Genomic DNA, 121,896 nt, shown 5'->3' on the forward strand with positions numbered 1-121,896 from the left:
AAACTTGCCGCGTGTCGCTGAAACGGGAGCTCTGGTGAAACCTTTCCCAGGGTGAACCCTAGGACCCCGCACTCCAAACCCACTGTAGGGTAAGGAAAAATATCAGGCTTTTCTGCCCTCCTGCTATCAGGATAGATGAGGGAACCCTGTGATCCTGAATGCATGCTTGATGGTGGGCACCTGGAGTGGGTACACCTGGGCTAAGACTGTCCTTTTTAAGGGCGGCGTCACGGGGACGCCAACAGCAGCAGTAGCAGCAGAAGCCGAAAGAGAAGCCGAGAAGCAGCAGAACGAACACCAGAGAGCCTAGATAGAGTGAAGACTTGCCTCCCAGCCCCCCAGCCAGCACCCCTGCCTGCCATATGCCTGGTGAACCCCAATAAAAGACCTGCAAAAAAACCACTGAGGACTCTGACTCCTCCTTCACCCGGTCTGCTGGATCAGAAAACCTGCACTGTGCCCAGTCCTGCCCTTACAATTGGTGTAAGTCAGCAAGATGATCCATGTAGACGGGTATTGGAGCCCTCCGAAGACCTGGAGGGACTAAGGAGTAACAGTGTGTGCTTGTGATGACGCTGGAGGCGCCATGGCGGCACAGAAGGTGGACACCTTCCAGGATCTGCGGGATGAGACCTTAGCTGGAGGAGGAGATGCCCGGGAGGACCAGCCAATGACCCCTGAGGCAGCAGAATCATCGGCGAAAAGTGGACCACGATTCAGAGCTCGCCAGTGCTGATGCAGTGAGAGGCCAACAGACTTGGACTGATGAACTTGGACTGACAATCCCGCCAGAAGGCGGAGGACCTTGCAGGTTGATATGTTTTGGGACCCTGGGGGTGGAACAGTTTCGTTTGTAAACCCCAGGAGATGGGAATCTGGGGTGGCCAATGGGCCTAGATGGCCAAAAGCAGCCTGTGCATGCCCAGCAGCCAGGTGGAGGAGAAAAGCCAACTGAGAAGGCAAAAGCTGGTGCTGATGCTAAGTTGAGACGCCCTGAGCGGTGGTAAGCAGCCTGAGTATGCTGAAGACCTGTGAGTCTCGTAAAATCACCTGTGGGTGATGCCCTGCTCGTTGTCAAGTGAGGGTGAGGAGCTGAGGAACCCGTCCTTGGGGGACGGGTGGGGAACGTGGCTTGGGGTGGAGCCCAAGCCAAATGTAGAGTTTGGATCCCCGACCCATGTGCTTGTGCAGTGGGTTGGCCTGAGTGCAGGGGTCGGTGAGTCGCATTGGTGGCTGTGAAGGCCGAATGTTGGAGCGACTGCAGACAGAAACCCTGAGGGTTGGCGATTACCCCCAACAGAATAGAATCGCCAATCCCAGAGCTAGTGCATCCTGGGGGTGGATGCCGTGTGTGGCTTGTAGCCGAGACTACAGCCAGAGAAGGCCAGGAAGCCTGATGGCTCCTGGTGTGTTATAGTAGATGCCGTGAATGGTTCCCCTCCCTCGTATGGGCAGTGCCTTCGGCAGCAGATGTGGTAGCTCATCTGCTGGGACCAATAATTGTCTTTTGCACTAGGTTGGGGCCCTGCCTGGACTTATTTGTGTTCCATTGTATGTATTTGATGTATTTCATTTACTTTTGTGGGCCATGGCTGCAGTGTTCATATTGCCAAGAGACATGTGTTTATGATTTGTATATAGAGACTGATAAAGACTATATGGCAGAAAACCCTGAGGGGGTGGACTGTAGGGTAAGGAAAAATATCAGGCTTTTCTGCCCTCCCGCCATCAGGATAGATGAGGGAACCCTGTGATCCTGAATGCATGCCTGATGGCGGGCACCTGGAGTGGGTACACCTGGGCTAAGACTGTGCTTTTTAAGGGCGGCGTCATGGGGATGCCAGCAGCAGCAGTAGCAGCAGAAGCCGAAAGAGAAGCCGAGAAGCAGCAGAACGAACACCAGAGAGCCCAGATAGAGTGAAGACTTGCTGGGGGCTGGGAGGCCTGCCAGCCCCCCAGCCAGCACCCCTGCCTGCCATATGCCTGGTGAACCCCAATAAAAGAGCTGCAAAAAACCACTGAGGACTCTGACTCCTCCTTTACCCGGTCTGCTGCATCAGAAAACCTGCACTGTGTCCAGTCCTGCCCTTATACCCACAGACTCCAAAAACGACAATGTAAGGACTATTGGATGTTTGCTTTTTTTTTTTCCTTCATCAACAGTCTTGCATGAAGGCTTACCTCTGAAAGCAAGGACAGGCCACCGAGTGACTTATTTGTAAGTGTCTTTGTTCATCCTTAAGCTCATACCAGGTGTTGTGCGGCTTTGAGAGCAGTTGCTCTGTGGCTGGTGTTTCTGCTGGAGTCATACTCAGACCCTGGTTCCTAGCACGGAGGGGTGAAGTTCTGCTCCCAGGCCCTAGCTGAGGGTTGTGGCTTTGTGAGGAGAAGCAGTCTGCATTCTTCTCCAGATGCAGACATTCAGGGCTCACTCTGACACCTTCCACAGTTTACTTCTCTTCTCAACCACCAGTCACACATTCCTGAAACCAACAAAGTTTGCAACCTACCAGGTGACTTTGCAGACTAACATCTGTCTTGCTGTCAGCCTAAACTGCTTTCTGAAGGTATTGTTGTTGCTTTTGTTCTGAATGATAAATAGATCGCTTGGAAATTGAAAAAGGTCAGTGCTCACTGAGGTATATAAATGTTGCATGAAAATTATGGACATTATGGGCCATAGTTCATTTCCTGTTCAGGTGACCTGGGAAGATTTAGGACCTGAGAAATTACTGATGCTTATTTGTATCACACTTCGTAGTTGACAAACCCTGTTCCTATATTGGTATGGTATATTGTTTCCTTTAAATGTTAAGATCTAGTGAGTGGCAGGAAAGTCTTATCTTCCTTTTAGAAGTGATGAATCTGAGGCTCACAAAGATCAGATTTGCTGAAACCCGCACAGCTGGCAAGGGCGTTGCTGGTGGGGATTTCTTTGCCTGCGGTTCCTCTTTTGGCAGCCTCTGACACCAACATCCCCCGGGGTTCTGCTCTTCACACCTGCCTCAGCTATCTCATCCTTTAACTCTCAGCTGTAGGATGATTTCTATATCTGTATCTCCATCAGAGACCACAGTCAAATGCCAAGTAAATATTTCCATTTGCAGTTTCACAGGCATCTCGAACAAAACATGTTCCTGTCAAAGGCTGTGAAATGTATCCCACTGGTCTCTCCCCTTGCTATATCTTCTCCTCCTCTTCCTGTCTCCCACTGAAACTCATTCTCCTTCATCGGTTCTTGCTTCTTTTTTTTTTTTTTTTCTGAAAATTCAGGTTTTTCTTCCTAATTACTCTTTAATTTCAATTTTAGGACTTCAATACATGGGCAAATATGTAATTTCCATTTCAGAATGATAGAAAAGAGAAAATAGCCATTTGATGGAAAAATAAAGTAGTTAAAACAATCAAGACCATCACTGATTAAAACTCTGAAATTTTCTTCTGCTGTTCTCTGCTTTGTCAATTTGCAATTCTTCTGCATATTCCCTTCTCCCTCCCTCTCTTGCCCTTTGAGCTTCCTCTGAGGAATTGCTGCTTCTTGGCTCCAGCAATTTACCTCTGGCAAATAACAGCTTTTAAGGGATTTTAATTTAATTGAGGGAAGTATCTTGATACGAGGGAAGCTTAGGTATTTCAAATGACAGGATGAAGTATATAAAGAGTGGGAGAATGAGGCTAAGTAACAGCCATTCCCAGCTTAGATGAAAAATGAAAATGAAAAATGAAAAAAAAAACAACAGTGTGTGTTCATCTAAATTTTTATGTACAAACCTGTATAAAGTATATTGTAATTTTCTATTGAGTTAGATGAAAAACCTATTACTTTGATTAATTGTAGAATTCCACCCCCATTCTATCTTTGGTTCTGTGATTTCTAGCACTAGTAAACTGAAATGGAACTAAATTCTTAGGCATAAGAAAGACATGTGGCCTGCACCTCTATGTTCCTTGCAGAACTATTTATAATAGCCATGTATGGAAACAACTGATACCAGAATTGCAGATTTTCAGGCCTAGTCTCCCAGCCAGGAATGGATCCCAGGCTGCAGGGGCAGCGCTGAGTCCCAGCCACTAGACCACCACGGGTTGGTGTCTCTTGAAGCTGCGACAGGAACTTCGTAGACACTCAGGCAAGCAAGCGAGAAGAAGCAGGTTTGTTTAGAGAAAGAAACATTTATTGAGGAGAAAAGGAACAGAAATAAAGTGGGACTCCCAGGCTATGAAACCAGGCCAGGGAGGGGCATGGAAGCCCAAGTGGAATCATGTCTCAGGGACTATACACCTTCTTTCCCTAATTATTCTAAAGTCCCCCCTGTCTCTTTGTGATTGGTTAGTTCTCGGTGGTCTCACTCACTGCCTAAATGTCTCTGTGCCCAGAACTAAGTCTCTGTGTTCCAGCCCTTATCTTTTTTCCTTCATTGCCCTCTATTTGGAATGTCTTGTTGACCCTAAGCTCATAAAGTCCCTAATGTCATTAGTCCTGGGATGTTTGATTAGTCCCTTTTGGACTTTGTGGCCCTTATCACTGCAGCCTCCCTTAACTCTCCTGAAGTCCTTGCACTGTCCTTGAGGCTGCCTAATTATCCCTAACTTGCCCTAGGATTAATTTCCCCCCTCCACAGTGCTGTTAGGACAAAGGACATCAATCTGATCAATGACTGCTTCCTGCTGAAAATGGGTGACTTGGGGAGGCAGTCAGGGCTCCACCGCAGGGCTATGATCTAAGGGACCTCCGAAGAAGGACAGTGGAGGCTTTATAGTGGGTTCCAACTGTAGGACCCTATGGAGTTTGATGGCCTCTAGGCAAGAGATGATTTCGATGAGGGCATTGAGGATGTAGGACCCGAGCAAGAGAAAAATGGAAAAAAAAGGTTTTAGTTTAAGAGTAAGGAGGTCACAAACTCCTTTAACCTAATTCCCATCGATAGATAAATGGATAAGGAAAATGTAGTATTTACACAAAGGAATATTATTCAGCCTTAAAAAAGAAGAAAATTCTGTCAATTTAACATGGATTGAAACTGAGGGCAACATGGTATGTGAAATTAGTCAGATGGAGAAAGACAAATACCATGTGATCTGACTTATTTTTGTAATCTTAAAGAAAATGGCAATGGAATTCATAGATACAGAGTACAAATTGGTGGTTACTGGAGGCTGGGTGGGAATGGTGGTGAGGGTACTAGGTGGAATGAATGAAGATGATCAAAAGGTACAAATGAGCCCTGGGGATTAGATATACAGCATGGTGACTTAGTTAGCAATACTCACTATAGTTGAGTAAGTTGCTAAGAAAGGTCTTACAAGCTCTCGTCACATGAAAACAAATTTGTAACTATAGGCTGTGGTAGATGTTAACTGAACTTACTGTGGTGATTTTTTTTTTTTAAAGATTTATTTATGCATACAAGAACTGGGTTACAGGCCAGAGGTATGGGGGTGAGAGTCTTCACCAGAGACAGAGTGGGGAACAGAACAGGCAGAGCAACTGAAATACACTGCTGAGGGGAGCAGCAGGCGAGCCAGGAGAGGTCTGCTTCGCCATGTGGGTTTCTTCCTGGCCAGGGATCGAACTCATGCTGCAGTGGCTACAGATAGCTTCATAGGTTGCGTCTTAACCCCTTGCACCACCAGGGAGGCCTGTGGTGATCATTTTCACAATATATACAAATATTGAATCAATATGCTATACACCTAAAACTAATACAATGCTATACTTCAATTAAATAAAATGCACATTAACCTGGTTGAAAAAAAGATATGTGAAGCCTCTGTGACAGACTTGCTGAGGGAGATGGTTTTGGGGAGAATAGAAATGTTCAAGGGGAATTTTAATTAGGTGATTTTCTATGTGACTAATGAGAGAAACCCTCTGTTTTGTCTATATAATCTATAGTAACCTCTTCATTGCAAAAGTTTGATTTACTTTGTGTGTTTGTGTGTGGGGCTGGGGGTGAAAAGAACTTCCAGATGTAATTTCAGGATTCTAAAGGGAGGAATCATACTTTCTGGGAGTGAGGGAATATATAGGGTAACTCTTGTCTTCCCAGTGGAGATAAAACCCAAAATAATAAATGCCTTTTTACATGACAACATTTAAAAACCTTTTTATTTGGGGAACACTAATCAGCTATTAAACAGATGAAATAGTGCCTTTTGGGACAACGTGGATGGATGTTGAGGTGATTATGCTAAGTGAAGTAAGTGAGAAAGTGAAAGACAGTTATTGGAACCCTGTTACCTCAGCAGCTGGAGCTACCTCAGTGGGAGAGCTGCCTCAGCAGCTGGAGCCCACAGCAGTAGTGGCCACTCTCACTTTGTAGCTCTACCACAGGCTGGCTCTGGCTGTGTCTCCTTGGAGCTCAGCAACCTCTCTTTTATACATGGTGCCTGGCGCAAGCCATGAGCTGATTGTTGCTAAATGGTCCAATCAGTTATAGGACTGAAAACCATCTAATCAGACTTTCAGGTGGGTGACCCTGAAAAAAGCTATCAGTCAGGGGGCTGGAGGGAGCTGAAAAGACTATTCCCAACCTCCATAAAAAGGAGACTCCATTCCTGGCCTCTGAAGAAGGAAGAGGGACCAGAAACTGACCTTTCAAGAAGAAAGAAGCATCTAGCAGCTGAACTCTGAAGAAGGAAGAGAAACCAAAGACCTTTGCAAAGACTAGGCCATCATACCAGCCTCTGGTCCTCTTTCTGACATAGCCTGGGAGGTACACCAAAGGTCTGGGGCCTGGTGTCTCAAAGAGCTCTTTGTCATTGATGTAGTCCAACAACTCACAAAGAACTGTTAACACTTAGTGCTTCCGGCACTGCTTCTGGGTGACCAGTAGTAACCGTCACTACTGGCCATTGCTGTCCAGCACTGTCGACAGGTGACCCGCATTCTGTTTACATCTGAACACTGTAAACACTATCTGGGGTGAGAAAGTCAGCTACCTGTGGCTACAGTAAGCTCTTTATTTCCCATTTGTAAAATAAACCCCACTGTTGTTGTTCCTTGAGCCTAGGGTATTTTGAAATTGTGCACATGGTGGGGGTGGGGGACCCATTGACAGCACCTGTCCTCTATTGGGCACAATCCTGTGACCCGTATATAGTACCCTGCTGTCTAGGTATAGCTATAGCCCTTGGTTTGGCCTTTTGCCTCTCATCAGCCAGCCCTGTTTCAGATGGTTTCACTCATTTGTGGAATATAACTAAAGAAAACAAACTGACAACACAACAAAAATAACAGATTCTGTGGCAACTATGGTGGTTACCAGAGGGAAGGAGGAAGAAGGAGCTCATCGAGGGGCCAGGTGCCAGTGATGCCAGAATTGTCAGGCCTAGTCTCCCAGCCAGGAATGGATTCCAGGCTGCAGGGCAGCGCTGAGCCCCAGCCGCTAGACCCCCCACGGGTTGGTGTCTCATGAAGCCACAGCAGGAACTTCGCAGACGCTCAGGCAAGCAAGCGAGCAAAGGCAGGTTTGTTTAGAAGAAGAAAAAAGTTTATTGAGGAGAAAAAGAGCAGAAATAAAGTGGGACTCCCAGGCCAGGGAACCAGGCCTGGGAGGGGCAAGGAAGCCAAAGTGGAGTTGTGTCTCAGGGAATATATACTTTCTTTCCCTGATTATTCTAAAGCTCCACCAGTCTCTTTGTGATTGGTCAGTTCTCGGCTGTCTCACTTAATTTGCTGAGTGGGGGTTCTTCACATTCCTTATCTAACAGGTTTGTCTTTCCCAATTTGTTACATCTTTATCTTTATGGCCTAGTCTTCCAGGAGAACATCTCCACACCTTATCTTTATCACCTGAAGAAAACCAGGACCATCCTTAACAAGATTGTCTGTGGTTCTAGGATGTTTGTTTTTCCCAGTGGAGTTGGTTACATTTCCTTGGTTGTCCTTATCTCTGAAGCCTCCCTAAATTCTTCAGAGGTCCCCTCCTGCACTGTCCCTAAAACTGCCTAATAACCCTAGCTTGCCCTGTCTCACCAGTATGTGGGCATTGGCGCTTTGGTGGAGGGTGAGTGAAACATGAGCACATGTTGAGGTGTAGAATTGTACTCTCCAAATTGTATGGTTTTATAAACAAATGACAAAGCATTAAAATTTGATTGAAAGAAAGACTTTTTTATTCTGGGCATTTCCAAACACATTTAAAGACAGAAAAGTAGAATAAAGTTGAGAATCTCCATGTGCTCATCATTCAACTGCACCAGTTTGACAACCTTGGGTTTGGTTTTCAAAGAAGCACATTGAATTTTCTGTGAAACAGAAACAAGAATTGTTAAGAATGTTATCTTTTAAAGAGTCCTAGTCATCTTAAAGACCAACCTTGTCTGGGAATTAAAAATCCTAAGATCATTTGAAACCATTTGATTAATTGAAGTAGTTTCTACAATTTGAGGTAAAATATCACTGAGTAGATGCAGCATCTCATGCCAGTCTTTCTTTTACTGCCATGTGAATTTGACCTGCAGAAATCAGAAAAAAAGAAAAAGAAGAAATAAAAGAATGAATAAATTAGAACTTATCAATTCCATCTTACCTTACATTATTTAGCTCTAAATATCAAAACTTCCATACTAGTCCTGCCTTACTGCGAATTTACTACGTATTTCAAATTTAGATAAAGTAATTCCATTACCCCTCCCCCCACCCCAGTTCAGTGCAATTTGTTAGGAAGAATTATGACCAGCAGTCAAGATTCATCTGAATCTCTTATTTTAGGACCTCATTATGCTTCCTCTTTGAAAGTTGGGTTCATTTATTCATCTACAATATTTATTAAATGCCTACTATGTGCCAGCCACTGCTGACAGGTGGTGGGGTGAGCCAATAGAATGCTCTGCAGTTTGCCAGAGTTAACTTCTGTCACCAAATGTCAAGGAATCCTAATATGTGAAGGTAAGAGTCTCCAAGAGGTGGAGACTACCAATCCTTTTCATTGACAGTGACTTGGCCAGTAAATGGCCACATTCTAATTTCCATAGGGATCAAATGTGAGGACCCAAATAAATTTTAGAAATGTTACTGCTCAAGAAATGAGACAATAGGGAAGTCTCAGTAGTTAACGTATAAAGAGGAAAAAAATAATAAGAGAACTTCCCATCTTGACTCTATTTGAAAGTGAGTAAAGCACTTCAGTCAATGAGGGGAACCATTTAAAGTCATCAGAAAACAAACACTGGGAAACTAAATGGTACCAAGATGCAATGGACTGAAGTTTGGTGCATGAAGGAGACATTATTTTGTGCTGCTTGTGCAGAAAAGCTGAGAAACAAATTGAGCCACAGTGAATTATATGGAATCAAAGGCCCCTCTGGATCAAACACTCTCGATGAGTGTTTGACTCCTGGAAGTCCTGGAAGACTGGACTTTACAGAGAATAGCCATTTCCAGGTGAAAATGAAACTTTGATTATAATTCCATGGGAATGGCAGTATGAGATTAATAGACAGGATTCAGTGATCATTTCCCTCTTGCCTAAGAGCAAAAGGAAGGACTGAGAAGATTAAAAACACGAGCAGAAGAACAGTTTAGGAAACTAGTTGTCTAATTGACAACCCAGCCACCAAAAAGTCAGCAACTCTTCACACTAGGGGCTTTTGGAATCCTGGGTGAATTATCCACAGAATTCATAGAGACTAAAACAGCTTTCCGTCACTTTTGAGGATGAATTCTTATTTTAATGTTGCTTTGTTGACAAGAACATATATGTAGACACATTACACACTGGCACTTAGTATAGCATTTTAATTGGTTACTACTGACAGCAGTGGACCTGCAATCTAGGCTTAAGGAAACGAATGTCTGGTCATATTGATATCTCAAGGATCTTAAATTATGGTGTAGTTAACATAGGTATGGTTGATATGTAGCACACTTATTTGGTAGATCACATGGCCTGTGGCAGACATCTTAATAAATCACAGAATTTGTTCCTATGCAACCAGGCTTAGCCCTTTCAACATAGGCTCTGGAAAGCTGACTACCAACTGATTGGTATAAACTGGTCATTAAAAATCATTTACTCTCAGGCCTTCCTGGTGGCGCAAGGGGTTAAGTCTCAGCACTATGAAGCTACTGGCAGCCACTGCAGCACAGAGTTCGATCCCCGGCCAGGGAGCTATGTCCATGGCACAGCAGACCTCTTCTGTCTTGCCTGCTGCTCCCCTCAGCAGTGTATTTCAGTAGATCTGCCTGTTCTGTTCCCCACTCAGTCTCTGGTGAATCTTCTCACACCCCCTGCACCTCTGGCTTACACCCCAGCTCTTGTATGCATAAATAAATAAATCTTTAAAAAAATCATTTACTCTCCCTTTATTAAGAAATAGTTCAGGGCCTCCACGGTGGCGCAGCGGTTGAACGCTGGGTTGGAAAGCTGCCCGCAGCCTCTGCAGCGCCGATTCTATCCCCAGCTGCTCCCAGGCCACTGGAGGAGGGTCCCACATGGCGCGCAGACCTCTCCTGCTGCCCGCTGCTCCCCTCAGCAGTGTACTTCAGTCCTTCTGCCTGCTCTGCTCCCTGCTCTGGCTCTGGCGAATTCTCTCACCCTCCCGCGCTTCTGACTGTACCCAGTGCTTGTATAAATAAATAAACAAACAAACAAATAAATAAATAAATAAATCTTAAAAAAAAATAGTTCATGTGTCTGTGGGAGAACATCAAGGAAATAAAACATGTCATTGCAAATTTGATATGATAGTCATCAAAGGATTCCCAACAACTTACTAAGCACCTTTCATAAAGCATTCATTGCTCTTTTTTCTGTCAATATCTCACTTGAGTTGACAAATGGCACAATAAAAGCAACAGCACACTGTCAGGCAGTCATTGAGACTAGACCCCTGTTAAGAAACAAACAAATGGATCAACCATGTAGCCTTATATAAATATAGTCACACACTTCCTTTCATTTGCATAGCTTTTCAACCCTCTTAAAAACATACTTTTACGTTACTTGTTTATCAGGAAAATTCTGTGACACTGTTCCCATTTTTCTAATGACCCATTTAAATGACTTGCTGAGGTCATATCACAAATTGGTGGCAGAGATTGTCCTTTCCCTTCCCAAGACAGTGCACCTTTCATAATATTACAGCACATGAAATGATCTGCACGTTATGACTATAGCTCCAGTCTTCTATCATCTATTCTAGATTAGTTCCCTTTAAAGTCAGGTGTGGAATGCACCAATTATTCTACAATTTATGAGTTGTGCCACCTTGCATCTTTTTAGTCATTTTCAATGACGTCATTCGTGTTTCTTCCTTTAAAAAAAAAAAAACTAAGATTTTTATTTATTTTTAAAGATTTATTTAGTTATGCATACAAGAACTGGGGTACAGGCCAGAGGTGTGGGAGGGCAAGAGAATTCACCAGAGACAGAGCAGGGAGCAGAACAGGCAGAACAACCAAAAACACTGTTGAGGGGAGCAGTAGGCGAGGCAGGAGAGGTCTGCCACACCATGTGGGTTTTTCCCTGGCCGGCCGGGAATCGAACCTGCACTGCAGAGGCTGTGGACAGCTCCACAGCATTGTGCTCAACCTGCTGTGCCACCGGGGAGGCCCTCATGTTTCTTCTTCAAGGAAGGAAGTCTGGAGCAAAAGAGGATTACATGAATTACAGGAGAAAAAAGAAAGGAGAAATTATATAGTGCTTGGAAAAATATTGGAATGGGCTACTTTGCAAAGTTTTGAGAGTCCACTCCCTGGAATGGTCCAGGCGAGTGTCCAACAACCTTCTTGTAGAGCTACCCTTGAAAGACTCCCACCCTCCTCAGGCGGCATTGGGTGATCCAGGGGTTTTAGTCCACGTACTAGGTTCTATGATGGATTGAAAGATTCTGAGCTCCATTTTGTGATAGTACTTATTTTTTTTTTAATGTTGAGTTTAATGCAGTTCCCAATATATGGTGTGAGGAGAGTGAAGGAGGGGTTGGGGGAGGGGTGGAGAGAGAGAGAGACTTTGTTTATAGGGGTTAGAGCTGCTAAGTGGTGAAATTAACTTATAAGTGATTTATTTCTCAAAAAAAATTTTTTACCATTGCTATAGTGATTTTGATTATCATCTAATAGATTAAGCATGTGGGAAAAGAGTGGACAAGCAGTGATGTTAAAATTCTAATGCGGTGACCCTCACAGAGGAAGGAAGAATACATATTCAGCTCGAAGACAATTCAGTCCCGTAGCCTTTTTTTCTCTGAAAAATAATCCAAACTTCTCGAAACTTTCTTCATAATATTTGTTTTATTCTGTCCTTAATTCATGATTCACTTTTCATTCTTTTATCTTTCCAAGCGTCACCAAACCAATACTTATTGAATGCTTATACTAAGCCACAAGGGAGAAAATATTCTCATTGAATAAGTAAATATCTAATTACTTTTCTCTTGTAACACGTCTGTACCTGTATTTTACTGCAGCTTGTTTTTAGGAGAAAAAAATCTCATTATTATTTGCTGAGAAACCCAGGGAAGCCTGTAGAGAACACCCCCCAATTCTGTTTCATAACATAGACCTAGAGAATAAAGAGAAGAAAAAAAGGGAAATGAACTACAGGTCTATAACACGCTGAAGGGACATGAAGGAGTGAAGTGGAATAGCTTTTCAGGATATAGGAACCAGAAATAAAGATTCTGCATTCACCTCTGTTTGGTTAAAGGAAATTGGTGCTTCACTTGTTTGGAAGCTACAGAGATCTCATTAAGAGCACCATTTACAGAATCCACGACTGAGTGAATAAATGAATGAGTTGTGGCACTTGGTTGAATATACATCTACTCAGGAAGGTGTGATGGTCAGGTGGGAAAAACAAGACCCTTGGAGCTAGAATAAACATGAGCCCAAATTCCAGTATTTACATGTTCTGAGAACTTTAGCCCTTCCCATTCCTTCCCTTTTTGAAATACAGATAACAATCTCTGCACCACCAAGGTGTCACAAGTATAGGAGCAAACATATGTTAAAACAATAATTTAGCACGTAATTGTTTAATCACTGGCTGTTTCCTTTCCTTGTCCTCTCCTCCTGCAGAGACTAAGCCCTGGCAAAGGGATGATCTATCCGGGAAGGAAGGATGACATAGTAGCTGACCATAAAAGTTTGTATAGATGTAAAAGGGAAAAAAAGTCGATTCCAAGACGGAGTCCAGCTCCTACTGGGGCCTGTTTCCACAAGGGTGTGGGCGAAGTGCGGGAATGAGAGGAGGGGGGATGAGGTAGATGAGGCAGTGAGGAGACACTGACACTTGATCAGGATGCAGACATCTCCCACTGATAGCCTCAGCGGGCTTTATTTATACATCAGAATTGTTATTTGATCATTACATCATGCGATCATGATTGATTTTACTTTTACATTGTTTCAAAAATTATTAATGATCATTAACAGTGCACAGTATCTTTTTTTAAATTTTCCTAGTCTATGATTAACTTGGTCACTTGGTTACATATTTACCTAGGTGATGTATGTTATTCAGAAAATAGAAACAGGTGCTATACACAATATGATTTACACAGTCAAGCTAGGTAACTGAAACAAAGCTAAGCAGGCATTGTAGGATCGAGGGCGGCTTCCTATTTTCTATATAGAACCAAAGGGTCCCGGTGCCATGGGAACAGTGTGTGGTGTGTTTTTCTCGGACCATTTCGCCTCCCGGGGCGCCTCAGGGTCTTCTCTAGTGGGGACTTTTATGGGGCTCAGTTCCATCAATTCTATCAAGCGTGGTTTGTTAGAGAACTCAATGTTACTCATGGTAACTGAATTACAAATTGGTGGACGTGAGAATTATTGGGATTCATTTGATTATCAATCATGTTTGAAGGTACATTTTTTTCAAACTACTGAAGTGTGTATTACTGAAACTGGCATTGATGCCAACACTCATTGTGTTAGTCTAAAACTTATAGAAAATTTCCATGGTTTCAATAACTGGCACAAACAAATGAAAGGAAGTAGCAGGAGCCAGCTATGGAGCTTTCTGACTTTTCAGAAATTTCCCCCATGCCCGGACGTTGTCAGACAGCATGGGAAGCATGGCCCGCGCCAATTCCGAATTATACAAATCAGTCCTAGGAATTACGGGCCGTAGTGGTGGTCTGTTCTAAGGGGGAAGGTAGAGATACACCATCTGTAAATACACATATTTAATATATGTCCAAAAAATGAACCATGTCATAGAATCCTAGACCTAGTGTTGACCTTAGAAATCATCTTGCACAACTACTCATGAGAGATGAGAAAAGTGGTACAGCCCAGGGACTTATCTGGAGTCAGAAAGTTGGCTCTTTGCTGAGCTGTCCCAAGAACTGTTATCTCTAGAAGCAGCTAGATTCAGTGTCCCTTTATGCTATTTTGGGGTCATGGACCACTTTGAGAATTTCACCCTCATAACCGTACACAAACTACAGATGCTTGACATTCTGTGTACAGCTTCATGATGTTCATGGTTCTGTAATAAAGTAAAGGAGCAGGGTGTGTTATGCTCCCTTATGGGGAGTGTAAATAAGAGCTGCAGGGAGTGCTGGGAAAGACTGGAAGCTGAGCAAGCACCCAGCAAAACCCAGTTGCAGCCTCACCTCACTTCTGCCCTGAGAAAACAGCTAAGTCATTTCCTGAGATGACAAAAATAATACTAGTTATTTATTGAACACTTATTACTTGCCAGAACTTGTGCCAAGCCCTTTCTATCTTTCCTTTTTTTTTTTAAAAGATTTATTTATTTATTTATGCATACAAGAGCTGGGGTACAGGCCAGAGGTGTGGGGGGTGAGAGGATTCACCAGAGACAGAGTGGGGAACAGAACAGGTGGACTGACTGAAATACACTGCTGAGGGGAGCAGTGGGTGAGTCAGGAGACGTCTGTTGTGCCATGTAGGTTGCTCCCTGGCCGGCAGGGTATCCAACTCATGCTGCAGAAGCTGCGGATTGTTCCACAGAGCAGTGCCCAACCCCTTGCGCCAGCAGGGAGGTTCCCAAGCCGTTTCTATACACAATCTTATCTGACTCTTACTATACACCAAGGGACCCCAGGCTTGGGAAGATGAATAACTTACTTGCTTTTGATCTCATGGGCCAGTGAGCAGGCAGAGGCTAAACTTCCTGGAACAAGAATCCATCGTATCACTTCCTTGTTTAATACATTTCAGTAGCTTCCCAACTCACTCACAGTAAAAGTTGAGTTCTTTTATCTGCAAAGCCCTAGGAGGTTCAACTCTTGCTAATGCTCTCACATCACCTTCTAATACTCCTCATCCTCTCCCTCATTCTATTCCCACTTTACTTTTTCTGAAACATCCCATATAAGCTGTACTTGGTTCTGATTCTTTTTTTTTTTTTTTTTAAGATTTGTTTATTTATGCACATAGGAGCCGGGGTACAAGCCAGAGATGTGTGGGTGTGTGTGTTAGAGGATTTGCCAGAGACAGAGTGGGGAACGAAATAGGCAGATTGACTGAGATGCACTGCTGAGGGGAGCAGCAGGCGTGTTAGGAGAGGTCTGCTGCACCATGTGGGTAGCTCCCAGGCCGGGGATCGAATTCGTGCTTCAAAGGCTGTGGACAGCTTCATAGTGCTGTGCTTAACCCCTTGTGCCACCAGGGAAGCCCAGATTGATTTATTTTCATATAAAGAATATTCTTAAGATGCTTTGTAAAGTTTAAATAAGGGCCATAGGTCAACTGATTGTACTGTATCAATGTTAATATCCTGATTTTGATCATTGAATTGTAGTTTTGTAGAAGATGTCCTTGTTGTTTAAGAAATTTTATGCTGAAATAGAGGTAAAAGGGCATTAAGTTTGTGATCTACTCTCAAATGATTCAGAAAAATGGAATAATGTATAGAGGAAAGAGAATAAAGCAAATGTGGCTAAATTTTAATTTTTGGGGAATCTGGGTAAAGTATATTTAAGGAGTCTTTGAACCATTTTGCAAATCTGAAATTATGCCAAAATAAAAAGTTATTTAAAAAAACTGTAAACTCTGTAAAGATAGAGTTTTGATTTGTTCTGTTCACTTGTGTCTCCAGCATCCAGAATAATACTCGGCATATTCTATATACTCAGCAAGTCCCTGTTGAATGAGCAGCAGCTTATGGCTTAAGGAGGTTCTTGGTGCTCAATAATCCGTTTCAGTGAATGAACACAGCCCAGTAGGCACCAATGACACAAAATGTGCCAGCTCTGAGAAATCTACCATAAAGCCATTTTTACTCAAGGCTTTCTAAGAAACTGTCAGCTCCCCCCATTCCCTTACAGATTTGTAGGGTCCTCAGTCCTTGCTGAGTAAAGCAAGGAGAGGCAGTGTTGGCCTCCACTCCTCACTGCTTCATCTACAGCAACTTTTTTATAGACACATCTATTGGATCAATAAAAAATTTTGTTACTAATATACTCTAAAGTAAAGAGAGCTGCATTGCCCCTGTAAATCATTGTATGTCAACATTTAGGATAGCAGAGGAGAAAAAAATAAGGTCAAGCCATGAAGGTGAGGAGGGTATTCACGGAGATTCAGTCAGACTAAGGAAGCTCAGGCACCTACTCCCAGGGGACATGTGGGTGACTCACCCGGATGCCTTATCGAGTCTGGTATATGGTCCTCATGGTAATACCTGTTCCATACAGGCAGCATACATTCATCACAGAGGCAATCTCACATGAAAGGATTGTGGGTAAGCAAAACCTACAGAAACCTGGGCACAGAGGAATCAAAGTCATCAGTGGTTTCTAAGTCACATTGGCTTCAAATAGATACTCACTCAGGAAATGGCCTTATTGGACATTCTGAGGAAACAACACAGTCATCTGGCTCTTGATGGCTTCGAGAGCTTTCTGTCTAGGAGTTAAAAGAATTTGCATTGGCAGCACAGCTGAGGAAATTTAATTGTAAAAGCTTCTGTTTTGTCAATCTATGCATTTCTAAATTATCTATCTTCCTTGCTCTTGATTATGTTTGAGTTATGTTTGCCTAGGAAGTTTGTAGCATCAGGATGTTGGAAAAGTCCTCTGGAAACTATGATAGGGTGTATGGTCAGAAAATAATGAATAAACATACATTAGGGCCAAAGTGATGAAAGCAATAAGGAACAGATTCTAGATGGTCATTCAGGCAACAGGAAACTTGTGATCATTTCTAGAAAGGAAGCAAGTAGAAGTGACATGATTTGGCAACAAAAACTTATTGTGGTCACTGCAATTTCACTTTAAAGAATCTGTGTAAGACAAGAAATAAGGGGGAGGGGAGCCTAAAAAAATTGCAACAAACAGGAAAGTTTTCAAATATACTGAGTACATGGAAAGCTTTGGGAAGAAATTTCGAGCTGGTGGTGACTTAGATAAGAAAGTCCAAGATTTTGATTGATTTAAACAAAACTATCTCTTATGAACTTGGATCTCCCATTACAACAACAAAAAAAGGAGTCTGTTTCTCAGATACTGCAAGATGAACTACACAGTAACCTCAGCTCATGTGGCAATAGGAAAATCTCCCATGAAAGTGTATTGCAAAAGAATTATAAGTGAGGGGGGCCTCCCCTGGTTGCGCAGTGGTTGAGCACTGGACTGCGAAGCTGCCCACAGCCTCTGCAGTGCCGGCGAGGGTCCCACATGGCGTGACAGACCTCTCCTGCACACCCGCTGCTCCCCTCAGCAGTGTATTTTGTCAGTCTGCCTGTTCTGCTCCCCGCTCTGGCTCTGGTGAATTCTCTCGCCTCCCACGCTTCTGACTGTACCCAGTGCCTGTATAAATAAATAAATAAATCTATTTTTTTTTTATTAATTTATTTATTTTTTAGATTTATTTATTTATACAAGCACTGGGTACAGTCAGAAGCGCGGGAGGGTGAGAGAATTCACCAGAGCCAGAGCAGGGAGCAGAACAGGCAGAAGGACCGAAGTACACTGCTGAGGGGAGCAGTGGGCAGCAGGAGAGGTCTGTGCGCCATTTGGGACCCTCGCCTGGCGGCCAGGGATCGAACCGGCGCTGCAGAGGCTGCAGGCAGCTTCGCAAACCAGCGCTCAACCGCTGCGCCACCAGGGAGGCCCAAAAAATAAATCTTTGAAAAAAAATTATAAGTGAGGGGGCCTCCCTGGTGGTGCAAGGAGTTAAGTCGCAGCATGTGAAGCTATCCACAGCCACTGCAGCAGGAGTTCCATCACCGGCCAGGGAGCTACCCACATGGCACAGCAGACATCTCCTGTCTCTCCCACTGCTCCACTCAGCAGTGTATTTCAGTCAACCTGCCTGCTCTCCCCACTCTCTCTCTGGTGAATCTTCTCACCTCCCACACCTCTGGCTTGCACCACAGCTCTTATATGCATAAATAAATAAATCTTTACAAAAAATTAGAAGTGAGTAAGACTAAAAACCTGCAAAATTTCCTGAAATGGATCAGTCTCAAAAGCCACAAGAATGCCATTAAAAGCCAAAAAAACCCTCCAAAAAACCAGTGTTAGCATTGTAAAAAAGGAAGAGACAAACTGAAGACAAATGGAAGAAACAGGTCAAGAAAATATGATATAGGGCCTCCCCGGTGGCGCAGTGGTTGAGCGCTGGGTTGCAAAGCTGCCCGCAGCCTCTGCAGCGCCAGTTCGATCCCCGGCTGCTCCCGGCCACCAGAGGAGGGTCCCACATGGCGCACAGACCTCTCCTGCCGCCCGCTGCTCCCCTCAGCAGTGTACTTCGGTCCTTCTGCCTGGTCTGCTCCCTGCTCTGGCTCTGGTGAATTCTCTCACCCTCCCGCGCTTCTGACTGTACCCAGTGCTTGTATAAACAAACAAACAAACAAACAAACAAATAAATAAATAAAACATGCCTCTATTTAAAAAAAAAAAAAAGAAAATATGGTATACTAAAAAAAAGAAATTTAAAGAGAGGTGATTGATCTAGACAAGATCACAAACTCAAGACCAGGCAGGTAAAATTAATGAATTGAAAATAGGTTAGAATAGGTTGGAAAAGGTAAAAAATAGGCAGTAATGAATGATAGACTTAATATGGCAAATCTCCCCTTTTGGGGGGTTAGCTAACACCTGCCAGATGAGAATGAGTGAAATCTGTTTTTTTTTAAATGTTCCATACTATTTAAAAATTAATGCAATATCAAAATCAACAAGAAGCGGTAAACCAGAGACACATGGGAAGGGGAGTGGGAGGAGGGGCGGGGAAAGGAAGGACTAGAGACAAAATGGGGGGGGTGCAATTGTATCAGAATATAACCAAAATGAAGATGCATACATTGTGCAAAGATGAAAAAAGATGTAAGAATTATATAAAATAAAATATTTAAATAAAAACATAAAAATTAATGCAAGAGGATCCATTATATAGAGGCCAAGAAAAACATATCCAGAGTTTACAAGTTTAAAGTAACAAATTAGCATGGAACTTTATGAGAGAATAATCAAACAGTTGTTATAAAGTCAGTATTCTGTATTGTCATGGGCAAAGAGAAAGCAATAACTATGTGCACTTACCAACACTTACCAACACCCATGTCACTGCAGCAGTCAAAAGACCAGTCAGTGACCATTGCACCCTCTATACACCCTCTGGTTGCGTAACAATTGAATTCATTTTTCAGACAAAGTTCAAAATGGCACTGCCTGTGAAAATAACCACCCCCCAAAAAAATCAAATATTTAATTGTATTGGCTGGATATAATGTATTGAATAGATATCAGTTAAGAAATTCATCACACCTTTCCTGATTTAGGGTGGTAACATTCGCTAACTTAGCATAACAATTCCAGATTATTTGGAAATTAAAAACATGAAAGAAGGGGAATAAAGTTTCCTTGTGTTAAGTCTTTTTTTTCTCTTTTCATCTGCAAGATGATTTTTTTTCTCTTTTCAAGACTACCATTTTGAACAATGTTTGTTTTTGCATTCCGTAATGCGATATTGCATGCTGAGAATGCAGGACAATATATGACTACCTGGTGTTGCAGAGACTATTAACTGACAAACTAAAATAGCAAAGGGATGAGCAGAGAATCCTACAATAGTGCTTGGCACAGTAAACATGCAACAGAATATTGTTAAAAGAATAAATGAAAGGTAATGGTAAAAGTTCATGAGAATATTGTCTTGCCTAAATTAGTGAATTTAAATTTGCACAGGATAAGGCACAAACTTTAAAATTTTTATATAGGAGGAGTATTTTGTAGTTCTGGTTGCAGTGGAATCTTATTAAAATATTCTGTATAGCAGATATTTATTGTCTGCTTTCTATCTATATTCTGTTTTAGGAAACCAATATCATATTGTTAGCTAACATTTGTGGTAGAACTTATTCAAATACAGTAGAAAGCTTGTTATAATTAACTACATCCCTAGAAATGTGGATTTAATAGGCCCGGCAAGGGATAGAGGAATCTGTATGTTTAATAGGCATCCAAATGTTTCTTATGGGAGAGAGTGGTTGATAAGAAAAAATGAGTGGTGAAAGGATCAACAACAGGATTATTGCCTAGTCTGACCACTTTTAAATTTAACTGGTATTTTTCTCAACTCCCCTCAAGACACACCCTGATTTCTCAGATAACCAAGTTAAAAGAGGCTTAGAAGGGATCTCCCCAGTGGCACAAGGGGCTAAGCACTGCACTATGAAGCAATCCACAACCTTTGCTGCACTATGGAGCACTATGAAGCACTATGAAGCAATCTGCAGCCTCCGCAAGTGTGAGTTCGATCTCCAGGCTCAGTCCACATGGCGCAGCAGACCTCTCCTGTCTTGCCCGCTGCTCCCCCCAGCAGTGTATGCATACATAAATAAATCTTTAAAAAAATAAAAAAAATAAAAGAGGCTAAGAAGACAAAAGCACCATTCATGCAAAATCTTTTTATCCAGCAAGCTGGGGCTTATTTTGGTACTGGTTATAGTGACAGAGCCAGACAAACACATTCTAATTTGAATAAGGAGACAAACTAAGACAAAAACTCGTGAGGGGAATGTCATTAGTGATATAAAAGACCTAGAACTGCAGGGAAATTACACAGCCCTGGAAGGAAGAATATGCTTCAATTGCTCTATATGGAAACCCCACCTATCCTAGTATGCATTGTGTATTTGAATTAGTGAATTCAGTTCGTTCAATTCCTAGTCCACCAGAGGGATTCATACCACTTGCTTTTATTTTTTTTTTAAGAGTTATTATTTTTATTTATTTATGCATACAAGAACTGGGGTGTGGGCCAGAGGTGAGCAAGATGAGAGGATTCACCAGAGACAGAGTGGGGAGCAAAAAAGGCAAATTGACTGAAATACACTGCTGAGGGGAGCTGTGGGCGAGACAGGAGAGGTCTGCTGTGCCATGTGGGTAGCTCCCTGGCTGGGGATGGAACTCATGCTGCAGTGGCTGCTGATAGCTTGAGACTTAACCTCTGTACTTCCAGGGAGGCCCCTCATACCGTTTACTTTTAAATCCCTATATTTCCTTTCTTAAAGTAGAAATATTTCTTAGAAATATTTTATAAACACGGCAAATATATGGATGAATGGATGTATAAATGAGTTTGCCCATAGATTTTGTACCTCTACACATTGTGGATAGATCTATACTGAGCAGCAGTAGACACCAATGGTTCTAAGTTTATAATGTGCTTAGGACTCAGGTTTCCTTTTGGATGCAGACCCCCATTCAGCAGATCCAGAGTGGGACCTGAGATTTTGCCTTTTTAACAAGCTCCCAGGTGGTGCCAGTGATGCTGATATCTGGCCCACACCTTGAATAGCTGGGGTCACGATCATGATTTGGAAAAGTGGAGACAAGAAAACCTAGGGCCAAATCTTTCTCCCGCTTTGTGTCCTAGGACAAGGAAGCTAACTTCTCAGTCTTGGTTATGACAATATAGAGATTAATATAATATAATCTTTCTTATAGGGTTATTGCATTAATGTAATGAAACTATGTCAATATAGTATGTCTACTCAGCAGCATGTTTCCTGTTTGTCAGTGACCTAACATATGCACTGAATCTGGTTTTTTAAAAAGATTTATTTATTTATGCATATAAGAATTGGGGTGTAGGCCAGAGATGGTGGGGTGAGAATATTCACCATAGACAAAGTGGGGAGCAGAACAGGCAGATGTACTGAAATACACTGCTGAGGGGAGCGGGAGACAAGACAAGAGAGGTCTGCTGTGCCGTGTGTGTAGCTCCCTGGCTGGGGATGGAACTTGTGCTGCAGAGGCTGCGGGCAACTTCCTAGTGCTGATGCTAACCCCTTGTACCACCAGGAAGGTCCCTGCACTGAATCTGTTGTTTTTTTTTCCCCACACTCCTCTGCACTGAATCTGTTTTAAACTAAATGTTCCTAAGTAGTAGGCCCCATGCCTGATTTAATAATATGGACAAGCTAGCCAGAAGCACTTTATTGAAGCATAATGATAATGTGGTGATAGGATAACCAATGGATGAAAAATAAGAAGGCTGGGATTTTAGTCTTTGCTAGTATTTAGGAGGCTCGAATCAGATCATGTACATAAGGACATTAAAAAAATTACAAATCACTATATACAGGAGAAAAAGTCCAAGTTCCAGTGAAAGCTGAAAGAATCTGAGGGTGACATGTTGTTGATGTGATAATGGTTTACACTTGAACAGAACATTGCACTTTTCAAGTTTTCTCAAGATTGATCTCTAGTTGTATATACAGCAGCTCGGAACACTCTGGAAATTAGGTTAACTGCCAACACCAAGGAAAAGCCATAATCACTCATGCAACTTTTCAATTTATAGATGAGGAAATGAAACTTGTCTCAAAGACTGAGTCATCTCTTCTTGTCTCTTTAGGAAAAAGACATGGCGAGCACCTCACAGGAAATGTCATACAATCCAGAAGATGACCAAGTGGACTGAGAAGCAGAAGCTATGGCTAAGATCATGGACTCTATCCTCCCTTCCGCACTGACCAGCTCCATGACCTTGGGCAAGTTACTACACCAATCTATGCTTCAGCTTCCTCATTTGTGAAATAGGGAAAATAATGGTAGCAGTTGATTAAGCTCTCAGCAGGATTTAACAAGTTGATATTTTAAAAGAACTTAGAGTGGTGCCTGGCATAGGCCAAGTGATTCATGAATATTATTTATTATTTTTTATTTTTTAAACACATTTTTTTTTTATTTATAGAGGCATGTTTTATTTATTTATTTATTTGTTTGTTTGTTTGTTTGTTTGTTTGTTTTGTTTATACATGCACTGGGTACAGTCAGAAGCGCAGGAGGGCGAGAGAATTCACCAGAGCCAGAGCGGGGAGCAGAGCAGGCAGAAGGACCGAAGTACACTGCTGAGGGGAGCAGCGGGCGGCAGGAGAGGTCTGCACCCAGGAGAGGTCTGCACGCCATGTGGGATCCTCCTCCGGTGGCCGGGGAGCAGCCGGGGATCGAACCGCTGCTCCGCAGAGGTCGCCGGCAGCTTCGCAACCCAGCGCTCAACCACTGCGCCACCGGGGAGGCCCGATTCATGAATATTATTTAAATAAAAGAGAGTACCTGATCCTGGAGGGAAGGACATACTATCCCTCCTACACTCCCCCCGCCCAAAAAAAAATGTTTACATGCCTAGATATTGAGATATTGTAAGGTGTGGGTAGTTCTTCTTCAAGGTGATGAAGGGCATCAGGAGGAAGCCTAAAATCTGTCTAATTTTAGGGCCTTCCCTGGTGGCACAGAGGTTGAGCGCTGGACTGCGAAACTGCCCACAGCCTCTGCAGCGCCAGTTCGATCCCTGGCCGCCAGGCGAGGGTCCCACATGGAGCGCAGATCTCTCCTGCTGCCCACTGCTCCCTTCAGCAGTGTATTTCATCGTTCTGTCTGTTCTGCTCCCCGCTCTGGCTCTGGTGAATTCTCGCACACTCCCACGCTTCTGACTGTACACAGTGCTTGTATAAAATAAATAAATAAATCTTAAAAAAAATGCTTAAAAAAAGAGAAATCTGTCTAATTCTGTTTTCTAGTGGGTACAGAAAGTCTGCTGTTGGTCTGACAAGCAGTCCTTGAGAGGAACAGAATCTAACACATTGGTTCCTTTTTCTTTAAGATTTATTTATTTATGCATACAAGAGCTGGGGTACAGGCCAGAGGTGTGGGGGGTTAGAGGATTCACCACAGACAGATTGGGGAACAGAACAGGCAGACTGACTGAAGTACACTGCTGAGGGGAGCAGCGGGCGAGTCAGGAGAGGTCTGCTGCACCATGTGGGTAGCTCCTTGGCAGGCCGGGGATCGAACTTGTGCTGCAGAGGCTGCAGACAACTTCATAGGTTGCGTATTAACCCCTGCGCCACCAGGGAGGCCCCCCACATTGGTTCTTAATTCAAAAATGTTCAAACTGTAAGTACTGGGGGAGCATTACAGGACTCAGGCTGCCCCACAGATTCATTCACATCCTGTTGTGAAATTCCTTCTGTGTGGGAAGTCCTCCTAGGTCTCCCCCCCCATGGCCCAGCCTCCCTCTTTTCTCTGCCTTCTGATTATTATCCTTATTTTGACAGTTTAACTTATCCAGTTCTAAAAATCTTTAAATAAACTTTTAACTGAAATGTATTACACCTACAGTAAAATGCAGAAATTGTAAGCATAAATGAATGTTCATAAAGTGAATTGTTGCATCGAGACAACACCACACTGACAAACGGGAGTCGTGGAGCAGGCTACATAATGCAGGATGCTGCTGAAGAGCAAGATCCTGGCCCTTTTATTGACGCATGTAATTGATTGTAAGGAGATTAAGGAGATTAAAGAAAGGTAAAGGGTGTAGAAGATTAGGGATTGTGAGTCTGCCCTCCAGGCACTTCTAATCTACTTGATGCTACACCCTAATCCCCAGCCATGGTTCTAATCTTATCAATAAGACTCTCCACTGATCAGCTTCTGGGGTCCCTTGTCATACATTGGTCCTTGGCCCCCTGGGCATTCCCAGTCATACCTCGTGCTGTATAAGTCGGGAGTATGTATTATGCATCGGTCCTCAGCCCCCTGGGCATTCTGGACATACCTCCTGATGCACATGTTATGCATTGGTCCTCAGCCCCCCAGGCGTTCTGGACATACCTTGTGATGCATAACCTTCCCAGTGTGATCCAGCTTTGTGCTCTTGTTTGATCTGAAGGGTTTAAGGGTTTGGGCTCCTGCTCCTAACTGGCCGGGCCACTTTGACCTTGTTTAGGTGACAAAATGGTGGCCGAATAGGCTGCCTAGGAGTAGCAGACCCACAGTGAATTGTTCTTGTAACAATGCGATCTAGAAACTAAGACATTTCCCAGCAGCCACACCTTACCTCAGAGGAGGTCATAATCCTCTGCCCAGAGGCAACTCCTACCCTATCTTCTAGTATCAGAGACTCCTTTTGCCGGTGTTTGGACTTTATATATTATATTAAATGATATACATTATTTGTTCTCCTGTGTCTGACTTCTTTTGCTAAAAATCATGATTGTGAGCTTCAACCACGTGGTGTGTAGTAATAATTCATGCATTCTCACTGCAAGAACCGGGGTACAGGGCAGATGTGCAGGGGGTGAGAGGATTCACCAGAGACAGAGTGGGGAACAGAACAGGCAGATTGACCAAAGTATACTGCTGAGGGGAGCAGCGGGTGAGGCAGGAGAGGTCTGCTGTGCCATGTGGGTTGCTCCGCAGTAGGCGGGGATTGAACTGGAGCCGCAGAGGCTGCGGACAGCTCCACAGCGCTGCGCTCAACCCGCTGCGCCACCGGGGAGGCCTGGAAATGTTTTTTTAACCAATAAGTACTGTGTAAATTACTGATGCTGGTGATGACTGCATTTGCCTGAGATGAACATTAGGGTTATGATCTTGGCTCTTCTCCATGTCCACAAGTGCCTCTCATCCTTCAGATCTCAGCCCTAGTGGCCTTCCCTAATCTCCCCATCACCTTGGGGTGTCACTGCACTTGCTACTGTGATGATTGGATTCACACCTGTCTCTCCTGAGCACCCCAAAGGAGTAGGTTCCACATCTGTTTTGCTCCCCATTGGAGCATGGCTCCCCAATGTCCTGATGGCTTTAGTCTGGAGTGGGGGTGGAGTCCACAAAGCCTGTATGGGATTAGCTCAGGACATCATTTCCCCCTAACACTGGCACATCAACCACTTCAGAAATAGTCATCGAGTGACTTGAAAAGCAAAGCAAGAATGTAAAGGTAGCAGGAAGTTCAGTCAGAGAAAGAGGAAGAAAAACAGAAACCACAGTTTTTGCAATCATCACTGACTCTTACTTCCTTTTGAAGAAACACTTTGCTGTGATTAGAATGGTGCTGCCATTTAGCGAATGGTTTGAAAATGATATGTGGCAAAGCTATTGGGTGAAAATAGCCTTCGGGTTTCTAAAAAGTAAATGTAAATATTTAAAACACTTCTTATTTGTGCTTGCCATTTAACCCTGAGCAATCTTGTCCTGTGAAGCAGAAAACTAAGGCATATGAATTCCACCAAGCAACCTGAATGGGGCTGTAGAAACCCTAAGATGAGTTTATATTGCCCCATAGGTCTACAGTTGTCCTAGAGGCATTTCTAGTTAAAAAACCTTTGTTAAAACCCCCAGCCCTGTTAATAATACTGTATTATATACTTGACAATCACTAAGGGTATCATAAATGTACTCACCACAAAGAAGAAATGGTAATTATGTGATGAAGGTGTTAGCTAGCTGTGGCAGTAATTATTTTGCAATAGTATATCAGATCAATAAGTTGGATACCTTAAACTTACACAATATTCACTATATCTAAAAAACCCAGTAAAAAACCCCAAACCTCAAGAGCTACAATGATTTTCAGTTCAGTTATTTAATTTGCCTGTGGAGAAAATGTCATTTAATTTGGGTATTTTTTTTAAATTTAATAACTTTAATGCACAGTTTCATAGTGCAAACATTTTCTAAGTTCATTTTTTAATCTGACAATATGAAATATTTGGAAGCTACTTCATTCTTATTTGATCCCATAGGTCAGAGATTATATATGTAATCATTCTGAAGCTTTCTATATAATCATCCCTAAGCTTTCTATATAATCTGTCATAAAATAAAATGTTATTTTATCACACAAGGGTAAAGATTTATTTACCCCTTTTCTTCAGTATATGGTAGAGACATTTACAATGGTTACATTTTTAAAAATTGTGTTAAAATACACATAAAATTTAGTCTTAACCATTTTTATGTGCATAGTTCAATAGTGTTGTACTCACGTTTTGTGCAATCTTCAGAACTTTTTCATCTTGCAAAATTGAGACTTCAGAACCCTTTAAATAACTTCCCTTTCTCATCTCCTCTGGTTCCTGGAAACCACCCCACAGTAACTTTTGTTTTCAATTGAGCTAACATTGATTTATAAACTGTGTAAGTTTGAAAGGAAGTTTTATGCCTCTATAGTTGCATACACCACACCTCCATGGTAATTTTTTTTTTTTTTTTTTTGGTCCATTTCTTAGAAGTTCTTCCTCACATCCCTGGAAAATCAGACTCCACAGGTGCCATAGAAATTAGAGTGGCCATTTGGCTTATCCTGAGAATGAGTGATTAGACAATCCTCTGTCAAGAGAAAGCATAATTCAGTGGTAAATTAATAAATACTAAGAGGTGGACAGGGTTTGGAAAGAGGTAAAGCAATTTAATTTTATGCATTAGTCACACAATTTGTATGTGGGCATTTCAGCTGGAGGAAATAGAGTGGTTAGGTGAGGAAGTTATTCATTCAGTAAATATTGAGTTTGACTAGGCCCAGCCTAGCCTAGGACTTGACACTCAGTGAATAACCCAGCTTTGCAGGCCTGAAGGAGCTTACCCGAAAAGTTCTGAACAAGATAAAGCAAAAAATAAGAAGGTGTTTATTGGCTGCCATTTCCACAAGTTCCTGCATGCTGTGGATTTCCTTCCTCCCTCAAATAAATTGACTTTGGATGACAAAGATATGTATCTTTGTTATGGAAAATCTTTGATTTTTAAATTATTCATCTTAATTTCTATCACAAAGCTCTTTTATAATATCAGTGCTAAAACATTCACCACTTAACAGTTGGGCTGATGTGCACTGACTGTGTGCTAAGCACCAAGTCCATAATCACTTTTGCTCCGTAGAAATGACTCTGTGGTGGATGTTATTATTATCCTTCTTTTGCAAATGAAGAAATAGAAACTCAGAAAGACTGGGTGACTTTCAGAATCAGAATGCCAAAAAGAGGGCCTCCCTTGGTGGCACAGCGGTTGAGCGCTGGGCTGTGAGGCTGCCTGCAGCCTCTGTAGTGCAGGTTCGTTCCCGGGCCGCCAGCGAGGGTCCCACAAAAAAAAAAAAAAAAAAGAAAAGAAAAAGAAAAAGAAAAAGAAAGCCAAAAAGAGTAGATCCAGGATGGGACTCAGAGACTCTGAATCAATGCAGGGCCCCTTTGACTTGATGCTAATCGTGGCTAGAAGTCTGCATTCATTTGGTCAACAGTGCACATTCACTGAACATTTTCTGCACCAGGTACCAGGGGACTGCAGTGAATGGATCCAACCAAGCTAATACTGTTATTTCCGGAAGACAGAATTACAATCAACCACAAAAGCTAAGTGCTAGGAAAATAAAACACAGGAAGCCCACATAGACAGGGCTGGTTGTGGGGATGGAGGAGGGAGCCATAGACCAGAATTTTCCTTCTAGAAATAGAGCTTCAGGACCTTGTGCATAATAGCTGTTGGTTGCAGTCAGATACTTGCAAGTGTGTTTTGTTTTGTGGGAGGATTCAGTTACCGCAAGGGTGGTTGTGATTGAATTGTGAGCAGATCGTGAGATTCATCTGCACAGACTAACTGAAACCGGTACCAGTGCTTTCACAGCCTGTGAAATTTACACTGGGTGGAGTGTCTACTGTGTTGGAGCAAAAATGAGAAGTAGAACCTGGTAGAGAAATCACACCTGACTTATTACCTATGTTCTTAGGTAAAAGACATCTGGTGAGAAAAAAGTACTTTTTAACTTGATGCAAATCTTGAAATGAATTTTTGAAGAATCGATACTGTGTTTTCTTCCTCCAAATCCATATAGTCATAAAAAAATTTCACAGGAAAGTGCTAGTGAGTCTCAGTTGCAAAAGTTTACAGTAACACTTGAAGGATTTCACTACTCTGTAACACAAAAAAGGGAACACATTTTTCAGTTCTTTTTATAGCTACTTGCTAATTAACTAGCACTCATTTTTACACACTGTATCAACTTTACCTGAACTAGAAGTTGTAAGGCTCAGAATATACACCTGCTGAGTGGCTCACTACACTGGCCCATAGGTAATAAAAATACAGGAAAAATTTGTTCCTGCCTTTTGGCATATAATCTTTTTTTGAGTTGATGATTTCATGTTCTTTGGTGAGATAACCAGGAGTTTGATTTCTGGGTCATATGGTATTTCTGTTATAGGACAGGGAGAGGGTCAGCCCAAACCCCGCAAACCTGCCTATTCTAAATGGGTTCTGCCATCCGCCGCATCAACTGAAAACATAGGAGACTTTAATGGGAAGGAACTTTAATAAAACTGGGAAACAATACAGGTAAGGCAAAGAGTCTAGTTTCTAAATGAAGCATCCAGAGTTACCCGTCCCCTCGTGGGTAAAAGTCCATCCAAATGGGATTGGCCCAGAACAAGGCCCCAAAGCCTGCCACAAGTCTAAAGCATCTTCCAGTGGGGACCCACAGAAATGGTGGAATAAAAATTAAAAGGGGGGGATTGTAACAGGGTGGTCCCCAGGAAAGGGGGAGGTTCCCTGCCCCACCCAAGGGAGGGTGGAGCTGAGCAGGAAGAGGAGAAGCTGCAGAAGAGACTGAGGAAGGAAGCAGGATGGAGCCAGGAGACCTGGAGGAGGCGCATGGAGCCTAGAGACACGTGAAGAAACTGCGCTTGTCTTTTGGTCGTGGACTGGGTGACACAGATGTGGGTGAGACCCGTGGGGAGGTGACCATGGCAGCTTTTATCTTGATGTTGATTTTGCTCTTTTCCTTCCGGGCTTGTCCGGTTGTTTGTGACCCTTTTCTGTGGGTCCCCACTGGAAGATGCTTTAGACTTGTGGCAGGCTTTGGGGCCTTGCTCTGGGCCGATCCCATATGGATGGAGTTTTACCCACGAGGGGACGGGTAACTTTGGGTGCTTCATTTAGAAACTAGACTCTTTGCCTTACCTGTATTGTTTCCTAGTTTTATTAAAGTTCCTTCCCATTAAAGTCTCCTATGTTTTGTGTTGATGCGGCGGATGGCAGAACCCATTTAGAATAGGCAGGTTTGCGGGGCTTGGGCTACCCCTCTCCCTGTCTTATAACATTTCTACTTTAGTATTTTACAAAAAAATCATACTGGTTTCCAAAATGGCTGCACCAGTTTACATTCCCAACAATGTTGTAATGGGGTTTCTCTTTCTTTGCATCCTCTCCAGCACTTCTTGTTGGTGTATCTTTGTTTTTGTTTTTTTTTAAAGATTTATATATTTATTTTTATTTATTTTTTTAAAAAGATTTATTTATTTATTTATTTATTTATTTATTTTTATTTATTTATTTATTTATACAAGCACTGGGTACAGTCAGAAGTGCGGGAGGGTGAGAGAATTCACCAGAGCCAGAGCGGGGAGCAGAGCAGGCAGAAGGACCAAAGTACACTGCTGAGGGGAGCAGTGGGCGGCAGGAGAGGTCTGAGCGCCATGTGGGACCCTCCTCCGGTGGCCGGGGAGCAGCAGGGGATCGAACCTGCGCTGCAGAGGCTGCGGGCAGCTTCGTAACCCAGCGCTCAACCGCTGAGCCACCGGGGAGGCCCAAGATTTATATATTTATACAAGCACTGGGTATTGTCGAAGACCAGCTTGCGGCAAAACGTTGGGTCAGGTGTTCCTGAAAGGATGAGACAGCCTAGGCGAAACTTGAGGGCTGAGGGGGAGGGGGAGTGAGGTAGACACAGACACTCTTATATTGGTGAAAGCATCTCCTGCTGAGGGTCTCACTAGGTCTTTATTTATATGTTAAGGTAAGTGATGGGATTACATCATCCTATGCATAGAAGCAAAACAAAAACAATTAATACATTCCTTTCCCATAGACATTTTGGCACCTACATGTTTTTGAGAAAAGAAACGCCCTTAAAAGTTAAGAGATAATTAAAATTTTGACTCTTTATTTCAGCCTAAACAACTACCTAGGTCAGCTAACAGTCCTTGGTACTGCCCTATAGCCAAGGCTACAATATCAGGAGACTCCTCTATCTATATGGCTTATAGCTAGAGACCAGTTGCTTCCTGGTAATCAGTTATTAGAACTTTTTTCTATTACCTAGAAACTCCTAGCGTAATCAACTTCATGATTCATTACAAGACTTCTCTACAGAACTTCCATATGGGGAATATTATTATGACCAGCTCTGGGTTGCTTATCAGACATGCCCTTGCACAGTAATTATTTCCCATTGTCAAGTGGGCCAAATTATTCAGTGTTTAATTTTTAAGCAAGTAATTTTCCATGTCATGTACTTACAATATTCTTATAATTTATTGCCCAATGTATATTCCATAAGGTTTTTTCTTTTTGTGACCAAGAATGAAAAACAAAGGGATGTTTAATCTTCAGCCCCATGGTGTGAGGCACAAGAAATCTTAAGCCCCATGGTGTGAGGCTCTTTAAAAGTCTTCGGCCCCACGGTGTGAGGCCCTTTTTCTTTAGCCCCATGGTGTGAGGACCTTTTTCTTAGCTACTTGCCAGTGTCTTACCTGGCTGGGGCAGCAAGGCCCCCTGCAGCAGGGTATAGTCAGAAGCGCGGGAGGGTGAGAGGATTCACCAGCACCAGAGTGGGGAACAGAACAGGCAGACTGATGAAATACACTGCTGAGGGGAGCAGCGGGCGCAGCAGGAGAGGTCTGTCTGCGCGCCATGTGGGACCCTCACCGGCGGCTGGGGATCGAACCTGCACTGCAGAGGCTGCAGGCAGTTTCATAGCCCAGTGCTCAACTGCTGCGCCACCAGGGGAGGCCCATTGGTGTATTTTTGATATGTACCACTCTCATGGATGTGAGATGGTATCTTATTGTGGTTTTTGATACATGGCAGGAAGGGGCACTAAATCTGGCCAAGGACACTTCCCAAATAGTTTACCAGTCACTGTCTGAGTTCTTCACCTGTGCACACAATTGCAAGGCTGCTCAGGCTCAAGGAACAACAACAATGTGATTTATTTAACAAACCAGGGGAAAACAGTTACTGAGGCCAAAAATGGCCGTTTACCTCACCTGAAGCAGTGTCCAGTGTTTTCTTTCTTTCTTTTTTCTTTTTTTGAAGATTTTTTTTCTAATTTTTATACAAGAACCGGAGTACAGTCCAGATATGCAGGAGGGTGAGAGGATTCACCTGAGACAGAGCAGGGTACAGAACAGGCAGACTGACAAAATGCACTGCTGAGGGGAGCAGTGGGTGAGACAGGAGAGATCTGACCCGTCATGTGGGTTTCTCTGCAGCCGGCAGAGATGGAACTGGCACTGCAGAGGGTGCGGACAGCTTCACAGTGCTGCGCTCAACTGCCTGTGCCACCAGAGAGTCCCAGTGTCCAGTGTTTTCAAGTCCTAAGCTGAAGCAGCTAAAATGGCATCTTCCCACCACTGAGGATGTGGAGCTCCTCTCCCAAACAATAGGCCGTGTGCCCAAGATGGCTTCTTGCCACTATGGACACGTGGCAGCCAGACTCTAGGCCAATTTCCAACTCACGAAGACAACAGAAGACACAACAGGAGATGCTCCCAGAGCTGCTGAGATGCCCCAGCACAGCACCAGACAAGCGACATTCAAAACAGCAGCTGCTGCGGCTGAATGGACCGACAAATGGCCTCACTCATGCAGCTCAGTGAGGCACCCAACTCCCGGTCTTTGCCTTCCCTGGCAGGCTGTAACAGCAGCAAAACCAGGAACAGTTTCAGTCACTTGGTTGCTTGCAAAGCCTCTGAACTTTTCTCTCTGTGGTTGGCTGCTGGACACCTCCACCTGCAGGAGCCCACAACAGCCTTCTGAAAGACTGGCATGGTGGGGCTGAAAATGCTGACCTGGAAAACGCTGAATTCCAAAACACTGAATCTGGAATACTAAATCCTCAGATGAGGAATCTGAAATACGGAACCCTCAAAAGCTGAATCTGGAACACTGAATAATCTGATATGTGATACTTTTTAGCATTTTTCCCGGGGTCTACATCCTCACCAGCACCCCCCTCTAGGGGGCACCACCTGTAACAGTCTTTGGCTTTAGCCACCCATTACATTTTGACTGCATCTTCCTATTACAAGCGAAGACAAACATTTTTTCATGTGCCTTCTCAGATATACTCTTTGGACTGTTTATATCTGTTGCCTATTTAGTAACTGGATTGTTTTTATTGTTAAATTGAATATATATTTTATATCTCTTAGATATTAATCCCTTGTTGGTTGTGTAATGTGTGAATGTTTTCTCCCATTCAGTAGATGTCCTTTTAATATACTCATGTTTTCTTTTGTTATGTAAATGCTTAACTGAGGTAGTTGCAATTGTTTATTTTTACTTTTATTTCAGTGAGTTTTAGTGAGGGGTTCAGTGAGGTCTCTAGAGTTTTCTATATACAGTATCCTATTGCCTGCAAATAATCATAGTTTCACTTCTTTGCCAACTTGGATTCTATTTTATTTCTTCTTGTTCTGCTTACCCTAGCTAAGAGTTCTAACACTAAATTAAACAGAAGTCAGACTCCATCTACAACATGGAGGAATAGAGAGGTTGGGATTGATCACATTCTTCCCTAAAAACAACTATGAAAAAATAATATTTTCTCAAAGGAAGACTCAGAAATTCCTTAATAGAGGCCCCGGGGAGCTTGAACTAAGGTTGGTGACTGCTGGGGGAAGGGGTGCCAGGAAACACAGGGGGGCATGTGACTGGAAGAGGTGGTGCCCCAGCTGCAGAATGGGCCGGGGTTGGCTGTCCATGGCACAACAGGGCACTGAAGGTCACTGTGCATTTTCCTGAAAGAACTTTGCAGAAAGAGCACAGTCATACATAGGTGTGGGTGTGACTCAGGACACTGGGAACCCTGCAACTGGCATAGGGAAGAAAGCTCTTCTCCTCTTCTCTTTCCCAGAAGACATCAAAGGACACCAGGCTGAGCTAAGCCAGGCTCCATGGTGGGGCCAGATAACACAGAGAAGGGCTATAGAAGCAACTCACTAATCTTTTGCAAAATGTGGAGTGGGAATGCAGTGCTTGCAACCCTTGTCTTTCAGAAACAACATGCCACACTCAGGTTCTTCCTCTGTTGAAGCCAAACTGGGTCTTGGAACATGGAACTTCTGGACCAGAGCTAGCTCCGCTAACTGGGGAACGTCATAGATCACCATCTGTGGCAGAAAGGAGCAGGGAGGAGGAGTGGGACATTAAGACAACTAAAGTACTGGGCCTCCCCTGGTGGTGCAGAGGTTGAGCGCTGGGCTGTGAAGCTGCCCGCAGCCTCTGCAGCACCGGTTCGATCCCCGGCCACCGGCCAGGGTCCCACATGGCACGCAGACCTCTCCTGCTGCCCGCTGCTCCCCTCAGCAGTGTATTTCGTCAGTCTGCCTGTTCTGCTTCCCGCTCTGGCTCTGGTGAATCCTCTCACCCTCCCGTGCTTCTGACTGTACCCAGTGCTTGTATAAATAAATAAATAAATAAATAAATAAACAAACAAATAAATAAATAAATCTTTAAAAAAATAAGTAAAGTTTAAATAAAAAAGACAACTAAAGTACTGAACAGAGTCTTTATGGAGAGAAAGGAGGGGAGGCAGACATGACCAACTTCACTCCTCAAACTGAGATCAAGTATTTAAGCCCCACCCAGACCCTCCTCCTCCCCTGCCTAATGCCAAGGTTAAGAAAGAAGAGAAACAAACAAAAATAAACCTGCAGTGCCCCAGCCACAAAATAAGCAAGCAAGGAAGCACATATGCTTAGGAAGCAAGGAGCATCTGAGCACAAGATCGACAAGCAAAGTGAGAAGAACAGACGTTCTGGGACAAATGTGAGAGATTCAGAAACAGAGGACCTATCAGACGAAGACTTCAAAAGAACAATACTAAAAATGTTAAATGAGCTACTAGAAAGTCAAAGGGATGCACTTTATTCATGACTGTTGGAATAGGTGTTAGACTATCTTAATAGAGAAAAGAGAGAGGCTCAACTCCAAATACAGCAAAGACGGTCGGGAATTTATAGTTAATGACAGACTGAGATCAGTGGATGGAAAAGTGCTAAGAGAAGACAAAGTATTGACCTCAAACAAAAGCAATCAGCTATTCCAAAAGCATAATAGGCTTTATTTGGAAGTAAACAACAGAAGAGAGAGCATTATGGAAAGTAAGTTTATGACAAAATGCACATTCACTTCCCTGAATCCAAAGCTAACAACTCCGTAAGTACCATCTGGAGAACCTGTCCTGCAGGTTGCCAGAGGTGGAAACAGCATCCCATTCTCCTGTGGGAGGTGCAAACTGCTGGGTCTTGTAGTTTGTTGTTTAGGGAGCGGGTGTAGGCACTCTCCTTCAAGCCTCCTGGTTTCATTTAAATAGCATTTCTGCTATTAATGTTCATATATCCTTTTTTTTTTTTTTTGAGGTTAAGCATCAGCACTATGTTGTTGTTGTTTTTTTTTTTAATAATAAATTTTATTTTTATATTCCCCATACAATTGCAGCCCCCCCATTCTGACCCCAATCCCTCCCCTCCCACCCCCGCCCCCTAAAAGTGTCTCTGGTTCGTAGTTTTTTGTTGATTTTGATTTTCACTTTCTTATAGTTATTCGTTTTCCTGGTCCCTTATTTAAGTTTTCTAGATTCCTGCTATGAGTGAGACCATCCGGTATTTTTCTTTTTCTTTTTGGCTTATTTCGCTGAGCATGATCCCTTCCAGTGCCATCCATGTTGCTGCAAATTGCATGTGTTTATCTTTTTTGAATGCTGAGTAATATTCCATGGTATATATGTACCCCATCTTCTTGATCCAGTCATCTATTTTTGGGCATTTGGGCTGTTTCCAAAGCTTAGCTATTGTAAATAGTGCTGCTATAAACATAGGGGTGCAGGTGTTCTTTGGAATTGATGTTTCTGTGTCCTTTGGGTAAATACCTAGGAGTGGAATTGCTGGATCATATGGAAGCTCTATGTTTAGTAGGTCCAGAAATCTCCATACAGCTCTCCACAGTGGTTGGACCAGTTTGCACTCCCACCAACAGTGCAGAAGAGTTCCTTTTTCTCCACACCCTCGCCAACATTTGTTGTTGCTAGTTTTTTTAATATGTGCCATTCTCACTGGTGTAAGATGGTATCTCATGGTAGTTTTGATTTGCATTTCCCTGATGACAAGTGATGTTGAACATTTTTTCATATGCCTGTTGGCCATTTGCATTTCCTCTTCAGAGAAGTTTCTTTTTAGCTCTTCTGCCCATTTTTTGACTGGATTCTTTTCTTTGTTGTTGTTGAGTCTTATCAGCTCTTTGCAGATTTTTGTGATCAGTCCTTTATCATTAGTGTTGGGTGCAAAAATGTTCTCCCAGTTGGTGGGGTTTCTCTTTGTTTTTGTTATTGTCTCTTTTGCTGTGCAGAAGCTCTTTAATTTGATGTAGTCCCAGCTGTTTATCTTCGCCTTCACTATCACTGCTTTGGGTGATATGTCTGTAAAGATGTCTTTGATGTGCAAATCACGTAGTGTTTCGCCTATATTTCCTTCTATATATTTTATGGTTTCAGGTCTTATGTCTAGTTCTTTAATCCATTTTGAGTTGATTTTTGTGTATGGTGTGAGGTAGTGGTCAAGCTTCATTCTTTTGCATGTAGCGACCCAGTTTTCCCAGCACCATTTATTGAACAAACTTTCTTTGCTCCAATGCATAGTCTTTGCTCCTTTGTCAAAGATTAGTTGACCATAAATCTGTGGGTTTATTTCTGGATTTTCTATTCGATTCCATTGGTCTTTATGTCTGTTCTTGTTCCAATACCATGCAGTTTTGATGATTATGGCTTTGTAGTAGAGTTTGAAGTCTGGGAGTGTGATGCCTCCATTCCCTTCTTTTTTTTTCAGGAGAGCTTTGGCTATTCGGGGTTTTTGGTGATTCCATATGAATTTCATCAATAATTGTTCTATTTCTTTGAAGAATGACATTGAAATTTTTTTTTTTTAAGAGGCATGTGTTTTTATTTATTTATTCTTTTTTTTTTTTTTTTTTTTTTGTTTATACATGCACTGGGTACAGTCAGAAGCGCGGGAGGGTGAGAGAATTCACCAGAGCCAGAGCGGGGAGCAGAGCAGGCAGAAGGACCGAAGTACACTGCTGAGGGGAGCAGCGGGCGGCAGGAGAGGTCTGCGCACCATGTGGGACCCTCATCCGGTGGCCGGGGAGCAGCTGGGGATCGAACCGGCGCCTCAGAGGCTGCGGGCAGCTTCGCAACCCAGCGCTCAACCGCTGCGCCACCGGTGAGGCCCCCATGACATTGAAATTTTGATTGGAATAGCATTGAATCTGTATATTGCTTTTGGAAGGATGGCCATTTTAATAATGTTTATTCTTCCAATCCATGAGCAGGGGATGTCTTTCCATTTCTTTGTGTCTTCTTCTATTTCTTTTAACAGTGTTTTATAGTTTTCTTTGTATAGGTCCTTTACCTCTTTTGTTAGATTTATTCCCAAATATTTGATTTTTTTTTGTTTCAATAAAAAAAGGGATGGTTTTTTTTGATTTCTTCTTCTTCAGATTTATTGTTTGTGTATAGGAAGGCTACTTACTTTTGCGTGTTGATTTTGTATCCTGCCACTTTGCTGAACTGATTGATGAGTTGAATTAGTTTTTCTGTGGACTTTTTGGGGTTCTCTATGTATATTATCATATCATCTGCAAATAGTGATAGTTTGACTTCTTCTTTTCCTATTTGGATTCCTTGGATGTCTTTCTCTTGTCTTATTGCTCTGGCTAGGACTTCCAGTATTATATTGAAAAGCAGTGGTGAGAGTGGACATCCTTGTCTTGTTCCAGATCTTAATGGAATTGCTTTCAGCTTTTCACCATTGAGAATGATACTGGCTGTTGGCTTGTCATAGATGGCCTTTATGATGTTGAGGTATGTTCCTTGTATCCCAAGAATTTCAAGGGCTTTTATCATGAATGGGTGTTGCACTTTGTCGAAAGCTTTCTCAGCATCTATTGATATTATCATATGGTTTTTATATTTCTTTTTGTTGATGTGTTGGATAACGTTGATTGATTTTCGGATGTTAAACCATCCTTGTGTCCCTGGAATGAATCCTACTTGGTCGTGGTGAATTATCTTATGGATGCATTGTTGGATTCTGATAGCTAAAATTTTATTGAGGATTTTTGCATCAGTGTTCATTAGGGAGATTGGCCTGTAGTTTTCCTTTTTTGTGTTGTCCTTGTTTGGTTTTGGTATTAGTGTAATGTTGGCTTCATAGAACGTGTTTGGTATTGTCCCTTCCTTCTCAATTTTTTGGAAGAGTTTGTGAAGGATAGGCACTAATTCGTCTCTGAATGTTTGGTAGAATTCATTTGTAAATCCATCAGGTCCTGGGCTTTTTTTTGGGGAGGTTTTTGATTACCATTTCAATTTCGCTGCTTGTAATTGGTCTGTTTAGGTGTTCTATTTCTTCTTTATCTAGCTTTGGGTGATTGTAGAGTTGTAGGAATTTGTCCATCTCCTCTAGATTGTTAAACTTGTTTCCATATAACTGTTCATAGTAGTTACTGATTATTCTTTTGATTTCTGCTGTGTCCGTTGTGATTTCTCCTCTTTCATTGATGATCCTGTTTATTTGTGCTTTCTCCCTTTTTTCCTTTGTGAGCCTGGCTAGGGGTTTGTCTATTTTATTGATTTTTTCAAAGAACCAGCTCTTGGTTTCATTGATCTTTTGGATTGTTTTTTTAGTTTCAATTTCATTTATTTCTGCTTTTGTTTTTATTATTTCTTTTCTTCTACTGGTTTTGGGGTTTTTGTTGTTCTTTTTCTAGATCTTTGAGCTTCGAGATTAGGTTGTTTCTTTGAGTTCTTTCTTGTTTCTTGATGTGAGCTTCTATTGCTATATATTTTCCTCTTATTACTGCTTTTGCTGCATCCCATACATTTAGGATATTGGTGTCCTCCTTGTCGTTCAATTCAAAGAATTTTTTAATTTCTTCTTTGATCTCCTCATTATTCCAGTGGTCTTCCAGTAGTGTGGTTTTTAATCTCCATGAGGTAGGATAGTTCCTTGCCTTCTTTTTATGGTTTATTTCTAGTTTGATGCCTTCATGGTCAGAAAAGATGGTTGATATGATTTCAATCTTGGTGTATCTGTTGATATTTGACTTGTGCCCCAGTATGTGATCGATCCTGGAGAATAATCCGTGTGCGCTTGAGAAAAATGTGTACTCCGTTTTTTTGGGGTTTAGTGTTCTATAGATGTCTGTTAAGCCCAATTGCTCTAGGTCCTTATTTAGAGCTTTGGTTTCTTTACTTATTTTTTGTCTTGTTGATCTATCCATTGTTGATAGTGGTGTGTTGAAGTCTCCCACTACGTATGTGTTTTCTCTGATGTCTGTTTTCAGAGAGGATAACAGTTGTCTGATATATTTTGGTGCTCCTTCGTTTGGTGAGTATATGTTAATGAGTGTTATTTCTTCTTGAAGTATTGTCCCCTTGATCATAATGTAGTGACCATTGGGGTCTCTTTTTATCTTTTTGAGTTTGAAATCTGTTTTATCTGATATAAGTATAGCTGTTCCTGCTTTCTTTTTTGGTCCATTTGCTTGTAGGATTGTTTTCCATCCTTTAACTTTGAGCCTATTTTTATCTTTTGTAGCTAAATGTGTTTCCTGGAGACAGCAAAAGGTTGGGTTTTGTTTCTTAATCCAGGCTGCAACTCTGTGTCTTTTTATTGAAGAGTTTAGTCCATTTACATTTAGAGTTAATATTGATATGTTAGCATCTGTATTTGCCATTGTGTTTGTCTTTCCTTTGATTTTATTTATTTATTCTTTTAATAACTTTTTTTTTTTTGGCCTTCTTTCATTGTTATTCGTCCCTCTGAGGTTCTGGCTTTAGGACTCCTTGTAGTATTTTTTGGAGTGGGGGTTTAGTTGCAATGAAATTCCGGAGTTTCTGTTTGTCTGGGAAGGTCCATATTCTTTCTTCAAAGAGGAAGGAGAGCTTTGCGGGATAGAGAATTCTTGGTTGGCATCTGTTTTCTTGGAGTCTGTTGACTATGTCCCTCCATTCTCTCCTTGCCCGTAGTGTTTCTTCGGAGAAGTCTGATGTCAGCCTGATTGGCTTTCCTTTGAATGTTATCTGTTTCTTCCCTCTTGCCAGCTTCATTATTTTTTCCTTGTCCTGGATTCTTGGGAGCTTTACTATTATGTGTCTTGCTGTATTTTTCCTTTCGTCGTGGAAATTTGGTGTTCTTCTTGCTTCTTGTATATCAATTTTCAGCTCCTTCTTCACATTTGGGAAGTTCTCTTCAATTATCTCTTTGAATATTTTCTCTGTTCCTACATCTCTCTCCTCTCCTTCTGGTATTCCTATAACTCTTATATTTCCTTTCCTCATGGAGTCAGATAGTTCCCGAAGTCTTTCTTCATTCTTTTTCCTTCGTACTTCTTTTTCCTTTTCTGTTTTGGTTCTTTTTATTTCTGTGTCTTCAAGATTACTTATTCTTTCTTCCATTTCATCTATTCTGCTTTCATTGCTTTTCCCAGAATTCTTTAGTTCTTCCATTAATTCTTTGATCTCCTGCATTTCTTTTACTTCCCTCTTTAGGGACTCAATTTCATTCTTCTGACCATTGTTTTCCCTCTCTAGGGACTCAATTGCATTCTTCTGATCGTTGATTATTTTTCCCTTATCATTGTTTTCCTTTATGACTTCTGTCAGTTTTTTAATCACGGCAATTTTAAATTCTCTTTCTGGAAGGCTCAGAAGTTCTTCCAAGTTACTGTCGTTGCAATCTGGGGGCTGCTTTTCTTTTTGTGGTGTGCTTTTTCCCTGGGGAGTTGCTAGGTTGCGTGTGGTTCTTCTCCTCCCTACTGTCTGTTTTCTAATTTGCCGTATGCGTTGGGACACTGTGTAGTTGGGACTGGCCGGCATCTTGGGTGAGCTTCTCTGCTCTCCTCTGGTTCCTCCAGGAGTCATCTGTCAGTTTCAAGCAGTCTTTACTGGAGAAAGGTCCCTGTTCTAAAATGCCGATGTGGGGACACACTCCCCTGTGCGCCTGGTCTGCCCCGGCGGTGGGTTCCTGCTCCCCTCTGGGCTTGGACTGCAGGCCAGAGGGGGTCTGGCGTGGGCGAACTTCCCCCGCTCACCTCTGGCTCCTGAGGAAGCCTTCTGCAGGTAGTCTTTACTGAAGAAATGTCCCTGTTCTAAGATGGTGATGTGGGACACACTCCCTGTGCGTCCGGTCTCAGGCACACTCTTCTGCGCGCCTGGTCTGCCCCGGCTGTGGGTGCTCGCTCCCCCTGTGGGCTCAGACTACTGGTCGGAAGGGGCCTGGCGTGGGCTAACTCCCCAGCTGGCCACTGGCTCCTCTAGGCGCCTCTGCTGGCTTCAAGTTGCTAGGTGGCGCCAGAGATCTCTCCTGGAGCCCTTGGAGAGCTGATTTTCTACCCCGTGGGACAGGGAATAGAGCGGGAATGGTAGGGTAAACCTCAATGGCTTTGGGGTGCTGTGTCTGCCTTGTGCCCCACCATCGTGGGGAACCCACGCCCCTAGTTTCGTGCCCCGGGTGTCAGTTCCAAAGCCCTCGGTTCCAGGACTCAGGCTGTAGCCCAGTTCAGTGGCGCGGGAATGGCGCCTTTTGAATCCCGCTCCCGTGCCTGGGTGCCTGGGCCTGCTCACTCAGTGAGGGCCTCCGCGCGTCTCCCCGCAAGCCTAGGCCGCAGGCGCAGGGACCTGGGCAGCTGCGATCTGGATCCGCGTTTGCTTTTCAACTGCACTGCTTTTCCGCGCGATCCGGATTCCGATCCGCACTTGGTTTTCCAGCGCGCCACCTTTCCGTGCAGGCTTACCAGGCAGCCCGGGGCTGTGTGCTGGTGCTGGTCTCCTCCCCGGGGCCGGGGGTCTCTCTTCAATGGCGCCCGGAGCCGTTCGCTCACCTCCATGGTGGATCCTGCGGGATTCTCCACAGCTCCCGTTCACGGGGTGTGGTGGCTGCAATAGTTCCTTTCCACTCACAGTCCCGCTTGCCGCGTCGTTTGTTCTTGTGGGTCGTTTTGGTTTGTTGTTTTCCTCCTCTCTGCGGGTCGGAGAGTGCCGCCTCTGTGGGCGGGGGAGGGGAGCAGGGTTCTGCGCTTCCCTCCCTTCTGGTCCTCTTTTATGGCCACTTTCTTCTTCTGGCATTCGCTGGCGTCACCCGTTTATCTTCCGTGTCCCAGTTCTCACTGGGACCTGCCGCTTTTCCTCCCTATTAACTTTTTTTAATGGGAGATCTTACTCGCAGCGTCTCCTCTCCGCCATGTTGCTCCGCCCCCCCCCTGTTGTTGTTGTTTTTTTAAGATTTATTTATTTATACAAGCACTGGGGTACAGGCCAGAGGTGTGGGAAGGCGAGAAAGAATTCACCAGAGACAAAGCAGGGAGCAGAACAGGCAGAAGGAACAAAACACACTGCTGAGGGAAGCAGCGGGCGAGACAGGAGAAGTCTGCCGTGCCACGTGGGTAGCTCCCTGGCCGGTTGGGAATTGAACCGGTGCTGCAGAGACTGCGGCCATCTTACAGTGCTGTGCTCAACCCACTGTGCCACTGGGGAGGCCCCTTATATATCCTTCTTTTGATCCAGATATTTCTCTGAAAGTATTATGTATCAATAGTCAGGTATGTCCCATTTGATGGCTTCCGTTGCTCATTGTCAGGAAGCACCTTCTGGCTATCACATCCCATATTAGAGGGAGGATATACAGACTAGGAACCCAGCACAGTGTCATTAGAATAACAAGGAGGGTAGAATAACAAGGAGGGTAGAAATCTCAGGTATTTCATCCCGCCTTCCAGATATATCTTAAATAATGTCTATGCTTATTAAGGTTGTAGGTTGTGGAGATTTTTTCAAAGCACTCCAGTATCATCTTTGTAGGTACATTATTTCAACAAAACTTTATAGACAAGCACAGAAGTAAACAATATGCATATAAAGACAGAAATAAATAATATTATAAGTTCAGTTTGCATTAATGTGCTAAACAAGAATCAAGCACCTAAAAGGATGTCGACTAAGTAAATCAAAAGACCTAGGGTCATTTGCTACAACTTGTTATATAGCCAATGTCATTCTTTCTTAAATATTCATGTAATTAAATTTCTACATTTCCAGAGGTTTTTATCCATATAGAACAGGTGGTATTGCTGCTATATATATATATATATACACACACACCCCCCATATATATTGCTATGAACATATAGATATACCTCTTTGCTTAGCAAGTAATTGATCAAGGAGTATATGATTATTGAAAACTAGTATAGCTCAGGGTCGGAAGATGGTTGCTTAGCCAAAACTGTTTTGACTATGGAATTTGGTTAGTTTTCCTTAGGTTAAAGATTCAAATCAGAAAGATCTCCCCCTTTTGTAATAGATTGAGAGATATGAACAAGACCATTGTCCACCCATGGAAAGGAATGAGAAATATGAGGTAAGGAAAAGCAATGTGAGAAACATGTATAACCCAGATTAGGTCATTTTGGGAAGTCTCTTAGATGTTGTCTGCCTTAATTTCCTAGGCAGGGCACCAGATAATGTGCTGTTCCAATCAGGATGTGGTGATTTCTCAGATGTGTCATGTGAACCCAAGTCTCTATTCCCAATTGCGCAAGGGTTTGTCAGCAATACTTGATAATGTCCTTTCCAGGGAGGTTGAAGAGCATTTTTCTGAATTTCTTTCTCCAATAAGCAACATCTCCAGTTTGTAGGGTATATTGCTTAAGGTCTGTGTCTCCTTGGAATGTTTTGCAAAAGGCTAACTATATCAGAAACTGGTTGTTTTTGATCAAGGCAATTAGATTTTAATAATATTGCAGTGTATCTCTATTAACTGTGAGCAAAAGAGGAAGTGATTATGTGCTACCCTAAGACTATCTCAAAAGGTGAGAGTTTATGAATTCCAAAGATTGAGTATGAGATTTAAAAGACCAAAAGCAATACTTTTGGCTAGGGTATCTGGGAGGTCTCTGTAATTTCACCAGTTGAGGGCTGTTGGTGTGTTCTGGTAAGCCAGATGATTGAGGATGGTAGGCATGGTGAAAATGTTGCAAAATCTGCAAATAGCATGAGCTTGTGGGAGACCCCGTCTCCAGCAAAACAGGTTCCTCTATCCCAAGTAGGGATGATATTTTCCAAAAGGACTTTGGCCATGAAAGAGGCAGTAGTTTGATTACAAGGGATAACCTTAGTCTGGTGAGAAAACATACAAACAATAACTAAAACGTATTTATATCCATAAGCTGGATATACCTGTGTATAACCTGTGTATAACAACAATGTAAAATCTACTTGCCACTTTGAATGACCATTAGGCAATTTAGAGTCCAGGAGCTATGAGAACAGGTTTCCATGGACTTTATTTTAGACATGTGGGAGAGCAAGGTGGAAATGACTTGTGGTCTTATTAATATTTCTTCACTCATATTGATCCATGAATGCTACCATTTTATCAGCGAATGGATGATTTACTACATATACAGTGGTTAGGATCAGAAATTTCAGAGCCTCTAATAAGACAGGGTTGTTATTTGTTCCAAATCAGAGGTTTCTCTTATTGTCATAACGACAATTATCTAATTTCCAGCCCTGATTTTCTTTTTCCATGGTCAATAATTAGGCCTCTCTGGCTATTTCCTCTAAGTTATCAATTGGAGAAATATCCCTTTGGATTATGACAGAGGTTGATTACTATGATCCCCTTAAGAGAAGCATTTCTTTTATTATTATTATTTATTTATTTATTTTGCATAGAACTGGGAAATAGACCAGAGGTGGGGGGGTGGTGGTGAAAGGAGTCACTGGAGAGAAAGTGGGGGGCAGAACAGACAGATTTATTGAAATACACTGGTAAGGGGAAAAGCGGGCAAGACAGGAGAGGTCTGCTGTGCCATATGTGTGTTGGCGCCCTATCTGGGGATCGAATTCAGGCTGTAGAGGTTATAGCGTTGAGACTTAACCCTCCTAGGCCACCAGGGAGGCCCCAAGAGAAGCATTTCTCATGGAAATACCAGCAGGGTGATTTCTCTTAGCTTTCAGACAGTCAGCCTTGGAATATCTTGGAATCTTAATAATATCTAAGGCAGCAGGTAAAAGTATAATATCCAGAAATTCCTGAACATTGGACTGTTTTAAATTTTGTCTCCACTGGAAGTAGGAAGTCATATTGCTTCCACAGCATTCCAAAATTATGAGCCACTCCAAAAAAGAATACTTTCAATGTAAGTGTTGGAAGTTTTGTCCTTGGCTAGGGTGCATGTCGACATGAGCTTGTAGAATTCAGCTTTTTGGGCTGTGGTAGCCAAAGGCAGAGGTGTTGCTTCGATTACATCAAAATGTGTTGATATCCAGCACAATATTTACCAGTTTTACCTCTCACTGACAAATCATCAATGGACCATGAGAGGTGACTATGACCCAAAGGAGATTCTTGCAGATGATCACACAGGGTTGGGAGGTCACATGTCAGTGTCAGGCCCTTGTGAGAAATGTCATCAGTAGCAGCAAGGAGTGTTACTGGTCAAGGTTATTATATGTGAGTTATATGAGGAACAGTCAGCAATTTTTTTTTTTTTAATGATCCATTCATTTATGCATACAAGAACTAGGGTACAGGTCAGAGGTGCAGGAGGTGAGAGGATCCACCAGAGACAGAGTGGGGAACAGAACAGGCAGATCCACCAAAATACACTGCTGAGGAGAGCAGCAGGCGAGACAGGAGAGGTCTGCTGCGCCATGTGGGTCACCTCCCTGGTGGGGGATTGATCTTGTACTGCAGCAGCTGTGGAATGTCTCACAGTGCTGCCACTTAATCCCTTGTGCTACCAGGGACACCCCAAACAAAAGGTTTTTATAGGAAGTAAGGCAGCTGACTGAAATGTTCAATGATAATCAGAACGTCTAGTGCATAAGAACAAAAACACTGAAGAGGAAATCTACAGGGCAATTCCTCAGGGGCTTTACCGCACGAGCGGTGGCAGCCGTCACTACAAGGCAAGGAGGGTGTCCTGATGCACAGGGTCCAGTTGTTGACCTTATGGTTCAATGGCATCCTCATGCTTTTGGGCTAAGATCCCAAGATCTTTTATTTCCTTTTCATATACAAAACACTAGAAGGGAATCTGATAACTGGACTATCCCAAGGCAAGTGATTTATAAACCCTCTTTTAAAGACTTGAAGGCATCCTACTTATAGAGTATGGGTTAATCTGGGAAAAGATATACAGGAATCTATTTGATGTAAGATGCACTGTGAATTGTGCCAACATCTGTGGGAAAATTTGGCTATAAGAGGATGGTATCTGATTCAACAGGAGCAGTAGGTCAGTGTCTCCAGAATCAACTTTGATAGCAGCAGAGACAGGGTAAGTGAAGGATGTTAAAGTTTCATTTAATTCATTTGGTGGGTTATCTTTTTTTTTTTTTTTATGTTATTTATTTATTTATTTATTTACTTGTTTGTTTTGTTTATACATGCACTGGGTACAGTCAGAAGCGCGGGAGGGTGAGAGAATTCACCAGAGCCAGAGCGGGGAGCAGAGCAGGCAGAAGGACTGAAGTACACTGAGGGGAGCAGCGGGCGGCAGGAGAGGTCTGCGGGCCATGCGGGACCCTCCTCCGGTGGCCGGGGAGCAGCCGGGGATCGAACCGGCACCACAGAGGCTGCGGGCAGCTTCGCAACCCAGCGCTCAACCGCTGCGCCACCGGGGAGGCTGGTGGGTTATCTTGATCATTACTATCAATCTCTAGAATTGTTTCCCCTTTACAATAAGGAGATCCTGAATCATGCTTTTCGAAGAAGTTTTGTTCAATAATATGAATAGGAGTCCCCCTTCCCCTATAAAGAAAGGTTCAGGAAGCAGCAACTTTTTTATTTTTTATTTTTTTTAAAGATGTATTTATTTTATTTTTATACAAGAGCTCAGGTACAGGCCAGAGGCGCGGGAGGATGAGAGGATTAACCAGAGGCAGAACAGGGAGCAGAACAGGCAGACTGAAGAAATACACAAAACACACTGCTGAGGGGAGCAGCGGGTGAGACAGGAGAGGTGGAAATCTCCCTGGCTGGCCAGGATCGAACCTGCACTGCAGAAGCTGCAGACAGCTTCATAGTGCGGCGTTCAACCTGCTGTGCTACTTGGGAGGCCCAGGAACTTTTTTAAAAAAGAAATCCTCTCTGTTGAACTGTTTATAGCTGTGGGATTATTAAACACTGAAAATCTGACTCCAGTGTCAATAGGACAGATTTATTCCCAATGTAGAGAGTTATATCTCTAAGCCAGTTGAGGGAAGATTGGGAAAAAAACCTGGTAGTTCCTGTGATCCCCAACACCAGAATTATTAATAGAAGATGGACTTTGCAGAGTGTGGCTTGAAAACTGTCTACTTTTGAATTTGCTGAGTTTGTGGAAATCTTTTTTTTTTTTTTTTAAATAGAGGCATGTTTTATTTATTTATTTATTTGTTTGTTTTGTTTATGCATGCACCGGGTACAGTCAGAAGCGCGGGAGGGTGAGAGAATTCACCAGAGCCAGAGCGGGGGAGCAGAGCAGGCGGAAGGACAGAAGTACACTGCTGAGGGGAGCAGCGGGCAGCAGGAGAGGTCTGCGCGCCATGTGGGACCCTCCTCCGGTGACCGGGGAGCAGCCGGGGATCGAACTGGCGCCGCAGAGGCCGCGGGCAGCTTGGCAACCCAACGCTCAACCGCTGCGCCACCGGGGAGGCCCTGGAAATCTTTTTTTAAATGTTTTTGCTTATAGTAATGGCAAAAACTATAAGGCTTCGGGATCTTCATTTGGCAACATTTGAAGATAAAAAATTTTTGCAATCTTTGTTTGACTGTTTCATCTAAGGTGCAAGCAAGCTGATTTGCCAATTTAACTAGACTGAAAGTAGATTTGGTCTCCCATTCTACTTTATTTATTTTAACTAAAAGAGAAAGGTGTCTTCTCAATCCTTTAACAAACACAGAATTCAAAGCGATTCTCACAGGCTTGTATCAGAAGGTAAACCTGAATTTGCTTGAAAAGAATTTGAAGCAAGTGATAATGAACAGGTTCATCAAATTTTTATGTAGAAGTCTGAATATTATACTAATCAGTAGGTTTAGAAAAGGTGGTACAAATGACTTGATGACGTTTGACAGCCAGCTTTTTGACCTCTTGCTCAAAGTTAGGATTTTGTTTAATGAATCCTTGTCAGGATTTTCCTTTCTGGTAAGTTTCATAAGATGTTTGGTATAACCCTTAGCAAACACCATGTGATGTAATTGACATTGGTCAGGCAAATCAGGTTGGTAAGTTTGCATTATGGTGTTGAATTCTGCAGCAAATCTATGAGGGTCATGGGTTACTTTAGGAAACTCCTTACCTATGGCTTTTAATTTGACCTTAGTCCAAAGGACATTAGAGATCTGAGGTTTTCCTGGATCCTGAGAAGGCTTAACCTTAATTAAAATTTTTTTTAAAGATTTATTTATTTATTTAAACAAGCATTGGATACAGTCCGAAGCGCGGGAGGGTGAGAGGATTCACCAGAGCCAAAGCGGGGAACAGAACAGGCAGAGTGACGAAATACACTGCTGAGGGAAGCAGCGGGCATGGCAAGAGAGGTCTGTTGCACCATGTGGGACCCTCGCGGGTGGCCGAGGATTGAACCACGCTGCAGAGGCTGCAGGCAGCTTCACAGCCCAGCGCTCAAATGCTGCGCTACCAGGGGAGGCCCAAAATTTTTAATATTTTTTATAGATTTATTTTATTTATTTATGCATACAAGAGCTTGGGTGCAGGGCAGAGTTGCAGGGAGGGGCGGGGGGCAGGGCGGTGAGACGATTCACCTGAGAGAGTTGGGAGCAGAACAGGCAGAAATGCACTGCTGAGGTGAGCAGCGGGCTAGACAGAGAGGTCTGCTGCACCATGTGGGTCACCTCCCTGGTGGGGGATCAAACTCCTGCTGCAGTGGCTGCTGATAGCTTCATAGTGCTGAGACTTAACCCCTTGTGCCACCAGGGAGGCCCCGAGTGCTTGAATCTTGATTCATAAAATATCAGGGTCTAAGTTCCTAATTCAACTACATGTTGAAATTATCTAGGCAGCTTAATTTTTTTAAATACCCATATTAATCTCCTCCCTTCCACAACTCTCATTCTATTGATCTGGGAAGGGACGTAAGCGTGGACAGTTTTTAAAAAGTTCTCAGGTTTTCAATTGGTCAGCGGGGCTGAGAACCATTGCGCTAGAGAGCTCACAGGAGAGAATGGTGAATTCAAACTGTATCCAGTGGCTGAAGCCTAGAACTGTTGCAGGTGGTGCCTCCTGGAGGAGGTTGCTGGTGGGAATAGATACCCCAGCGAAAATGCTAAAAAGTATTGCATTTTTGGGATGGAGCTACTGATAAGTAATATAAGAGACTACAGAAGGGGGCGTGGATTCATTCAGTCTTCAGAATTCAGTGTTTTCTGATGTTCACCATTTGGGGTCAGCGGATTTTGGCCCCTACCATGCTGATCATCCAGAAAGCTGTTGTGGGCCTCTGAACATGGAGAGGCCTACAACAGCCAACCTCAGAGGGGAGAAGTTTGGAAGCTTTGCATGTAGCCAAGCAACTGAAACTGTTCCCAGTTTTGCTGCCTGGCAGAGAAGGCGAAGACCTGGAGCTGGGCACCTCACCCAGCTGCGGGAGTGTGATTGTTGGGTGGTTCGGTCATTGCAGCTGTTGTCTTGAGTGTTGCTTGTCTGGTGCTGTGCTGACGCATCCTAGCAGCTCCGGGAGTGTCTCCGTTGCATCTTCTGTTGTCTTTGTGAGTTGGAAACTGGCCTAGTGTCTGGCTGCTGCATGCTCCAGGTCAGCAGAGAAAGGAAGATGCTACCTTCCTTCCATGTGATCTATTCCAGAGAGGAACTCTGTGTCCTCAGTGTTGGGAACATGCCATCTTAGCTGCTTTTGTTTAGGACTGAAAACACTGGACACTGCTTTGGTTGAGGTAAAAGGCCATTATTGGCCTCAGTAACATTGTTTTTCCCTGATTTGTTAAATAAATCCCATTGTTGTTGTTCCCTGAGCCTGAGTAGTCTTCCAACTGTGTATGCGGGTGAAGAACTCAGACAGTGACCAGTAACTATTTGGGCAGTGTCCTTGGCCAGTTTTAGTGCCCCTTGCTGCCCTGTTTCAAAACTGGTAGGGTGGAAAAGGTATAGAAAGGTCTTGTGCCAAACCTTTGAAGGGTATGTAAGATTTGGGGATTAATATTTTTGGACTAGTTAATATGTATACAAGACAAAATTCCTAAGTCCAAAAGGATCAATCATAAAAGGTATATATCTTCCTCACCCTTCTAGCCCCTACCTCCTTCCACCTCTATGGAGCAAATAACAGTTTTTGTTTTTACTCTTCGAAACTGCTATTAAAGATCTTGTCAGTTTGGTAACGGTAAAGGAGAAGAAAATAAATGTGTCATTTTCTGCCACAGGAGCTCCCATTAGGCACAGGATGGCATTTCTGTGATTGAGAAAGTTCATGTAATAAAAAAAACCCAAAAATTGGTTTTCAGGATGTTTTTTTTCTTTTTGAAGTTGGGGAGGGGTGATAGTTCTTTCTATCACAGTACATTCTGATTAGCTTGTTTTTAAAAGATTACACTCTTTAAAAAAAAAATTATTTATTTATTTATACAAGCACTGGGTACAGTTAGAAGCGCGGGAGGGTGAGAGAATTCACCAGAACCAGAGCAGAGAGCAGAGCAGGCAAACTGACGAAGTACACTGCTGAGGGGAGCAGCGGGTGGCAGGAGAGGTCTGCGTGCCATGTGGGACCCTCGTTGGGGATCAAACCAGCGCTGCAGAGGCTGCAGGCAGCTTCGCAATCCAGCGCTCAACCGCTGCGCCACCAGGGGAGACCCAAGATTACACTTTTTATTTTGAGATAATTGTAGATTCACATGCAGTTGTTAGGAAATGGTACAGAGTTCCCTGTAATCTTTGCCTGAGTACAAATGCTAATTCCAGTGCTCATCAAGTCACTTCAAATCAAATTTTCCAGTAAAGTTTTGAAAAACTGTCCTTAGGAAATAAAAGCACGCATGTGTTTGCGGGGAGGGCGTAGGGCATGGAGAGGAACAAAGTGTTTTCGTTTTCCCTTATAGTTTTTGAGAAATCAAAACTAACATGCTAATGTACTTACTTCTCCAGGGCACAGATGCTTCCTCTCCTTTGTAACACTATGTGTGCGTGCAGGGGAGTTGGAACCACACCAAGGGAGGGGCACCAGTGGGGAGGGAAGCTTTTCTTAGCCAGACTGAAACAACAGGTTTCTTTTAGAGTCTAGACTCCAGGTCAGAACATGCGGGGCCTGTCCCTTCCAAATCCACCTTTCTGGTTCCAGACACAACCACCACCAAAGAGAGGCAACCAGACTTTCTGACCCTCTCTGGTTTCCACCTTGGCTCTTTGTTACTGGACTCTGACTAAGCACGTCCCACTATTAAAAGTTTCACAAACAGATCACGCAGTAACAGGGCAGCTGTGGTCCCTTCCATGCCGATTCTTTTTTGAACTTTATTTGCTGAAAGGAACACTTGGTTGGAAAGACTCAAAAAGATTTATTATTATTAAATTTATTTATTCATTTTCTACAGCATTGTTAATTTTTGATCTCTCCCCAATTCACCATCCACTATTTACCTTCACCTTGCACGGTATGTACTCTGCCAATTAAAAATGTACCTCATGGGCCTCCCCAGTGGCGCAGCAGGTTGAGCGCCGCGGTGTGAAGCTGACCGCAGCCTCTGCAGCGCCGGTTCAATCCCAGGCCACTGGCGAGGGTCCCACATGGCACGCAGACCTCTCCTGTCGCCTGCTGCTCCCCTCAGTAGTGTACTTCGTCACTGCCTGTTCTGTTCCCCGCTTTGGCTCTGGTGAATTCTCTCACCCTCCCCCGCTTCTGACTGTAACCTGGTTCTTGTATTAATAAATAAATAAATCTTTAAAAAAAAAAAAAAAGAAAAAGCTACCATTATTGGGTGTTTAATATGATCTGTCATAATGTTAATGTTTTTAATTTTAACCCCTACTTGTAAAAGCTAGTGTATATAGCTTTTGACCATCTGTGCTTATTAGGCAAACAGCCTGTTAGGTTACAAAAGTAACCTCTGAATAATGTATTTTTAAAGATTTATTTATTCATGCTTATAAGAACTGAGGTATAGGCCAGATGTGTGGGAGGGTGAGAGGATTCACCAGAGACAGAGTGGGGAACAGAACAGCCAGACTGACTGAAATACACTGCTGAAGGGGGCAGTGGGCGAGACAGGAGAGGTCGGCTGTGCCAAGTGGGTAGCTCTCTGGCCGGCGGGATCGAACTTTTGCTGCAGAGGCTGTGATTGCTTCATGGTGCTTTGCTTAAGCCCCTGTGCTACCAGGGAGGCCCTGAGTAATCTTTTTCTATGCACGAAAGCCAACTTTCATGGTATCAAGATTCACCCCGACAGTTTATATTTCAACTATGTAACTTCTGGTTTTAATGGATAGCTTACCCTCTGTATTCAGAAGGATCAGGTGAATGGGATTAAATTGCAAAGATTGAAAAAAAATGCAGGATTCTTCTTTTCTAGAACTTTTCTTGTTCCAAAAATGCCATTTTCTCTGATGGGGAGATGAGTTGGTAGAGTGAACACAGAGCACCAAATATAAATTTAAGATAGCCAGAGATAACTCTTGGGTTAATCCAATCCCTTTTGGGTAAGTGCTGAGTATTTCAGCCATTTTCCACTCTCTCCCTTCCCTTAGCGAAGATGGCATCCAGGAGGGGGAATGTTTTTGAGTCTGTATGATACTGGGTGGAATGGAGACTGGTCCAAGTGGGTTTTTGCTTTGCCCAGTGGGCCCTTCCTAGACTGCGTTTGCAGTGCCTTGCCTCACTAGGACCCGACACTGGTCACTGTCTTTGCTGAATCCTCTTGGCCTCCAATGACATTTTGCATTTGACATGGGCTTTTACAGGTCCAATAGGCCTTTTTGTCTGTTCCCCGACTCATCTAAGGCACACATGGGACACCGACAAAGGATCTCCCGCTGTCTCAGGGAGACTTTCCAGGCTGTGCCTTCTCTTGGGGCCAAAGATTGGCTACCCAGGATATGTCTATGTGGCTTGTGGATTATATGAAAGAAATTGAGCCAAAATATCAAAGAATGATATTTTTTTGCCTAATTATATACCTCTCTATAGGGTTGGTAACAATAGCTGTGCACACACATGCAATAGGGAAAAATTTTGCTTAATTAAGCTCTTCTTAAATATAAAAACCAGAATGGTTTCCTTAAATGCAGCTTTTGGTAAAGAACGATAAATCCCAACTTTCTGTAGCAGTTTTATTTTTTTCTTAAAAGAATCCAGTTTCTGCAGAGATAGTCATTTGATGAGACACATGTTTTTCCTAAAATGCCCAATCTCATACAATTCCCATAACTACAGATGAGAATTATGAGAAGAATGTATCCACCTAAATAGTCAAGGTCTAAAATCCTTGTTTCCATGACATTGGAGTGGTTTTAGTAGCAGATATTTTAACTATAATCTAGGCAAATATGCCTTAAATCTTCATCACCTGGTTCTTCTTTTTAAGAGACTGTAAGATTGCTTATTCAAATCTAACTATGTGGCAACAAGACCTGAGAGTGCTTCATAAAAATTTGTTTAAAAAATTCCCAGATAAACATCACTTACTAATTTTCAATTCTATTTATATTTTTCTCTGTTTCATCTGTCATCTTTTCTTTCCACAAATTTCCGAGGACAATTCCTAAAAAAATGATTAGTCCTACTGTTCGGTTGGAGGTAAATTTGCTCCAACAATCGTCAGGTCTGTGGATGTCTAGGGTGTAAATCTGTAGGAGAAGCATACAACGCTCAGTCAATGCTTGGTATGGACTTTTGGCATCACACATAAACACATCATACAGAAAAGATAACAGCATTTTGCTATAGAATTTTTAGCAATGGGAAGCCCTGACTGCACCTTTTACTATTTCCACTGTAGAAAATCTACCTCATCTTTCATAGGGTATCATTTAAGCTATGTCCTGGAACCTTCAACCTGAGTGTGCATAAATGCTTTGAGAGGCAATCGACCCATGCTATTTTTAGTCCTAGTTATTAAGAGACCTCCTTCTTTACACTGATTGATCTAAAATCTGCTTCTGATAACTCCTAGCCTCCAGTTTTAGTGTTGGACTGTGTGGCAATGTATGTCACCAGGAGAACAAGTTACATCTAGCAGACAACTCTGTTCTGTGTCTGGTACACTGAAAGATATTCAGTATACCTGGCCCTCATCCATGAAACGGCTGTGGTGACCCCTCCTCGCTTCATGATAACCAAAAATACCCCCAATACTTTCCAAATCTCCCTTCTACCCCCACATAGAGAGGTGTATAATGACTTAGAACAAACATACTCCTTTCCCCCATAGTAGTCCTGCAAACACATCAAGAAAATCTCATGTTCCTGCCCTGTCCTACTCTTCTCTAGACTTATTATCAGCATCCCTCATTCTCCCAACCATTTTTTATTATGCAGCCTGCACATCTAAAATCATTCTTTTCTTTCTCTTCAAACACTAGCGGCTTTGTCCATCTTACTATACTGTGTCAAGAACAGAACCCAAGGTTACAAATACAATTTAGAAGATAAAGTGGGGCACAAATATTTCTTATAATATTTGTAATTGTCCTCAATATTTCTGTTTTCCTTTACTACTTAATATCCAGATACTTAAATATTCATTGTCTTGACCAGACACTCAATGGATGACGGTAACTCCATGAGCTGAGTTATAACCAAAAGACAATACTAAAAATTTCTGAAGAGGAAAATGGCAAAATTAGAAAATCCCAGAGAACCTCCAATTTACACTTTTACACAGTTTTCCCAGTGAGGGAAACAAGGAAGGTGATAGAGCATGTGGCTTACGTTATGGATATCAGATTTTAGTTTCCTTTATACCATGTTATACAAATCTTACCGATAGTGCAAAGTAACTTATAATAATATATATAAAATATACTACCTAAATATAGGTTCACTAGCAGCTTTTTGATTTTGTTCAAAGAAAACAGCAGTCACACTGATGTAAAAATACAGTCTATTTACTAGCAATCTACTAGTTCATTCATTTTACAAAATCACAGTATAAGCTAGTGGGGGCTGGGAATGGCATGATGTTTCCTGAAATGAAAGTTTCCTACTATCTATTAGAATTGCATGTTTTATAGGCCTTGTTCTCAGTACCAGCAGGAACCCATACAGTGAATGAATGGCTTGCTAACCATTACTAGAAACCAACATTAAGATACACATATATATTTTTGCAGATGTTTGCTTTCAGAGTAATTCAACTCAACCAACAACCTAGACATTGATCAAATTTTCCTAGATATGTATCAAAATTAATTCTAGGAAAATCCAAGGGGAAAAGAAATTTAAGTTTAGTTTATTATTATTTCTCGAAAATAATATAGCTAGCTTTTCTACATGTTACATTAAGGCAGGGGGCAGTTCCAAGCAGTATAAGCTAAACTGGTCCCTTGTTTGGTAAACACAGAGGGCATTTAATTTAAATAACTTTCATAATTTTATGCTAAGAAAAAACAAGGAGAAAAGAGTACGAAAAAGGTCAAACCTGGTGAGTCAGATGGGCTCCCACAGCAGCTAGGGCAGTGTAGTAGGGGGCAGTCTGGTTACAGTTCACTCCCACCAGACTCAGAGCGCCCAGCATTGCCATGCTGAAGCCAGTGAGCCACTGCTTGGTGTTTTCACGAAACAGCAAGGCCGTGGACTTAAGACCAATCAGAGCGTCATCTCTTTTGTCCTAATATCAGAAAAGAGTAAGAAATTGGTTTTTATCAAGATTTAATTCACATTTCATATGATCACCATTTTAAAGTGTTCAATTCAGCAGTCTCAGTATAATGACATCATTGTGTATCCATCACGACTAATTCCAGAAGACATGCAGATACGCCAAAAGCTTTGAAAGATGACTGCAGAAACAGGCTGGTCATTCATGAAAGTGCAGGCCTAATCAAAGTTAAATGTCACCTTGTAGTTCTACTTCTACCCTATAATGACTGTTTACTATATTTCACTACATAAGAAACAAAACCCAGCTCTAACCTTTGACATAGCTCCTTGCTACCTCAGAGTTCTCAAATCTCAACAATTTCTGTATACTTTATTTAACCACATAAAAATCATAGATGGAGGAAAATGCTCTTGTGCCACCTAACTACAACCATTCATGTTTCCTTGCTAGTTCAATTTAATCCTTGCTCTCCCATTAAATCCTTGCTGTTTAAGAAGAGTGAGGCCTTACCGATAGACTCACATCTAGCTGACTGGTCTCCTCCAGCAACTTTATTTATAAGCATTTCCTTAAACGCTGTAATTATGACCATGTGCTGTCAGTAGCTGCATGATAAACAATGTACTTAGTTGCAGGCAGGCAATAATCTGATAGCTCTTTGGGATTTCAAATAATAATAATGAGTGGGGGGGGTAACAGCATATTTTCTTTTCACACTACAAACCCCTTTAGGATGCAAACTATGTGAATCACAAAGGAGTCAATGAGTATGGTGTTTTACTGAAGAAATTACTCAAATTGAAATACTGTCGGGCCTCCCAGGTGGCGCAGCGGTAGAGCGCTGGGTTGCGAAGCTGCCCGTGGCCTCTGCAGCGCCGGTTCAATCCCCGGCTGCTCCCCAGCCACAGGAGGAGGGTCCCACATGGCACGCAGACCTCTCCTGCCGCCCGCTGCTCCCCTCAGCAGTGTACTTCGGTCCTTCTGCCTGCTCTGCTCCCCGCTCTGGCTCTGGTGAATTCTCTCACCCTCCCGCGCTTCTGACTGCACCCAGTGCATGTATAAACAAAACAAACAAACAAACAAAAACAAACAAAAAAATGCCTCTATTAAAAAAAAAAATCTTAAAAAAAAAAAATTGAAATACTGTCACCCCAATTATTTTTGTCCTCACCGCAAAAAGTATAAACATCTTCCCTAAACTGTCAGCCAAGTTTCACTTTTGAAAGTCCAGCTGATCAGTGTACTTCGTTCGGTCCTTCTGCCTGCTCTGCTCCCCGCTCTGGCTCTGGTAAATTCTCTCACCCTCCCACCTTCTGACTGTACCCAGTGCTTGTATGTATAAATAAATAAATAAATCTTTAAAAAAAAAAAAAGAAAGTCCGGCTGATTACAGATCTGGTAAATGTTTTCATGATAATACAAATGTAGTGGGAGAAAAGGTTAGTGGCAGAAAGGAGATGAAAACCAGATTGCAGTATTAGAAAAAAATATCATTAAATCACAAGTGCTTGAGAATAGTCATACTTCAGAAGCTACTAAGAATAAATTATGTTCAAAGTTCATAGACATTAGAGAAAAATGAGGACTATAAACCAAGAAAAGGAAAAAAAAGTGTTTATTTTTTAAACTGATAAAGAAGGCATTACCAAAAGCTAAAAAGATGTTCATATTCTTTAACTCAGTAATATCACTTCTAAAAACTTACCTGAAAAACTTGCATTCATTAACATGTTAGTAATCACCACAATATTACCTATAATTGCAAAACTTAAATGGCCAAAATAGACAAATTGTTAAATTTTTTTTTTTAATAGAGGCATGTTTTATTTATTTATTTGTTTGTTTGTTTGTTTTTTGTTTATACATGCACTGGGTACAGTCAGAAGCGCGGGAGGGTGAGAGAATTCACCAGAGCCAGAGCAGGGAGCAGAGCAGGCAGAAGGACCGAAGTACACTGCTGAGGGGAGCAGCGGGCGGCAGGAGAGGTCTGCGCGCCATGTGGGACCCTCCTCTGCTGGCCGGGGAGCAGCCGGGTATCGAACCGGCGCCGCAGAGGCCACGGGCAGCTTCGCAACCCAGCGCTCAACCGCTGCACCAACGGGGAGGCCCCAAATTGTTAAATTTTGAAAAAATTATGGCACATCAAATCAATGGACTATTATTATATTCTTAAATGATCAAGACAAAAAACTGGTAAAAATATGGGAAAATGTTTGTTACCTCTACTAAGGGAAAAAACTGCCTAGTACAATGCTTGCAGGCATCCATAGAAGGACTGGAGGGTATAGGAATTAAAACAGAGGCTTGGGAGACTGGGTTTGATTCCCAGCTCTGCCGCCCACTAGCTATGTAACATGGACAAGTTATTTCTCCATGCAAGTTTCCTCATCTGTAAAATAAGGAAAATAAAAATACCTTTTTTACAGGTTGCTATGATGTTTAAATAAATATTTGTAAAGTATTTAAAACAGTGCCTGGCATACAGAAAATATTATTTAAATGCTCATAAATAAAATAAACATAATACACTCATGAAACAAAATATTTTGTTGGCACCATAGAATTGTGAATAACTTTCATTTTACAAAAAAATTTCTCCTTAAATTGGTTATTTTAAACTGCTTAAAAAACAACTAAACCAGGGGCCTCCCTGGTGGCGCAACAGTTGAACGCTGGGTTATGAAGCTGCCTGCAGCCTCTGCAGTGCTGGTTCGATTCCTGGCTGCTCCCCGGCCAGCAGAGGAGGGTCCCACATGGCGCACAGACCTCTCCTGCCACCTGCTGCTCCCCTCAGCAGTGTACTTCAGTCCTTCTGCCTGCTCTGCTCCCTGCTCTGGTTCTGGTGAATTCTCTCACCCTCCCGCGCTTCTGACTGTACCCAGTGCTTGCATAAATAAATAAATAAATAAATAAATAAATAAATAAGTCTTTAAAAAAAAAAAAAAAACAACTAAACCAGGGGCCTCCCTAGTGGCACAAGGGTTAAGACGAAACCTACAAAGCTATCCGAAGCCACTGCAGCGCGAGTTTGATTACCAGCCAGCCAGAGAGCAACCCATGTGGCGCAGCAGACCTCTCCTGACTTGCCCGCTGCTCCCCTCAGCAGTATATTTTGGTCAATCTGCCTGTTCTGTTCCCCACTCTGTTTCTGGTGAATCCTCTCACCACCCCCCCCCCCCACACGTCTGGCCTGTACCCCAGCTCTTGTATGCTTAAATAGGTAAATATTTAAAAAAAAAAAACAAAAAACAAAAAACTAAACCAAAGATAAGAAAAAATATATTGCAAAAGAACAAAGTTGCACACTTCCTGATTTCAAATGGTTTACAAAGCTACAGTTAACATGGTATAGTACTGACATAAAGAGGTATTCAGATCTGGGATTCCCCGGTGGCGCAGCGGTTGAGCGCTGGGTTGCGAAGCTGCCCGCGGCATCTGCGGCGCTGGTTCGATCCCCGGCTGCTGCCCGGCCACCAGAGGAGGGTCCCGCATGGCGCGCAGACCTCTCCTGCCGCCCGCTGCTCCCCTCAGCAGTGTACTTTGGTCTTTCTGCCTGCTCTGCTCCCCGCTCTGGCTCTGGTGAATTCTCTCACCCTCCCGCGCTTCTGACTGTACCCAGTGCTTGTATAAACAAAACAAAACAAACAAACAAACAAACAAATAAATAAAACATGCCTCTATTAAAAAAAAAAAAAAAAAAAAGAGAGATATTCAGATCAGTGGAACAGCACAGAGTCCAGAAACAAACCCCACGCATATCGGTCAATTAATTTACAACTAAGAAGTCAAGAAAAAGGGAAAACTGAACAGAAACATACAAAAGATGAAACTGGATCACTGTCTTACACTGCATTAAAAAATTAATTCAAAATGGATGAAAGACTTGAATGTAAGATCTAAAAACCTTAACATGCTTAGAAGAAAACATAGGGGGTTAAGTACCTTGACATGAGTATTGGCAATGAATTTTTTCAATTTGACAACAAAAGTGAAGATAATAAAGGCAAAGATAAACAAGAGAGACTGCATCAAACTAAAAAGCTCTGTACTGCAAAGGGAACTTCTATTAACAAAGTGAAGAGGTAGAAAATATTTGTAAGCTATATATCTAATAAGAGGTTAATATGCAAAAGTTTAAAGAACTCATATCACTGAACAGAAAAAAATATACTGATTTTAAAAAAGCAAAGAGGAGAAACTGAAAAGACCATTTGCTAGAGTAGATGGACAAATGATGACAAAGTAGATAAAAAGTTGTTTAACAAAACTAATCATAAGAGAAATAAAATCAAAATGTGAGATATCACCTCACACCTGTTAGAATAGCTATTATCAAAAAAAAGGACAAAAAATAACAAGTGTTGGCAAGCACGTGGAAAAGAGGGATCACTTGTACAATGTTTGTAAGAATACGAACTGTTGTAGCCATATGGAAGTTCCTTTAAAAAATTCCTTAAAAAACAGAACTACTATATAACCCAACAACTCCATTTCTGGACATTTTCCCTAATGAAACAAAATCACTATCTTGAAAAGACCTCTGTATCCCCATATTCACTGCAGCATTATTTACAATAGCTAAGACATGGAAACAACCAAAGATACAGGGAATAGATGAGTGGTTGCCAATCTGTGGGGTGAGGGTTATGTATGAAATAGATGAAGATGATCAAAGGTACAGATTTCTAGTTACAAGATAAAATAGATCCTGGAAATGTAATGTTAACTATAGTTAACAATACTGTATTATATACTTGAAAGTTACTTAAGATAATAGATCTTAAAAGTTCTTATCCCCAGAAAAAAAAATTGTACCTATGTGTGGCAATGGATAGAAACAAAACTTATTTTGGTAATCATTATATACATATACTAAATTATTGTTTTATTTACCACAAACTAATACTAAATGTCAATCATATTCCAATTTAAAAAATTAAAATATTAAAAGATATTCTTTCTTACCTGATGGGCATAGATAGTATCATATATTAGAGTCCACATAATTCCAGAAAAATAAAGAGGCAGACAAACAGATGGATCACAGGATCCCTTGATAGCAGACCATCCAAGTAACGCTCCCCAATTAAAAGTGAATCCTACAATTAGCAAAACACAAAGAGACGTCTAAATGTATCTTAGAGTTCCAAAGGAAAGGAGAGGAGCACCCACATGCATTAAGTACTTGCTATAGATTATTGGGCTCTCTATAAATGATTTCCGTATATTTCTTCCTTAAATTCTCTCAACACTCTGTGGTAGTTATTAGTTCAACTTTATGACAGAAAAAAAGGCTCAGAGAGGCTAATTAACAATTAAAATAACATAGCTAACACAAAAAATGAAATCTCCCTGAAAATAGGAGAATCCATGAGAACATTTACCTAATACAGGATAGTGCCTGATGCAATCAGTAGTTGATGCTGGATCTACACCCAGCACTGAGTCAAAATCCTAAGTTTCTTTCATTACTACCCTTCCTCCTTATATACCACAGAAAACAAGAATACTACAGACAGAAACATGTATTCTACAAGTTCATCCTCTAGAGGACTGTAAATAAACATCTACATGCTAACAATTCCTAAACTTCTGTGGAAGCCCTATCAATTCCCTAGATTTCAGAGCAGGCACTAAACTGTTTGCTGGGCAGTTCTACCTGACAGTCCCTTAGATACCTCAAACACAATGGGTCCCAAACATCTTTGCTCAGAAACCCCTGATCTCCTTTATTGCCAATTTCCATTCAGAATTCCTCCTCATAATAAATTCTCTTCTTTGTGGCCCCATAGACATTCACACATACTGAAAAATGGACCTAATTATTTATTGTCTCCTTCTCCAGCTCCTTCAAGATGGTGCATGAGCTTTAGTCATTTTTATTTTCTTAGTACTTTGTACAATTCCTGGCATAAAGATAAATAGTTGAAGTAAATATGCCAGCTTCCTGATGTTATCTTATATATAGAAAATGCTTATTCATGTATCATGTAGCCTTTTACAAAAGAATAAACTATTCTTTGGCCTCCCTGGTGGCGCAAGGGGTTAACTCTTAGCACTAGCAAGCTATCAGCAGCCACTGCGGCATGAGTTCCATCCCCAGCCAGAGGCTAACCCACATGGCGCAGTAGACCCCTTGTACCTCTGGCCTACCCCCCAGTTCTTGTATGCATAAATAAATAAAAATATTTTAAAAATACACTATTTTTTTATTTTTAAAATTTTTTTTAAAGATTTATTTACTTTTATACAAGAACTATGGTATAGGCCAGAGGCACGGGAGGGTGACAGGACTCATCAAAGACAGAGAGGGAAGCAGAACAGGCAGACGGACTGAAATACACTGCTGAGGGGAGCAGTGGGTGAGACAGGAGAGGTCTACTGCGTCATGTGGGTATCTCCCTGGCCAGCCGGGAATCGAAACTACGCTGCAGAGACTGCGGATAGCTTCACAGTGCTACACCCAACCCGCTGCGCCACCAGGGAGGACTCTTTTTTTTTTTTTTTCAATAATGAAAAGAAAAGAACTTTGAATGAGAAGCTCTTGGAGAAAGACAACTACTCTATCTCAACTTTTCCATAAATAAGGCTCACAACAATTTTTTGGAGTGCCTTTTACTTCCTCTTTTATTTACCAAAAAAATGGTTCAGTTAGCATAGTTCTAGAAATATGCTAATATTTTTTTTAAGATTTATTTATTTATGCATACAAGAACTGGGTACAGGCCAGAAGTGCGAGGGGGTGAAAGGGTTCACCAGAGACAGAGCAGGAAGCAGAACAGGCAGAAAGACCGAAAACACTGCTGAGGGGAGAAGGCGGACGAGACAAGAGAGGTCTGCCAGCCAGGATTGAACCTGCGCTGCAGAGGCTGAGGACAGCTTAACAGTGCTGCGCTCAACCCCCTGTGCCACAAGGGAGGCCCAAAATATGTTAGGATGTTTTAGAAAAAAAATAGAAAAGTCTAGAGGTGGGTAAAATGCAACAGATTTTGATGTACCTAACTTTTCTTTCTTTCTTTCTTTTTTTTTTTAAAAGATTTATTTATTTATTTTTATATAAGCACTGGGTACAGTCAGAAGCATGGGAGGGTGAGAAGATTCACCAGAGCCAGAGAGGGGAGCAGAACAGGCAGAAGGACTGAGGTACACTGCTGAGGGGAGCAGTGGGCGCGGCAGGAGAGGTCTGCGCGCCATGTGGGACCCTTGCCCAGTGGCCGGGGATCGAACCCGGCGCTGCACAGGCTGCGGGCAGCTTCGCAGCTCAGCGCTCAACCACTGCGCCACCAGGGGAGGCCCCTCTTTCTTTCTTTTTTTTAAAAGATTTATTTATTTATGCATACAAAACCAGGGTACAGGCCAGAGGTGTGGGGGGTGAGAGAATTCACCAGAGACAGAGCAGGGAACTAATAGTCAAATCGACTGAAATACACTGCTGAGGGGAGCAGCAGGCAAGTCAGAAGTGTGCTGCACCATGTGGGTAGCTCTCTGGCCAGGGACTGAACTCGTGCTGCAGTGGCTGCAGATAGCTTCATAGGTTGTGTCTTAACCCCTCGCGCCACCAGGGAGGTTCACCTAACTTTTCTTTCTACCAACAAACATTTATTGAATGTCTGACATCTGTCACTGAATATGTACCATTGAGTAAGGTCCACCATGCTAGAGGCTAGTAAAGATTATTTTAGGCATTTACAATTTACTAATAGGGACACAAAGGAGGTGCTCAAAATTTTCTTGCTAAATTAATGTTGAAATGAGTGTCTTTAAAGTGCTATGGGAATGCAGAGGAGACTGGCTAACTCATTCCTGGGAAGACAAAAGAAGTCTTTCAGAAAGGAAGCCATCACACACAATGTACCCTTGTTCTCCTGTCTTGAGTGCTTTCTCTCCCAATCCCCAAAGACCTCAAGGTGGAGTGAAGGCAACTAATTTTTTTTCATGATGTACCTAGATTAAACAGAGAATTTCGGAAGATAATAGTGATAACATTCTTAATAAGTATGCAAGACGCCCTAGCCAATAAAAATGGCTATAAAAATAATCGCACTCCTTTAAAATATGAAAATCGAATCAGTATGAAAAATTTCATGAGTGACGACATTTTTATCTCATCATTATATATATGTATACATGTATTATTATGTATAAAATATATTATGCTACAATACAGAGTTAAAAATAGTTTGAAGGTATTGAAACACTTACAGCTATTTCAAACTCACCCAAGACTAATTGAGGCCAGTATGTAATTCTTTTCATTAGTGGGTAGGTGATGACAAGAAGTAGGGATGCTGCTCCCAATGCTATACTGAAATCAGGAAAAACCATTACAAGGATTAATATCACCCTCTCTTAGAAATCATTAAATAAGAGAATGGAAATTGGAAAACTAATTGGAAAATGATTTTTTATCTTAAATGGCTATTTTTTTGTTATGCAAAATTCTCTGCCTAGACTTTGACTTTGCCCATTATAAAGGATGATTAGAAAATATTTTAGGTGTTACAAAACAGCCAAACAAATGAATAGCTAACACTGGTAGTGATTCCATGTATTAAGCACTGCTCTAAATGTTTTATATATGTAACTCACTATAATTTTCACCACAACCCTAAGAGGCAGTAGTTTTAATTCTCCTTGTTTTTTTCAGATGAGGAAACTAAAGGACAAAGAGATTACATAATTTGCCAATTGTTAGAGCATGGTCAGAATTCAAAACCAAAGCAGTCTGGCTCCAGAGTCCAATTTGTTACCCATCTTAATGCTACTGCTTCTCTAAAATTTATTTTCAATCATTAGGATATCTAGTAAACTGAGCTGTCCTAACAGAGAATCAGAATCAATATAATTGTCTCTATATCCAAGAGAGAATATTACTTAGATAAGAATGAAATCACAAAGCAACTTTAGAACCTAAGTTGTTCTTAAGGTACCTCAAAGTTCAACTAACACCAGCCCTCCAGGAATCTTCTTCCAAAGTATTTTCATGGAGCTGATGATATCAGGGCAAGGTAAGCAATTATGTCTAGTGTCTATAAAATCACACTTATTTGCTGATCTCTTCCTTTTTTTTTTCTCCTCTCACTGAAGCATTTTGTAAGCAGTCATTTGATGCATTCAAGTTTAATTTTTTCTCTGAGAGGAACGAATCCTTCCACTTTTTTTCCATCATTGATTAGCAACATAATTCTGGGAAAGACACAGTTCTTCTTTTTTCAAAATAAACATATTCACTTTTGCTTCTATCCACTTCAGAGATGTTAGCATATATAAAATCATGTATAGGGGTATGTGCACACATAGTTATGTACACAGGTCGAAAACCTATGAAAGTGCTTGTGCCCTCTAGGGAACATGTAGTACAAATACGGAAAGAGGTTTAGAATAAATTAAATACTAATATCTAATTTCTTTGAATGAAAGCATTCTTGAAGCAGATAATTTACATGCTTGACATATAGCCAATAAGCAACTTTGTAACAGTTTCATTATATTTTAGCCTTACTTCCTGCATTTTAAAGGAGAGATTTTATAATGACTATGAAAAACACATCAACTATACCTGTAGTAATTCAGACACAGAAGTATACCCAGTGCCAAGGTCAGCTGGCCCCCGAGAAAAACAAAGGATCGAAAGATTGAAATGTCTCCAGCAGCTATTGGGCGATTTGCTGTTCTTGTAACCTTAACACAAACAAAAAAGGCAATCTGAGTACAGACAGTCCAGCATCTGAAATTAATTCCATCACTTGCTGGTGGTGTAAATTTTGGCAAATTACTTATTTTGAGCTTAAGTTACTTACTTGTTAAAGGAAAAAAAGAAAGAGGGTGAGGTAATAGCACTTACCTCATACAGTGAATGCAATGACTGAGGTGCATATAAGTACATAATAAAGTGTTATTTATTATTAATATAATACATTTTTGTTTGCTTTATACAAAGGGTTATTAGTAAACTACAGTCTACTGCCTATTGTACAGGGCACGAGTTAAGAATGAGTTTTACATTTTTTAGATGGATAGATGGCTAAAAATAAATTTAGAAAACAGCAATATACAATAACACATGAAAATAATATGAAATTCAAATTTCAGTGTTCATAAAGTTTTAGTGAAAAAGAGTGACCTTTTTATTTATGTATTATATATGGTTGCTTACATGCTCCAAAAGAGCTGAGTAGTTGCAACAAAAATGACATAGCCCTGGGCTTCCCTGGTGGCGCAGTGGTTGAGCACTGGGTTGCGAAGCTGCCCGCAGCGATCCCCCGGCTGCCAGGCCAGGGTCCCACATGGCGCGCAGACCTCTCCTGCCGCCCGCTGCTCCCCTCAGCAGTGTACCTCAGTCCTTCTGACTGTTCTGTTCCCCGCTCCGGCTCTGGTGAATTCTCTCACCCTCCCGTGCTTCTGACTGTACCCAGTGCTTGTATAAATAAACCTTTTTTTTTTTTTTTTTAAATATGATATAGCCCTTAGCAGAAAAAAGTAGCATGCTTTACTATACAGTAAGAATGTTTGTCAAAAACTGTAATGACTCATCTTGGTTAGAAAGTCAGAACTGAATCTTTTAACCCTAGTTTAGTCCCTTTAGTTTCAAGTAGAAAAAGTATTTATGTATTTAGTTTCAAGTAGAAAAAGTTTTTATATTTATATTAGATTTGTTCCAGGTAGTATTTGAGTGCTAACAACATACCACTATTCTAAGAGCCACGTACATACATACATCACATCACTATGTATTCCCAACAATCCAGTCTTTTAGCCACTCACAAGTTCTCGCCATTTCTAAGTTTAAGGAAATTGAGGCAGAAAGGCTCAGTAAATGGGCCTCCCCGGTGGCGCAGCGGTAGAGCGCTGGGTTGCGAGGCTGCCCGCAGCCTCTGCGGCGCCGGTTCGATTCCCGGCTGCTCCCCGGCCACCGGAGGAGGGTCCCACATGGTGCGCAGACCTCTCCTGCCGCCCGCTGCTCCCCTCAGCAGTGTACTTCGGTCCTTCTGCCTGTCTGCTCCCCGCTCTGGCTCTGGTGAATTCTCTCACCCTCCCGCGCTTCTGACTGTACCCAGTGCATGTATAAACAAAACAAATGAACAAACAAATAAATAAATAAATAAAACATGCCTCTATTAAAAAAAAAAAAAAAAAAGAAAGGCTCAGTAAACTTCCAACGTCATGGATGCTTGGTAGCACAGCCAGTCCAGTGCTATTACAAGATTATGCCACATCTTCTGAGTGATAATGCTGGCTAAATTTAAATGCTGAAAATAAGCACTCTGTCCAGAGACTAAAAATGACATAATGATCAAAACACATTTTATGTGTACTTTACTGAACCAAAACACAGCTTGTAAAACCAAAGCCAAATTATTAATATCTGTTCATTGAGGTTATTTCAATGTTTATGGACTTAATGTTTATCACATCACTATTAGATTATATACAAAATCAGCAAAACATAACCCATATATCCTAACTCACTTATCATTTAATGTATAAGCCATTTTCTTATGATCTGTATTAAGCAAAATCATGAATCATAATCATATATATTCTTTTTTAAACAAGAAGTTTATTTAAACAAGAATTTTATTTAAGTAAGATACTTGACTTGAGGGGAAGCTATCTAGGATTCATTTTAGAATAATTATCCCTACTTAACGAGAGATTGTCTTACATGTAACAGCTACATACAAGGAAGTTATAAAATTGTCCTTGGCTTTACAAGGTAAAATAAACATTAAAATTCTCCAGTTGAACAAGGTATACATGAATTTTTAAGTTTTTGGAGGTGGGGGGGCTGTTAAACATTGAGAGCAAAATAACTTAGTGGAATATAAAGATAAGAGCTGAGGAGCATGCCATTAATGGAAAAAGGAGGTATTTTTACAGAAACATTATTTTCCTCCACCCCATCTCCATTTGATGTCCATCAAAACACAGCATTGGCCATTTAGCTAAAAAAAAATGTAATATGCTTATGCACATATACCAATAATCATATTTTAATGATAAAGTCTTTACAAAACTGTAAGATAAGCATTAAAATTTGGCTAAGCTTTTTAACTCATGTTTTAAAAGAAATGTACTTAATATTTAAAAATTTATGTTAGCAAAACCACCTCAATAGCTATAAAATGATCACTTAAGTGTTGTGTTGAATATCAATATAGAATATGGGTTCTTCATATCACAGAAACATTGCACAGGGGAGATGTAAAATATCTAATCAGTTCCCTGTTAGGTAGGGAGAAAAAAATTACTAAAGAGGGAACTAAACTGGTGATATTTTGTTAATAAAATGGAAAAATTGGTCTGAATACATTTTTTAAAACTTTTTCTGTTAAATGTAAATTCTGATGTAATTTTTAAAAAGCTCTGTATTTTAAGAAATTTAGAGATAACACACACCTTTGATTCAGTTTTCCCCAAGGGTAAGACCTTGCAAAGCTATACAATGTAACAAAGCCAGGATTTTGACATTAGTTCTAAAATGTTCAAGAAATATTATGATATAACATATACATATAATAAGATAATATATATATTATATATCCCTTATATAATATATAAGGGATGATATTCATTTCATATAATTCATGATTGGTTTCTTTTAAATTAAAAGTTATTTGATTATTTAGTCAAGTGTGTTATGGCATGGTTGCTAGTATATAAAGCAAACAAGATGGACCCTTCCCTTGAGAAAATAACAATCTACTGAGGGAAAAAAGTAATCATATACACTAGAGTACCCATAGAAAATAACTCAGAGGAATATAATGTATCAAACATTATAAAGAGCACTTGTATTTTCTATTCTTCTTATTTCTGTACAAAGAAAAATGTGAATTTTTCAGAATAAATATTTTTCTATTTTCTAAGAACAAAACTATGATTTTAAAGAAATGTTTATCGCAAATGCTAACAGGGCTTCCCGGATTCACTTCAATTAAGATTTGATTAGGTAACAGTAAGTATGACTCTAATATATCTCTCAAAGGAAGGCATAGCGGTTCTTATAGACACTCAGAGGTTCAGCATGGATTTTTGTTTTTTTATCTTCACTCCCAACAACCTTACCCTCACCCTTCTAAATTCTTAATTTATTTTGTAAAAGTGAAGTACACATCTTGCTGCCATAGTGGCTCGTATGGTGAGAAAGCAAGTGCACTTCACTTTGTCCCACCAGCTAGTCAACTGATACTGATACTTCTTACGCGGGATTTCTATGAGGACAATCAATTCATTCAAAAGTGATGTGACCCACCCAAAGCAGTGATAGTGAAGGCAAAGATAAACAGCTGGGACTACATCAAATTAAAGAGCTTCTGCACAGCAAAAGAGACAATAACAAAAACAAAGAGAAACCCCACCGACTGGGAGAACATTTTTGCACACAACACTAATGATAAAGGACTGATCACAAAAATCTGCAAAGAGCTGATGAGACTCAGCAACAACAAAGAAAATAATCCAGTCAAAAAATGGGCAGGGCCTCCCCAGTGGTACAGCGGTTGAGTGCTGGGTTGCGAAGCTGCCCGCAGCCTCTGCGGCGCCAGTTCGATCCCCAGCTGCTCTCCGGCCACCGGAAGAGGGTCCCACATGGCGCGCAGACCTCTTCTGCCGCCCGCTGCTCCCCTCAGCAGTGTACTTCGGTCCTTCTGCCTGCTCTGCCTCCCGCTCTGGCTCTGGTGAATTCTCTCACCCTCCCGCACTTCTGTCTGTACCCAGTGCATGTATAAACAAAACAAAACAAACAAACAAATAAATAAATAAATAAAAACATGCCTCTATAAAAAAAAAAAATGGGCAGAAGAGCTAAAAAGAAACTTCTCTGAAGAGGAAATGCAAATGGCCAACAGACATATGAAAAAATGTAATCTTGTAATCAGGGAAATGCAAATCAAAACTACCATGAGATACCATCTTACACCAGTGAGAATGGCACATATTAAAAAAACTAGCAACAACAAATGTTGGCGAGGTTGTGGAGAAAAAGGAACTCTTCTACACTGTTGGTGGGAGTGCAAACTGGTCCAACCACTATGGAGAGCTGTGTGGAGATTTCTGGACCTACGAAACATAGAGCTTCCATATGATCCAGCAATTCCACTCCTAGGTATTTACCCAAAGGACACAGAAACATCAATTCCAAAGAACACCTGCACCCCTATGTTTATAGCAGCACTATTTACAATAGCTAAGCTTTGGAAACAGCCCAAATGCCCAAAAATAGATGACTGGATCAAGAAGATGTGGTACATATATACCATGGAATATTACTCAGCATTCAAAAAAGATAAACACATGCAATTTGCAGCAACATGGATGGCACTGGAAGGGATCATGCTCAGCGAAATAAGCCAAAAAGAAAAAGAAAAATACCGGATGGTCTCACTCATAGCAGGAATCTAGAAAACTTAAATAAGGGACCAGGAAAATGAATAACTGTAAGAAAGTGAAAATCAAAATCAACAAAAAACTATGAACCAGAGACACTTTTTGGGGGTTGGGGGGCGAGAGGGGAGGGATTGGGGTCAGAATGGGGGGTTTGCAATTGTATGGGGGAATATAAAAATAAAATTTATTATTTAAAGGAAAAAAAATAAAGATGAAAGAAAAACAAACAAACAAACAAACAAAAAAAACCCAAAAGTGATGTGACCATGTTACTCTGCAGAATTGAGGGGAGCCTCTCTGTTCCTTTTTATCCAGGATGAAACTACCTTTTTATCGTAGTCCTGGTCCCATAAGTCATTAATAGTACAGCCTGCTCCACGCATCAGAACAGCTCCAGTGCCAAAGAGGGATAACATGTGCCAATCTGGAAAACAGCCTGGTTCAGCTGCCAAACTAATGCTCCAGGTACATGGCAGATACAGCAGCCAGGTTCCTAAGCAAAAACAGAAAGACAAAAAATGTACAAGTTCAAATGTCTTCATTTATTTAAATACCATATCTCAAAGAATTAAAGAGCACTATAAGCCAAGTCAAGAAACATTTGAGGGGCCTCCCCGGTGGCACAGAGGTTGAGCGCTGGGTTGCGAAGCTGCCCGCAGCTTCTGCAGCGCTGGTTCGATTCCCAGCTGCTCCCCGGCCACCGGAGGAGGGTCCCACATGGCGTGCAGACCTCTCCTGCTGCCCGCTGTTCCCTCAGCAGTGTACTTCGTCACTCTGCCTGTTCTGTTCCCCGCTCTGGCTCTGGTGAATTCTCTCTCACCCTCCTGCGCTTCTGACCGTACCCAGTGCTTGTATAAATAAATAAATCTTTAAAAATAAAAAAAAAGAAACATTTGAAAAAACTGGTAAAACAAATTTGCAATTCATATTACAAAGGACTAACATGTAGAGTTCCTAGAAATTAAGCCCACGGAAAAAGAAATATAAATAACTCCTATACATATGAAAAAAAAATTCAATTAAGATGAATACACATTAAAATGACGTTACTATAACATTTTCACTTGTGGTAACTAACATATGTCTGAAGAGGTGTGAACCTATATCCTAAATCATATACAATATTGTAAGTCAATGTTATCTCAATAAAAATAATACAAGTTTTTTGAAAAAAACAAACAAACAAACAAACAACCCAATAAACATTTTTCACCTATCAGAATGGCAAAATCCAAAGTTTGACAGGGATATGAAATATTCTCATAAACAGTCCAACCCTTACGGAGGACAACCTCAAATTTTTTACTGTGTGTTTTTACATATAAGCATGCACACACAAGACACACACAAAACAAACAGATACAGTTGAAACCTAGTATGTTCTTAGACCATAGCAGGAAGGGTACAGTAGAAACAGGTAATAGTAATTATCTCTGAGGAGAACTGGGTAGGAGACAAGGATGGGAGACTTAGTTTTTATTCTACACTCTTGTACTTTCAGAATTTTTAATCCCATGTATGCAACCTACTCAAAAATGGCTAATAAAACTTCCTTTACTGTTGTTAAGTACAATACAATTCAATAGCCTTGGGGAGAGGGCTGTTTACCTATAGTTTTTTGGTCATTTTTATACTGAATATTTGGCAGCTACATGGACAAATGGGATTAATTCTTGGTACTTAGCCCATAAACTAGATAAAATTCCGTCAAAACAAAAGACATTGTATGGCTAAAAGACTTCACACATGAACTTCAGTAGCAGAGAATTCTACTTTTGAAACGAATGTTTGGCTATAGTGCCTATTTGACAAATTCTGAGTTTTCCTTCTCTAGTTAGAGATATAAGAGAAAAATGATATGAGGCTAAAGAAAGATCAGCTCCAGGACAAAATTGGTCTAATAACAAAGTTCCTATAATCTTATTTAAGCTTCAATAAGTTTAAACTTTATTCATTTACAAACATTTATAAAGCACAGACTTTCTGCCAGAGCTGCACGAGGAACTGGATGTATTATGATGACTGACAGGTGGTTTCTGCCCTCTTATAGCTTACACATCAAAAAAAAAAGAATCAGACAATAACAATAAATCAAATCAACAAGAGGTCAAGTAAAAGTCCTAGAAAGGCATAAAATAGTACCATCCATTTTAATTGGGGAGGAAATGACGAAAGCTTTTCCCCTCACTGTAAAGGTAAGGAGAGGTTGAAAACAAGAAATAGCCAGTTCACAGTCAGAATTCAGGTTGTCCTAGACAGACTCATGCTCAATGCATTCCAGCCAAGACGGTAAAACTAGCTAACCTTAAATGTCAACCAATGTTCCAAGTGCTCATATGTATAAACTCTTTTTTTTAAAAAAAGATTTATTTATTTCTGCATACAAGAACTGAGGTACAGGCCAGAGGTGCGGTGGGTAAGAGGATTCACCAGAGACAGAGTGGGGAACAGAACAGACAAATGGATGGAAATAAACTGCTGAGGGGAGCAGTGGATGAGGCAGGAGAGGTCTGCTGCGCTCTATGGGTTGCTCCCTGGCTGGCCAGGGTTCGAACTCACACTGCAGTGGCTAAGGATAGTTTCATAGGTTGCGTCTTGACCACTTGTGCCACCAGGGAGGCCCCTATATGTATAAACTCTTAATCTTTAATGACACCCTTATGAAGCAGTCACTATTATTACCCTTTTTTTTTTTTTACACATGAGGAACAGATGCAGAAAGAGGTTAAGTAAGGCATAATGAGTTTAATTACTTTCTTTTCCTTTCTTTCTTTCCTACCTTCCTTTCCTTTCTTTCCTACCAGTATAGTTCAGATGGTCAGAGGAGAAGTTGCTCTGATAAAAGGAAACCTCTTCACAGATATTATTTCCTTGGTATAATTAGAACTAAAATTTCTATTTTTTAAAAAATGTAGACATAAAGATGTGTAATCACCTATAGAATTTTGTGTCAGGAACAAAAATCTCCTTAGCGTAAGTCTATATTAAATTCACTTACTAAGAAATCTTAGGGTTCCTGTAGCGGTGAGGTGAAAGTCAGACTTCTGATTCCACGTCTACTACTATTAATAATGGGAGTGATAGCAGACACTAAAGTATAAACTTTAAAACTCAGTCTTTATCGTGTATAAATAAATGAAAAAAAAAAAAATCTCAGAGCTGCTGACAAGAGAATATTAATGACAGTGATAATGAAAACTACAGTAAATTCATAGTGCTTACCATGCGTCAGATAGGCACTATCTTTATTATACCAATTTAACAAATACAGGAATTGAAGTACAAAGAAAGTAATATGCTCAGGGCTACACAGACAAGAAGTGGCAGAATTAGAATTCAAACCCAGGCAGTCTAGCTGTAGCCTATGTCCTAGGGACCTAGGTTACTTTTCCTGGAAAGCTCAGTTAATATGTAGTTGATTCACTGACATTGAAACAGACTTCTGTGCGCAGAGCTTGTCCAGCTATGCCATTGTGAAAGCGCATGGAGAGCTGGATCTGTGACAGGATTTGTCAGGGGAGAGGAGTGTTAGAACACTCCATTAACCTAAATCACTACATTTAAGTTCTTATAGTTCTCTGATCCTCCTGCATCTCAACTTTTTTTTTTTTTTTTGTATTTCCTATGACTTTTCATTATGCTCTCTTCCATGAAGAAAGATGCAGAGATAGCAAGGAGACAACCAGGTTTCAGAAAGAAACATTTATTTTACAAAAAGCAAAAACTTTGGGAGAACAAATTCTGAAGGTGATAGGCAGACCAAAGTGCCTGTGTAAATCCAGTCTAACTTTCACTGACTAGTTGCACATTATTTTCAAGACAACAGAATCACCTGTAAGTGCACTAAAAGGAAAATTACTCGCAATTTAGAGGAAAGAGTGCCACCTGCTGGATCTTCCTGAAATAATGTAGTTTGTGACTGAAAGATCTCGTAATTTATTCCAAAAAATAAAACCCACTTTGGTTTGTGAAATAACAAATTCCAACATCCAAAGTAAAACAATGAACATAAAATTATCCCACAAAAGAATTTAAATAAACATCAAACCTGGAATTCTACTGTTCCTGACACACAGTAGGAACTCAAAAAGATGTTTATTGAATCAGTTGTAAGTCTTAAAAAAAATCCTGCATTCATAATCTTATTCAGAACCAGAGCACTCAGTTGGTATCTTCTTAATATACATAGTAATATTAGCTAGCAGTTCTATAACATTTATGCCAAGCACTGTTCTAATGACTTGACATATACTAATGAACTCTCATGACACTTTATAAACTCACAATTATGAATATCTTTATTTCATAGAATATAATAAAGGTTCAGAGAGGTAAAGAAATTTAATCAAGCTCCTTCAAGTACATAGTGATTCAAACTCGAGGTCTGGTTCTAGAGATATGTTCATGACCCCTCTGCAGCCTCTTACTATGCAGCGGTGGTGTGGGTGTTCTAGAAACCAGAGGGAAGTAAACAGAGGTTTAATTGTGGAAATGGGAATAAGGGCAGTTGTTGGTCTGTCTTGGATGCCTATACTACAGCTCTGTGACACAAAACCCTATAAATAAGATTGTAGTTAGGCTTCAGATTAGAACTGGGCATGGAAATTTATGCTTTATTGACTTGTATCTAGTACCAAAATGCAAGGGGCTGTGATGGAGGGCTGTGACTATCATTTGCTTTCATATTTTTTTTTTTTAAAGATTTATTTATTTATACAAGCACTGGGTACAGTCAGAAGCACGGGAGGGTGAGAGAATTCACCAGAGCCAGAGCAGGGAGCAGAGCATGCAGAATGACCGAGGTATACTGCTGAGGGGAGCAGCGGGCAGCAGGAGAGGTCTGAGAGCCATGTGGAACCCTCCTCCGGTGGCAGGGAGCAGGCGGGGATCAAACTGGTGCTGCAAAGGCTGCGGGCAGCTTCGCAACCCCGCGCTCAACCACTGCGCCACCGGGGAGGCCCTGCTTTCATATTTTAATTGTTAAAACTCTGAGTGCTCTGATCCCAAATAGGTAGTGTATATGTTTGGAATAACAAAAACAATAATTTGAGGTTTTGGCTGACAAAGGTGAAATGTATGTTTCTAAGCATTGAAATGTAAATCAATGTACTGCAATGGCAAATGCATCATCTAAATTACCTGGAATTCAGTCTACCCCTCCTTCCTCATTGTCCATTCTTCTTCAGTCCATCTCTAATCCTGTCTTGATTCCCACTATTTTCTTCATTACCTGGTTCCAGATCAGCTCATATCTTTAGTGATTCAACACTTCACTCTTCAGACTCTGCAAAAAACGTTTCCTTCACCAATCAAGATTTCTACCCCATCCAAAATCTACCTGTCCTTTGAACACCAATTTATTCTTGAAATTTTCCCCAGCAATAGAGATAAACTGTAACTACTCTTTCTCCAGCAGCATTTGCCATTGGTACCAATTATAATTGAGCCCATACTTTCTCAGTTTACCCAATAGTTTTTTCTTTTCTTTCCCTGCAAGGCTGGTAGTTCCTTGAAAGTAAGCAGTTTCCCCGATCTCTAACCTTACAGGAGGTGATGTAGGAATTTATTAATTCCCTCGGTACTACTGCCCAGGCTCTATTTTCAGCACTAAATAGACAAATCCCATGCATGTGGAGCTTTTAGACTAGCGAAGAAGTCAATCAGCCAATAAATGCAAGTTTATTAGTAGTGAGCTCGATAAACCAAGTGGTAGGCGTGTTTTAAAAAGGACTGCAAGGGAACTCCTTCCTCAGAAGGCGATTATGAGCTGATAGGGCAGTCCAGAAGTGCTGTCACTGTTGCATTCACATGAATTAAATCTTTACTTTCAGAAAAGTGCAAAGAGCTAGAACTGGGCATCAAAACACATATTCATCTGGTCTGGCTCTGTCAAGAAAGCCTTAGTTGTCTTAAGTACCTGCTCTGGGATCCTTAACGGTAAGGGTCAAATACAATGATTATGGAAGTGCCTCGACACTGTAAATCTGCGCTAAAATAGTGACAAGAGAAACGGAATTTACGCTCGATTCACTATTTAAACAAAGCCTGTGGAATGAGCGACCTTTTACCCCGCTTGGAGAGCTCAGGATTCAGAGGGGTGCCCAGGGTCACTTAGATCTCCCAGTGCCGGCGTCGTCGGCGCCTAAGCTCTGGCTTTTGGGCTTTTATTTGCACGACGGCCGCGCGCCCACCCGCACTCACCGATGGGCTTGTCCAAGCGCATGAGGCGCAAGTAGGGCTGCAAAGGGCGGGGCGCCGAGTCCACCACCGCGGCCGCCGACAGGCTGAGCTGACGCCCGCGGGGCCCGGGCCGGCCAGTGGCCTGCCAGTCCCCAGCGCCGGGCGCGCCCGCCACGCGCGCCGGAACCAAGGAGCGCGCGCCAGAGCCCAGCAGCCCGGTCCATGTCTGGGCTCGCAGGCCCCGCAAGAGCCCCGCGCCCAGCATAGCGCACGGGAGGGCGTGTCTCGCCCCGCCTGACGTCATCCCCCCGCGCCAGGTCGCGGGCAGGCGTGCGCGGTGGCGTCAGTGGCGCCTGCGGGGTCAACACTGCTACGGGTTGAGAGCCGTAGAATGACCTGAAAAGGGAATTGTCGAAGTTACTGTACCCTGACACCCCCACTCACTCCCCTCCGCTCCCCCCACCAACATTTAGCGTCAAGGAAATTCGTGTCAGCTTTCTCCATAAATGAAAAGATCACTTGAACAAAAAATCGCGGAAAACGAAATAATGATTTGCAGCAAGTTGATACCTTTGTAAAGCCAAAAAGGCCCCAAGCGGTCAAATTCAAGAATGTAAATTAAAGTCATGTACCACTATGGGGCCTTTTTTACACAAGTGAAAACCTTAACTGAGGGCCGTTCAAAGGAGCTCATATAATGGAGAGGCAGCGAGCATGTGGGACGCTGAGACTCAGGCCAGAGTATCTTAATCACAGTCAACTGGGATAGCGCTGTGTGCCAGGCACTGTTATAGACACTTGACATGCATTACCTCATTTAACTACTTAGTGACCATGGGCAAGTCTATAATCTAATACTAGATCATAGTATTCTGGGAGAACTGGATAATTCTTTGAATTCCTTTTTTTATTTTATTTATTTATTTAAATATGTATATTTTTTAAAAGATTTATTTATTTATTTATGCAAGCACTGGGTACAGTCAGAAGCGCGGGAGGGTGAGAGAATTCACCAGAGCCAGAGTGGGGAACAGAACAGGGAGACCAATGAAATACACTGCTGAGGGGAGCAGCGCGCGCGCAGCAGGAGAGGTCTGCGCGCGCGCGATGTGGGACCCTCGCTGGCGGCAGGGGATCGAACCAGCGCTGCAGAGGCTGTGGGCAGCTTCGCAGCCCAGTGCTCACCGCTGCGCCACCAGGGGAGGCCCATATTTTGCTTTTCTAAGGCGCACAATACACAAGCTGTCTACATATCTATATCATTTTATAAAAGACCATTAATAGCATATACAGTTGTGATTAGTTACTCATGCTACTACCGTTTTAGTTTTAAACACACTTTTTATTTACTTAAATTAAAAAAAATTGATTGAGGTAACATTGATTTACATCGTTGTTTGTATTTTGGAAGTATAGTGTCTCCCCCAGTTTTAAATACTCTTGCTTTGATATTGTATTGCATTATCATATAAAACAGATGGGTATTTGTTAAGTTTTATTGGTAATCAAAATTCTGATCAGAAGGACATCATAAAATTCAGAGTAAATGTTCAGACTATTGTAGAAACAAAGATATATGAATAAAACTGTTTGAATTATAGGGGAGGTATTGAAACTAATGTGTGTGAGTCTATGTCCATATCACCCTGAAAGTGCCTATCTCCTCTGATCTTGAAAGCTAAGAGGGTCAGGCCTGGTTATTACTGGGATGGGAAACTGATGTGTGAGCTGAGTTTTTAGGAATAAGAAAGTTTGCTAGAGAGGAGAGTTAGCAGAATAGTTCAGGGGGAGAAGAGATAGCACAGCACCAAAGGCATAGGAACACATGTAAAAGAGACTGTATGCTCTCATTTCTCAATGTGTGGGCTGGAGAATAGAAGTCACTGAGAGAGTGACGAGAGTTGGGACTGAATAGGTACCTGCCAGGTTAGGGAGGACCTCATGTGCCTATAAGAAATTGGAAATCATTTAAGAATTTTAAGTTAAGCCAGGGAGAACCACTAGAGATTACTATCACAATGCAAGTGAGAATTTAGATCTTGAATTTATTAAGTGGTAGAGGGGGTAGGGGAAAAAAAAGTAAACAAGACCAGACTAAAATCATGATTGAATATACCTGATGAAGTAAGAAATCGTATTTGTACAGGATGATCTCTTTTCTTCAAGGTCAATTCTTTCAGTGTGTATGTGAGGGCTGGGGTGGGAGGGCTGAATGGACAAATAAAGTAGGAGGTATAAACAAAGGAGCAAAGGAAAACAGGGCTTCCAAATGTAGGAATATGTCGGCTTTGCTTTATTAAAAGAAAAAATGTGCAATATTGAGGCTACAAAAATTACTTTATTTCAAATGTGAAAAATATAAAAAACCACTTACATATAAAATTTTAGGGTAGTAAAGCATTTCCAGCTTTAGTTCCTTATAGATGTACTTATTTGAGACAATATTCATAGCAGGCATAAATATAAAGATATTCTATTTCTAAAAGTTAAGATCAAGGAAAAAACAATGCATTCTGGCATTGATGAAAAGCAGTGATCAGTGCCATAGACTTCCCCAAACCCTCTCCATTCTAAAAGATTACTAGGAGACAATTCTAGGACTCTTGGTGATATTGCTAGTGATTGAGGAAGTGGTCATGTGATCCATCCCGGAACCTAAGAGGAGAACCTCTGAGAAAGGTTCTTCAAGCCTTCAAGGAGATACAGAACAAGTTGCTCATTTTCTTTCTCTGGATGCCATCAGGTCTGAATGGGTCCACGGACTAGCTCCCTCAATTATTCCAATAGCTTGAGAGTGAAGCCAAAATGTACAGTGGAAGCACAGAGAGAAGGAGAGAACCTGGTTCCATGGTGACCTTGTGTGCCATGGAGTCTACCCTTCTTTAATTTGTTCTTATATGGGATTATAAATGTCCTTATTGCTTAAGACATTTGAATCAGGGGTTTCTATTACTTGTGGTGAACTAAACTACCCAACTAAAACTTAAACTAAAGATAGAATAAAAGTAAACATTAATAGATAGTTATACCATGTTGAATTAAAATTTCTCCTCTTGTTAAATCAATTTCATTTAAAGTTTACATGATTTCATTCCTTTGAATTGCCATTAATCGTTTAACACTATCACATCTAACCAATGTCATCACATGGTATTGCTGACAAAGACAAACAACAGAGAAAAGAACAGCAGCTAAATTGAGCTGTCTAAGAAGATTGTCTCTCTTTTATTTAGAGGTGGTGGCTGTCAAGTTTTTCTAATGAGAGCCCATTGGTACAGCTCATGGAAGAAAAAAAGTCTAACAGTCTCTTTAATAATTGTTTAAAAAGACCGACTTAGCATATTTTAAAACTAATAATATATCCTTCACATACTCGCCTCCTGGCTGCATTGGGATCATTGGTGTGCCTTTTTAGTAATCTTAAATAAAAATCGTATACTCAAAGTACTAAGCATAGTGTTGGGCACAAGATATTATTAGCTATTATTACTAGCAGTGATCTACTTGGAGAGAACAAAATATATGCCAAATCTAGCACCGAGTATCCTAGTGTCACCAAAACACCACCTAGATGATTTGTAAGGTATCTGTTTGCTTTTCTATAGCTTGACCTTTGCCTTACTCTTTAGTATCCTTGAAAAGATTAATCTCAGGGCTACTGTATGCCTTTCATTTTCAGATACACGCAGCAACTTTGGCATTTCTTATCACAAAAAACCCATAGGAGAAAGCTGGCAAGCCCAGTGAACTCCCAGGATGGAGAGGTTTTTCTGTCAAAGCTGGCAGGGTTTGATCATCCACCATCTTCAGAGTTTGACCATTGAGTTGGACAGTTCTGCCAGGGGAGAAGACACATCCAAGTTAGCCAAGTGGTTTGTGTGTCATTCCTATTCTACAAAGCTCATGAGATTTTTTTCTGGTCAATTTTTTGTTTATTTGTGGGCAACCTATACTATATAACTTGTATTTCAATACTCTGATCAGTTAGGTATTTTACCTAGATGATTTTTAAGCTACAGTGGTACAGTTTAATAATTGTGACCGAGACCATATGACCTGCAAATCCTGAAGTATTTACTAAATATTATCTTACAGAACATGGAACACTCATGGTGGACATATAAAAAGGATTAACATGACATAACTTCTGTTTTGCTGCTATTTTTTGATGGTAAAATACTTAAAAACATTTTTATAGAAAGCAAATATATAAGAAATAAAATGTAAATTTCACAAATTTAATATAAAAAGTGGTAATCAATGAATTTTCCCACTTGTAGCTATGCCCATAACCCTCCAGCGGTATGCATTCATTTTTTAAAAAATATTTTGGAAGAATATATGTTGCTGTGCTGAAATAAAAATGATTTATTTGTTTAAACCACAGATTCCAAAAAAATGTTTTCTTTGCATTTAACTATTGGAATTCAAATTCAAAATGTTATTCCATTGTATCGCTATTACCTTTTTCTCTAATGCTTTTTATATTATGAAAAAAAGTTTGCATTTCATTATTGAAAATTTAGAGGATGAATGTCAGAAGCATGTCAGTCTTATATGGAATAACTCTAATACACATAGTACTCTTATAATAGTGCATTGCATATAGTAAGCACTGTAAATGTATCTATCATCATCATTAATATTCAGATAAATATAACAAAGGTAACCTGATAACTCATCATAACCATTTAAACATTTATATGTATATTCCCTTATCTTTTTTCTTTGTAGGTATATATGCACATATGTTTACCTAAACAAAAGTGAACATACTATAGTCTCTTAAAACCTGATTCTTTTTCCCTTAACACATTCCAACCTTTGCTCATGCCATTAAATATTCATCCATTACATCACTTTAAAGGTTGCACAGGATTCTGTTGTGTGAGCACATTAGTTCATGTACTTAATTGTCTAATGTTAGACATTTAGTTGTTTCCAGCTTAGCATTATTATAAAGTTATCAGCTTTAAAGGTTTCCACACTCTGTCCTCATTATCATTCAGCAGTGTAGAGGCAGGACAGGTACAGCGCAGGTTTTCTATGACTGCAGCAGATGGGGTAAAGGAGAAGTCCTGGAGCCCTCGGTGGCTTTTGAAGCCTTTTATTGGGTTTACCAGGTACATGGTTTACCAGGGGACCGGGAGGCTGGCAGGCCACCCAGCCCCTGCGAGTCTTCACTCTTTTTCGGCCCTCCAATGTTCTCTCATGGCCTTTGCTTCTCTGCTCCTTTCGCTCTCTTCTGGTGTTCTCTTTCATTCTGCTGGCATCTCCATGACGCCGCCTTTATAAGCCCAGTCTCTCAGCCCAGGTGTACCCATTACGCATGCCCACACCCTATTCCAGGTGCCCGCCGTCAGGCTTGCATTCAGGACCACAGGGTTCTATAATCAATCCTAAAGGTGGGAAGACAGAAAAGCCTGATACTTACCCTACAAGCAGAAAAACTGGTTTCCATCTAGTCTTGGTTAAGGTGTAGCTCTGGGCTCTGTACTCTAAGTCCTACAATAAGATGCCCATAATTGCACTGGAAGCTAGCAAGCCTACTGTAGTGTAGGTAAAAGGTATCAGGCTTTTCTGCCCTCCCACCATCAGGATAGATGAGGGATTCTTGCGGTCCTGAATGCATGCCTGATGGCGGGCACGTGAAGTGGGTACACCTGCGCTAAGACTTTGTTTTTTTTTTAAGGGCGGCGTCACGGGGAAGCAGCAGCAGAAGCTGAGAAAGAAGGCGAAGAGAAGCAAAGAAGCAGAAGCAGAGAACGCCAGAGAGCCCAGAGAGAGTGCGGATTTGCTGGGGGCTGGGAGGACTGCCAGCCTCCCGGCCCCCCAGAACCCCTGCCTGCCATATGCCTGGTGAACCCCAATAAAAGACCTGCAAAAGCCACTGAGGACTCTGACTCCTCCTTTACCCGGTCTACATGGGATCAGAAAACCTGCACTGTGTCCAGTCCTGCCCTCTACAATTGGCGTTAAGTCGGTAAGAAGATCCATGCAGGGCCTCCCCGGTGGCGCATCGCTGCTTCCCTCAGCAGTGTACTTCGGTCCTTCTGCCTGCTCTGCTCCCCGCTCTGGCTCTGGTGAATTCTCTCACCCTCCCGTGCTTCTGACTGTACCCAGTGCATGTATAAACAAAACAAACAAATAAAGAAAGAAAGAAAACATGCCTCTATTAAAAAAAAAAAAGAAGATCCATGCAGACGGGTATTGGAGCCCTCCAAAGACCTGGAGGGACTAAGGAGTAACAGTGTTTGCCTGTGACGATGCTGGAGGCGTCATGGTGACCCAGGAGATGGACAAAGTCCAGAATCTACAGGACAAGACCACACCTGGAGGAGGAGACGCCCGAGAGGACCAGCCAATGACACCTGAAAGGGCCAGCCAAAGACCCCTGAGGCAGCAAGAATCATCGGCAAAGAGGACCATGATTCGGAGCTCACCAGTGCTGATTCATGGAGAGGCCAAAAGACTCGGACTGATGGACTGACAATTGAACTTGGACTGACAATCCCGCCAGAAGGCAGAGGATCTTGCAGGTTGATATGTTTTGGGACCCTGGGGGTGGAACAGTTTTGTTTGTAAACCCCAGGAGATGGGAATCTGGTGTGGCCAGTGGGCCTTGATGGCCAAAAGCAGCCTGTGCATGCCCAGCAGCCAGGTGGAGGAGAAAAGCCAACTGAGAAGGCAAAAGCTGGTGCTGATGCTAAGTTGAGAAGCCCTGAGTGGCTGTTAAGCAGCCTGAGTATGCTGAAGATCTGTGAGTCTCGTAAAATCACATGTGGGTGATGCCCTGCTCGTTGTCGAGTGAGGGTGAGGAGCTGAGGAACCCGTCCTTGGGGGACGGGTGGGGAACGTGGCTTGGGGTGGAGCCCAAGCCAAATGTAGAGTTTGGATCCCCGACCCATGTGCTTGTGCAGTGGGTTGGCCTGAGTGCAGGGGTCTGCGAGTCGCATTGGTGGCTATGGAAAACGAGTGTTGGAGCGACTGCAGACAGAAACCCTGAGGGTTGGCGATTTCCCCCAACAGTATAGAATCACCAATCCCAGAGCGAGTGCATCCTGGAGGTGGATGCTTTGTGTGGCTTGTAGCCAAGACTACAGCCAGAGAAGACCAGGAAGCCTGATGGCTCCTGGCATGTTACAGTAGATGCTGTGAGTGATTCCCCTCCCTCGTATGGGCAGTGCCTTCGGCAGCAGATTTGGTGGCTCATCTGCTGGTACCAATAACTGTCTTTTGCACTAGGTTGGGGCCCTGCCTGGACTTATTTGTGTTCTGTTGTGATGTATTTCATTTACTTTTGTGGGCCATGGCTGCAGTGTTCATATTGCCAAGAGACATGTTTATGATTTGTATATAGAGACTGATAAAGACTATATGGCAGAAAACCCTGATGGGGTGGACTGTAGGGTAAGGAAAAATATCAGGCTTTTCTGCCCTCCCGCCATCAGGATAGATGAGGGAACCCTGTGATCCTGAATGCATGCCTGATGGCGGGCACCTGAAGTGGGTACACCTGCGCTAAGACTGATTTTTTTTAAGGGCGGCGTCACGGGGATGCCAGCAGCAGCAGTAGAAGCCGAAGAGAAGCAAAGAAGCAGAAGCTGAGAAAGAAGCCGAAGAGAAGCAAAGAAGCAGAAGCAGAGAACTCCAGAGAGCCCAGAGAGAGTGCCAATTTGCTGGGGGCTGGGAGGACTGCCAGCCTCCCGGCCCCCCAGAACCCCTGCCTGCCATATGCCTGGTGAACCCCAATAAAAGACCTGCAAAATCCACTGAGGACTCTGACTTCTCCTTTACCCGGTCTGCTGGATCAGAAAACCTGCACTGTGGTCATTTCCTGCCCTTACATGGGTAAATCCAATAAAAGCCTGCAAAAAGCCACTGAGTGCTTCAGGACTCTGACTCCTTCTTTACCTGGTCTGCTGGATCATAGAAAACCTGCTCCGTGTCCATTCCTGCCCTTATACCTACACTTCAGTCAAACTCAGGCCACAGGCAGTGGGTGTGTATTAGCATCTTTACCACATTAGTTCTTACATGAGGTGAAGGAGGAAATGCCACAACCATCATCAGGAAGCCACAAACAAAAATAGGTCTTGAAAACTTCTCAAAATGACAGTAGTAAGTGCTGTTCTGCATGAGATAGAGGGTGCTTTTCAAAGCTACTGTAGGGTAAATGATTGTCAGACTTTTCTGCCCTCCCGCCATTAGGATTAATGATGGATCCCTCTGGTCCTGAATGCATGCCTGATGGCGGGCCCCTGGAGTGGGGTGTGGGCATACGTAGGTGGGCACACCTGGGCTGAAAGACTGGGCTCATAAGGGTGGCATCACGGGACACCAGCAGAACGGAACTACCAGAAGGAGAACAATCAAGAGAGCAGAATGGAATCAGCAGAGAGAAAGAGTAGCAGAAGAGAGCGAGACCAGGAGAGAACACCAGAGAGCCCAGAAAGAGTGAAGATTCTCCGGAGGCTAGGAGGCCTACCAGCCTCCTGGCCCCCCGGCACCCCTGCCTGCCGTGCACCTGGTAAAATGGCAATAAAAGCCTGAAAAAGCCACTGGGGGCTCCTAGGACTCTCCTTTACCCGTCTGCTCAGATCATAGGAATCCTTCTCTGTCCTCCTGCCACTACAGGTACACAAACAAGTTTTTAGGGAGACTACAAAGTTTAAAGGTAAAGATCATTGTAACTTGATTCTGTTGCTGCGGATTACAATGGTGAAACATGGCTTCAGCAACAAGATGCTAATAATATCAGGATATATTATTTAACCAGCTATAAACATGGCTAAAGGAGCTCTTAAATACTGAGCCTAGTTTAAAGCATGCTGATTATTTCCACATCAGGCTGGGAAGTGAGGGTAATCTTTTATTTGAGGGTAGAAACCTGATGACAAAGAAACAGATGCCATGCTTGTCAAGTTTCAGATGAAGTAAATTGCAAGGAATTAGCAAGCAACAAATTTGACAGAATTGGGATGCTTGGAAAAACTGACTGGAGATACATATGAGTTACTGATTTTATATTAAGAATATATTCACTCATATATTTATTACATATTTACTATGCAAGACCTTCTATAGGCTCTATGTATGTTTATGTTGTTCAAGTAGAAAATAATTTTTAAAGGTGATCATTCTGATCAATAATATGCCCAAGTGTGGACTTGTCAAACTCACTGAGGGTACTTTTTGTAACATTTTAACAAAAATATAAGTAATATATACTCATCAAAAAGAATTTAGGATAATAGAACATTATCCATATTTTGCAAATTTTCCAATTATAAAGCATAAGATGTGTGGCCAGAATGCAACAGTCTGATAAATATGGCAAAGAGAAGAATCACTGAGGAAACTGGGTATAGTTAGCCTGGAGAGAAGACAATTCAATCATTCCCTCAGATATTTGAGATTTATTCTGGAGAAAACAAAGTATTCCACATTGCTCAAAAATTAGGGTTAGCAAACTTAAATGCCTCAAGGACCAGAAAAGTTATATACGAAAGTACATTAGGACAGGCATAAGGGGAACTTTTAGGGATAAAGAGAATGAAAAGCTAAATGGCCTGTATAAAGTAAACAATCCTAAATCAACTCCATTTAATTGAGTAAACAAGGCCAGAGTTGCCAGGGTATCCATCTTTTTTTTTAAATTGAGGTAACATTGGTTTACAACATAGTATGTGATTCAGAAGCATAGGATAACCCCTACCTAGAAATCCAGGTATTAGGAGGCATCAATCTCTTAACGCTCACAACTAATTAAATATAAAAATTAACAAGAGTGGATGCCAACCTCCCCTCCCAGAAAAGACAAAAAATTTCCAAACCCACAAGTCAGTCCACTATCATAGGTGAAGTTTATAACCCTTGCTTTAGAAACTAAAACTAAGAGCAGCAAATGAAGGGTGCAGAGAAGCCCACTTTACCCTGGCCAGGCACCAAAACAGCCGTCCTGAGAACTGGCAGAGCAAACAGAGCTGAATGGCTTTTGATGGTTGGTTGAAGTAAAGTAGACCCTTCCAAGTCTATTAAGCAATTAGTTCAGAAAAACTCTTTTCTTATCAGCCTCAGACACAAATATGCTAGAAATACCCATTTCAAAACCAGACAGAACCCAAATAGAGAAAATCATGCCACTCAAATATGCATTTACTTATAACAGAAGGAAAAAATGTTTGAACTAGAGGAAGTAAACCATGGTATCTTATAAAGCACACAACTCATTAAAGAGGTCTATAAAACTATGGAAAGATATTTAGGGAAACCTGTAGATTGCCCCTCCCTTTTTCCATTAGAAGTTGTATGATTAGGGCTTCCCTGGTGGTGCAAGAGGTTAAGCACCACACTATGAAGCAATCCGAAGCCTCTGCAGCACAAGTTCGATCCCCAGCCCACCAGGGAGCAACCCACATGGCGAAGCAGACCTCTCCTGTCCCACTGCTTCCCTCAGCAGTGTATTTCTGTCAGTCTGCCTGTCCTATTGCCCACTCTGTCTCTGATGAGTCCTCTCACCCCTGCATCTATGGCCTGTGCCCCAGCTATTGTATGCATAAATAAATAAATCTTAAAAAAAAAAAGTTGTATGATTATAGTAAAACGCATAGGAAAGAATAATAAAGGAATTGTACTCAGTGTTAAAAATGCTTGTCTAGGGTCTCCCTGGTGGCACAGGGGTTAAGTCCTGCACTATCAAGCTATCCCAGCCACCGAGGCCTGAGTTCAATTCCCAGCTAGGGTGCAGCAGATCTCTTCTGTCTCTTCTGCTGCTCCCCTCAGCATTGTATTTCAGTAGATCGTCCTGTTCTGCTCCCCACTCTGTCTCAGGTGAATCCTCCCACCCCACATCTGTGGCCTATACTCCAGTTCTTGGATACTTAAATAAATAAAAAATAAATCTTAAAAAAAAATGCTTGTCTATAGGAGATAAGACTTTGGAAAAAGCACACTGATTGTTCTTTTTCAGGTTCTGATACTATGTGTCACTGAAAATATCACTCATTATGTAGTTCAAAGATAGAAAGAAATGGTGAGAGTTTTGTAAACTCAGTTTTTTTTATGCTCCAGTGTGAGAATGGCCATGACAACAAAAGACTGTCTTTCAACATGCATTGGCAGGAATCTCATAATGTTTGTGTGTGGAACTCTTCACTCAGTCATTCTTTGGTATAAGGTTGAAGGTGGGCTTTTATGAGATATACTCAATGACTGCTTTATATATTATTTTATTTCCAATAGGTGTTTTTTTAAAACCAAAATGTGTTAAGACCAACTTAAAATAGCACAGCTGGGGCCTCCCTGGTGGTGCAAGGGGTTAAGAGTCAGCACTATGAAGCTGTCAGCAGGGAGGTGACCCATATGGCGCAGCAGACCTCTCCTGTCTTGCCCGCTGCTCCCCCAGTGTATTTCAGTCGATCTGCCTGTTCTGTTCCCCACTCTGTCTCTGGGACTGCACCCCAGCTCTTGTATGCATAAATAAATAAATAAACAAGTAACACAGCTAAAAGGTATATTTCTGGCCATTCTTGCTTTTACTTTAACCAATAAGAAAAAAACCTATCTTAATGATGTAAGAAAATCATACCCAGCTCACATAGTGTGATTTTTTACCCGAAACCCCATGCCCTTTATAGCAATTATATATAGGTATGTTTTGCTTTAGTGAGTGTGGTACCAAAAATTGTGTCTTTTTAGAGCAAATAATCTAAATGCATTGAATGAGCCTTGATATATCAAGTTGTTTTGAAATAAATATAAACTATTCCCTAAGATAATTGCTAATCTATATTCACAAACTTCTGCCTTGGACTCTGTGTGAGTTATATCTGTATTGAAAAGTATCTATAAATTTTCTGAATATTAAGAATTGTTATAACTTGAAATAGTTAACTTTTTTGGGGTCCTCTACCAAGGTTTTATTCTGATAAATGTGAATAAATTTGGTGAAAGTTTGAAATAAACAAGGAAAATTACTCACTCAGAAAGTAATCCATCAGGTCCTGAAGGTTTTACAAGATATTTGTCTACTTGTTTGCCAAAGAAACGATATGGCAATTGCAAGCGCTTGGTGGTATTGTGGAGATTTAAGGCATACAGAGTTAAGTCTCCTTCTTTATACCTTGGGCTAAAAATAAACAGATTAACTCAGTACAATTTTTATCTAGTTGAAGCAATCAAAAACTCAATTATAAATATGATGAATGGATGCTAAGTTTTAGTATCTATAATGATGGCAGGCCCTCTTTGTATCCTTCCTTCTACAGTATTAGACCACTGATTCAATCTTATTTTGAAAACCTGATTACAGATAATGCTCTTCAAACTTCATTTTCTGGCTAGAGCACCCTGAGATCTTTTCTCCTTTGCCAGGCTGAGTTGCTAGGAAGTCAGTCAGCACCCCATTGTTGAAACAAAGGAAAGTTAAATGGTAAAAAGTGGATTTTGTGTTCGTGTGAATCACACACCACTTAAACAGGACCTTTTTCCAGCCATAGAAAATACTGAAATAAACAAGAAAAGTAAATCTATTGACACATTTCAGAATTTATTCATCGAAACTATGTCCCTATGGGATGGGTGACTTTTGAAGTCAGAATTAGTATTTTAGATTGCAACTAAGAAAAGGGAAAAAATTTGAGATCTAGGAAATTTTTTTTGCTATCTAAGGGCCACAATACTGAGCTACAACAATCTCCATGGCCACAAGGGACCAACTATAGTGATGGCTCATGGGTGCTGTGGCGGTGGGAGAACTATGGGGACAAATGCTATCCAAAATTGAACAATGTAAATAAATAAATAAATTTAATAAAAAAGGTCTTAAGTGCAAATATTAAATTTAAGATATTTCTGGTATTTTGAAACTTTGCCACAAAAAAATTAAAAATAAATAAAAAAAAAAATCTCCATGGCCTTTCAATTCTAGAAACTGGGTTGAAACCTTTGAAAACAAAAGTATTGTTGCTCTCCTTCTTTTCATTCATCTTCTTCCTTATTAAATTTATCAGACATGATACAGGGTGATAAGTATATTCATGTGATTATTCATTTATATGAATTTATATTCATACTTATATTCACTCACAGTCATTCAATGAATTAATCATTCACATGAAAACAGTTAATGTTCCAATATTTTTACTATTCTTTATCTAAATTCAAGATATACTTCCATTTATGGATTATGACAATTTTAATTCTATACAGTCTTTGCTGGAATACAAATACCTACATTTAAGCTTGCCATTTTTTTTTTTGGTTAGATCCTGTCACCATATTACTATGAATATGAAAAAAAATAAAGAGCAATGAGCACCCTTAGAACTGAATAGACAGAGGACAGCAGGGTGTTAGAATAGAAAGTTATATGGTTACTGATTAAAACATATTGATTGTAAAGAGCGTGCTGTGACATACTTACTGGTTGATATTTGTGCAATGAAGATAAACTCGAAGTTTGCTTCTGTCTGGACCTTTCACTTTTGCCATTAATACAGTGGTGCCCACCAGTTTCTTGAAGAGAAAAGATAACCAATAATCCTAGTTGTGGTGGTTAGGGAAAGGGGAGATAAAATAGATCTTTACTTATTACTTTATTCAACAAAAACAGGGTGAAGCAAATAGTAATCTGACAAAAGAGTGTGATTGTTATTATAGAGGTATTCAAATACGATTCATATTTTGGTTTGTTTTATCACCATGAGTCTGAAAGCAATATCTTGTTTCCTGCTTTTTAACCACTGGAAGACTGTTCCCACAATTCAGAGGGCCATGCCTGAATGAGATGAATCTCAGGAAGCATTTCATTGCTCAAAGACAGTTTAAATATTTTTGGTAATCCCCCAACCAACAATTGAAAGCAAAGCTGAAAGCAGAACTTTACACACAGATATATCAACAGACAGACACATACACACAGGAGAATATTAAAAATAAAACATCTGTTAAGAGACAAAAATAATTTCCTTGAGGCCCTCCCTGGTGGCACAGGTGGTTGAGTGAAGTGCTGTGAAGCTGTCTGCAGCCTCTGCAGTGCCGATTGGATCCTGGTCTGCCTCGGAGCAACCCACATGGTGAAGCAGACTTCTCCTGTCTTGCCCGCTGCTCCCCTCAGCAGTGTATTTCGTCAGTCTGCCTGTTCTGTTCCCCAATTTGTCTCTGGTTAATCCTTTTACCCTCCTGAGCATCTGGCCTGTACCCCAGCTCTTATATAAATAAAATAAATCTTTAAAAAATAAAATAAAAAAAAAATTTCCTTGAAAACCTTATAGCATCTCCTCCCCACACACAAAGTAAAGATTAGGCAATGATCAATAATATACATCAAGGTCCAAAAAAAAAAAGAGGGAGACAACCAGACATTATGTCTGTCTTGATGGAAGCACAAATTACCTACAAAGAATTCTTGCAAAACAAAATTTTAAAAATCTTAATTAAAAAAACTCAATAAACGCAAGTCTTAGGTTCTAACAGTTGATAGGAAATAAAGGGAATGAGGAACATAGTAAATAATGCCACAGAAATAAATTTATTAAAAACCAGGATGTGGAAAATACTATAGAACAAATCACCTGATTTCTTTAATCAATTCCAAGGGCCAAAAAATGGGAGGAGAACTTTAGGATGGATGGATTTAGAGATATCAAAAAAAGCAATGCATGGACCTTGCTTGGATTCTGATAAGTCAATTATTAAAACCATTTGAGACAATAAGGAAAATGTGAAACACTAAATATTTGATGAGACTGAGGAAATTTTGTTAATGTTTTAAAGTATGATAAACATATTTTGCCATGTGTTTACAAAGGAGATACATGCTGAAATATTCACGGATGAAGTTGATATATATGAAATTTGCTTCAAAGTAATCCAGTAGGTAGGACATGAGGAATGGGAAGGTTATGGATTAAACAAGATTGGGGAGTTATATATTTTTCTCTCTACTTTGAAACTTATTATAACAAAAGTCCTCCCTCCCTCCTTCCCTTTCTTTTTTTTTTTTTTTTTAAAGATTTATTTATTCATGTATATAAGAACTGGGGTACAGGCCAGAGGTGTGGGGGTGGGAAGGGGGGGTTGAGAGAATTCACCAGAGACAGAGTGGGGAACAGAACAGGCAGACTGACTGAAATACACTGCAGAGGGGAACAGTGGATGAGACAGGAGAGGTCTGCTGTGCCATGTGGGTAGCTCCCTGGCCAGGGATCAAACTCGTGCTGCAGTGGCTGCAGATAGCTTCATAGGCTGCGTCTTAACCCCTTGCACCACCAGGGAGGCCCCCTTCCTTTCTTCCTAATAAACTCACTCAATATACACCCCTCAATTCTTCCTTCTTAAGTTGAAGGAAGGTGACCTCAGCAAACAGGGCAAACAGGTTTTGCTCCTCTACTTAAATACAAATTCTTAACTGGAGACAATAGAAGAATCAATGCAGTCTTTTCAAAGGTGACATTAGCGAGTTTCAAGAACTGGCAGGGTAGGGAGCATGCAGGCCTTAGAGCCAGAATTGAACAGGATTTTTTGGGGATAACACAGGACAGCTGTGTGGCTTCCAGCAAATCATGCAACCTCTTCTCAATTTGAACGTGCTCTTCTGAAAAATGGATCTAAGATACCTCACAGTGCAAATCACATAAGAAAATAGATATGGGGCCTCCCTGGTGGCACAGGTGTTGTCTGAGCGATATAATCCTATCACGCTATGACCTGAGTTCCATCTCCACCAGGAAACTGAAAAGAGTGGCAAGGGTGATAACTGGCTAATTTCTAGCTTTTGTACTCAAAATGAATTTTGTAAAAACTACCATGCTTTTTTCAAGTATCATTTAAGAAATGATCTAAAGAATGTCTAAAGAAATGATCATGTTTGGTTTACCGTTACAGATAACTCATCATATACTTGGGGAAGACAGATTCCTTTTCATGCAAGGTCACTTTACCAAAAATTTTCTAAAAATTATCAACAGTATGCTCTACAAGCTTGGAATACTATAGATTACAGGCAATTTTGTTGGGAAAATCTAGCTATAGGCCACAAAAGTCTAGCTTATATTTTGGCATGTATTTTTTGTAAAATTTCTTTAGCTTTCCCATAATATTTAAATAATCTTTAGGAATTATTCATAGAAAATAAATATCCTTAACTGCCATTTTAGACTATAAAAATCAAGGTCCTTCTTGAGTTGAAGGAAGGTGAGCATGTGGGCTATATGTGTACTATCGTAATTATAAATATGTATCTTTCAGGTGACTTTTTGCATTGAAATACTACATTTCCTGATTTAAAGTGGGAAATTAGACTTTATTCATAAATATTTTGAAGATCATTAACAAAATAACCAATTCTTGAGTGAGGTTTTTATTTATTTGTTTATTTATTTATTTATTAAGATTTATTTTTATTTTTTTAATTTATTTATACAAGCACTGGGTACAGTCAGAAGTGTGGGAGGGTGAGAGAATTCACCAGAGCCAGAGCGGGGAGCAGAGCAGGCAGAAGGACCGAAGTACACTGCTGAGGGGAGCAGCGGGCGGCAGGAGAGGTCTGCGCGCCATGTGGGACCCTCCTCCAGTGGCCAGGGAGCAAACCGGAGCAAACCGGAGCTGCGGAGGCAGCGGGCAGCTTCGCAACCCAGCGCTCAACCGCTGCGCCACCGAGGAGGCCCCTATTTATTTATTTTTTAAAAGATTCATTTATTTATTTATACAAGCACTGGATACAGTCAGAAGCGTGGGAGGATGAGAGAATTCACCAGAGCCAGAGCAGGGAGCAGAACAGGCAGACTGACAAAGCACACTGCTGAGGGGAGCAGCGGGCACGGCAGGAGAGGTCTGCATGCCATGTGGGACCCTCGCCGGCGGCCGGGTATTGAACCAGGGCTGCAGAGGCTGCGGGCAGCCTCACAGCCCAGCTCTCAACTGCTGCGCCACCGGGGAGGCCCAAGAGTGAGTTTTTTTGTTAAACCTTTGTGTGTGTGTGTGTGTGTGTGTGTGTGTGTGTGTAGAAGAACTGGGGTGTAGCCCAGAGGTGCAGGGGGTGTGAAGATTCACCAGAGACAGAGTGGGGAGCAGAACAGGCAGATTTACTGAAATATACTGTCAAGGGGACCCAGGGGTGAGACAGTAGAGGTTTGCTGGGCCATAAGTGGGTTAGCTCCCTGGCATGGAACTCAGGCTGTAGCAGTGATAGTGCTGAAACTTAACCCCTAGGCCACCAGGGAGGCCCAGATTGTTATTTTTTTTTTTTTTTAAAGTAAAGTAAGTGAAGATTTCATGATTAAAATATTTTGAAGTTTTGGATACTGCAAGTCAGTTTTAATTTTGATTTAGTTTACAAAAAATTCTCTGAGACACTGAAATGTTGGAATGAATGATCTTTAGGATTTCACTAATATGTCATCTCATAGTTTATTATTTATTGTTCCATGGTTTATTATTTAATGAGAGCACTGAATCAATTGAGAAGATAGACTATAATAGGTGGTTAAAACAAGGTGCCCCCCAGGCCTCCCTGGTGGTGCAAGGGGTTAAGCACCGCACTATGAAGCAATCCACAGCCACTCTAGCGCGAGTTCGATCCCCGGCCAGGGAGAAACCCACATGGCGAGGCAGACCTCTCCTGTCTCACCCGCTGCTCCCCTTGGCAGTGTATTTTGGTCAGTCTGCCTGTTCTGTTCCCTGCTCTGTCTCTGATGTATACCCCCCACCCCCGCCACCCACGCCTCTGGCCTCTACCCCAGCTCTTGTATGCATAAATACATAAATCTTAAAAAAAAAAAAAACAGGGCCTCCCCCAGTGGCACAGTGGTTGAATGCTGATCCCCAGCTGCCGGTGAGGGTCCCACATGGCATGCAGACCTCTCCTGCCGCGCCCACTGCTCCTCTCAGCAGTGTATTTCTTCATCAGTCTGCCTGTTCTGTTGCCTGCTCTGGCTCTGGTGAATTCTCTCACCCTCCCGCGGTTCTGACTGTACCCAGTGCTTGAATAAATAAATAAATAAATCTTTAAAAAAAAAAACAAAAAAAAACAAGGTGTCCCCAATGTAATCTACTGTATTCATAGAAATAGCCTAACAGTGGTCACTTACAGGTAAAGGCTTGAAGTTTTCATCTACTAAGTGGTAGTTTCCGGCTCCAAAGAACACCTGCCTCATCACCACTTCTATACCCATCCTTGCTGACAGGCCCAATTTGTCCAGCCACCTGGAAAATTGCAAAGAGAAGTTTTCTTTAAGTTTGGAAAACAGAATAACTCAATTCGAATCCCATATTATCCTGATTTAATCATCTGTGTGGGACAAATTAATTATAAATAAGTCATTGAACGGAAATGGAGACTATCCTTCCTTCACATAGTTCCATGCTTCAGCAATGAGAACAAAGCCCAGAAGACTAAAAATATGCCTCAGGAGTCCTACTCATAGTAAGACAACATCCTACCTGACTCCTCACCCTGGGCCCCAGCCTACAAGTGAGGTCTGAAGAGTGCTTTTAGTCAGCGGTAGCACTCTACAATAAATAGAATAAAATCAGAACTTTTTATGGACACTTCCCCCTCCCATCTTTAGTTAATAACAAAACAAACACCTCCATTCTTTCCTCTGTCTTCACAGCTCCATAAGCATAAAGGGTATCTTTATAGGTGGATATAGAACAGATTAAGAATGTGAACAGACTTATGAAATATAAGTAAGATAGTTGTTTAAAGCCACCAATTTGTGGTGGATGGATAATTGAGTGACCAAGTGAGTCTTTAAATTCACTGAAAGTCCCTCCTTCAGGTTCTAAACATTGGGAATTTACGAGTATATCTTTATGTATGAAATATCCTTTTCAGGGTCAAAGTTCTCAATGAACTTTTTTGCAGTGTACTCCCATAAAGGAAGGAATCCTTGGCATAGTTATGAGCCATAATTAAGGAACAACACTTGTAAAGCAATTCATTCAAACAATGATTGATTTGGGACACATGTTACAAATGTCCAACAAGCACTAGTAAGTCATTTTCTCACAAAGTCTGGCACACCTTTTGGGCTCAGCCACAGATTATTTTTGATTTTTGCCTGATGAGCTATTTCAGCTGAACAGGAGGATAGGAGAAGGCTGCAGTAAATTCCCGAGGGGAGTGCGACCTCACTCACATAAAGCCAGCCGCAAAGGTGTTGGACAGCAAGGGCGCTCCACCCCCGTAGGCAGAGCTTGTTTCTCCTAACCAAACCTTCTTGTGTGGTCTGATCTCCTCAACCACCTAAGAAACAGGAAAGTTCCCATGGTAATTGCAAACAATCCTACCAATTATGGTGCTGAAGATTAATGACAATCCAAAACTTGTATTCCCAGACTCATTCATTCAATGTAGTTACAAAATATGTTCACAGTCACTTAGGTCTTGGGCACTTTACTTTTGCTGAAATACTGAGTGTGGAAGGAATGTAAATAATCCCATTCTTATTACACATGAGAATTAATTCTACCAAAAGGCTATGGGGATTATTTTTAACTTTTAATCAACATTCAAAGATAAGACCCAATGCCAAGAGGGACTGAAGGTATATAAGACCTAGTACCTATTCTGTAAACATAGAAAAACACATACATTTATACACATACAGAATTTAGAATCAACCAGACAATAAAATTAGGACTCTGGTTTTACATCAAAAAGAAAAAAAAAGATTATTACCTGTAAAATTTGTTGTACAGATGAAATAAAACTGTCCAACACATCAGGGTTTAGAAAATCTTCTTTGGTAGCAATTCGACCATTCAAGTAGTAGCTAAATCAGAAAAAATTCAGAAAAAAATAAGCTTTATGCTTTTAAATAGATGATTCTCCTTGCTCCCTTTCCTATCTCTTCTTATTCCCCTGTTATAAAAAATAAAAAGGCACAAGTTTTAGAGGGAGAGATCAGGGTGGAAGGGGGTCAATTACTGTCTTGAGAAGTCAAAGCCACATTGCAGGTATTCATGCATGAATTACCCATTCTTTGATAGATAAATTTTAGTTACTTATCTGTTTCAATTATTAAATGATAGCGTGCCTTGATCTTGCAGTAACTACCACATTATTTAAATAAATTAAATGTTTTGTTATATTAACATTAAAATTCTAAAACAGTGCTGCTGCTTAAGACATTACTTATTTGAACTATGAAGTCAATTAGTAGTTAAATGGAAATCATTTTTTGAAAACTAAGTAATGCTAGCATTACTTTTACTAAGTAAAAGCTAGCATCACTTTCTCAGTTTTAAGAGCAGAAGACATACTTACTGATGCCATGTAACTGAGTCAATTACTTCTCCCCCAACCATCAGGAAACTAGGGAAAAAAACAAACAAAACTATGATGCTATTTAATTCTCATATGTACAATATATATATATAACACATGAACATCATTTTATTTCCTAGAAATAATGGACTACTTACTATATTAGGATCAGACAAACATAAACTTACTAATTCTGATACAGATGTATCTTTTTTAAGATTTATTAATTTATGGATACAAGAACTGGGGTACAGGCCAGAGGTGTTGGGGGATGAGAGGATTCACTAGGGAGAGTGGAGAACAGAACAGGGAGACTGACTGAAATGCACTGCTGAGGGGAGCAGTGGGCGAGACAGGAGAGGTCTGCTGCGCCATGTGGGTCACCTCCCTGGCCTGCCAGGGATCGAACTTGTGTTGCAGAGGCCGTGTATATCTTCAGAGTGCTGTGCTTAACCCCTTGCGCCACCAGGGAGGCCCTGATACAAATATATCTTAGGTGCCATTTGTCCCCCCATATCCTTAGTATTCTGAACCGGTCAGCCTTCTCTTTTAGCAAACGACCTTGTTCGGTAGCAAATGGTCTAGTAACATGCGGACTACTGAGGAGTCTCTGCCAGAGAAAATTATTGTTTTGAAGAAAAGTGGTTCTGCTTCCTCTAGCTCTTACCTCCTCAACATCTTAAGAGTCTTTCCTCGAGGCTGGCCAACATCAGGACCACAGAGTTTGGCATTTTTGAAAGTGGATTTTTCTAGAAGTTTATGCAACTCAATAAAATCTTCTCCTAACTGCAACCCATCGATGAAAACACCAGCCTTCTTCCTGAAACTGTTAGGTTCTGAAAGAGCAATTCTCAAAATAAGCATTTTCTAGAAATTATATATTTAAAAGTAAATACAGCAGCACTTATAAAAGCAACAACACATTTTCCAAATTACAAAAACTTAGGCAAGAAAAAGCAAAAATCCTGCTTATAAAGAAGCTATTCTAGAGAAAGAAAACTTTATGTATCTGAGGTGTGAGGGAGTATTTGAAGCTAATAATGGGGGATATTAAAGCAGGGATATTTTGGAAATAGCCTGTATCCAGTATTTAATAGCCTAATGTGTTTTTAAAACAAGAGGGCTGGGTGTGGAGTAAGACATTTAAGCGGTTTTCTACAATGCCGTTAAAAGCTTTGCTTAGAATGTTTTGTTTTACTTAGAATTTTTACTCAAGTGAGCCTGGAAAAGCAACGCTCGAGTGATGGGAAGGAGACACAGGACGTGTCCGATCCACTTGCCAAATGCACCTTGTTCAGGCTCTTCCCTGATGTCTTCTCCATCTCCCTGGAAACCAGATCTCTTTGCAAAATGAGACCCAAGGAAGAAGAAAGTATAATAACATAACTCTTTCACCTTACTCTGAAGAGTAAAAGAGTTTGAAATGGGTAGAGGGAAAAAATAAGAAGGGAGGGATGCAGAGAGATGGGTAAGGATGGGTGCAGATGGCCTATTAGTTGCTGTAGCAAAGTTGTTCAGGATCTAGCACAATATAGTGGCTTCTAAGCTTCTACTGTTTTCTGTGTTTCAACTTGACAGTTATCCTCTATATCCTGATGCCAAAATCTATAGCTAGACACTGTCATAACACATCTCATTACATGTCATTAACACATCTCTAAGATACATGTCTATGTATCTTATCTCTTGGTTTGCTTTCTTGCCATACTGGCTCCCTACCTCTACAATGGAAGTCTCCAGAAAGCAGAAGACCTTGCATTGGAGCCAACCTGCCCGGATTCAAATTGCAACTCCTCCATTTAGTTGCTCAGCATCATACAGTAATTCATCTATAGCTCTTTTCTCTGTGCCTCTTTTATCATCTGTGAAATGACCATCATAATTATGTCTATCTCAGGGTACTTATAAAGATAAAATAAGTTAATACTTATTAAATGCTCAGAATTTAATGGATAGTGCTTATTCTATTACTACCTTATTTCCTATTTTATTGTCAGTTCCACTAGCCAATTTGTGGAAAAAACACTATAAATATGATTTCTTTAATAAAAGAGTTCTCTGAATGGGTGAAGAAATGAGAACAGAACGAGAGGGGAATGATCCTGACTTCCTGAAATAACAGAAAGTAGGTCCAATTAGTAATGTAAGTAAACCTGCAATGAGTGAAAAGGGGGAATTAATAAAAGTAGTTTTCTATATTGTGGTCATTGTATCTGGATGTAGAATAAGAATTAATGTAAAAAAAAATTCTTTAAATTTCACTGATGCAAGGGTTGCCATTCCCATTAGAGATCTATATATGTTTTGAAAGTATGTGGCTAATGATTAGCACTTTAGTTAGAATTTATAAGTTCTTTACAAAAAAGAATAAAGTAGATAATCAGGAACTGTTCCCAGGTAGGATTATATACTGGATAATTCTACCTTGAGCACATCATGGGGTTGCAATGGGACTATTACGGTTAACTGACAAGTTGACAAACAGCAAAAGGAATGGAAGGGTAAAAACAAACTGTATATTACAGATTCACTGAGTCCAGCCTGCCAAGAATATACTTAAGTGACCCTGAAAAACTCAAGGGAAACTGAGCTGTGGAAGTTGCTGGAGCCAACTAGTTGTTCTCAGCTCAAATTAAAAATAAAGAAGGATTAACAATAGGTTCTGGGAAATATAAAGGCATTTTCTGCCAATAGTTTTATTATTAGGTATTGATTGTGAATGTGCTAAAGTAGATTTGCTAAAATCAAAAGGAATATCATGAATAAGAACAAATAATGCCAAAAGGAATCTGCTTAGTAATGGGATGTTCCCAGGGATACTTACCATTGCCTAGTTCCCAAGAAATGTTATAATTCTTAGAAGAGCAGTAGTCTAAGAGTAACTGAGCATTGGAGCTGTTCCATTGCAAATCTGCTGTTCTTAGTAATGCATTTAGACCAAAGATCAAGTTAAGTCCCGAGCAATTTGCAAAATTATACAGCATATCCACTGAGCGTTCTGAAAGAAAAATGTAATTTGATGACTAGGTTTGTACCACCTTGATGAAGGCCTCCAGATATGCTCTTCACAATGAATTACTTCTGTTGTTAAATTGAAGGAATTCCAGCTCTAATAAGTGAATATAATTGTGAATAAAGGACAAAAAATTGAACTGAATTTATTTTATGTTACAAAAACACACTTTATTTTCCCATGTTGCATATTATACATATGTATCCATATTTTCCATGCTCAGAGAGGGGTCTTCCTGGTGGCCCAGGGGTTAACGACAGCACTATCAAGCTACTGCCAGCTACTACAGCATGAGTTCGATGCCAGGCCAGAGAGCTGACCCACATGATGCAGCAGACCTCTCCTGTCTCACTCGCTGCTCTCTTCAGCAGTGTATTTCAGTACTTCTGCCTGTTCTGCTCCCCACTCTGTCTCTGATGAATCCTTTCACGCCCACACCTCTGACTTACACCCCAATTCTTATATGCATACATAAATAAATTTTTTAAAAATGCACAGAGAGGCATAAACTTCCCAGTCCTGGGGCTGGGCCTTGCTTGGGCTCTGCTGCCTTTTCCTGTTGCTTGTGATCTAGAACTGGTGAATTTTAAAAAAAGATGTGATATTTGCATAAGTTGTTGAGTCAAGTCCCTTGGAAGCTACCAGATACTTTAGTCTGGCACACAGGTTTTGCTCAAGTGACCTCAGGTGAATTGGGGAAACTGTGTAAACAGCTCAGCATTCATCATGCACAAGCCAAAATCTTCTAGCCAACATAAACCCCATACTCCATTACCTCGATATCTGTACTGACAAACCCAGTCACAAAATATGTGAATATATTTTATTCTATTAAAATAAATGTTTGAAAACTTCATACGATAATCTACTAACTTAAAATAGAATTTTACAGTTTTTAAACTGGCCTAGAGCTATAGGGCTGTGATTTAACTATTTTCCAAAGTACCTTGGGATATGACAGTGAATTTACCAATCTGATTGTCTGATTTAGCAAACAAAAATAAAGGCCATCTAGTTAAATTTGAACTTCAAGTAAATCATGAAAAACATTAAGTGCATGGCCTACTGTTTTTAGAAAAATGGTAAAAAGTTATTTATCTGAAATTCAAACTTAAATGGAAACCCTACTAACAGAGGCATAGCAGGATCTTTTAGATTTTCAAGGGAAACACATTGACACCTCCTGGGACATGATAAGAACTGTTTGGACCTAATAACTTAATAATGAAAACTCTTAGGTATTTTGGGGGGGCTAGGTATACTATAAAAAAAAATAGAGTCAATAAGTGTAGGGTAAAGAAAAAATGTCAGGCTTTTCTGCCCTCCCGCCATTAGGATAGATGATGGATCCTTGCGGTCCTGAATGCATGTCTGATGGCGGGCACCTGGAGTAGGGTGTGGGCATAGGTAGATGAGATCCACCTGGGCTGAGACTGTGCTTTTTAAGGGCAGTGTCACAGGGACGCCAGTAGAAGCCGAAAGAGAAGCCGAGAAAGAAGCAGAAGCCGAGAGAAGGCCGGAGAGCCCATAGAGTGAAGACCTGCTGGGGGCTGGGAGGCCTGTTAGCCTCCCAGTCCCCCAATCCCCCAGTACTCCTGCCTGCCTTGTACCTGGTAATCCCAATAGAAACCTGCAAAACCACTGAGGACTCTGACTCCTCCTTTACCCGGTCTGCTGGATATTAGAAAACCTGCTCAGTGGTCAGTCCTGCCTCCTACAATAAATTACCCTAAAACTTTGGGAACTATTCAACTCAGCCTTTTAACCATAATTTAGTCTATAATCACTTTTGAGAAAGAAAGTAATATAATTTTGAGTGCCATCTTTAAAGCAGCTATATGAATAATATGTCTGCAGTTTCCATGTATACTCAGAGTCATTTGTTAAACAGAAATTCACTCTTGGAACTTTCTTTGTTAAGAAGAAAACTTCTATCTATGTGGCAAATTTGTACCCTTTTTCTTTAAAAGTGGCTTTTGATTTTGCTTTGTTTCTAAGTCTTGGACTACCATAGCAGTGAAACCCTGGATTTAATGTTGCTGCTAAAGGCCGAGGAGCAGAGGCGGCTCTGCCAGGTGTTTCAGGTGTTTTGATGTGTGAAGTTACCTACTTCCTCAAAATTGCTTCCCACCATCAAGGAATTAAGACCTCAGCATTTGGAAAGATTTCAAGTTCTGCAGCCCAACACCCACTGAACTTCAGAGCCACAAAGAGGACAGCACAGAACATCTGTTGTCATTAGGTGTTCCCCAAAGTTCCAACCTCACTTGTTTTTTTAAAAAGATTTATTTAGTTATAGAACTGGGGTATAGACCAGATGCGCGGGAGGGTGAGAGGATTCACCAGAGACAGAGCTGGGAACAGAACAGGCAGACTGACTGAAATACACTGCAGCAGGTGAGACAGGAGAGGTCTGCTTTGCCACGTGGGATTCTCGCCAGCTGGCTGGGATCGAACCCACGCTACAGAGGCTGCAGATAGCTTCACAGTGTGGTGTTCAACTGTGCCACCAGGGACGCCCCCAATCTCACTTTTTTATGAGAAAGCTGAGACTTAAAAAAATAAAATGTTTTGCTCAATGTCATGCAACTAGTACTAGGGCCTAGTACTAGTACCTAGTACTAGGGCCCACTAATGATAGCCATATCTTAGGTTTTTATATTTCAAAAACATGTCATGGATCAGGAATCAAAAGGCCTGAGCTCCACATCTACAGACATATGAAAAGTGGGGATTCTACCTGAGCTTCATCTACTACAGTCCTAGAACTACACTTTCACACACCCACCTCACAAAGCCCAGATTGATGTGGTTCATGGGAAAATCTTTGTAAATTATCAAAAATGTGTATAGATATAAGCATTGCCTAGCCCCTTTACAATGATCATGACATCACAAGAGATCTGGAATGCTTGCATTCTGGAATATTTATTCTTTTCCTCTCATGATTTTTCAGAATGCACTTGGAACAGCTGGAAATTCTATTATGATACTCCCACTAAGCATGAACTGTAGCATTTTCTAGAATAAGGGTTGCATGTTACTGAGTTTAAATCCATTCTTTAAAAAAAAAGCAACAACCCCATCTAGTCTACTCACTTCTCAAAATAAGAAAAAGAAAGCTCATAGCCATAATTATCTAGTTCCCAGTCAGAATCCAATCTCTTATCTCTTATTGTATGATATGGTGAAAAGATCTCTGGGACAAAGAGAATCTAAAGGACACACTGAAAACTGACATTGACTTTCACCCTGGCATTATACCATGTACATTTAAGTAATTGTGCCCAGCAGCCAGCATGGAAATGGGCGATGGGGTGGAGGAATGGGGTGATGAGGAAGAGAGGTGGGGAAGAAGAATAAGGAATTAGCTTATAAAGTATGATTACTTTAATAAGGGAGTCCTCCTTTTTGCAGTCACACCCAGATTTATATCTATAACTCTGCTTCCTTTTCCTGCCCAAACAGGTTTATAGTGAGTTTATAGACTCATGACATAATGTCTTTGTCATTCTACTTAAGTGAAACACATACAAGGGGAACTGAGATTAGAAAACTTACCTACACCTTCTAGGACACCCGTTTAATGATGCAGGCCACTAACTAAACAACGAACATGTCTTTGCTGCAACAGACTTTTGCCACTCTTTGGAGTAACCACCAAACTCATTCATAGAAGCTTTTGAGATACTTATCACACAAAGAGTAGTTACCCAGACTAAACACAGTAGATTTTTATCTATATGTTTCTAAGACATGCAGGTGAAAATAGAAAATTTTAAACCAGAAGCCAAACTATCTGATTTTGCCATACGTGTTAGCATTGCCAGGGTGGCTGAGCTAACATAACTGGCAAAGGAAGGCCTTTCCCCTGGTGTAGGAACTAGGAAGGTCCAAGTCCCAGACAGGAAAAGATGGTGGAAACACACCATTGTGGTTCCAGAAAGGTCATGTGAAGTAACAACCCCTCTTTTTTTAAAAAAAAAAGAATTGAAGATAAACTGATATAATGTTTAACATGAGCCCTTCACTCCCCTCCCCAAAGTGAGAACCTATAGATAACCTAATGCCATGATTTGCTAAGACAGAGCTATATAATAATGATTCATTAAAGATCATACCTTACTGGGCCTCCCCTGGTGACACAGTGGTTGAGTGCTGGGCTGCGAAGCTGCCCACAGCCTCTGCAGCGCCGGTTCGATACACAGCCCCCGGTGAGGGTCCCACATGGCGCACAGACCTCTCCTGCTGCGCCCGCTGCCCCCCTCGGCAGTATATTTTCATCAGTCTGCCTATTCTGCTCCCCGCTCTGGCTCTGGTGAATTCTCTCACCCTCCCACACTTCTGACTATACCCAGTGCTTGTATAAATAAATAAATAAATAAATCTTTAAAAAAAAAAAAGATGATACCTTACTACTGTGGGTCTCTTGTACTACTGTCATTCCTTTATTGGGACCTGAGGTGGCACTGACTTAAGCCAAATTTCATCCAACTATAAAGCATCACAGTACTTTCCTTTCTCTTTAAAATGCACAACATAATATAAAGGACTACATTTATCACTTAGCTTGTAATCTACTTTCTTATTTTTCATCGGCCACATTTTTTCTGTACCCTATTAATAAAAAAGAATAAATCAGGTACACTGAAATTCAGGTAACAAGGAGTAAAATCTAACAAAGATAAATAATTTACTTTCAAAAACAAACTTTAAGAAATGTTGACTAAACTAAATTAACATCAAGATTATTTTCCTGTCCAAAGAGGACAGTATAGAGTATCTGAGCAGGTTATTCCCTTAAACAAGATCTGGGACAATATCGTCCCTTAGTTGGATATAAAACATCAACCATTTTACAAAAATATATTTCACAGTTAAATAAGGATTGCTTGGTTCAGTTGCTTTAAAGAGCTGGGTGAAGGTCTCTCTGGTGGCCTAGGGAGAGTCTCAGTGCTAGGAATTGAGTCTCAGTGCTATCACCTCTAGTTCGATCCCCCGCCAGGAAGCTAACCCACATATGGCGCAGCACACCTCTCATGTCTTGCCTGAGGCCCTACTTAGCAGTGGATCTCAGTACATCTGCTTGCTCTGTCCCCATTCTGTTGAATCATCTTACCCCCTGCACCTCTGGCCTACACTCCACTTCTTCTGTGCAAAAAACAAATAAAATCTTAAAAAAAAAAAAAAAAAGCACTAGGTGACATCATCATCACATTTTGAAGACTGAAAATTGTTTCAGTGAATGAAATTAAATTCCTGGGTAGTTAATCTAGACCTGTATTTGTACAACTACAGAGAAAGGATATAAAGAAAGCTGCTTGGTGACCCAGGATTCCCCTGCCTAAAGAGACACCAACTCATAATAGGGGCTTCTTCCAGGAGGGGAGACAGAATGGACAATAAGGTGTGAAGGGTTTTCACATTTCACTCTTCATACATTTATATTTTACACAAAGATGGTATCCATGTTTTGCTCGATTTCCTAGTCCTTCAGAGCAGTAAAGGTCATGATTAACTCATGAATGAATGCTTTTTATATTTGACCCCTGTTTGATGCCTTGGCTAGTAAGCAAAGTCAGGTGAAAAAAAGGAAAAACCAGAACATTCGGGCTCCAGATTTCAGTCACTCTGGATAGCATTTGAATATCTTGCAGCTTTACACAACTGCTGTAGGGCTTATTAGAGTCAAGCCCAAATTCAAGCTATCCAAACATTCTGGGACTGGGAGCCTGCAGGGTGCCTTTTATTTCTTACTTGAGAAGGTGCTATTGTTGAACTTTTTCTGATATTGTTCTCTGAGCAGCAATTGCTCCTGAAAGGGCCATTCCAACTGTAAACTCTTCTCCACATCAAAAGGGATGGATCCAGATTTGCAAACATCTGCAAGAAGTGGAAGAAATAATCTAGAGAATCTGTTTTCACAGTGAGATCCCATACATATAATTAGTTAGCTACTTATGTGACTCAAGCAGGATGGTTAAGCTTCTGGTTATTGTTGTGCCCAAGGTCAGCAGACCTGGCGAGCATAGCCTCCAAGAACCCAAAGACAGCTGATGCAAGCACAAAAGGGAGTTTATTTCAGACTCGAGTCCGGGTTCACGGCACCTACCAACGCAGTGGCAGATACCGAGAGCCCCAAACAAAGGAAGCAGGGGTCTTTTAATAAGGTTAAATTATGCTGGCAGTTACTCATTGGCTACAAGGATGCGTTCTCCAACTTTGCCCGGCTATCATTCTAAGCTGACTGGCCAGGCCATGATGCAGCTCCAACCTGCAGCTCCAATTACAGCAAGTTTGCCCTCATTGGTGACTGGAGAGTAAGGGTGGAGTGAGGGTTCAAACTATCTCTGGAATGCAGTCTTCCCAGCAAAACCTAAAATTCTAAAATGGCAGTTACACAAAGCAATGGCTAAGAATACTTATGCTTGGTTCCACAGTTATTAGGTTTAAGATCAGAGAAGGATATATTCTGCTATACACGCCAAATTTGCTGACTAACCAACCACCATAAAATCCAACCCAAGGGCAGGTTTCCTAAGAAACATTGGATGTACATGGAAACAGATACACAGGACAAAACTTCAAGTTCTTTAACATACAGAAGTTTCCTCAGAGAAACCCTCTGAAGAAAACATAGTTCAGTTCACTTCAGGTTCACTTTCAAAATACACAGGCGTTTGTTTTACATGAACTATATCTGCTGTGTGGGGATTTCCTTTTGTCATGATGGTAGAACAGGAAATGACTTTTTTCCTTCAAATTTGGTATTATCAAAGCTTCCCAGAACACTACATGTGCACTTAAAAACCCATCACTATCCTGTTAGGCAAATTGAGCTGCTTTATCGCAAACAGCAGGTGGGGGCAGGCATCCCCTGCCAGGGCTGGCTGACCAGTCAAGACTTCCTTCCGGGGAAATAGCACATTCTGGCTTTCTGGCAGCTTGACCCTCATTGATCCCAGAACTGATAAAGAATGTTTCAGAAGCATTTGGAGAATTCCAGGGACATCCCTGTCCCTTTGAGGAGGAAAGACCAAAAGGAGACGTCATGAGACTAAAACCTGACTCACACAAGGAGGTGGGTGTAGAGGAGATTATCATGACCATTAACCCAGCTATAGAAATCAAGATCCTTAGGCACCAGTGCCTTATCACAAGGCATAAGACCCAAGCAGGCATTAGACTGCTGTAGGGAGTGTCGGGAGCACAGACCCAAAGGGAAAGACATAGAGATTGGGCCCATTGTGAAACTGTTAGGGGGAAAAGGACGTCCTAAAGCTAATTCCATACAGGCTTTGTGGACTCCACCCCCACCCCAGGCCAAAGCCAAAGACACTGGGAACTCCAAATCCCATCACCACCAAAGGGAAGGTGGCTTGGACCTGAGCGTGAGGTTAAGCAGCCAGGTGTGGTATAAAGCCAGACACATGGGCTTTGGAGGGGACCCCCCATTTTGGCTCCCTGCCAGCTCGCAGCACCCGGCCAGCTCTGAGAGTGCCTTTGGATTTCCAGGTCAGTGGATCGAGTAGGATGCATTAAAGACTTTATTCCCCTATTTTCTCCCTGAGTTGTACATTTCCTTAATTCCCTTTCCCTTATAAATAAACCTTTTATTAACTTTTTGTGTGTGCCTATAGTGGAGTATTAATAAGTCCCTTTTAAGCGCGTGGGTGAGGACCCACAGCCAGACCCACAGCCCGTTTTATATCGGGGTTGCCCTATAACAAAATCTCAGGTTCCTTTTGGATTCTGCATAGTCATCCAGAATCAGCAGCAAATAGGCCTCTCCGCAAAGAAGTGAGGGCCTCGCAAAGAGAAGACTATATCAGTGCAGTCTCTGTGCTGGCACGGGGCAGCAGTCGTTCTGCCCACCTGTGACTATGCAGGTGCTTCCTTTCACCAACTCTGTCCCTCCGCAGGGCAGAAGCCTCCCTGCCTGCCCGTTACCTGTACCTGCCCAGGCTTCTCTTCATTGACCTCCCTCAGTGGAGGCAGCTCTCCTCAAGGCCGCCCGCCTGCAACCATGCAGCCCTCTCAGCAAACCTGTTTTTTTTTGGGCAGCTCTTCTTGCCTGCTTGTGTCTATGCAAGTGTCCTTTATTTTTCTGTCTCCTTTTCCTAATAAACCTGTTCTTTAAGTATAACTTAATGTCTCTGTCTGGTGGAGAAACTCGCCTGGGAAGCTCTCCACGTGCCACTTAAGGGGAGCTCTGGTGAAAATTTTCCCAGAGTGAACCCAAGGACCCCGCACTCCAAACCCATTAACTCCAAAAACCACATCACCTTCACAACATGAGGAAAATTAATGAGCAAAGGACAGTATCCTGGTAAAATTATGAGACTGTTTAAACGTGTATGACTGATGGAGGACAGGAATAGAAAAAAAAAAAACTGAAAAGGAGGTGCCACAAGACCAGAAACCTGGCTCACGCAAGGAGGTGGGGTAGAAGAGATTAGCATAACAATTGACACAGCTAAGGAAACCAAGATCCTTAGGTGCCAACGCCTAGATTACACAGCATAAGACCCAATCAAGTATCAGACTGCTGTAGGGAGTGTCTAGAGCACAGACCCCAGGGTAAAGATATGGAGATTGAGCCCAACAGACCCCAAAGGTAAAGATATGGAGATTGAGCCCATTGTAGAATCTCCTATCCCTTTCAGATTCTAAATAGTTATCCAAAATCAGCAACCAACTGATGACTCATTGGGAGTGGCCCCTCCCAAACAGAAGAAGACTGTATCAGTGCAGTCTCAGCACAGGCTCAGGTCAGCACTCCCACTGCCCACCTGTGACTATGCAGCTGCTTCTTTTCACCAACTCTCTCCCTCTGCAGGGCAGCAGCTTCCTGCTTGCCCGTGACCTGTCCCATGCTGGGACTTCTCTCCACTGACCTCCCTCAGAGAAGGCAGCTGTCCTCGAGGCTGCCCGCCTGCAACCATGCAGGCCTCTCTTAGCAAACCTGTCCCTTTCGGGGCAGCTCCTCCTACCCACTTGTGTCTATGCAAGTGTCTTTTACTCTTCTGTCCCTTGCCCTAATAAACCTGCCCTTTAAATATAACCACTGTCAATTTCATGCACTTCTAGCTACCTGCTCCCTTCTCTAAACATTGCTGTCCTTCACCTACAATCATTCAATTTACAGCACCATTAACTCTCAGTTACGCCCAGCAGGTCTTTTTTTTTTTTTTTTTTTGGTGATATTTCAAACTCATGAAGCCTCCTTTATGTGGGTACCGCCACAGGTTAGTGGGCAATCCTTAATTTCTTATTAATAGCTTAAATGTGGGCACTTTTCCCTGAGAATGCTCAGATTAATGACTTATTAATTAAAATCTATGGTTAGTCTTTAAAAGTTTCACCCTGGTTGACTTGAGACTGCCAGTAACTTCTCTCTTCAAAGGTTGGTTCCTTCTTGGGATCAAAAATTAGGAAGTCTGTCTTGGTACCACCAAATCTCAGGTATGCAGGAGACAAACCTCTGGCCAGAGTACGAAGTTTTGGAGAACTGTTATAAAGAAAAGCGAGAAATTAAAGTTATTTTTCCATGACAAGCTAGTCAAAGCATATTTATTCCCTTCTCTCTTGGGGACTGATTTTTAAATACCTAGCTGGACAGGCTTTGGTGGGGAGAAGTCATATTGATATAACAGGGAAATTGTTTCAACCTAAATCTTTCTAATTACAAGATTGTTCTAGGCACTGAAGGTAACAAAAGCTCTAATTCTGACAAGAATTTTTATATTTTAACTTAACAAGTAGAATAGCATTCAGTATTTTAAAAAAATTCCTAACCTTTTATCATTGATGAAGGAAAAAAAGGAAGCGAAAGCTAAAGAAATGATGACTGTGATCTTTGAAAAATAGATTGTCTTCACAAACTGATGTTTTCAGAGAAGTGCAAAAATGACTGAGGATTCCATCTCCTCTCCCTAACTGGCCCTGCTTCAGAAGGAATGTCATTTTTAAAATTAAGTCAAATGACTTAGAGTTGTATAAGATTCTAATCCCTATCATTTAACCTCCAATTTGAGCAATTCTAGGTACATATCCTATGACGTCCTAAAAGCTCCTGATAGGTGCCTATTACGTACACAGGATGGTACCAAATGCTATAGAATGGAATCAGAGTGATTTGTAATCCTTTCCCTCTGAAAGGTGAAGATGTCATGAATTTTTTTTTTTAAAGATTGATTTATTTACGCACACAAGAACTGGGGTACAGGCCAGAGGTATGGGGGGTAAGAGGATTCACCAGAGACAGAGTGGGGAACAGAACAGGTGGATTGACTGAAGTACACTGCTGAGAGAAGCAGCAGGCAAGCCAGGAGAGGTCTGCTACACCATGTGGGCTGCTCCCTGGCTAGCCTGGGCTTGAACTTGTGCTGCAGTGGAAGCAGATAGATTCATAGGTTGTGTCTTAACCCCCTGTGCCACCAGGGAGGTCCGATGTCATGAATTTAAATGAGCAACTAAGAAAATAGAAGACCCATTATTTGGGGGCCTTATGTGTGCATAAATAAATAAATCTTTAAAAAAAATTAAAAAACAAAAATTATTATTTCTTAACTGTTTACTTATCGAGAGAGACTACCCCTCAGCTCTGTTCATGTTTCCTAGTTCGGGAACATCAGTCAGTGATAAAACTTCCATGGAATTCAACCCCAAGAAATTGAAATTTTAGGTCAGGTCTTTAATTCCTAGGATGTTAAGTATTGGCAGCCAGTGCTTTGTCGAAACCTCAAATGTGAGGCCTTCTGGCAAGTGTCCACAATTTCATATTGTTGGAGCATTCATTGTATCCTTGTGGGCTGCAGTTTTCTAGGAATTAGAATCTTATACAACTCTTAGTCATTTGACTTAGATTTTCAAAATTGCTCTTCTGAACAGGAGGCAGTTAGGGAGAGCAGACGGAATACTAAGTTATTTTTGAACTTCTCTGAAAATATCAATTTGTGAAGATAATCTACTTTTCAAAGACACTGTCATCATTCCTATAGGATACCAATTTTTGTAGAAATCTGCATATACCTTCTTTCTTGGTTCAGCCACAGCAAACCTATAGAAATCTGCAGCCCCCCGGGATACAACGAATGCTCCAACAGTATGAAATTGTAAGCACTGAGACAAAAGGCCTCACATCTAAATTTTCGACAAAACATTGGCAACCAATACTTAACATCCCAGGAATTAAAGACCTGACCTAAAATTTCAAAATTCAAAATACATTTCTTCTTAACCATTTATAGTGCTATGTAAAATTTTCAAAAGATTTCTTTCTTCATGGTGAGGAAAAAGAAACTAAAAGATAGAAACTGAGCAAGGATAAGTCTCCTGCACTAAAAATGTCAGTGATTCCGCCAACAGTTTTGTTTATAACTCAAGCATTTTCCTAGACTCCCCAGTAAAGTAGAAGTTACTTTTGCTTCATTTAAAAATTATGAAAAATTATATCTTATGATTACATCTATGTAAAGCAAATTTGTTAATCTCATATATTAAAATATTTTCCTCCACTGACTAGTTCACTTTCTTTACATCTTAAAAGAAATTAAATATTTTTGTGGGTCCCAGATAAGGAAATGGGGCACAAAGTGAGATCAGAAATATTATCAACCTGAAAGTCACTGTCAGCACCACGGGATCCTCAAAACCACTTCAAAATAAACCAAAATGCTAATTTGGACTAAGTAAGGAAGGAGAAAGTCATCTCCATTTAGTTACAAACCCACATAAAAATAAACTATAGACGTTTGATAAGTACAGAGTTTTAGCTTAGGAAGATGAAGAAGTTCTAAGCTGGGTGGTGGTGATGGTTACCCCACAGTGTGAATGTGCTCAGTGCTACTGAAATACATATTTTTAAATAAAAATCAAAATGGTAAAGTTTTTGTATAATTTACCAAAATAAGACAAATTGTACAAATTTTTTTTTAAGATTTATTTATACAAGAACCAGGGTACAGACCAGATGCATGGGAGGGTGAGGATTCACTAGAGACAGAGCGGGAAACAGAACAGGCAGACTCATGAAATACACTGCTTAGGGGAGCAGTGGGTGAGACAGGAGAGGTCTGCTCGCCATGTGGGTTGCTCCGCGGCCGGCAGGGATTGAACCGGCACTGCAGAGGATGTGGAAAGATACACAACGCTGCGCTCAACCGCCTGCACCACCAGGGAGGCCCCAAATATTAATAGTATGATCTCAACCGCGAGCACAGTATATGTAGGAGATAACAATGGTCAGTATTATGTGGTGTGATGGATGGCAGACTCTTATCTGTATTTTATGAGTCTTCCAAAATAAGCACACATTTAACTTTATATGAGGTAATTTTGTGTATTGAGTTTTTATTTTTAAGGAAGGATTAAGTGATGAAACCAAAATTTATTAAAGGAGACAGAGCCATCCACTAACTTATTCATTAAGTATTCATTGCAGACCTACTCTGAGCCAGGCATTATACTAGTTTCTGGGGATACAAAAGCAAACAAGACAGAGATAGCTGCTGGTCTCACACAATTTGTGGTCTAGTGACATAGACAAACAAATAAATAAGCAATCCCAACACAGGGTTATGAAAACAGACATAAGGGTTCCTGACCCAGATTTTGGGTTGGGGTTAAGAGGTGATTAGAGGTTTTCTAGGGAAAATCACTTTGCTATTTGACACACTAAATGAATAAATCTTATCTAGTGCAAAGACTGTGAGGTGAGAGTGAAAGAAGTGCTTTGGGTGCAGGGAAAAGGCTAGGCAAAGACCAGAGGTAGAAGACTACCTGGGCACTTTAGGCTTCATCTTAAAAACATTAAGGGGTAAACCACAGCATTGTGAAGCAGTGTATTTCAGTAGATCTGCCTGTTCTGTTTCCCACTCTGTCTCTGGGTGAGTCCTCTCACCCCCTGCACCTCTGGCCTGTACCCCAGTTCTTGTATGCACAAATAAATAAATCTTTAAAAAAATCTTATTATGATGATAGTCATATAAGACAAAGTCACACAAAGAGCTGAACAATATGGCCTGAGCCTAAAGCAAAGAGAGGACAGACTGGAGAGAAAGATGGGATCTCATCACAGAAGGCCAGTAGGGCAAGATTTCCAACTTTTTTTTTTTTTTTTTTAAGATTTATTTATTTATTTATACAAGCACCAGGTACAGTCAGAAGTGCCGGAGGGTGAGAGAATTCACCAGAGCCAGAGCGGGGAGCACAGCAGACAGACTGACAAAATACACTGCTGAAGGGAGCAGCAGATGAGACAGGAGAGGTCTGCTGCGCCATGTGGGACCCTCGCCCGCTGCCAGCAATCGAACTGGCGCTGCAGAGGCTGCGGGCAGCTTCACAGCGTGGCGCCAACTGCTGCACCACCAGGGGAGGCCCAAGATTTCCAACTTTATATGAAGGCAATGGGGAGCCATGGAAGGATTTAGCGGGTGATCACTCAATACTTTATTTTTAAAAAGAATCTCAGGCTGCAGTGTAGATAGCTGAACAGACAAAAGCAATGCTATAGTATTGTAACTGAGGTAAGGTAAGGTAGTGGTGATGGAGGGAGGTGGCTATATTTAGAGATAGAAATAATAGATTTGGGGTTTAATTGGATGTTGGGAAGAAGCAGGGAGTACTCCTGGAAAGTATTTTGGAAGATGAAAAGTTCATGTACTGAGTTGAAGAATAGGTGATAGACTGGATATGGGAATGAACACAGGGGGTGTGGACTCAGTCTTGTGGAATTTGAGATGTCAATGGAAGACAAAGAAACATTTCTGTCAGGTCCTTGTTCATGTGTGTCTGGAGCCCAGAAGACACATTTGGGCAAAACAAAGATTGGAGAGTCCTCTGTCTGAGAGTCTGTGACTAGCAACTGGGGTACATGGGTACAGAGACACAGCCCCAAAACAGATATGGGGACTTCTTTAGACAGAGTCTCTCCAGGCTGGTTCTTAAGACAGCCATTGATTCTGATCCCTGGCAATTTGATTGTGTCTGACGGTAGAGAAAGTGCATTAAGATTAGTGTAGCTGGGCCTCCCTGGTGGTGCAGGGGTTAAAGACACAGCGCTATCAAGCTATCACTAGCCACTGCAGAATGAGTTTGATCTCTGGCCCCAATTGGCCAGAAAGCAACCATATGGCACAGCAGACCTCTCCTGTCTCACCCACTGCTCCCCTCAGCAGTGTATTTCAGTCAGTCTGCCTGTTCTGCTCCCCACTCTCTTGGATGAATCTTCTCACCACATCTCTAGAATACATCCCAGTTCTTGTATGCATAAATAAATAAATCTTTAAAAAAAAATTCAGTATTTGTAAATAATTGAGATGGTGGGTGAGAGACCAATGTTCCGTGTGAAAACTAGCTCCAGTAACAAGGAGCTGTGATATCACAAGGTGTGCATCTGTGTGTGGCCTGTGTCCAATGCCTGAGTCCCAGAGCCTGGTTCCCAGAGGTAGTCACCTTGGTACCACCACTGCCTTTATTTCTTCACAGCATTCACAGCTGTCTGGAATTAGCTTCTTCATTTGTTTCCTTGGTCTACTGCCTACTTTGGCACCCAGCTGTGATGTGAGCTCTGTGAAAGCAGGGACCTTATGAGTCTGGCTCATCAGAATCTCTCAGCACCTAGATAAGGACTGGGAGGATAACTGGTGCTTTCATAAATATTTGTTAAGTATATTTATTTATTTTAAGATTTATTTATTTATGCATACATCAGCTGGAGTACAGGCCAGAGGTGCAGGGCGGGAGGGAAGGAGTGGGGGGGGGGCAGTGGGTGGTGAGAGGATTCACCAGAGACAGAGTGGGGAACAGAACAGGCAGACTGACCAAAGTACACTGCTGAGGGGAGCAGCAGGCGAGTCAGGAAAGGTCTGCTGCACCATGTGGGTTGCTCCCTGGCTGGCCAGGGAGCAAACTCTCGTGCTGCAGAGGCTGTGGGTTGCTTCATAGTGTGGGGTTTAATCCCTTGCCCACCAGGGAGGCCCCCTGTTAAGTATATTTAAACAGTTAAGTCCGGTCTGATGAAAGGGCAAGAAGAGCCAGACATAGGCTTTTTTCCCAACACTATGAAAACCCAATGCTATGGCTCCTGCCAAATAACAAAAATCACTTGTTTCTTTCAAAATATTGATATTAAGGAGCTTTTTGTTCATCTCCTTTGGAATGGAATATTTTCTTGTTTTGAAAATACAATATTGATGTCCTTTGACAAAAAACAGATTTAAAACAACTGCAAAATGTGTCATAAAAACAAAACTGATCAAAGGCACAATATTTCAATCACACACAGGAAAAAGAAAGGAAAACAAAATCTGACACCACAGTGATATGGAAATAACAAAAGAACACATAAAAGCAGCTGCAGATATTCCATTTCTGGAGCAGTTGCTAGGGGGGAAAGTCTGGGTATTTTTGTTTTACCTTTTGTGCAAAAACAAGTTGCTTCTCTCTGACACAAAAGCAGAGGTGTGCTGGAGCTGGCTTGTACTGGCTTGTGAAAGCCAACTGTTAAAATTTGAGGAATATTCAGCCAGAGGTCTCAGATTAAAATCTGTTCATTCCCAAAAGGAACTACACTGGGTTATATTCCCAAAAGGATTAACCGGTATTGAATAAAGTTTATAATAAAAAAAATTTTTGAGGAATATTGTGAACCAGTTGTTATGTTGTTGGAAGTTTGAAATTGAAATTTATACCTCAGAAATCAGAAAACATAAGCCAGCCTCCCCTCCCCTCTCTTTCCCTCTTCTCCCCTCCTCTTCCCTCTCCTCTCCTCTCTTTCCAGAGAGCTTGCTGTTAAAGCTTGTTAAGCACACCACAGCATGAATAGCAATTCAAGCCATGCAAGATGGTGAAACCATGCAGGAGAGTTTGTGAAGTGAAAAGAAAGCCTAGGTCAGAGATCTGAGGAACACTGACAAGTAAGACAAACTAGAGAAAGAGATGGAGAAGAACTGTTAGGGAAGTAGGGGAGAACAGGGAAATGGAAGTGACAGGCCCAAAGGGATGAGAAAGTGTTTCAACTGTTAACTTTGCCAAATGCTTCCAAGAGATTTGATTAATTTTCTAGTGGTGTAAACTACTACCACAAGCTGGGAGGCTTAAACAATAGGAATTTGTTTGGTGTTTTGGAATTTTGGAGGCTGGACATCAAAGGTATTGGTAAGGCCATACTTCCTCTGAAGTAATGGGGAAAGATCTGTCCAACTTCTGGTAGTTTCCAGAGAAGCATAAGTCTAATCTTCCTCCCTGTGTGGGTGTCTGTCTCCAAAATCCCCTTTGTATTAGGTTATCAGTTATTCCAATATGACCTAATTACACTGGGGGACATCAGATGACTGATTACATCTGTAGTGATCCTATTTCCAAATAAGTTCACATTCTGAAGTTTCAACTCAAAAAATACCTGTGGGGGGACACCCAAAAATTTAACCTATAACAGAAACCCAAATAAGATCAAGATTGAATAGTGTTTGTTCACTGGATTTTGCAATAAAAGGTCATTGATAGTGTTGGAGAGATTGATTTTAATCACACAATGGCAGGGACATCTTGAGAGTGAACATGGGAGGAATGGGCAGCGAGGAAATTTGCAAAGGGAAGGAGAGAAGAGGTACTTGTGCAGGCAGGTGTTTGGGTTGAGAGAAACTTGAGGATGTGTAAGCTAAGGGGAAGGAACCAATAAAAAGAGAAAGGTTAGGAGCCTCCGTGGTGGCACAAGGGGTTAAGATACAATCTATGAAGCTATCCTCAGCCACTGCAGCACAAGTTTGATCCCCAGCCAGGGAGCTACCCACATGGTACAGCAGACCTCTCCTGACTTGCCCGCTGCTCCCCTCAACAGTGTATTTCAGTCAATCCGTCTGTTCTGCTCCCCACTCTGCCTCTGGTGAATCCTCTCCCCACCCCACACCTCTGTACCCCAGTTCTTGTATGCATAAATAAATAAATCTTTAAAAAAGAGAGAGAGAGGTTAAAGATGCAGGAAAGAGATGACTGATGGAGCAAAGTTCTTGGGAAGAAGGTGAGAGGTGGGGTGCAAAGCAGAGCTAGAAGAGCTGTCCTGGGAAGAGAGAATTAAAAAGAGTTGGATATGCAAATCCACATGATATGTCTACTGCTCTGATGGCATGAAGAAAAGGAAGTTTCTCTAAACTAATTTCATTTTCTTTGAGAAAGCAATGCGGTCAGGCTGACTTGCATCACATGAATCCAAATGGGATGTTTTAGTCACTTGGCACATTTTCACTTAATCCTACACAATCCAATGAGAGCGGTATCATTATTATCCTCATTTAACAGTCCAAGAACCTGAACAAAAGGAGGTTAAGTAGTTTGCCTAAGATTATGAGCCCAAGGGATTTGAACTATAGCAGCCTGGGATTCAAACTGGTGGGCAACCATCTAGAAGTTGCGTTAGAGATGGGAGAAGGATTGCAGTATGGGAGAAAGCACAGCTTCTCCTGCAAAGGGCTACTTCAGAGAAATAACCATGTCTACATCTCTACCTGGGTCTTCAGAGATGGACGAAGACTCAGCTTGGGCAAGGAGGTGGTGGGAATATTCTATGGGAGGATGAGAAAATTTACTAGCAAAGGCTCCAGGTTGCACAATGGAAGGTCTGGAAGGAAGCGAGCAATGGGAGCTTGAAGTGAGGATTGAAGTGAGTCTCTGGCTTGTGATTGTTAGTTTTCTGTTTGTCTTTGGCCATAGTTATTTCTCCCAGGACCTGCACATGGAGGGCTTGCAGCTCTTCCCAACATTGGTTATCAAAACCTGCATCTAACATTGATAACATGCACTTTTCCAAATACAAAAAGCAACTTTGTCAATGAAGATGAGGATTCTGATTGAAAATTATTATCAATAAATATCAAACTGGCAAAAAGGGATGAACTTTGCTGAAGAAAAATAACCATATTCTCATGAAAAGCAAGCACAAGCCCATTATTATTTCTAGTGCTGTTTAGCTCCACATTTTTCACTCAATGGTATTTCAGATGTCCACCACTGACTCAGCATGCTACATTTTTAACCTTATGTTAGTGAACTGTGCTTGTACATGTGTCTTGACTGGAACATGAACAGCAATGTTCACTACGGTAACCACCAGCCTTATGTGGCCAGCACTTGAAATGTGTCTAGTTGGATCTGAGATGTGCTATGAATATAATGCTTATCAGGTTTTGAACAGCTGGTTCAAAAAAGAATGTAAATAGCTCATTGATATTTTTATACTGATTACATGTTGAAATGATAATACTGTACACATTGAGTTAAATATTTTATTAAAAGCAAATTTACCTGTTTCTTTTCATTCTTTTTAAACCATGACTACTAGAAAATTTATAATTCCATATGTAGCCATATGCAGAGGTCCACTGGTGACCTCTGAGAAGGGCAAATTGAAAAGACGCTCTTTTCTAATTCTAGCTTGTTCTATCACTGGCATTTCAGTTTTGTGTGCTCTAGCTCCTCTAACTGTAAATGTGTAAAAGGGCCTCCCTGGTGTTAAGCACCGCACTGTGAAGTTATCCACAGCCTCTGCAGCATGAGTTCAATCACAGCTGGCCAGGAAGCTACCCACATGGCCGTTGCTCCCCTCAGCAGTGTGTTTCAGTAGATCTGCCTGTTCTGCTCCCTACTCCGTCTCTGGTGAATCCTCTCACCACCACACCCCTCTATACTCCCACACCTTTAGCCTGTACCCCAGTTCTTGTATGCATAAATAAATAAATCTTTTTTTAAAATGTGTAAAAAAGCAACCACCCACATCTGCTTGACATTGTGGGAGAGCAAAACCATGTCATTGAATAAATTTGCTTACGCCTTTTTGAAGTATCTTCAAGTTTGGGCCCTGAGTCACCTACTCTCAAGTCAGTACTTCCTTTCATTATATCAGTCTTCTCATTTGCTTCCGGACAATCTTCACCCACACTCTACCCTGTTCCTTTAAAAAATGTAAAGAGCTTCACTTTCTTGTTTATATACAGTTATCTCTGCAATTAGCATCTGGGTTCAAATTCTGCTCCTTCATGTAATAGGTAGTACATCACAGGCACACCGTTGAATCTCCCTGAGCCTCAGTTTCTTCATTTTAAAATGAGAATTTAGGGCCTCCCCGGTGGCGCAGTGGTTGAGCGCTGGGTTGCGAAGCTGCCGGCGACCTCTGCGGCGCCAGTTCGATCCCCGGCTGCTCCCCGGCCACCTGAGGAGGGTCCCACATGGCACGCAGACCTCTCCTGCCGCCCGCTGCTCCCCTCAGCAGTGTGCTTCGGTCTTTCTGCCTGCTCTGCTCCCCGCTCTGGCTCTGGTGAATTCTCTCACCCTCCTGTGCTTCTGACTGTACCCAGTGCATGTATAAACAAAACAAACAAACAAATAAATAAATAAATAAAAAACATGCCTCTATTTAAAAAAAAAATAACTTATAAAAAAAATAAAATGAGAATTTAAAAAATATGGGGATAAGAGTATTACTGGTACCTGGAGTAGACAGGTGTCAGCCCTAGATAAGAACAGGAATCAACCATGTTTTGTAAACAAACCTGGATGCAATGCTCTTTTGTTTTTTCATAACCCTCCAGCTTTTAACAAAAAGGTGGATGTGAGGAGAACATGGGAAATGAAGAGCAAAAACTGCAGACTAGAAGAAGTTCTGTGTACATTCTGATGGGGTGCTAACCAACTAGCCAATTAGTTAGCTTGGCTGCAGGGTGTTTAGACCTGCACCTGAAAAGTCATACTTTAGGATTTTTTGGATCTGTTGCTTCAGAAAGTGATCCCCAAATGTCCTTCCTTGGAGAAGGGATGAGGCAGATGACTATAGCCACAGAAGAGAACATGAGTTCTCATTTCAGTAAATTTCCATCCTACTTAACCCCTCTCTTTTCAGTAAAGTACCTTACCTTAAGCCTTCCATCCCTACCCACCCTCCCAGCCAGGCCTTGGAGGTTTCAGTGATGAAGCCTTGTAAGTCAGCCTTTCTCTAGAGTAATCTTTTTCTCTTCCAACCAGGTATTGACTGGTATCAGCTTTGCCTCAATAGAAGAACAAAAATAATGTCCTCCCCGCCAGGAAATTCTGTCTCTTCTGTCACAGGGGGAAAGAGGAAATTAACTTTAATCAAAAGAAACATACAGAACTGGTGAATGGTTAGCACTCACCACTTTCTAGGAAGAAGCAATTAGATTAAATTTTAAACATTTTTTCTTTGTTAAGTATGAATTTATTAACTGATCAAATCTTCATAACAATCCTACAGGAAGGTTTTAGGGTTTGCATTCTATAGATGAGGAGGCTGGAGCTTAGAGTTGCCAAACATCTATAAGAAGCAAACCATCCAGCTTTGAAAGGAGAGTTGAGAATTAAGTCAGGGTGGTTTGACTGTCAAACCAGCCAGACTCTTAACTATTGGGTTACCTGCGTTTACTTGCAGAATAAATGTCTGAAATTAGTAACTGACAGTGTGGGCATGGGAAAGACTACAGGTGGGTGTTTAGCTATGACAAGATTCCCTGCTGTCTGGATAAGCTGGGCTATGGCAGTCTCTGGAGGCTCTGGTGACCTAGATGAGTGGCCTAGATGACCTGGGACTGTCTCTGCATCTCCCTATCTTGGGCTCAGCCCTCACCCATGGGGAGAGGCCAGAGGACCTGCACCAATTTCAGTCTTTCTCAGGTGAGAAAAAAATATTACAGCTCATAAAGCAGTGCCACATTTTGAAGGCACATGCTGGAGACAGATCTTTTTATTAAAACATTATACTTCACTGCAATAGTTCCCCGGTTAGGGAAAGGAGAGGGGAATCCTAAGTCATTTTACACTTCTCTGAAAACATCAATTTGTGAAGACAATGTATTTTTCAGAAGATCACAGTCATCATTTCTATAGCTTTCACTTCCTTTTTTTCTTCCTTCATCAATCGTAAAAGGTTATGAATTTTTTAAAAAATACTGAAACTAAAACTGCTCTTTAAAACTTTATTTAAAAAAAAATTATATATGAAGTAACACGTATTCCTCCCTGAGGCCTTTTCCATCTGACTTAAAAAACAAAACAAAGCAAAACAAAACCAAAATACCTCCCTAACAGAGTTTAAGAATCGGAAGCCAGGTCCACAATCTTTCTTGTACCTGCAGTGTGCAGCAAATTTCAGCGCTCACGGCCCTACAGGTACACTGGCTCGGGGTTTCTTAGGACCGAGTGGCAAGAGAGGAGAGTAACTGGCGGAGCAGGCGTGGGTGGGTGTCGGGGGACAGGGACGCGCGGTTCGGCGCTTACCCCAGGAAGGTGAGGAACCTCGGGTCGGTGGCCAAGTTGGCGTCGATGGTGAAGGACAGGAACGCGGGACTCACCAGGCGCACCGGCCGCTCGGTGGAGAAGTCCAGCTCCACGGTATCCTCGGCCTCCGGGGATCCCGCCAGGGCGCCGGGACAGAAGGGGCCAAGCGAACCGAGGAGCAGCAGCAACGGCGGCGACAACTGCATGGCGGGATCACCTGGCGGCGAGACCCGGAGGGGGACCTCGCGCACTTCCTCCCGCCTCGCTACAGCGCCCTTTTCTCCTTTCCGCCACCTCTCACTCCTGCTCACCCCTCCCACTGCGCCCGGCATCCCTCCCACTCCTGCCCTGCATCCCTCCCACTCCTGCCCTGCATCCCTCCCACCTGCGCTGTGCTGCATCCCTCCCCCGCGCTGTGCTGTCCCGCCCCGCGCCCGCCCGCCCTGCTCGCTCCCACTTCCTTGCTCACGTTCCCTCCGCAGCTGTCACCGCCACTTACGAAATCACCCATGTCCTTTTGAAGGGTGAGGAAATGGCCGGGATCCTAGAACCCTGAGGCCTGGGGAGGGAGCGCCCGGGAGGAGCTGTGGCCATCTCGGACCGGGTGCCCCGGGGCACGTCGTCCCCTGTGCGCGGGCGGGAGCACCTGCGCTTCGCTCTTC

At 41.6% G+C, this 121,896-nt stretch overlaps 2 protein-coding genes across 3 annotated transcripts; both read right to left on the reverse strand.

Annotated features, from left to right (window-relative positions):
* Positions 1-51,022: 51,022 nt before the first annotated feature.
* COQ2 (coenzyme Q2, polyprenyltransferase) lies at positions 51,023-76,970 on the reverse strand. Its single transcript, XM_037529879.2, has 7 exons — positions 76,686-76,970; positions 70,811-70,977; positions 65,656-65,777; positions 64,316-64,401; positions 61,062-61,195; positions 55,914-56,102; positions 51,023-54,120 (listed from the first exon to the last, which is right to left on the reverse strand). The coding sequence occupies exons 1-7, from the start codon at positions 76,966-76,968 to the stop codon at positions 53,959-53,961; spliced, it is 1,143 nt and encodes a 380-aa protein (XP_037385776.1). The 5' UTR covers positions 76,969-76,970; the 3' UTR covers positions 51,023-53,958.
* A 3,343-nt stretch (positions 76,971-80,313) lies between these two features.
* Positions 80,314-121,541, reverse strand: HPSE (heparanase). Of its 2 annotated transcripts, none has more exons than XM_037530020.2 (12): positions 121,235-121,541; positions 109,318-109,463; positions 105,710-105,835; positions 99,764-99,937; positions 97,607-97,775; positions 96,940-96,987; positions 96,352-96,445; positions 95,810-95,916; positions 94,757-94,871; positions 90,091-90,182; positions 88,648-88,794; positions 80,314-80,499 (listed from the first exon to the last, which is right to left on the reverse strand). In XM_037530020.2, exons 1-12 carry the CDS (start codon positions 121,438-121,440, stop codon positions 80,340-80,342), a joined length of 1,584 nt encoding a protein of 527 aa, XP_037385917.1. In that variant the 5' UTR covers positions 121,441-121,541; the 3' UTR covers positions 80,314-80,339. The 2 variants fall into 2 exon arrangements, with proteins under 2 accessions (XP_037385917.1, XP_037385916.1); XM_037530019.1 differs by having other exon boundaries at positions 90,091-90,209.
* Positions 121,542-121,896: the final 355 nt, after the last annotated feature.

Source organism: Talpa occidentalis, unplaced genomic scaffold (genome assembly GCF_014898055.3).
Source record: "Talpa occidentalis isolate TD23 unplaced genomic scaffold, MPIMG_talOcc4v2.1 talOcc4.6, whole genome shotgun sequence".
In the NCBI taxonomy this organism is placed as follows: domain Eukaryota; kingdom Metazoa; phylum Chordata; class Mammalia; order Eulipotyphla; family Talpidae; genus Talpa; species Talpa occidentalis.

Coding starts and splice junctions, on each gene's coding strand:
- COQ2 (XM_037529879.2), bottom strand. CDS start 76,968: ATGACGTCAGGCGGGGCGAGACACGCCCTCCCGTGCGCTATGCTGGGC. Junction 61,196..64,315: donor CTGGCCTCAATTAGTCTTGG/GTGAGTTTGAAA, acceptor TGCTAATTGTAG/GATTCACTTTTAATTGGGGA. Junction 54,121..55,913: donor GAGCCCATCTGACTCACCAG/GTTTGACCTTTT, acceptor CTTCTCCTACAG/ATTTACACCCTAGACATCCA.
- HPSE (XM_037530019.1), bottom strand. CDS start 121,440: ATGCAGTTGTCGCCGCCGTTGCTGCTGCTCCTCGGTTCGCTTGGCCCC. Junction 105,836..109,317: donor GCAGTCTCAAGTCAACCAGG/GTGAAACTTTTA, acceptor CACTTCTTGCAG/ATGTTTGCAAATCTGGATCC. Junction 99,938..105,709: donor CAACAATAGCACCTTCTCAA/GTAAGAAATAAA, acceptor TTTTTCTTTCAG/AACGCTCAGTGGATATGCTG.